The 138,598-nt window shown below is 54.8% G+C and overlaps 3 protein-coding genes across 18 annotated transcripts in view; 2 read left to right on the top strand and 1 right to left on the bottom strand.

Moving 5' to 3' along the window:
• Window positions 1–29,964: 29,964 nt before the first annotated feature.
• On the bottom strand, window positions 29,965–39,878 carry MED8 (mediator complex subunit 8). Its single transcript, XM_051999959.1, is given in 8 exon segments — window positions 29,965–30,747; window positions 35,467–35,718; window positions 36,025–36,057; window positions 36,060–36,105; window positions 36,210–36,350; window positions 36,613–36,757; window positions 37,324–37,442; window positions 39,780–39,878. Coding segments are annotated over 8 exon segments (807 nt in total). The 5' UTR covers window positions 39,786–39,878; the 3' UTR covers window positions 29,965–30,682.
• Window positions 39,879–39,943: 65 nt separating this feature from the next.
• Window positions 39,944–105,974, top strand: SZT2 (SZT2 subunit of KICSTOR complex). Of its 4 annotated transcripts, XM_051999957.1 has the most exons (72): window positions 39,947–39,982; window positions 40,211–40,336; window positions 40,419–40,598; window positions 41,119–41,289; window positions 46,885–47,016; window positions 47,242–47,380; window positions 48,229–48,335; window positions 48,578–48,788; window positions 48,873–49,043; window positions 49,155–49,389; window positions 50,667–50,796; window positions 63,628–63,770; window positions 64,352–64,504; window positions 67,114–67,228; window positions 67,661–67,869; window positions 71,064–71,279; window positions 71,380–71,458; window positions 72,017–72,111; window positions 72,241–72,409; window positions 72,504–72,618; window positions 72,703–72,816; window positions 72,991–73,158; window positions 73,246–73,310; window positions 73,414–73,510; window positions 73,830–73,988; window positions 74,170–74,353; window positions 74,480–74,595; window positions 74,674–74,890; window positions 76,546–76,681; window positions 76,765–76,857; window positions 76,938–77,019; window positions 77,103–77,390; window positions 77,496–77,637; window positions 77,722–77,829; window positions 77,908–77,971; window positions 78,148–78,333; window positions 79,025–79,183; window positions 79,258–79,363; window positions 79,517–79,588; window positions 79,730–79,958; window positions 80,700–80,799; window positions 81,178–81,307; window positions 81,580–81,732; window positions 81,913–82,015; window positions 82,274–82,379; window positions 82,755–82,866; window positions 84,184–84,302; window positions 84,422–84,586; window positions 86,550–86,634; window positions 86,750–86,917; window positions 87,014–87,181; window positions 87,261–87,406; window positions 87,554–87,720; window positions 88,174–88,271; window positions 88,398–88,530; window positions 88,822–88,952; window positions 89,143–89,240; window positions 89,334–89,510; window positions 89,614–89,863; window positions 93,680–93,759; window positions 94,336–94,461; window positions 94,588–94,775; window positions 99,291–99,381; window positions 99,469–99,549; window positions 101,306–101,380; window positions 102,267–102,480; window positions 102,563–102,719; window positions 102,841–102,963; window positions 103,128–103,554; window positions 103,652–103,768; window positions 104,907–104,975; window positions 105,054–105,974. In XM_051999957.1, exons 1-72 carry the CDS (start codon window positions 39,962–39,964, stop codon window positions 105,195–105,197), a joined length of 10,203 nt encoding a protein of 3,400 aa, XP_051855917.1. In that variant the 5' UTR covers window positions 39,947–39,961; the 3' UTR covers window positions 105,198–105,974. The 4 variants fall into 4 exon arrangements, with proteins under 4 accessions (XP_051855918.1, XP_051855917.1, XP_051855916.1 ...); XM_051999956.1 differs by having other exon boundaries at window positions 39,947–40,336; window positions 76,941–77,019; XM_051999955.1 differs by having other exon boundaries at window positions 39,947–40,336.
• Window positions 105,975–114,964: 8,990 nt separating this feature from the next.
• PTPRF (protein tyrosine phosphatase receptor type F) overlaps window positions 114,965–138,598 on the top strand; it is an 83,752-nt gene continuing 60,118 nt past the window's right edge. For 10 of the 13 annotated variants that reach the window (XM_051999949.1, XM_051999947.1, XM_051999945.1 and 7 more), the window contains exons 1-5: window positions 114,965–115,081; window positions 118,263–118,338; window positions 128,590–128,700; window positions 129,828–129,973; window positions 130,286–130,427. In XM_051999949.1, the coding sequence (XP_051855909.1) occupies window positions 128,610–128,700; window positions 129,828–129,973; window positions 130,286–130,427 (379 nt within the window). In that variant the 5' untranslated portion in view covers window positions 114,965–115,081; window positions 118,263–118,338; window positions 128,590–128,609. The remainder of the gene's footprint in view (window positions 115,082–118,262; window positions 118,339–128,589; window positions 128,701–129,827; window positions 129,974–130,285; window positions 130,428–138,598) is intronic. The other 3 variants (XM_051999953.1, XM_051999952.1, XM_051999951.1) reach the window with 1 other exon arrangement.

Raw genomic sequence — 138,598 nt, 5'->3', positions numbered from 1 at the left:
TTCAGGATTCCTGGATCAGACCCTTTTCTATTTCAGAGGATGGACTTTCTTCTCCATGAACATGTGATGGGGTCAGTGGCCAAGAGCATACAGAAAACTCGAAGAACCCAGCCAAAGTCGTGATGGATTTGGGCACAGTAAGAGGCTGGCACCAGGAGGGTGGGGGGAGCAAGCCTGATCATTCTTGCCAGAGAAGCACCTTCTAGGTTTTCTTTGCTGCAGCAGCCTTGACTTATCAACTTTGTGTAGTTTCCTAACTGGCCCCTTCTAGACAGCTTCTCTTCCTTCCTTCATACCAGCTTCCACTGTCACTTCTACACAGATAATAGACCCTTTTGCTGAATCTTTAAATGATTTTGGTACTTTGGCAATGACAGCTTAGCTGTTGTTCCCAAGAAGCAAGGGTGGAAATGGGACATTTTAATTTATCTATGAAGAGTCTGAGAGGAAATGGAAAGATTATTATTATTATTCCCCCCATTCCATGTAAAAACATTTTTTAAAGTTCAAATTGCAAAGTCTCTCCTTTCTTCCCTCTTCTCCTCCCTCATTAAGAAGATGAACAATTTGATATAGATTATACATGTGCAGTCATGCAAAATATATTGCTGTATTAGTCATGTTGTGAAAGAAAATGGGGGGGAGAAAAATAAAAAGTTTAAAAAGCATGCTTTGATTTACATTCAGTCTATCAGTTCCTTCTCTGGATATATACATATATATATATATGTATTTTTTTAAATCACGAATCCTTTGGAATTGTCTTGGATCATTGTAATGCCGAGAATAGCTAAGTCATTACCAGCTGATCGATCATCTTACAACATTGTTGTTACTCTGTACAATGTTCTCCTAGTTCTTCTCATTTCACTTTGCATCAGTTCATGTAAGTCTTTTCAGACTTTTCTGAAGTCTTCTTGCTCATCATTTCTTTCTTTTTTTTTTTTAATTTATTTTTATTTTTATTTTTTTTTTTTTTGCTCATCATTTCTTATAGCACAAGAGTATTCCATTACATTCATATACCACAACTTGTTCAGCCATTCCCCAACTGATGGACATCCCTTCAATTTCCAATTCTTTGCCACTACAAAGAGAGCCACTGCTATAAATATAGGTTCTTTTCCTTAAAAAAAAAAAACAAAAAAACAAAAAAAACTCTTTCAGGTTACTTACCTAGCAATGGTATTATTGAACCAAAGAGTATGCATGATTTTATAGCCCTTTGCGTGAAATTTTAAATTGCTTTCCAGAATGGTTGAATCAGTTCACAACCCACCAAGAATTAGTGTGTCACTTTTTCCACATCCTCTCCAACATTTATCATTTTCCTTCTCTGTCATATTAGCCAGTCTGATAGGTAAGAGGAAGTACCTCAGAACTGTTTTAATTTGCTTAATTACTTGATTAGAGAAGTAATTTAAAACATTTTTATATGACTATAGATAGCTTTGATAACTTTGTCTGAAAAGGGTCTGTTCATAGATCATTTTATTAATTGGGGAAGAATCCTTATTTTTACAAATTTGACTCAATTCTCTAAATATTAGAGAAATGAGGCCTTTATCAAGGATACTTGCCATAATTTTTTTTGCAGTTATGATTACTCACTGTATTCCCCTCTATCCTATTCCTCTACCCCCTAAATGTTCTACTCTTCTGTTTACCCTATCCATCCTCAAATGTTTGGCTTCTGACCACCACCTCCCCAAATCCACCCTCCCTTCTTTTTAGCTATCTCTACTTCTCTTACAATATTCCCTCTGACTCCTCTTCTTCAGGGTTCCTGGATCAGACTCTTTTCTATTTCAGAGGATGGACTTTCTTCTCCATGAAGATGTGATGATCAGGCTTGCTCCCCCCACTCTCCCAGTGGCCAGCCTCTTACTGTGCCCAAATCTATCACGACTTTGGCTGGGTTCTTCAAGTTTTCTGTATGCATACAGCAAGCCTGATCATTCTTGCCCTTTCCCTCTTATTTTTCTGCAGAGTAATATAGATTTCTATACCTAAATGAGATTTTATGTTACTCCCTCTTTGAGAGTAATTCTAATGAGAGTAAGGTTCAAGGGCTATCCCTCCTCCACATCTCCTAATTTCCCCTTTACCATAAAAGCTCTTTCATAATTCTCTTATGTAAGATAATTTATCCCATTCTGGTGCTCTCTTTTTCTTTCTCCCGATGCACTTCTCTTTATCACCTCTTAATTTAATTTATTTTTTTTAGATAATCACCTAATCATACATGTACCTTCTATGTATACTCCTTCTAATCACCCTAAGAAAGAGAAAGTTCTTATGAATTACATATATCATCTTCTCATCATATATCAGCTCTAATCAGTTTAATCTTATTGGATCCTTTATGATTTCTTTTTCTTTTACCTTTTTATATTTTTCTCAAAACTTGTATTTGAAAGTCAAGTTTTCTACTCAGCTCTGATCTTTTCAACAGGAAAGTCCTCTATTTCATAGAATGTCTATTTTCCCCCTGAAGATCTTTACTGAGTTTTATGAGGCAGGTGATCCTGGGTTGTAATCCTAGCTCTTTTGCACTCCAGAATAGCATAGTCTAAGGTCTCTGGTATTTTAATGTAGAAGTTGCTAAATCTTGTGTTATTGTGGTTCCATGATTTTGAACTGTTTCTTTCTGGTTGCTTGCAATAGTTTCTCCTTAACCTGGTAATTCTGCAGTATTTCTGGGAATTTTTATTTTGGGTTCTCTTTCAGGAAGTGATCGATCCATTTCTATTTTACTCTCTGGTTCTAGAATATCAGAGCAGTTTTCCATAATAATTTCTTGAAACATGATGTCTAGGCTCTTTTTTTTTTTTTAACATGGCTTTCAGGCAGCTCAGTAATTCTTTTTTTCCCCTTTCAATAGTATTTTGTTTTTCCAAATATATGTGGAGATAATTTTAAATATTCATTTTTGTTTGTATTCCATTTTTTTTTCTTCCTTCCTCCCTTACCTTCTTCCTTTCCTGATAGCAAGCAATCTGATATAGGTTATACATGTACAATCCTGTTAAACATATTTCCACATTTGTCAAGTTGTGCAAGAAAAATTAGACCAAAGGCAGAAAAACAGTGGAAATAAAAAAAAAACAAAGGAAACAAAAGTGAAAATGCTACTTTCAATCTCTTTAATTCTCTCTGTGTGTGCAGATGGTATTTTCCATTCCACGTCTATTGAACATGTCATTGCTGAGAGAAGCTAAGTCTATTATGGTTAACCATCACATAATCTTTCTGTTACTGGGAACATTTTTTTACATGTGGATCCTTTCCCCTCTTTTATGATCCCTTTATAGCTCATATAGTTATTCTTTTTTTAAAAAAAATTTTAGCACAGTAATTCTTAGATTGTCTCTCCTTGATCTATTTTCCAGGTTAATTGTTTTTCAGATGAGATATTTCATATTTTCTTTATTTTTTCATTCTTTCTATTTTGTTTTATTGCTTCTTGAGGTCTCATAGAGCCATTAGCTTCTGTTTTCTCAATTTCAGTTTTTAAGGAATTATTTTTTTCAGTGAGCCTTTGTATCACCTTTTCCATTTGGCCAAATCTACTATTTTTTTCTTCAATGAATTTTTGTGCCTTTTTTGGACTAGTCTATTTTTTAATGTGCTATTTTCTTTAATACTTTTTGTTGCCTCCTTTACCAAGCTGTTGTCTCCTTTTTCATGGTTTTCTTGCATCACTGTCCTTTCTTTTCTCATTTTTTTCTCTACCTCTCTTATTTTATTTTCAAAATCCTGTTGGAGCTCTTCCAGGAATTATTTTTTGGGACTGAGACCAATTCACATTTTTCTTTGAGACTTTGCCTATAGCAATTTTGACTTTGTTATCTTCTGAGTTTGTATTTTGATCTTCCCTGTCACCATAATAACTTTCTGTTATCTAAAATCTTTTTGTTTGTTGTTTGTTTTTTGCTCATTTTCCCTGCCCGTTTCTTGACTTTTAACTTTATATTAAAATTGTCCTCCACTCACCACCTCCCCCCCCCAGCTTCAAATATTTTGTGTAACTAATTTTGGGGGTCTTTACCCATGAGTATTGGCCATGTCTTTATTTTTAAGACTTTTGTCTCAAGCTTCTATCCAGTGCGTTTTCCTCAATATCAATCACTTATGGTTAGCACTCCCGTGTCTTCAATAAAAGGGGCAGCTGGGCAGCACAGTGGGTAGAAGACCAGGCCTGGAATCAGGAAGACTCATTTTCTTGGGTTCAAATCCAGCCTCAGATATTTCCTAACTATGTGACCCTGAGCAAGTCACTTAATCCTGTTTGCCTTATTTTCCTCATCTGTAAAATGAGCTGGAAAAGGAAATGACAAATTACTCCAGTATCTTTGCCCCCCAAACTTTAAATGAGGTCACAAACAGACACAATTGAACAACAACTGAAGAACAATAAAGTCTTTGACTAATTTGCATCGGCTGGCTTTTACAAAGGGATATTTAATTGGAAGAAGTACAAAACTGGGCATATTCTCCCCTCTAAATCATCTTGATATCTGGGAAGAGTGGGTCCAAGTTGCTATAAGGCAATCAAGTTCATTTCCAAAGCCAACAGACAAGGGTTGTTCCCTCTCTCAGAGGCCCTGGTATTGATCCACTGCCGGGCTGCACCGGGGCAACATTGGGGCTCCCGAATCTCCGGCATTGGGTCCCGTCCTTGGACATCTGATTCCTCACTCTTTTGATATGTCAAAACTCACAGGGCCACGGCCTAATCTATTCTATCTCCAATATTTCTCCATCTAAAATGGAGAATGGAGGAGTACGCAGGAGGGCTGTGACCTCATGGCTTCTTGTCAAACTGCTCAGCGATCACTAATTCTACCCCGTCCTCCCCCATCCTCTCTCTATGTTTCCCTACCTGGAGGCTTACAGCAGTTCCTGCCTCCACATTTGAAATCAACCCGGCAGGAAGGACAGAGATATCACTTTCGCTGATTAGCGCCCTTGGAAATGCACCGTCAGGTCCAGCTCCGCAGAGCAGTGAAATAGCCTTTTCTTTGACACGAAGCAGACAGGAAACAGTTACCAAATGTCTGCCGGGGCTCCAAACTCCATGAAGAGAATGGTATCGGGCAGCCCTGCTTCGTGTGGTCAGAAAGACCGGGTTCTTATTGGCCAGCCCTCCGTTACATTGTGAGGAAACATTATAAAGAGAATTCTTCAGAGGCCTTGGCCACCCTTTTGAGTTGGTACTTTGTTTTCAGAACTGAGCAGTCAGCAGTTAAAGGGATGGTTAGAGGTGACTGGGGCTGCAATCTTTCTCAGTTGAAACATTATAAATAATTATGTCTTTGTTTTATTATTTGTTACACTGTTAATAAATTATAGAGCCAGTAACTTTGATATTTAAGCCTGAAAGAGTGGGGGCTTTGATGTGTTGTGAGTGCTGAGCGATTGCTTATGGGAAAAGAGATTTCTCTGGCTTCCTAAATAAATATTTCTTAACCTGGGTTGGGGGCTTAGAGGTAATGTTTAATGAATAAGAAAGCCAGGGCGATTTTAGTGATTAATGGGGGAATAACCAAACATCGTTGTGAATTACTTTAGATTGGAATCAAGGTGATTCCAAGTAGCAGACTGAGAAGCAATCCTTCATCAACTATAAAATGAGGAGCTTATAGAATCACAGGATTATTGTGAGGTTCAAATACGATTCTATTTGTAAAGTGCTTATCACAGTGCCTGGTGGATGGTATGTTCCCTTCCTTTTCCCCATTCTTTGGTGCAAGGTGCTTTACAGATATCTCATTTGAACCTCACAACTCTGTCCAGTAGGTGCTATTGTGATCCCATTTGACAGCTGAGGAAACTGTATATAGGGTTTAAGTGACTTACCTAGGGTCACACAGCTAAAAAGTATATGGGACTTAATTTGAACTCAGGTCTTCTTTCCTGACAATCCAGTGCTCTAACCATCTGACCACTTAGCTACCTATTAAAAACCTGATTACTTCTTATCAGGGAAATACCTTTTCAGGCTCCTTGGCAAGATCATAATCTTAATCATCTCATTCCACCTACTTAGGGTGGGGGTTCCTTAATTGCCTTTTTCCTTTCCTTTCCTTCCCCTATCTCTGTCCCTCTCTCCTCCCCCCCTGCTCTCCTCTCTCCTCTCTCTTCCTTTTTCTTTTTCTCTTTTCCTCCTTTCTCTCTCCTCCCTTCTCCCTCACTTTCTCTCTGCGTATGTGTCTGTCTGTCTCTGGGTGTCTCTCTCTGATCTGTCTCTCTGTGTCCTGGGTGTGTCTCTATCTCTGCCTCTCTCTGTTTCTCTGTATGTCTCTCTTTCTCACTGATCAGCCAGACCATACATCAAGTTTCCATTAAATTCTAGCCTCACATTTCCAGCAGAACATCCTATAGATGTCTTGGATTCGACTGGAGCAAAATGCAAATCAAGAGCTTCCCCAGAAGCACACAGTCTTCCTCGTGTCCCTATTTCTGTCAGAGACACCACCATTCATTCTCTCACTCAGGCCCACTACTTCAGGGTCATCTTCAACTCTCCTCACCAGTCCTAGCCACTGAATTGTCAGGTTTTGTCATTTCTACCTTTGTTACGTCTCTTGACAATGGACTCCTTCTCTTTACTTACAAAGCTACTACCCTAGTCCAGGCCCACATCGCTACTCCCCCAGACTGTAGTAAGCATCCTAAGCTTCCTTGCCTCTGGTCTTTTCCCTCTCCAATCCTCCAAACAGCTGTCAGAGTGATTTTCCTATAAAACTCACATCTGACTATGTCACTCCTCTGCTCAAGATTATTCTGTGGCTCCCCTTCCCTCCAAGATAAAATACAAATGCCCCTCTTTGGAACTTAAAAACCATTTACAACCTGGCTCCAGCGGATCTTCTGGGGTTTACTGCATTATCACTTCATGTTACTTTCTTTCATGCCCTCTTTGGTAAGATAAAACTGGCCTCTTTGTTCTTCCATTTTATCTAGGGCCTCAGTTTCTTTGCATAGACTAACCCCGCCCCCCATGCCTGGAGTGCTTTTCCTCCTCACTCCTGCCTCTTAAAATTCCTGCCTCTATTCAAGGCTCAGCCCAGATACCTCTCCCTATAAAAGGTCTTTATTGATTCTGTCAGTTGCCAATGCCTGACCCTCCCCCTTCTCCTCAAATCACAGGCATCTGGGTGATCTGGATCAGGAAGTTTGAAACCTGCCTCAGACATTTACTTAGCTGCATAATCACGAGCAAGTCATTTGACCTTCCTACCTCAGTTTCCTCCTTTGTAAAATGGGGTCAACAATAGCATTAACTTTCCAGAGTTGTTGTGAGGAATATTTATAAAGTGTTATACAAATTTTCAAGTGCTAGCTATAATTATTCAATATATTACAAGTTCGTCTGCTAGCTATTATCATCCATCTGTATGTATCTCACACACATGTAGTAGAGTCATTTTTCCAGTCACTTTGTACTGTTCTTGATCTTAATTGGAGTTTTCTTGGCAGAGAACCAATTCCTTCTCGAGATCATCTGATAGATGAGAAAGCTAGTAAGTGACACCAGATTTGAATTTAGGAAGATCAATCTAAATGACCCCATGCCCAGGCTCCAATCACTGGGCCATCTAGCTATCTATCTCATATGTAATTCTTTTTTTTTTAATTACTATTATAGCTTTTTATTTACAAAACATATGCAGGAGTAATTTTTCTTTCTTTTTTTTTTTTAAGTTCACATATAACTTTCTTTTTTTTTTAATTTAAATTTTATTTTATTTAATAATAACTTTGTATTGACAGAATCCATGCCAGGGTAATTTTTTACAACATTATCCCTTGCACTCACTTATGTTTCGTTTGTTTTTTTCCCCTCCCTTCCTCCACCCCCCCCCCCCAAGATGGCAAGCAGTCCTATATATGTTAAATATGTTGCAGTATACAGGAGTAATTTTTCAACATTGATCTTTGCAAAATCTTCTGTTCCAACTCCTCCCCTCCTTCCCCCAAACCCCTCCCCAGATGGCAGGTAGTCCCATACATGTGAACGAGATGAGGTGAGATCTTTCAAGACAGTTGTGAAAATCGAGTAAGGCTTCATCTACTTCAGAGTTTGAGTAGGCCTGAAGGCCTTTGAATATTGAGTCAAGGGCATACTTAAGTCCCCTTCCTGCTATACTCCCGTGACATTATTTTCTCCCTATTCCAATCAAATCTGGGCAACTATGTACTTATTGGTCAAGTTCCATTTCTTGGGTAGTTTCCGAGTTTAGAATGTAAAACCCTCAGCCAATGAGGATGAGAGTCAGTGGTGGGAGGGGCATTTGCATTAAGGATTATTTAAGTGTCAAATCTGTTTTAAAAGGTGCCTCCTCCCTTCGATTGCATGGGGAGATACCTGATTCTCTAGAGAATGTACAATAAATTTTTGTTTTGCTCCTAGAGATCTCTCCAGCTTTTTTTTTTTTTTTTTTGGTGACCCCTCACCATTTCTGACCCACACACATGTTAAATACGTAAAAGTAAATACAATATCATATGTACTTCTGCGAACATATTGTATCCTTCTAGTAAAATGGAAAATTGAAAACAGAACTTCTCTCACTTTTGTCTTTGTATCTCTAGGTCCTAGAAGGGTGACTAGCACGTGATAGTGCTTAAAATTTTTTTCTGATTGGCTAACCGGGATAAGGACTGTTCCAAATGCCATAGAAAGCAACACAAATTTCACAAGAATCTGCCTTGTGTGTGGTTTGTCCTTCTGCCACAGTCAAGTGTCCCCTCTCTATTTTTCAAGTACAGGCTGAAAAAAAAAGCTCAATGGACTTGAGCAATAACTCTCCAACTCCTAATGATGAAAGACAAGGAAGTGTTCCTTAAAAAAAATTACAACAAAAGCGGGCCTTCAGTGGGGAAAGGGAGGATCTAGGTGATCCTTGTCAGAAGTTGGGAAGTAGAAGACTAATACAGAGGTAAAGGGAGAAGAAAGGATGAACATGAGAGCCATACTCAAGACAGAATTGGGGTTCTTCTGTGTAGATGCAGAAAAATAAAATTTCAACTTAAAGGGAAGTTAAAATTAAGAAAGCTTTTCACGATTAGTTGAATTTTCTGGGTTCTGATTTTCAAAGTTCAAGTACTTGTAGTTTTAAGCTAATGGTCTTTGTGCTAATATTAGTGGAAGTTGCAAATGAATCCAGATTTCCAAACCTGGAGCCTTTTGTTTGCCATTACAAATGCAAAAGATACCAAACTGGTGGAAAGAATGTTGATGGAATGGTGTGGGCCAGTCTTAGGGGTGGAGTTAGTACCCGAGCTGTTTCAGGGAGAGGTTTCATATTCAAGAGACACATGACGAGAAAGACCTGGAAAACTACACACATTAGGGGAAGCTAGCTTCTTCATGTGTCCCCGATTCCCAGCTTCCTTCCCAGAAATCTTTGGAGATTTTACCTTTAGGTGGTAATGGGGCCCATCTCAGGCTTTGAGCTATGATATCTTGATTCTTGATGAAGAGTTCGTGTTCTCCTGTGGTTTGTCTGGTCTATTCTAATCTATACAACTTCTCCAATTTCTCTTTGCATTTTGCTTAGATTAATGAGTTTACTCATTATTTTGATATTTGTGATGATCTTTTGTGAAGCAGTGTTTTGTTTTGAACCAGATTTTTATCCCCAGACCAGCAATATTTGAGGGGGAAGCCAGATCTGAATCTAGCCTAATATTCTCCTTGAAGAGAGGTGAGGATCCAGCCATACTTCCCCTTATTTCCTTAAAATAGAAACTATTCTTTGGGGAGGAATGGGCCAGATTTCAGAAATATTTATTTATGGCCTGCCTCTGAAACACATTTAGACAATTTCAACAACATATCAGAAAATACTAGTATTAACCAATCAAATTACCCCACTGCACTTAAAGTGAGTGAGTGACAAGGCTCTATGCTCTGAAGTATACCTTTCTATATTGACTCAGTCAATCATAAGTTTAAATGAAGGATTCTTTCTTTTTTTTCCGTTTTAAACATTTATTTTTAAATCTGAAGCTCCAAATTTTGTCCATTCCTCCAACTCCTCCCCTACTCACTGAGAACAAGCAATATGATACCCATTATATATGTGAAGTCATGAAAAAGATATGTTCCTACTAATCCCGTTTCAAAAAAAACAAGGCGAGAAATACAAAGAAAGTAAAAAAAATAGGCTTCAATATGTACTCAGAGTTCATCAGTTCTCTCTCTGAAGATGGAGAGTATATTTCATCATGAGTTCTTTAAATTTGTCTTGGATCATTGTATTGATCAGAGGAGCTAAATTTTTCACAATTGATCGTCATTAAAACATTGCTGTTACTGTGTACAATATTCTTCTGGTTCTTCTTATTTCACTTTGGGTCACTTCGTATGTCTTTTCAGGCTTTTCTGAAACCAGCCTCTTTGTGGGTTCTTAAAACACAACATTCTATCACAAGTCATTCTCCAGGTGGTCAGCATCTTCTCAATTTCCAGTTCTTTGCCGCTACATAAAAAGATCTGTTACAAATATTTCTGTACATATAGGTCCTTTTCCTTTTCTTTGATCTCTTTGGAATACAGACCTAATAGTAATATTGTCAAATCTAGATCAAGGATGCTTAACCTGGGTCCTTTCTTCTTTTTTTATGATTATATTTCAGTATAATTGGTTTTCTTTGCAATATTATGTACTTTATGTAATGCATTTAAAAACCTGATTTTGAGACGGGGTCTATGGGTTTTACTAGAAGCCAGAGGAGTCCAGGACATAAAAAAGAATAAGGAGCCCTTGAAAGTTGTTGGATGAATTTGAGTATTATTGCATAATATTTGTCACTTCTTGTGAGTTGTCTAAAAAAGAGCAGATTAGTTCAGAATCCAAAGGTTCAAGCATCTAGTAGCATAGAAGAGAAAGGAACCATCTTGAGGACTCCAGCAAAAAGACTTCTGGGATCCTTTTAACATGAGCTTTCTAACCTTAGACCTATTTCGCCAGGACTCTTGTGTATATTTGTAGGGGAGGATATTGGATCTTTGGGAGAGGGATGGTTTATACTATTTGTTCTTACTACACTACCCTTTAAAAAAGCTAATTTAAGTCTAGCTAACTAACTGATAGAAACTGATAATGAGAAGGGAAAGAACACACACAAAAAAAGCAGGCTCATGAGCCTGCATCAGAAATGACAAAATCCTCTCCTCCAGTCCTTTCAGACTAATTCTCTAAGGAAGGAAAGGAAATAAATATTTACATAGTGCCTACTATGCGCACTATTCTAAGCACTTTCACAAATATATCATTTGATCCAATAATCCTGGGAGGAAGGTGCTATTATTATCTCTATTTTATAGTTGATGCAACTGGGATAAGCAGAGATTAAATGATTCATGCAGCAATTACGTGTCTGAGGTTAGATTTGAACTAAGGTTTTTCTGACTTTAGGACCACTGCTCTGACCACTCAACCACCTGCCACTTCTAAGAAGGATCTGACTTCTCAGTGTGCAGATGAGTTGGGGTGGCAGCCCTAGAATCAGTGCTACATTAAAAATGTTTGATATATGACCAGGTACAATTAGGCCTCTTATCATTTACTATCTTTGTGATTTACAATATCTTTCTCATACCTGAAGTCCTTGAAGCGATATACCACTGACTGTCAGGATCTAATATAACACATGTATTTTAAACTATTTAAAATTTATATTTTTATCATTCTTTTTTTAAAATCTTGAGTTCCAAATTCTCTCCCTCCCTTCAGTTCCTCTCCCACCCATTAAGAAGGCAAGCAATGTTATCATTTATAAATATGAAGTTGTATAAAACATTTTCATATTGTTGTTGTTTAGTCATTTTGGGGGGTCTTTTTGGCAAAGATAATGGCGTCGTTTGCCATTTCCTTCACTACCTCATTTTATAGATGAGGAAACTGAGGCAACAGGGTTAAATGACTTGCCCATGGTCACATAGCTAGTAACGTTATCTGAGGCCAGATTGGAAATTGAGTTCCCCTGACTCCAGGGCTGACACTCTATCTACTGCACAACCTAGACAGCTCTAATTCCATATTAGCTAGGTTGAAGGGGGGTAGGAGGAAAAGGGGTGGGGCAGAGAGCAAGAAAAATTAAGAAAATGAAAAAAGTATGCTTCAATTTACATTCAGAATTCATCTTTCTCTCTGGAGATAAACAACATTTTTCATCATGAGTCCTTTGGAAGTGTCTTGGATCATGATATTGATCAGAGTAGCCAAGACTTTCGCAGTTGATCATCATAATATTGCTGTTACTATATCCAATGATCTCCTGGTCCTGCTCCCTTCACTTTGCATCAATTCATGTGAGTCTTTCCAGGTTTTTCTGAAAGAGTCCTGCTGATCGTTTCTTATGACACAATCATATACCATAACTTGTTCAGTCATTTCCCAACAAGCACTCCCTCAATTTTTAGTTATTTGCCACCACAAAATATGATACATTATTTTATTATTTAATTTATATTTAAATTAATTTATTTTTAATTTAATAAAATTTAATTTATATGTTATAAATTTTTTTTTGTAAATATAAATCTTTTCACTTTTTCTTTTATCTCTCTGGGATATAGACTTAGTCATTTATTGCTGGGTCAAAGGGTATAGATATTTTAATAGCCCTTTGGGCACAGTTCCAAATTGTTTTCTGGAATGGTTGGACTAGTTGATATCTCGACCAACCATACATTAGTGTCCCTGCTTTTCCACATTCCCTTGGCATTTGTCATTTCCCTTTTCTGTCAGGTTAGCCAATCTGATAAGTGTGAGGTGATACCTCAGAGTTATTTTAATGTGCATTTCTTTAATCAATGGTGATTTAGGGCATTTTTATAACTATGGCTATAAAAAACTTTGATTTCTTTTTCTCAAAATTGCCTGCTCTTATTCTTTGACCATTTATCATTTGGGGAATTCCTCTTATTTTTATAAATTTTACAGTTCTATATTTTGGAAATAAGACTTTTATTAGAGAAACTTAAAATAAGACCCCCTCCCCAACTTTCTAGCTCTTTTTCTAATTTTGGCTATATTGGTTTTGTTTGTGCAAAACCTTTTAATTTCATATGGTCAAAATTATCCATTTTACTTCTTGTGAGCTTATCTCTTATTTGGTCATTAGTTCTTTCATTATATATAGACCTGATGGGTTAAAATTTCTATGCGTTCTAGATTTGCTTGGACTATCACACTTTATATCTAACATGTATTGGCAAAGAATTGGAAATCAAAGAGATGTCCATCAATTGGAGAATGGCAAAACAATTGTGGCATATGATAGTGATGAAATACTACCATGCCATGAGAAATGATGAGCAGGATGCTCTCGGAAAAACCTGAAAAGACTTACATGAATTAATGCAAAGTGAAGCGAGCAAAACCAGGAGAACATTGTACACAGTAATAACAATATTATAATGATTAACTGTGATTAACTGTGAAAGATTTAGTTTCTTTGACCAATATAATGATCCAAGACGATTCTGAGAGATACATGATGAAATATGCTATCCACCTTCAGACACAAAAACTGAAGAAGTCTGAATACAGATCAAAGAATACTATTTTCATTTTTTTCGAGGGTGGAGTTTTCTTTTGATCTGTGTTTCTTTCACAATATGACTGACATGGAAATATGTTTGCATGATTGTACATGTATAACCTATATCAAATTTCTTGCCTTCTCAATGAGGGGAAGGAGAAGGAGAGAAGGAGAGTATTTAGAACTCAATTTTTAAGAAATGAATGTTAAAATTTGTTTTTGCTCATAATTGGGAAAAATAAAATATTATTCAAAGGAAAAAATTTCTAAATCATATATCCATTGTGACCTTATCTTAGTATAACTGTGAGGTATTGATTGGTCTGTAGCTAGTTCCTGCCAAACTACTTTCTAGTTTCTCCAGTAATTTTTGTCAAATACTAAGTTTCTGATCCAAAAGCTTGGATCTTTGGGTTTATCAAACACTAGATTGCACTGTATATTGTGTGTTTATTCTATTCCACTGAGTTGTAAACTGATTCAACCACTCTGGAGAGCAATTTGGAACTATGCCCAAAGGAATGTCAAACTGTGCATACATACCCTTTGACCCAGCAATGTTACTACTGGGCTTATATCCCAAAGAGATTAAAGGGGGAAAGGGACTCACATGTGCAAAAATGTTTGTGGCAGCCCTCTTTGTAGTGGCAAGAAAATGGAAACTTGAGTGAATGCCCATCAGTTGGAGAATGGCTGAACAAGTTATGGCATATGAATGTTATGGAATATTATTGTTCTATAAGAAATGATCACCAGGATGATTTCAGAGAGGCCTGGAGAGACTTACACAAACAGATGCTAAGTGAAATGAGCAGAACCAAGAGATCATTGTACATGGCAAAGCAAGATTATATGATGATCAATTCTAGTGGATATGGCTCTCATCAATAATGAGGTGATTCAGACCGATTCCAGTGGTCTTGTGATGAAGAAAACCATCTTCACCCAGAGAGAGGACAGTGGGAACTGCGTGTGGACCACAACATAGTTTTTGTCACTCTTTTTGTTGTTGTTTGCTTGCATTTTGTTTTCTTTCTCATTTTTTTTAAATCTGATTTTTCTTGTGCAGCATGGAAATATGTATAGAGGAATTGCACATGTTTAACATATATTGGATCACTGGCTGACAGGAAAAGGGAGAGGGGAAAGGGAGGGAAAAATTTAGTACACAGGATTTTGTAAGGGATGAATGTCAAAAATTATCCATATATATGTATTGAAAATAAAAAGTTTTAATTAAAAAAAATCTATTCCACTGATCTACCACTCTATTTCTTAGGCAGTACCAGATTATTTTGATAATGTTAACAAATGTACTTTTGACATATTTTCCATTTCAGTTATAGAAATACTATTCTTGATTTGTTACTTTAATGCAAGATTTGCCCTCAGATAATTTCTAGGACTTTCTAGGAACCCCTTTGAAAGAGTATATTTAAATCCCCAGACTTCTTATATTAATTAATGTGTGATTTTATGGCTGATCAAACAGAATATATGATGATCAAGGAATCCTCCAAGTCAGTTTTTGATAAATCAATGGATATGTGTATCAAAGGCAACTAGATGACAGTGGATAGAGTATCAGTCCTAGAGTCTGAAGGACTTGAGTTCAGATCTGGCTTCAAACATTTAGTAACTGTGTGACCTTGGGCAAGTCACTTAACCCTGTTTGCCTCAGTTTCCTCATCTGTAAAATGAGCTAGAGATGGAAATGGCAAACCATTTCAGCATCTTTGCCAAAAAAAAAAAAAAAAAACAACAAACAAACAAACCCAAATGGTGGCACAAAGAGTTAGGCACAAAAACAAGAACTCAACAAGAACAAATGTATTTCAAATAGATCTGATTCCTAAGTGCATTGTTAAAGGGAAGTTTTGAGAGCAAACAGTTTCCTAAGATAGAAGAAAATTAAGTGTAGTGGAAGTCGGTGGCTCCTTCTTGGTCATTTCTCACATTGTCATGTCCCAGTTCCCAGCTCCAAACCTCAAATGCTCACATCAACTTAGTCAACTCAACTGTATAGTCAGGCTCTTTGGAACTCTCACATTCGGAATCTCTGAGCATCATTTGGAGGATGGGGGGCCAGGAAGCAAATCCTTGAATTCTCCTTTCAGGTTAAATTCAAGTATCATGGCCCCTGGGACAAGGAAAGACACATTCTCTGCCGCCCGATGCTGTACTCCATAAAAGGCCCAAGAAGAAAAACCAATAGGCTTCAGGCATTAGTTGATCCTTTCAGTCACTCACTAGAAGTGACACCTGTGGGGTGTCAGCTGGATGGTCTACAATCACACTAGCCTGTCTGACAAGCTTCTTCATATTTCATCATCAGGTTGTGAAAATGCACCTTACAATCTCATTATTTATTTATTTATTTAAAGCTTTTTATTTACAAAACATATGCATGGGTAAAATTTCCAACACTGACCCTTGCAAAACCTTCTGTTCCAAATTTTCCCCTCCTTCCCCCACCCCCTCCCCCAGATGACAAGTAATCCAATACATGTGAAATATGTTGAAATACATGTTAGATCCAATATATGCATACATATTTATACAGTTATCTTGTTGCACAAGAAAAATTAGATCAAGAAGAAAGAAAAAGAAAAACTGAGAAAGAAAACAAAATGCAAGCAAACATCAATAGAAAGAGTGAGAATGCTATGGTGTGCTCCACACTCAGTTCCCACGGTCCTCTCTCTCTCTGGGTGCAGATGGCTCGTTCTTCATCACTGAACAAATGGAACTAGTTTGCATCATCTCATTGTTGAGAAGAGCCACGTCCATCAGAATGATCATCGTATAGTCTTGTTGTTGACGTGCCTAATGTTTTCCTGGTTCTGCTCATTTCACTCAGCATCAGTTCATACAAGTCTCTTCAGGCCTCTCTGAAATCATCCTGCTGGTCGTTTCTTACAGAACAATAATATTCCATAACATTCACGTACCACAACTTATTCAGCCATTCCCCAACTGATGGGCACCCATTCAGTTTCTAGTTTCTTGCCATTACAAAAAGGGCTGCCACAAACATTTTTCCCTCCTTTAAAATCTCTTTGGGGTACAAGCCCAGTAGTAGCACAGCTGAATCAAAGATTATGCACGGTTTGATTACTTTTAGGCATAATTCCAGATTGCTCTCCAGAATGGCTGGATCCGTTCACAGTTCCACCAACTGTGTCCCAGTTTTCCCACATCCTCTCCAACATTCCACATTATATTTTCCTGTCACCTCAGCCAATCTAAGAGCAGTGGTATCTCAGAGTTGTCTTAATTTGCATTTCTCTAATCAATAGTGACAATCTCATTTTCACTAAAAAAAAAAAAAAGTATGAAAAGCTGGAAAAAACTGACTCTGTACATCCTCTCCCTATCTCCTCCATTCCACTAAAGGCAGGCACTCTAACTGGTAACTAAAGTAAAAGGAGACTAGCAGTGAGAAATTCACAAGAGGAAAAGAAGTGCAAGAAAAAAGTTGGTGGTATCACCTGTGGCTTCAAAAGTTTGAAGAACAACTGCCACAGTTAAGAGAGGAAATAAGGGTCTTTATGACAGGGTGGAAACTGAACCTGCTTATGAAACTCATGACTAGTCTTGGAGAGGAAGCTAGGGGGAGAGGGAAAAAACTGGAAATTAATCTTATAAACGTAAATGTTGAAAAGTACTTTTACACGTAACTAGAAAAAATAAAATACTATTAAGAGTATGTGTCTGTGTGTGTGTGTCTGTGTGTGTAAGTCCATTAAAAAAGAAAGAAAGAAATTCATGTTTAGACAACAGCTTCTGGCAGGTAAACCTCATTTAAAAGAAATAGGACAGTAAAGGGCAGAAGGGGAGTAAAAAATTACTTATCCAAAAATATGCTCATCTGCATCAAAGAACAAGAACAAGAGAGATGATATATACTTGAAACAATTTAATACTGCCCTCCCTTAATGGGAAATGGAGAGCAGAAAAGACACCAGTATTGACTCTAATAATTTTATAGAGAAGTTTAACCAGTATAAATCCATTATTACAACAAGGAGATCAAAAATGTCTCAAAAGGCCTTCAGCAACAAACATCTGACTCACCCAACAGAGAAAGCAGCCAAAGGCAATGTCAGGTTAGGCTGTAAACTTGTCTATTAAATCTTACAAAGACGGATAATGGATGATTAGGAAAAGTATCATTTCGTAACATGGAGAGAAACAGTTGAGGGCAAAATCAGTTTAAAGAAAGCTTGGCGATTATGTAATGATCAACTGTAATGGTCTTGGCTGTTCTTAACAAGGAGGGGATTAGGACCAATTCCAATAGACTTGTGATGGAGGGAGCCATCTGCATCCACAGAGAGGACTGTGGGGACTGAGTGTGGATCACAACATAGGATTTTCATCTTTTTTGTTGTTATTTGCTGGCTTTTTTTCTCATTTTTTTCCCTTTTTGATCTGATTTTTCATATGCAGCATGATAAATGTAGCAATATATATAGAAGAATTGTACATTTTTAATGTATATTAGATTACTTGCTATCTAAGGGAGGGGGTGGGAGAAGGGAGGGAGAAAAATTTGGAATACAAAATTGTGCAAGGGTGAATGTTGAATACTATCTTTGCATGTATTTTGGGGGAAAAAAGCCATTACTAAAAATTAAAAAAAAAGAAAACTTGGCAAGAGCTCTAACCTTTCATAAATTTAACACAAGGGCATTCAAAGATGAAAGTGAGAAAAGACCTCAAACAGGAAAAAACCATGGATAAGATCTGCAAAAAAGCAAGAGAATCACTACCCTTGGACCGTGACCTCATAATCCTATAAATGCTTTAAGGGGAAGTGGAAATGACAGTAAAAAGAACAAAGGTAGGAAAAATAGCTAGATTGGGCCAAGTATAAACAGAGGAGATCCATGTTGGAGGTGACACAATTGTGAAATCCTTGAGGGTATGTGGAAAGGAAAATACCAAAAGTGTGGGAGAAATTTTCAAATTGTATAATTCATAATGCAATATGATAGCTTAGAGAATATCAACAATAACTGATCTTTATGACCTATGGATTTACTTTCCTCTATACATATGATTTAGACTATCCTTGGTAAGGAGAGGAAATTCAAATAAACAGATCTTCCATTAGATTATGAGATCCCCAAGGCAGAGACTATCCTTTGCCTTTCTTTATAGCCTCAGTGCTTAGCACAAGGTCTGTGTAGGTAGTTAATAATAGCTACATTATAAAAAATTATAAATAGTAGTTACATTATAATAAAATTTTTATTGGCCAGCTGATATTAAACAATGTATATAGAGTGAGTGCAACATAAGACATCACATGTTCAGGAACCCTCTAATGATAATAGATGGGATGTCAGATAGGGAGTTCCATGTTTACCAAATGTATGTTCATCTGTAATAGAAGCGATCTAGCTCAGAGTCCAAGTCAGGCAGGGGATTGCCTTCAAGTGGACTTCAAGTGAAGCTGCCTAGGTATTCCTGTCTGTGAATAGCACTTCACTGATTGGAGAACCCCAGAAACTTGCAGGGCCTCCTGGAACAGATCTGTAAACACTCAAAGTTAAGTCTGGTTTTACCATCCACATGGAATAGACCAAATGGACAAAGATCTACTGCCTAGATTTTTTTTTTCTTTTTCTTTTAAAGCACAGAAACGTTTTTATCCTTTTTTTTTTTTTAAAACAAATTCTCTATCTCCTCCCTCCTGACTCCCACAATGAAAAGACAAGAAAAATAAACCTATTCTTAACAGTTATAGCCATGCAAAATGATTTCCTGCAGAGAGAAAGAAAAAAGAAGGAAGGGAGGGAGAAAGAGAAGGGAAAGAGGAAGAAAAAGAAAATATGCTTCTATCTGCACTCTGAATCCATCAGTTGTCCATCTGGAGGTGGATAGTATGTTTCATCATGCATGAGTCCTTGGAATTGTGGTTCATCACTGTGTTCATCAGTTACTAAATCTTTCACAGTTGGCTACAATGTTATTGTTTATGGTGTAGATTGTTCTCCTGTTTTTGCTCATTTCACTCCGCATCAGTTCATATAAATCTTCCCAGGTTTTTCTGAAACCATCCCCTTCTTATGTCTTACAGCATAATGTCTCACATTCATATACTATAATTTATTGAGCCATTTCCCAGTTGACGGACATGTGATTAGCTTCTTTGCCATCATAAAATTAGCTGCTTCAAAATTTTGTACGTATGAATCCTTTTCCCCTATTTTTTTGATCTCCTTGAGATATAGAGCTAGTAGGTATTGCCTTTTGGGGTGTGTGGATTTCAAGTTGCATCTGAATGGATGCAAGCCCTGGGAGGGTTTGTCCAGCTGCACACATATCCTGGGCAGACAATGCAGATAGAAAACAAGCTGGGCCCAGAATTACTCAGGTGGAGGCAAGGAAGCTGGATGGACTTCTGGAAATTGCAAAATCTCTTCAGCGACTCCAAGCTTTCCATGAAAGCAAAGATCCACTATTTCAACACTACCTTTCTACCAGTGTTGCTGAATGGAATAAGGAACACAAAGGTCTCTCAACAATTAGAAATGATCATCACACAGAAATCCCTCAAGAGGCACAGGGAGGATCAGTTGGAGACTTCTGGATAAGAATTAGAGTAAAAGATGTTAAGGAACCACATGATAGGAAGAGACTATGGACTGTTCATGTGGTAAAGACAAAAATTATTTGAAGAGACTGATGTGGATGCGCAGGGAACTCCCTGGCCAACTCAGAATTTAAAGAAGACAAAAGCAAGGCAAGATAATAGAAGATGGATGTGAGAAAATTTAGCATTCCCTGACCCTTTGTTAAGGCTGAAACGGGAGAGGAAATCTAACCAAATAGAGTTGCTGGTTTTTAAAAAAATTATTATTATTAATGAAATACTGGAGAAAAAAGGACCAGAGAAGGGGTCAATGAGATGATGATGCTAATTGAAAGCAGAGAGGTTAGAACCACCTAATTGCTATTTTGTCTGTTTTCTCCACAAAGGTAAATGCTCTTTATATTGGAAATGACAATTTGCCTCTAGAAATAGAACTATTGAACTCCAAGTACATTATGAAGCAGATTTTTTTCACTTTCTTAATGTTTCTTGTTTTTATTTTATTTTATTAAACATGGCTAACATGGAAATAGGTTTTTCATGGCTTCACATGTATAATTGATGGCATGTTACTTGCCTTCTCAGTGGGTAGGGAAGGGGGCAAGGGAGAGAATTTGGCACCCAACATTGAAAAAAATGAAGGTTGAAAAAAGGAAAACGACCAAACGAAAATGGCTGATGCCCAAGATAACTAAGAGATGCTAAGAGAGAAGTGGGTTGCCACCTGGCAGGGAAATGACAGCTGTGGCTGCTGAGACACTGCCAGAGATATCTGAGGGACATGGAAATTGGGAGATGTGGTGTTGCAAGATCCGAAGGGGGAAATATGGTTGCAATTTTCAAAAAGGCAAGAGAAATCAGTGAGTTTGAATTGGATTCTTGAGAAAATTCTGGAGCAGATCATTGTGATCTAGCCGTAAGCAAACTTCTAGTGAAGGAAGCAGGGATTTCCAGAGTCAGCCTGGCTTCATGCAGAACTTGTCCTATCACACTCAGTTCCTTTCCTTTGTGAACAGGATTGCTTCACACATGTGAGCACAATGTTGTGGGTAGACTTTATTTTGATTTTTAACAAAGAATCTGATAGAACATTTCACACTCTTATGGAGAAAATAGAGATGAGATAAAACTATGACATGGATTCAGAATTGGGTGGATATTCATTCATTGTTAATGGTTCACTGGCAGCTAGAGGTCTTCAGCGGTGTGTTCCAGGGATTTTTCTTTGGTTCTGTTACCTGGACCATTTTTATCATAAGTTTGTAGATGACATCATGTTGGGAGAGAAGCAGATTAGCTAACAGGTGATAAGTAACAGGGTCCGGATTCCAAAAGAATCATGGTAGACCGGAGAGAGCAATGGATTGAATGTAGGAAAATGAAATTCATTAGGAATACAGGTGAAATCTTTCACTTGAGGTCAAAAAGATTCAGGATAGGGAAAGGAGCACGTGGTGGTCGTTCAGCTGTGACCCCATTGGGGGTTTTCTTGGCAAAGACACTGAAATGGCTTACTATACCAATGATGAAACTGAGGCACATAGGGTTTAGTGACTTGCCCAGGGTCAATCAGCTAGTAAGTGTCTGAACCTGGCATTTTGACTCAGGGAGAGGAATTTTCCTGACTCCAGACCTCTGGAGCCATCTGGCTACTCCAGCAGAGCTCAGCTCTACTACCCTAACATTCCCTACTCCAGACAAATACACAGACATCACAAAAGCATTCTGAGCCACAGAAGAAATAAAAGAACTTGGTCCAAAAGCAGAGGAACAGAGGGATGGGGCAGGACAGATGTGCACCTCTGCTGTGCAACACTCTATGAAGCCAGAGGCAGAGAGCCCAGCATCCATCTGGGGCCAGTTCTGAAGCAAAGACTGAAGCTGATGAAACATAAATCATCCAGGGTGGAAGGAGGTCCAGCCCCCGGGGAAACTGACATGAAAGGAGGGGGAGATGGAAAGCCAGCACTGGGAAAATGGAGGGGGAAAGACAGAAATTAACCAAGACCTTAGCAGAAACAAAACTGAAATAAAAACCTTGAGCACAAGCAGATAAACCAAAAGATATTAACAGCAAAAGGGTAAAGATCGGGCATCTAGGACAGAGCACTGCAAGACAAAGGAAAATGAATCAGTGCCTGGTGAGGAAGCTGAATCCGAAGAATTCCAGGGAGAGTGTGGCGGTCCTGAATGGTTTAAAAGACATTGCCGCATCCAAAAGAGCTCATGGGATTGTGGTCTACACTAATCAAGAGAGGTATGGCTTTGAGGAGACAGAAGTGTTCTTTCCCTGCATATAGTTTCAGAAGGACATTGATAAACTGGCTCATGTCCAAAGGAGGCCAGTCAGGACGACTATGGTCAGTGATAGGCAGAGGTGATGGGTAATTCAGAATGGCCCATCTGGTCAGCTTGCAACTGAGAAACAGCCTGAAAGGGACCTTGCCAGAAGCCACTGTTATCTTACAGTGAGGGTCCAGGTATAAAAAAGGCATCTTGCATTTCTGATATACAAACTTACACGAGTTTATAAGTGACTTAGCTTCAAAGAAAGCAACTTTTTTAATTTAACATTTTATTTCCTCCCAATCACAGTTAAAAACAATTTTAAACATTCTTTTAAAAAAATTCTGCGTTCCAAAACCTCTCACTCCCACTCTCCCCTCCCCAACTCATTGAGAAGACAAGCAATTTCATATAAGTTATACATATGTATTTCCATGTTAGTCATACTGTGAAAGGAAAAACAGACAACAAACCTCCCAAGAAACCATCAGCTGTGGTACAGGAATGTAATGGAATACTCCTGTGTTATAAGAAATGATCAACAGGTAAATTTCAAAAAAACCTGGCAAGACACTGAGTGAAATGAGCAGAACCAGGAGAATACTGGATGCAATCACAGCGAGATTGTGCCATGATCGACTATGACAGACTTAGCTCTTTTCAGCAATATGATGATCCAAGACAATTTCAAAAGACTTGCGATAGAATATGCCATTCACATCCAAGAAAGAATTGTGGAGTCTGAATGCTGATCAAAGCATACTATTTTTTTTTCCTTCTTTCCTTCCTTCCTTTCTTCCTTCCTTCCTTCCTCCCTCCCTTCTTTCCTTTTTTCCTCCCTCCCTCCCTTCCTCCCTCCCTTCCTCCCTCCCTTCCCTTCCCTTTCCTCCCCTTTCCTCCCCTTCCTTCTTTTCTCTTTTTTTTCCATTTTTTTTTTTGTTTTCCCCTTTTGTTCTGATTCTTCTTTTACAACACGACTAATAGAGAATATGTCTCCATGATTGCACATGTATAACCTAAATTAGCTTGCTTACTATCTTGAGGAGGGGAAGAAAAGAGAAAGAAAAAGAAAAATCTGGAACTCACAATCTTACAAAAAAGAATAAAAAAGAAATATCTTTACATGTAATTGGGAAAAATAAACGACGATTAAATACAACTGCCCCTGAGAAAAATAAAAAAATAAAAAGTATGCTTCCATCTGCATCTAGACTCCATCAGTTCTTTCTCTAAACTGTTCGGTTCTGCAAACATATATTGTTATCTAGGATATACTGCAACATATTTAACATATATAGGACTGCTTGCCATCTAGGGGAGAGGGTGGAGGGAGGGAGGGGAAAAATTGGAACAGAAGCGAGTGCAAGGGATAATGTTGTAAAAAAATTACCCTGGCATGGGTTCTGTCAATAAAAAGTTATTATAAAATAAAATTAAATTTAAAAAATATATTCTAGAGAAAAAAAAAGTTTTCTCTAGAGGTGGATACCATTTTTTTCATCAAAAGAACATCAGAATTGTTTTGAATCATTGTATTGCTGAGACTAGCCAAATCATTTGCAGCTGATCATTATACAGTATTGTTATTATGTGTACAATGTTCTCATGGCTCTGTCTCATTTCACTTTACATCATTCATGTAAGTCTTTTCAGGTTTTTCTGAAAGCTTTCTGTTCACTATTAAAGAAAACAAGTCTTTTTAAAAATTAAAGCTTTTTATTTTTAAAATACGCATAGACAGCCCTCAACATTCACCCCTGCAAACTTTGTTTCAAATCCTTTTCTCCTCTCTTCCCCCCAACATTTCCCCCAGATGGCAAGCAATCCAATACATCTTAAACATGTGTAATTGTTCCATACGTACCTCCACAACCATCACGCTGCACAAGAAAAATCAGATCAAAAAGGAAAAAATGAGAAAGAAAACAAAATACAAGCAAATAATAACATAAAAGTGAAAATCTATGTTGTGCTCCACACTCAGTCCTGTCTCTGGATGCAGATGGCTCTCTTCATCACCTTGCTGTAGAAAACCATGTCTGTCAGAATTGATCACCACATAATGTTGCTGTGTAAAATGATTGCCTGGTTCTATTCACTTCCCTTAGCATCAGTTCACATAAGTCTCTCCAAGTCTCTCTGAAACGCTGATCATTTCTTAGGGAACAACAACAATATTCCATAACATTCATATACAATAAGTTATCCAGTCATTCCCCAACTGAAGGGTGTCCACTCAGGAAGAAAGCAAGTCTTAACAACTCTTATGAAATCCAAAAAGATTCTTACAGTTCAGAAATTTTTGCTACTTAGGAAAGGAGATTCTTAAAAAGAGGGAGCAATACTTGTAATTTCAGTGTGGGGGGGCAAACCGTCCCTCAGAGGCGAGAGGAGCGCAGCAGTCTGAATGAGATGCTGGCTAACAAAAGAGCCCACCAGACACACACTCTGTCATTTCACTGCCGTGTTTAACAGTCACATACAGTGACTCTCTTGGGAACAGGCAGTGAGACTTGACCCAGGAAGCCTGCTTGGTACACTGTTGCAATAGTCCAGGTGAGAGGTGCTGAGGGGTTTAAATGGGAGAGGTGACAGAAGGCTGTGTGGGCAGAGAGAAGGGAACAGGTGTAAGAAATGTTGTGGAGGTGGCCATGAAAGATCTGAAGTCTGACCCTGCCGAAGAGTTCGGTCCCTGGCATTTGTCCCCAGAGGCTCCTCTCTCACAACTCCCTCACAGGTTTTGTATGTGCTTCTTGTCTCTTGAGAGATTTCCACTCTTTCCTCCCTCTGGGATGGAGAGAAGAGGTTCTCCTTTTGTTCAGGGCCCGACAGCAGTTCTCACAGATTCCGGGGCCATGCAGCAGTTTGCGTGGACAGACATCGGAGGCTCTCAAGCTTCTAGAATCCTGAGTTTGTCCAAGTCTTGTCTCTTGAGAATCTTGTGCTTCCTCCATCTGTCAGTTCCAGGCAGGGTTGGTGGAGAAAAGCACCGGGGGCTTTCAAACTACTAAGACAGGCGGGTCTCTAGGGTTTCCATACAGAGATGGGTCTGATCAGGACCTGGGGAAAAGGTGCTAGCAGATGAGGGGACCCTTCCAGACGTGGACACAGCCGGTACGAAGTTTGGAGACAGAAGCTGGAGTCTCACTGAGAAGAAGGCCATTCTGGCTAATATATAATAGGCGATGTATGAGAGGGTAGAAAACAGGTAGGTCACCCAGGAGGAAAAAGTCACTACAGGTCCTGCTGACCAGAAAAGGAACCACGGGTTCCAGAGAGGGGTAAATGCCTCGGACATCTGTGCTGATGCTACGTTCTGGCGTGGCAGCGAGGGTCAAGGGAGCTGTTCTCCTAGAGATGCTCTTGCCTCCATTAAGGTGAACCTCACAGAGTCCCATCACTCTCTCCGCCTGCCTACTGGACATCCCAAGAGGATGTCCTAGAAGTATCTTGAACTCAACAAAACTAAAACCGGAACTCATTCCCTTTCCCCTCAGAGTCTTAGATTCGGGAGGATCTGAGTTCAAATGTGGTCACCCTAAGCAAGTCTCTTAATTCTGATTACCTAAAAAGAATGAGTAAAAGGGAGAGGGAACAAGAGGTCCAAAGGGAAGCTTGCTGCAGTGGAAGGACGGAATTAATCTCGTGCGTGTGAGATTTATTCAACACTCGGCCAAGTCCAGCACTTCCTGGCTCTTTTGTCAAAGTATTTGTTCTGTATTGGCGTGAGGCTCCTGTGTTACTGCCAAGCCTTTGCCCTCTCTCATCTCTTACTCCCGAAGTCGATCAGTCAATGAATGTTCAGACCTTAGCTTAAAAAGGCTGCACTGGGGCCATGTCCGGCTGATCTCTCCAGCCTCTGGTCCGGACGGCTCTGGAGGAAAAAGTGAGGTGGGAGGGAGACTTTGCACAGCCCTCCCCGCCTCCCTCCAGTCCAACACACTTGCATGTCACGGCCTCCTCGATGTTATTGTCCAAAGGACAACAAATGCCTACTATGTCCTGGGCACAGGGGGACAAAGAAAGGCAGTCCGGACCCTCACAGATCTCGCGCTCACGTACTCTAAGAAGGGGATGATCAATGGCAACCTCTAAGGGAAGGCACTTGCTTTAAGGGAGACTGGGAAAGGTTTCTTGGAATTCTGAGGCTTAAATGAAGTCAGGAGGCAGAGACGATGATGGGAAAGTGTTGGAGCCAGCAAAAGTGCCCCAACTGGTGCGGTGGAGTGCCAGGAGGCTGGAGTCGTGGCAGTCTCGAGCTGGCTAGTGGCGTGGAAGGAGCTAAGGAGACTGGAAAGGGAATGGCAGGGGGAAGAGGGTTGGTCATGAAGGGCTTTGAATGCCAAACCAGGATTTTTATTTTTGATCCTGGGGGTGATAGGAGCCCACTGGAGCCTATTGACTAATAGGAGTGATATGGGCTGTTCTTGGAAGACAATCACTTGGACATATGTTGACTGTTACCTCCCATGATTCTTGAGAATTTTCTAATCTTTTGCCTCAAACCACTCTCCATGGACTTTGGAGGCCTTTTTGAGGCATTTATTGAATGTGAATTGAGTTAAATTCATTTAAATTTCACTGAATATTAATAGTGACCATTAATGTTTACTCTGAGCCTCCTAGGCACCTGGTTCCCAGTACTTTTACCCTGGGAGATGGTGCTAGTATTATCTAATGCCAGTATTGTAGTGCTCCTATTATCTCCATTTTACAGTGGAGGAAACAGGCGCACAGAGTCTAAGTGATGTGCCCAGGGCCTCGCAGTGGGTGTCTAAAGCCGGATTTGAACTCGGGTTTTCTCGGCTCCGGGTCCGACCTTCTAATCGCACACAAATGCCCCAAGAAAGAAAAGCAATTTCCCTTTCTCCTCATTCTCTGCACCAGAAGTGGAATCCAAGCTGCCATTTCTTTTGGCAGCAGGCTTTATGTTGAGGGGGATCCTGGCGCAGCCCTCGTCTGCTCGCAGAGCTCCAGTGATGAGGAGCTTACTGCCTTCCAAAGCCACCATCAGGGTGCCACGGTCTTTCCTAACCTCTTCTGCCTACCTTTGTGTCTTGTTAACTTTCTCCCACTGTTCTTGTTGGCTGTGCCGGGGCCAAGCAGAGTAGGTGTGATTCCTCCTCCACAAAGCAGCCCTTGGGATGCCGGCGCCGCCCCCAGTCTCCCGTCTTTTCCAGGCCTGTTGCATTCCATCCCTTGGAGCTGCTCTCCCATGGCCGGATTCCAAGGCCTTTTGTGGGTCCTTAAGAAATGCTCGCCGAATCTGAATCCAGCCCCAGATGTGTGGAGCCGGGGCTCCCGGGACTGTCCCTTGTGCCCCGGAAGTGCCCCTCCTCTGCCTCCCACTGCTGCTGGCGTTCTCACCCGAACCTGGTTGGTTAATTAAGGGGTGCCCAAGAGCACTCGGCCAAACGTGAAAGAAGCCCATGACTGTGCTTCTGTGATCTGGATTAGGGAAGCCCAACGTGGCCCTCGAAGGGAAAATAGCAGCTGGGATCTCCCGGAGCCCCCACCCCCAGGGTCCCCACAGAGTCCAGGCCAGGGATGTTCCACCCCGGGGAGGCTATTTCCAGGAGCCCCCACATGGCTGGCCTGGCATCCACACCCCTGCGGGGCGCCTGCCTCCCAGAAGCCCCGGGCTTAGCTGAGTGGGGGGAGGCAGACCCAGCCCCAATGGGCTCGGAGAGGGTGACACTGCAGAGAAGGCCACAAGCCCCGAGCTGCTTTCCTTGGCTCCTGGAGTGGGTGTTTGGAGGCCTTGACTCACACAGGGCCTGGCTGCCTCCAAGGCACAGAGAGGTCACTGTCCATGGAGGATTGTTCTCGGCCAAGCTGCTACACAATGGGGGGCTTGTTTCCAGCTGCCAGGGGGCAGTGGAGGCGGCGGGTGAAGGGCCCGGCTGGAGCGGGTGGGCAGCATTTCAGAGGCGGGGCGGACGCCCCATATGTGACCAAGCGCTGGCAGCCACCCTATCAGGCTGAAGGAGGAGGGGGGTGAGCCAGCTAGGTAAGGGCAGTATCTGGGGCTTGGGAGGAAGCTAGGACAGAGGGCAACCCTGAGAAAGCTAGAAAGCTTAGGTAATGGGAGCTGTGCCCACAGAGCTCAGGCCCAGGGAGGATGCAGAAAGCAGCAGCCCTGAGCTTGCCCGAGGACCCCAAGCTGCTAGGCCAGGCAAACCTAATCTCTGCCCCAGGCTGCTCCCTGGCCCTTTCCAGGAAGGAAAGAAGCTACAAGACTTCCTCTTGCAGGGCCAGGGGCCAGGGCAGCCCCCCAGTTTATCTTCACAGTGTCTCCCCTAGAGGCTGCACAGCCAGCCCTGGGGAGTGCCCAGGATGCTGGACACGGGTTTTTCTTTAAATAGGTGCCTTTCTGAGGGGGTGCTTTCTTTTATTTTTTAAAATTTATTTTGTTGTTGTTGAGGCAATTGGGGTTAAGTGACTTGCCCAGGGTCACACAATCAGGATGTGTTAAGTGTCTGAGGCTAGATTTGAACTCAGGTCCTCCTGACTTCAGGGCTGGGGCTCTACCCACTGCATCACCCAGCTGCCCCATGCTTTCTTCTCTTAAAGACAGCGGGTAAGCTCTGGCCTCAGACACTTAACACTTCTTAGCTGTGTGACTCTGGCCAGGTCACTTAATCCCAATTGCTTTCTCAGGGGGAAAAAAAAAAAAAGAGGGCTGTGTTCCTGGGAGCACATACTCACCTAACTTAAGCTGTTTCATAAGTTTCTGCCACCCTGAGGCTGGTCTCTGGGGGTCAGGAGCCTTCCTTTCACAAGAGCAAGCCAAGCCCAGGAGAGGCAAAGGGCCTCGTCCGGGACTCTACAGGCCGTGTTGAGGGAGCTCCCCGGGCCCTGGGGGAGGGCCGGTGCAGAGACCATCTCAGACACTTCCCAGCATTCCGGGGAGTACCCGGGTGGGCCAGAAGTACTTGGGATCCTGAGGCCCTGGGTACGCTTCCCCCGTCTCAACAGTGGAAGGTGGATGGAGTGGTCAGGGCTCCAAGGTTGCCAGCCATAGAGAAATGTTTCTTCAGCAGAACAGGTGTGACTCCTCCTTTAGCAGTGGCTGAACTGCCCAGCAAAGTGGCGGGACGCAGGGCTGGAAAAGGCTTGCAAATTCCAAACCTGGAGGGGAGTATGGGAGCTCAGCTGGGCCCAGATGTCACCCAGGCTACCCTCAGTCCAGAGGCCTGCTGGAAGGGAAGGCAGGAGAGAAGCTGCAGGCCACCCAGAGGAAAGCTAAGAACCCAAAGGCGGCCCGGTGGGCTGGCCTAGGCAGCCAGGGGCTGCAGAGGACAGAGCTCAGGCCTGGAATCAGGAAGATCCTTATTAGCTCTGTGACTCTGGCAAGGTCTGCCAGTTCCCTCATACTGGCCAGATCTGTGAAGATGACGTGAGATGTTTGTGAAGAACATGGAAATGCTATTATAATTATTATCATTACCCGAGGCCTTGTGGAGATCTATGAAGACCAGGCTGCCCACAGTAAAATACTGACTCATGAATCACTTTAAAGCCTTTTTTATTCTGAGGATCCATGAGGGATCCGTAAGGGATTCCCGCGGTATCAGCTGCAAGCAAGGAGGGCTTTGGAGAAGGTGAAGGGAGGAGATGAAGAGTTGGCAGCTGGACCTGGGGCCTCCCCATGGAGCAGACCCAGCACTGTCTTTGCCCAAGAGCAGGTAGGGAGAGGTGGGGGAAGATCCCTCAGCCCTCTCCCTCCCCAGGCCCAGATCCCACACCAGCAAGCAGAAAAGGGAGCTTTTCTCTCTGCCAGGATGGGACAGCGCTATTCCGCACACTGGCCTGTTTCATCAGCTCCCTGACTACCCCTTTCCTTAGCTGATGCAACCGCTGCCTCTGTCCAAGGAAGCCTTCAGAGCCCCAGGGCCTGAAGGGAAAGGGACCCAAAGGCCAGAACTGAACAGATCTCGAGGGCCCCCAAGTCCAATTTGTGGGGCCAAGGCTACCTTCCAGGCTGGACACAGCTGTTCCCCAGAGCCAGAGTGTGGCCCAAGCAGTCAAGTGACCTAAGAGAGAAGGCCTGGAACAAGGTCTGGCTGGCGAGGGGCTCCGGCTGGTGAAGGGCTCTGGCTGGCGAGGGGCTCCCGCTGGTGAAGGCTCCGGCTGGTGAAGGGCTCTGGCTGGTGAGGGGCTGTCACCTCAGAAGCAGGCTCAAGCATTCAGGAGAGGCAGGGGCAGTGTCTGTGGCCAGCAGGCAGCTCACCGCTGGTAGGGGTGCATCGAAGCCGACTTGATGTTTGTTTTGATACCACTTGGCATCTTACCTAAAGGGAGAAGCAGCAGCAGGGGGCTGAGCGGGCCCAGCCCAGAGGATGGAAGGCTTGTGCGATCCCACCCAGGGCAGCATTATCTCCAGCACCCTCACACACGAACCACGAGGCTGGCCGGGCCATCTTTCCTAACAGAAACTGTATCAGCACGAGCTTGCCAAGGGAGGGGCTGGTCCTGGCTGCTAGCCACCACCCATGGCAGGAGGGCTCCCTCACAGCCAATCCCCAAGGCCTGTGGCCCTGTCCTTGGGGAGAGAGGGGGCATTGTCATAGGACAACTAGGAACTGGGCAGATCCCAGTACTCCTGGGTCAGGCCCTGGCCTGAAGGAGCCCCAGACCCAGCAGTGCTCTGGGGATTACCCTCCTGGATCCACCCAGCTGCACCTCTTCAGGCTGGGTTTGTGTCTTTTTGGTCTGAAGTGAAGTGAGTGAGGAGGAAAGACATTGAGAATGAATAGGCAAGACACACTCTTTCCCGCTGCCAGGAAAAATGCCATGGCTGGTGCCACGCCATCACGGGCAGAAAGAAAGCATGCCTTTGCACCCGGGCTGGATAACCTTGCCTGGGGTGTGCCATGCACACAACGCCCGTGGGACGGAATGGGGTGGTGGACTGTGGAGGTGACCTAAAAAAGCAGGGACCGCTCCACTCAGTCCATAGCAGTCTGGGACAGGGGAGGGGAGGGGCCCCCAGGCACAGCTTCCGCCTGGGATGCCCAAATTTCAAAAGGGCCAGACATAAGGCAGCAGGGATGCTGGAGAAGATGGGAGCCTGCCAGCCGGGAAAAGTCTGCATTTAAACGCATCTGAAACGGGGAGTTGGCACCAATCTGCAAACAAGAGCTGGTCCTTGGCAAGTGAGTGGGCAAAGGACACAGGCAGTGGCGATCAAAGGAAGAAAGGCAGCTGGCCTTTCCACCAAAATGGGGATGGTTCCATCACCTGACCACCAGATCTACAATATGGCCTGAATGGTTAATGTGGGAGGGGCCAGAGTAGGTGGGCAATTGATGGCACCGAGGAGAGCACAAGAATGTGGCACGGCCCCACAAGAACGGGGTCAGGGACACCCAAATCCAGAGAGCCGGGGAGCGAGAGAAGTGAGAAAGGAGTCCTTTCAAATTCTATAAGCGTGTAGATATGTGGGGGGGAGGGGGCTGTGAAATCCATCCAGACTGGACTCACTGATCCCCCTCCCAAGCCCATACCTAAGAACACCAAAGTATGTGGGAAAGGAGCCACTGGACCGATATTCATAGCAGGCATCTGTGGCAGCAAAGAGATGGAAATGCTGCCTGAGGACAGTCTAGGGAGAGAACAAATTGTGCCACAAGAAAGGATAAAGGGATGGATTCAGAAGAACTTCCAAAGGCATCCAGTTTTCTAATACTTTATCATCCCAACATCCAGCTGGAATGGCCTCCAGGCTAGATCTCAGACATGATACTCCATCTCTCATCTCCAGGCCTTTGCCTGGGTTGTGCCCCATGCTTGGAATGCTCTTCCTTCTCACATCCACCTCCTGGTGTCCTTCAAGACTCAAACCAAATCTCACCTTTGACAAGAGGCCATTCCTAGTTGTCGTCCCCCTGCCTCCAGCTGCTTGTGCCCTCCCCTCACATGGCCTTTATTCTATTTCCCCTGGATATAGCTTGTATGTTCACAGTCATCTCTGTTATCTGCCCCATGAGTTTCTGGAAAGCAGACTGGATTTTGCCTTTCTTTTACCTTCAGAGCTTAGCCCAACACCTCGCACACCTAAATGCCTGCTGACTGTGGGAAGGGATGCAGAGAGAAGGGAGTAGCACGAGAAGAACCAATTATGCAGTTTGGACAACATTTCCAAGAAAAAGTACTTTGAAAGACCAAAAAACCATAATTACAGAGGATTGTTGGTGAAACCTGCTGCCCCATTTCTGATTCAGGATAAAGGAGACACTGGTTTTCAGACAATGGCCAATGGAAAAGATCTGCTCTGCTTGATTTGGTTTGTTACAAGAGGAGGAGGCTTTTGAGTAATAATGATACTCCCCCAAAGAAGAAAAGGGCATCAATGAGATATAAAATGACTAGAAAAGAATAGATAAGGCCAGCTTTGGAACACACGCAGTAAATTTGTTGCATTTTAAAAACCAAAAGCCTTACAAAACAGAGCCTCGATTTCACAGATAATCCTTTTCTTCTTCTTTACGTATGGAAACATCCACTTACACCGAGTTTGTCCAGTTTATAACAACAACAAAAGTCAACATTAGAAAATAACCCTTAAAATTCTGGAAAAATTGGAGGGAGACAGAAGGTCCAAGAAGGGACAAGACTTTAGAAGGACAGGACAGAGCTGACAAAATAAAATGATTAATAGGCAATTGAGGCTTAAGAGAAATAAGGAGACAGAAAGAAGATCCTGAGCCACCTTGGATGAACTGAAGTGACCAAGCTCACTTGCACCAAATTGCTGAGTCGTGAAAAACCAGGCAGGTGTGACTGCTGAGGGACTGTCAGTGACACTCACGGAGAGAGATACGGAAGGAATGAGAAAAGGCAAATGTCCTGATTTTCAAAAAAGGGAAGAGAACAGCTCAGGGAGGCCAGTGAATCGCACAGATTTCTGGGGAAATTCCAGATGGAGTCACTAAGGAGACAGTGAGCATCTGCATGAGGAATTGGGATTAGGAAGAGCTGGCTTGCCCTAATCAAGAACAGGTCGTGCCAGATGAACCTCATTTCCTTTTTCAGAGGGATATTTAAGTAGTGGGACAGGGAAGGTCCTAGACATAGTTACCTAGATTTTAGCAAATCATTTGACTAAGTGCCTCATTATCCTGTGGAAAATACAGCCAAGCAGTAGCCCAACCACGGCAGGCTCCTGGACTAGGGCTGGGAGGAGCCCGAGAGTGCAAGGGTCCATCGGCTTTGCCCGGAACCAGAAGGCTCCTGGCACCTTTCTGTAGGACCCGCCCCAGGCCTCCTGCAGGCACTGCCTCCTCGTTAGCGGGTGAGCTCTGGCCAGCCCGGACCGATCCTTTCTTCTCCCCGGCCCGTGGCAGAGGGCACACATTTTGCACCTAAGGACACGGAGGCCCAGTATGGAGAAGGTGCCTGTCCAGGCTCACCTGGCTTGGAATGACGGGGACCAAGTTAGTGCTCCAGCTTTCCTGACCCCAAGCCCCAAAGGGCCTCTTACTGCTCTAACACGGGACTGATCCAGAATTAGTAAATGGCTGCAGGTCAATCAAGCAGGTCCCTGGTACCAGGCCCCCCCTGGGCTCTTTGCTCCATCAATGATTCACACGAAGGCAGCAAAACCCAGAGAGCAAAGAGCTAACCTCGAGAGTCATCAAAGTTCAAAAGTCCTCTCTCTGACACTACAATGCTGCCCAAACTGCTGCATGGGTGACTCCTGGGGGCAGAGGTCCTGACCCCTGACCCTGGAGGCCTCCTGGGTTCCCAGCCAGAAAGAATCACATTTCAGATGTCTGAGGCAGTTGGGCTGCATACCACCAGTTGCCCCCCTGGACGAGAAAGCTGAATAAAGGGGGCAATACGTTTCCCAGGCAACTTCAGAGCTGGAAGATCCCTCTGATCTGGGCCACAGCCACAAGGAGCCCCCCACTTTTCATATTTCCCCCAAGAAGGCTCTCTGGCCCCTGCTTGAACTTCTCCAAGAGCTTCACCAACCCCCTGCCCTCACCCCCAGTCACTGGGGCAGTTTCCATTATAAATTAGCAGGTTTTTCCTGATGTCAAACCTAACCCTCCCCAGTGCTCCTGGTCCCACCTCTGGGGTCAGAGATGTGTCACATGACAGCCCGATTCTCCTGTCCTGCCCCCTCCCAGCTCCTGCACTGTGCCTCAAAGCCCCTCCCACCCTAGCTACCTTCCCCTGGAGCCTGGCTCCTTCTGATACATCTTTCCTAAAGTAAAGGGCCCACACAAATTCACTGCTGAAGAGGCTGAGAAAATAATCTGGAATTACTCAAGAAACAACCAACATGGCAGCAGCTCAAGCAGTGACGTGGCCCCACACAGGGGACCTCTCCCGAGGTCCTTGCGGCGGCCCTAGATCTTACAGGGGACTGGCCCGTCGTCACACGGCTGGCTGGGCAAAATGGAAAGGCCCCAAACTGTGCATTCTGGGGACAAATCTATGGAGGATGATGATAGGAAAAGGTCCCCCAAACAGCCCCAGGTCCACCTCTAGGCTGTCAGTGACAGGACGTGGGGTTAGGGCCCCCAAGCGAGCCCCGAGCCACGGCCGTACTAAACTTTTGTGCCAGGGTCAGAGAACGCAGCTGAGCCCTGGGGCCGATGCTGCTGAGCCAGGATGACGAGCTGGCAGAGAAAGCTGTGTCCTCAGTGTGACAACCAGCACCAATCTGGGCCTCGGGGCCCACACACTGTCCTTGTGAGCTGGGGGGCCCTGGGTACAGAACACGGCCCCTGCTGTCACGTGATCGCCCTAATGACTGGGTCTTAGGAGATTCTGTCAGGTGGGGCAGCGGGCAGAGAGAGGAATCAGCCATCAAACGGCCGGAGCATCAGCTAAAAATCAAACGAGGTCAAGCAGCCCTCCCTGCCCCTCCTGGGCATCCACTCCCTAAGCTGGAGCCCAGACCGAGCACTCTGAGCCTTGAACGCCAAGACCAAGCTTCCCTGTGGTTGCCTGGGCTCCTCTGGGCCAGGCCCCCGGGCGGCACACCCCCGGCACCTTACCTGGCTGGCCAGTTTGTGCCATCTGTACTCCGCTGAGCAGGGGGCTCTGCTGCTGACTGGGTGCGCCCGTCATCTGAACTTGCTGCATGCCCGACGCTCCGGCCAGGAGGGCCCCTGCCCCGGGCTGGCCTGGCTGACCAGAGCCACTGCTGCCAGGAGGTCTCCAGTTGGACAGACCCTTCCCAAAGGCAACTGCAGCCACCAGAGCATTGGTGTCTGTGGGGTTGAAGGTCTGCTTATTCTGACGGAGACCTAGGAAGGGAAGCCAGGGACCTGAGCAGCGGGTCCAAGAGCCCAAGGAGGCTTCGGCCGTCACATATAGGAAGACCCCTGCAACTCAGGCTCCTGGGGCTGCTCCCACGAGGGTCTTTCCCTCATCCCTTTGGTTTCATCATAGATCCACGGCCACTCTCCTCCATCCCTGTCCTTTCCCTTGTCTCCTGGCTTTGCCGTCATGCCCCCACCGTGCCATCTATGCCTCCCCATTCTGTGTCACCACGCAGCTCCCTCCCTCTCCCCCCCATGGTGATCAGTTCCTGCTCGGCTGGACACACTGACCTCCACTTTCTGATTCCCGCTCTTCTTTGCTGATTTTTCCAGGAGGTTTGAGCACATTTTATTCAAAGTCTGAATTTGCTTCTGTAAAACACCCAGGTGCCCTGAGTGAGCCAGGCCAGTCTGACACTGTCCCCGCAGCTCCCTGGGACCCCCAGGGCAGGAACCAGGGCAGGTTCTGTCATTACCTGGGCAGCATCGGTGCCAATGCGCGCTGCATCTGTGGTCAGCTGCTTCTCCTGCTCCTCCACCTCTGGGTCTGGTTTGGTTCTCAGGTGGTCAGGGACCACCTCGTGACTGAAGACAGGAACCCGTCCTTCCGTCTGCCTCTGTCATAAGCACAAAGGGCACGCTGCATCGACTGTCTCCTCTCCTCAGAAGAAGGCACCTGGACCCCTGCCCATCCACACCCTAGGCTGGCTTTCAAAAGATGCCCCAGGGCGAATGCCGCCAGCTGAGTGGGGAAAGGGGGGCAGAGAAGCTGGCGGCAGGGGAGGGGGAGTCTGCACGGAAGTTGGAGGCGACAAGCTGCTCAGGGTCAGAGCTGGCCCGCTGAGTCCCCTGCCCCTCTACCCAGTCCCCTCCTCTCACCGTGAGCTCCTCATCGCGGTCTGGGGACAGCACCAGAGGAATGATAACCTGGTTCCGGAGCAATGGGGTCTTCTCGTGCTTGAGGACCTTGTTGAGGGTATTCAGCTGCCCCGAGAGTAAAGCAAAGCTGTCCAGAACGGAGGGCCTAGTCGGGGTAGAGATGGGAAGGGTCTGGCTAACAAGGTGGGCTCTGACCCCTGGGACACTCAGGGAAGCGGCAGCTTCCCAAGAATCCTTCAGACAGAACTCCAGCCTTCGGAGTCAGAACTGCAAGGACCCTTCCCACCCAGGCCCCCTCCAGACAGAGGCGCAGTCTGGGGGCGAGGGAGGCCTTTCCTGACCCAGCCATAGGGAAAGGAAAGCTCTCACTCAAGAGCCTGGCCCACAGCCAAGGCCTCCTGGGAGAGAAGCCCTGTCTGGGCCCTGCCATCTCCAAAAACCCTCCTTCGAGGCCTAGGCAAGCCCCCACTAGCCCACGGAAACACAGTGGGACCAGCCTTCCCATAGCGCTCCCAACACGGAAGGCTCAGGAGGGGATGGGAACGAGGGGGGGGGGGGCGCTCCCGCCCCCTGGGCAGCACCAGAGGGGCTCACGGTCACCCCGGACTACGCCATGTGACGGAGGAGACCCCCCTGGGTTCCGCAGCAGCGCGGAACCTCCTGCTGGGCTCCGGGCTGGCTGTACCCGCCCGCCCGTCCCCCTGTCCGTACCAGGTAAGCCGGTCATACTCGTTCTCCAGCTTGCAAATAAAGCTTCCCAAGGAGCTTTTCAGATCCGCCACTTGGTTCAGCAGCGCGTCCACCGAGGCCTCCAGCTGCTTCTCTTCTCTCTGCATGGACAGGGCCCAGCCGGTCAGCCCAAGGTGGCTGCTCAGGACTCAGAGCCATGGGACACCTGGTGTCCAAAAAGGAGCCCGAAAATCCCTGGGGAGCAGAGGGGACAAGGGGCGGAGGAAACATCCCCAGGGGATGCCCGAGGCCCTGGCCCGGGGAGGACCCGCTGCAGAAAGGCTGGACACAGGAAGGGGAGGAGGGGTCTCTGCCCCCCTCCCCCTAACTTGGAGTTTGTGGGAGCGATCCTGGCTGCCCTGGCTTAAAAGGAGCCTGCCTCTGACTGCACCGGGGTCACGCTTCAGGCCTTTTGGCATAAAAGGGGCTCCTGAGGACCCCGAGCAGGGCGTGTGCTCCGGGCAGTACCGAGACCTTGGCCCAGGGCTGGACGGGCTCCACATCCTGCCTGTCTCCGCTGACCCAGGGGGACTCAGACGCTCTCACTGAGAGGCTAGTGCCCGGGCAGAGCCAGGTAAGGGCAGCCGGTCCCATCTAGGGCGTGGGCCGGGGCCGTCCCGAGACTCGCACCTGCTCCCCCGCCTGCATTCCCCTCTCCTCATTAGCTTGTCACCAGTGCCTCACTCCTCCACGGCCCGGCCCGGCCTCATCTCCCCTGGCATCTGCCTCTGCCTGTGGCCCCCAGGCCCTGACCCGGAGTTCCTCCTGCGCCACTGCCGCTTCCCGACAGCTCCGTGCCCTCTCCCACGCCGGGGCTGCTTCCTTGTTCCTGCTCTTCGGTAGGTCGCCCCCTGTCTCTGGGAGTGCTCACACACCCGGCCCTCGCTCCTGCCTTTCCCACCTCCTTCCTCGATCCTCCTCTCCCGCCCCCACCCTCACTGACCCCGACTCCTGCCCGTCCCCTCAGACGGAGCTCCTGGAAGGCAGGGACCTCCTGCCCCGCCGTTTCACTGGCCTTTGACCCGGAAGGGGTTCGATAACTGTTCACCCACACCGCAGTGCCCCTCTCTCCTGCTGCAGTCTGCCTTCCACGCGGCAGGCCTCCCCCCAGACCCCCCCACGATCCCGGCTCCTCTGCTGAGGCTGCCCCCGAGGAGCTTCCGGAGACGGGGAGGCCCTTTGTGCTACTCTCTCCTTCCACACCCCAAGGGGGGCCCGGGGCCTTCACCCAGAGGTCCAGGTAGATCAGCCTCAAGGATACATCTCCTGCCTCCGAGTCTTTGGCTCCGAGGGCCTTCCTTCCAGGGATGCCCTTCCTCCTCCCCTCTACAGCAAACTTCTCCAGCCCCACCTCCCGCAGCCCCCCCAGCACCAGCCCCAACAAACCATAGCCCCCCCTAGCCAGAACCCCACCCCCCACAGCTCCCCAGTACCAGCACCAGTTCCCGCAGCCCCCTCAGCCCAAACCCCACCTCCCGCAGCCCCCCCAGCCCGAGCTCCACGTCCCGCAGCCCCCCCAGCCCGAGCTCCACGTCCCGCAGCCCCCTCAGCCCGAGCTCCACATCCCGCAGCCCCCTCAGCCCGAGCCCCACCTCCCGCAGTCCCCCCAGTCTGAGCCCCACCTCCCGCAGCCCCCTTAGCCTGAGCCCCACCACCCGCAGCCCCCTCAGCCCGAGCTCTACCTCCCGCAGCCCCCCCAGCCCGAGCTCTACCTCCCGCAGCCCCCTCCAACACCAGCCACCACCCGCAGTGCCCCAGCCCGAGCGCCACCTCCCGCGGCGCCCCAGAACGGGCCCCAGCTCCCGCAGCCCCCCAGCCCGGGCCCCAGCTCCCGCAGCCCCCCAGCCCGAGCCCCACTTCCCGCAGCCCCCCCAGCCCGAACCCCACCTCCCGCAGTCCCTCAGCACCAGCCCCACCTCCCGCAGCCCCCCCAGCCCGAGCCCCATCTTCCGCAGCCCCCTCCCCCCAGCCCCACCTCCCGCAGCCCCCTCCCCCCAGCCCCACCTCCCGCAGCCCCCTCCCCCCAGCCCCACCTCCCGCAGCCCCCTCCCCCCAGCCCCACCTCCCGCAGCGTTCCAGCACCAGCTCCCGCAATTCTTCCCCCACCCACCCACGCACATCTTTGGGGAATTAACCGCTGCGGCGCCGGGCTCCCGGCTTGACCCTTCCAGGGCCTCAGTTTCCTTACGAGTAAGTTGGGGGTGGGGAGAAACGTCGGGGCCCAATCAGATGCTCCCATTACAGGTGACTGTCATGTGCACTAACCCTAAATGCGCGCCCCGCCGGGGGCCCCAACGCCGCTCCAGCGCCGCAAGTCGGGCCTGGCCCCCAAGGGCTCCTCCACGCAGCGCCTTCCCCACACCCACGCCCCCTAGCCTTGGATTCTAGGCCGCCTCACTCCCCCTCCACCCCGCCACGACCCCCAGTTCAGCCCTTACCTGCATCTTGTCGGCTACGGCAATTGAATTGGCAATAGGAATTGAACCGCCTCCTAGGTTCCGCTTCCGCTTCCGGAAACACTGCCTTCTAACCCTGCGACTTCACGCAGAAGTTTCCGGCGCGGCGGGTGAGCGTTTCCGGGTCGCGACGGGTCAGAGGTCACCTCCGGGATCTGACAACCATGGCGGCGGAACCGGCCGAGGTAAGGTTCTGGGGGTGGTCTGGAGAGGGTGCCTGGGATCCCGGGCTCGGGGAGCGGAGTGCAGGGTCCGGCCTGAGTGGTCTCGGCGCTCCAGACCCTTGGGTTCTCGCTCGGGGAGCAGGACCTCGCGCCGTCGCCTTCTCCGGTCCGGCAGTCAGTCAGCAAACCGACCCCTCTCCGTGGTCCCCGGGGGCGGGACGTTCTCTGAGAAGTGAGCCCCCCTTGCAGGTGGAGGAGGCCGCGCAGGTGTTTCTGCTCATGCGGAAGGGCCATCGCATCTCCCGCAACGTGCGCCTGGCCTGGTTCCTGAGTCACCTCCGCCAGGCGGTTCGGGCGGCCTCCCCGGAGGAGCTGGTGAGTGGGGGGTGGGAACCGAGCGAGGGGGGTGCGGGCGGCCCCGCGCGGTGCCCCTGACCCCTGACCCTGACCTCTGCAGCATCGCTCCGAGCCCGAGCTGGCCGTGCTCAGCGTCCTCCCCCCGGGCTGGCAGCCCGACGAGCCCCTGGCGCCCCCGGGCCGGGCCCTGCTGCTGGTGCCGTCCACGCGCGTCACCTTCCTGGCGTGGCGCTACCGCTTCGTCATCGAGCTCGACCTGAGCCCCTCCACGGGCATTGTGGTGAGCCGCCTCTCCCTCTCTCACCTGCTAACAGACTCCCCCAGCCCCGCCCCCAGAGCACTGGTGCTCCCTGCTCCCACCCCAGTCACTGACAGCCCCGCCCCCAGAGCACTGGTGCTCCCTGCTCCCCCCAGTCACTGACAGCCCCGCCCCCAGAGCACTGGTGCTCCCTGCTCCCCCCCTGCTCCCTGCTCCCCCCCCCCCCCCAGTCACTGACAGCCCCGCCCCCAGAGCACTGGTGCTCCCTGCTCCCCCCAGTCACTGACAGCCCCGCCCCCAGGGCACTGGTGCTGCCTGCTCCCCCCCCCAGTCACTGACAGCCCCCCCCTCCCAGGGCACTGATGCTCCCTGCTCCCACCCCAGTCACTGACAGCCCCCCCCCCCCAGGGCACTGGTGCTCCCTGCCTCCATCACCCTCATCACCCCTATGTCCCCGCATTTTCTTCCCTTTTCCCCCCCTCCCCCTCCCCTCCAGTACTGACAGTCCCTGCCCCCATTCCTGTGACTTTCCCTTCCCCAGGATGACTCCACAGGAGAGATTCTCTTTGATGAGGTCTTCCGGGCCTTGTCCCGGTGCCTGGAGGGGCTGCTCAGGCCCTTCCGAGTTCCCGGCTCTGCCATCACCTTCCAGCCCGAGATCTACGTCACCATCCAGGCCTATTCGTCCATCATTGGCCTTCAGTCCCACCAGGTAGGGCTGCGCCTGTGCCAACCGAGGGCCTGGGGCCGGGCTCGGGGAGTGAGAAGCCTCCCCAGAGTGCCCCGGCTTCAGTCCCGTAGCTGCTGGGGCCATCCCTTCCAGGCTGGGCTCCCTCCAGGGGTCCAGCTCATCGGGCGTCCCCATTCGGACTCCTCCAGAAGAGGGTAGTCTCAGGGCCGAGGGGTTTGACCCAGCCTGATCTGAACCAGATCCCCCTCTGCCTGGCGGGCCGGTTCTGATCCAGTAAGGGAATGAGCTCTCCTCGCTGACTGTCCTGGGAGAACCTCTGTCACGACCTGGAAAGTGGGCGGTGAAGGCTTCTGGGGGAGAGAAGAGGCTGGACGGCCCTGAGATGGGCTGTGAAGCACGTGCAGTGGGGGAGCTCCGGGGAGGGGGATGATGGTGTGCTGAGCCTGGCCCATTTGACCGAGGTGGGGGGGGGGGGGAGAGCCCAAAGGGGAGACTGCTGAATATCAGGTTCACTGTGCACACATTGTGCCCGTGAGGGGCCAGGGGCTGGGGGTGGGGGGGAGATGAACGTGGGAAATGCCAAGGGGGGATTAACACAGCTTGGCTACTGGTGGGCCTTGGGAGTCGAGGATGGCTGAGGGTGTGAGTCTGATCGAGTAGGGAGAGGCTGGTGACCTGGGTGAATCAGCAAGAATGGCCGGTGGTGGCAGCGACACAGATCGCACTCAGGAGCCTGCAGGAGGCCCGGACGGGGACCTGGGTCTGGCCCCCTGGAGAGAGGGATCCTGGGGACTTGTCAGGGCAGAAACGGTAGTGAAGTCCAAAGGAGCCAGCGAGACCATCAAGGGCAGCAAGTAGCAGAGAAGAGGCTGCCTGAGGGCCAAGCCAGGCTTCCCAGAAGGAAGATGCACAGCGGAGCCTGAGCAGACATGGTCATGTGGAGACGGAGAGTCCCAAGAGCAGCGTCGGATCCACTGTGGGGGCACAGCAGCCAAGAGCTGGGGTTGGGCAGTTAGGAGATTGATGTGGGGCTTGGCAAACTGCCCCAGTGAGGAGCCAGGGCGGAAGCCAAGTGTGAGGAAGTTCTTGACATCAGGCTAAATTCTGCTCCCCAAGCAGAGCAGGTTTTCAGCTCTCCTATGCCCATTCTCTTTCCCCACCTGGCTACTTCAGCTAAATGTGACTGTCTCCTTTTTTAATTATTATTATCTTTTGTTTTTTTTCCTGGTTATACATGTACATTCATTTTTTTAATAGATTTTTTTAATGAATCATTCTAAGAAAAATCAGAACAAAAGGGAGAAACCATCAGAGAAAAAAGAAAAAAAAAAGGTGAAGATCGCCTATGTTGAGTTTACATTCATTCTCCATAGTTCTCCCCCTGGATACAGATAGCGTTTTTATCCGAAGCTTATTGGGATTGCCTTGGATCGCCGAACCACCGAGAGGAACAAAGTCTTTCTTGGTGATCATCGCACATTCTTGCTGTCATTGCGTACAACATATTCTATTATGTATGAACAATTAGCATCAGTTCGTGTAAATCTTCTCAGGCCTTTCTAAAATCAGCTTGTTCATCGTTTTTTATGGAGCTGTAATATTCCATTACTTTCATAAACCATAACTTATTCAGCCGTTCCCTAATTGATGGGCTGCTGGTTCCTTTCTAGATCAAGGAGCACAAGTCTTAGGTCCTTTTTCTGCCTTGGTCTTTCTCCTCATTACAGCCTTCCTAAAATATAATGTCCAGTCCCGAGGGCAAGATTTGGCCTCCTATCCTCTTAATTTGGACCGACTTTGAGTTAACTTCGGGTGCTTCCATGACAACCTGCTGACAGCCTAGTCACTAGGACCCACAGATCTTTCTCATTCATGCTGTTCTGCTTTTTCCAGTGGGTCTCTTCTACAATTGGTTTTGGAAAAGATAAGCAGGATTTTGGCCACACCAGTGCTGTGTGGAGGAGGGAGCCTATGGTAGTGACTCCTGGACAAGGCTTGTGGTGGTTTTCTGCTTCTGACCTGGTGGATGGGGTGCCCTCCTGTGACCAAATCACTACTCTCTCTGCCCATTCTCTGATGGGCTGTGAGCTCTCCCTCTCATGAGTTAAACTCTCTCTCTCTCAGCCATGCTTAAGTCATGGGCTTTATCATCCCACCCCATCCCACCCTGCCCCAGGCTCTGTGATCCACCCCTCCCAGAACACAGCTGCTGCCCAGCATGAGGCACTTAGGTCATTAGGCTTTCTCTGTGTTGTCATGTATGTGTTCTGAGGCCATGTATATTAGGATTGGGACTGGATTGTTGGTTTCCACTTTAGATTTTCTGATTCTACTTCTAGGAGCCAAGAGTACTTCCAGAACAGAGTAAGCAGTGAATCACTGTAACTCTCCCGTAGTCACCTGCGGGCAACTATAAAATAACATTGCAAGAAAGGTCGTGGAGCGATGGAGCCAGCAATGAGATGGGTGAAACAATCTGTTAGCCCAGGAAACTTGGAGGATCTACAGGAGGGGTCTGTCACATTCAGTACCCAGTCCAGAAAGCTTCCCAGCCAAATGGCAGCAAGCCCCACCTTGGCAAACCAGCAGGAGATCCTGAACCTTGGTGTGGTGGAGCAGGTGAACATCAGCACCAGGATCCCCATGTGTTTTGGCATAGCTGGGGGAGCTGGCAGAGTACAGCTCCAGGAGCTTCAGTGTAGCTCTGGGTGGGCACTCATTTCCAGAGGCCCACATGCTTCAGTGTAGCCCTAGGAAAATGCAGAATAACTCCACCAACTTCAGCACACATCAGACATTAGCACTAGGACCTCGGTTCAGCGTCAGGTAAGCTGCCAGACCCCTGTAGCTTCTGGCCTCAAAACAACAAAAATATAAGCTTATCATAGAAATGTTTTATGGTAACAAGAAAGACCAAGACACAAATTTAAAAGAGGACAACAACATCAAAACTCCTATGAATAAAACCCCCAAAATAAATGGAAAGTGTTCTCAAGCCCAGAAAGAACTCATGGAAGAGCTCAAAAACGAGCTTGAAAATCTTATAACAAGAAAAATTGGGAAAAGAAATGAGTCATATAAGAGAATTATGGAAAAGTCAATAGTTTGGAAAAAGAAAACAACTTTAAAAAGCAGAATGGACAAAATGGAAAAGGAGATACAAAAATAGATTAGGAGAGACAACTCCAGAGTCTTTGGACTATTTGAAAGCTATAATCAAAAGGAGAACCTGGACAGCATCTTTCAAGAAATTATCAAGAATCTGAGGGCAAATTGGGCATTGAAAAAAGTTTACTCATCACCCCTAAATAAAAACTCCAAGGAACATCATAGCCAAATTTCAGAACTATCGGGTCTTGGAAAAAATATAGCAAAAGATCAGAAACAATTCAAATATCAAAGAGCCACAATCAGAATTACACAGGACTTGGCAGCTACAACATTAAAGGATCAGGGATCTTAGAATATGATATTTCAGAAGTCAAAGGAACTAGGACTACAACCAAGGATCACTTATCTGGCAAAATTAAGCATAATACATTAAGGGAGGGAAAGGGTCATTGAATGAAATAAGGTTTCAAGCTTTCATAAGGAGAAGACCAGAGCTAAACTAAAAATTTGACCTCCAACATCAAGTCCCAAGAGGAATATATAGAGATAAAACAAAGGAAAAGGCAACAAGTAATTCAGTAGAGCTAAACTGTTTATATCCCTACGTGAAAAAATGATGCTTAGAATTCTTAACAATATACTGCTAATAGGTCTAGCTAGAAGGAATACACATAGAGGGTATGGGTATAAGGTGAATCTAAGCGAAAAGTGTTTTTAAAATTAAGAAAGAAGGAGGGAACATGCTGGGTGTAGAAAGAAGAAATAGAAGAATATGAATAATTTCGTGCAAAGAGGCATGAAAGACCTATTATAATGAAGGGGAAGATGGGAGGGTGGACATTGCTTGAATCTTACTCTCATTAGTAAGAATCTATTTTACCCAATAGGGTTAGATTCAGTAAGGCAAGAAGGGAAGGGGTAATGACAAAAGGAAGGACAGATCAAGGGAAGGTGGTAGACGGAAGCAAAACACTGGTGAGGAGAGAAAGAGTGAAAGGAAAAAACAAACAGGGAGAAGAATAGGATGAAGGTAAATACACAGGTAGTAATCATAACTGACTGTGACTGGGATGAACTTTCTCATAAAACAAGTAGAAAGCAAAATGGATCAAAAACCAGAATCCTGCAACATGTTACATTTTCTGTAGATAACTCACCATCACCTTCATTATCAATATTTCGGTTGGTGAATGGAAAGAGATGGCTCATTTCCTCCTTCTTTGCTTTTCATTTTAAAACCCTTTTGCCTGTATTGGTAAGGACTGGCCTTTTAAGTGCTCTCTATTCTTGGCAGGGAGTGGTGTTTGTGAATTGAAATCCCATTATCTACTTAGTCATTATCTTCTTAATCAGCTGCTCAATTCCCAGACCTGCTTTTTTCTTTCAAATCCTTTGCCTTTTGTTGGCAGTCACTCCACAGGCATTTTATCAAGGACCTTCTGAATGTCAGACACTGGGGAGACTAGGACCCAGTCCCATAGTTCTTGTCCTCCAAGAGCTGATGGTATAACGGGGAGATGGAAAATCTATACCAGGCTCTTTAGAGAGAGTCACAATTTCATGGACATCCTTTTCTCCTCCTCCTTTGTATGTCCAAAGGCTCATTGTATTTGGGGCCAAGTTCAGAATAAAAGGATTTATTTTACACAACTTAACTGTGTGATAAGCTTGACTTTCATTGTGTCTGTGCCCAACATAAATTCAAGTTCCTAGGTGAAGAGGGAGGAAGGACACATATCTCAGTTCTAGGGACCCCAGCATGTACACTACAAGAGTGACTGGAATAACCAATTTGGCTCACACATTAGCATGGATGGGCAATCTCTTTGAGACTTACTGCCACTTTGTGAGTGATGAGCTTTGTTGTCCCCATTTTACCTGTGGGGAAAATGAGGCTTAGAGTGGGCAAGATACCTGCTAGTGGTCCCTTCAGGATCATCTGATGCTATTAAATGTCTGGAAGGGGATTCCAGTCCACCTTCCCCCCCCCCCCAAAAAAAAAAAAAAAAAAAGGAACATTTGAGCATTTATATAACAGGTAGCATGTGTTCTTTTACAAATCTCATTTGATCCTCACAACCACCCTGGAGGCAGAGGCCATTATGATCCCTGTTTTATTTAGATGAGGAAACAGAAAAACAGATGAAGTCACTTTTCCAGGGTTAGAAAGCTAGGAAGCATCTGAGGCCAGATTTGAATTTAGCTGTTCCTCAGTTAAGATTACTCGGACCACTGCTGCTACTCTGCTGTCCTGAAGGTTATTCTGACGTCTTTTGGGTTCCATTTCAGTAAGGACATGCATGAGCTGGGGAGAGTCCAGAAGAAGGCAACCAGGTGGGGGAGAGATGGGGAGCCTGGACTTTCCTGTCCTAGGAGGAGCAGTGGACAGGGCTACATCTGTTTAGTGATAGTTTTCAGGGGATGTCATAATTCTCAAGGAGGAGGATTTCCAGGCGATGCGCATATTGTCCTGAGTTCCTTCTGAATCCCCTTCCTTTCTGCCAGGTGTTGGTTCAGGGCTATCTCTTGGAGCCTTCTCGGCGAGAGACCTTCCTGCAGCAGGTGTATGCTCAACTCTGTGTCTTCGAGAACAAGGTGGCTGCCACCCTTCAGCAACAATATGAGCCCCGGAGCCAGGTACAAGTGGCCTATGGTGTGCCTCTGGGGGACAGACAGGGTTCCTGTGACCCTAGGGTACAAGTCAGGCACATCTCCACAGGCTAGGCCTCTGTGCCCCGGGGGCACACAGCAGACATAATGGGGGTGGGGAGAAGACTCTGGGTTGTCGGCTTGGTCAGGCGGGACTGGGCTGCCGAACAAAGGCAAGAAGGGTAACGTTGTCTCTCGGTGGCCTGGGCTTAGGTGGATGCATCTCATTTGAGCCAGGACCGGCCCCCTGGCTCAGCAGGGGTGTCCATGGTGACAGCTGACATCGGCCTCGTCAGTATGATCCGCCAAGGCATTCTAGCTCTACAGCTTCTGCCATCTAACTCCAGTGCTGGTGAGTGGGCATTGGGGGAGGTGGGACTGGAGATGTGGTGGAAGCGTCTTCCTGCCTGTAGGGCATAGCCTGGGGGCAGCAGTAAAGGCTTGGGGGTCAGTGGGCTGCTCTGGGCTCGGTGGCTCTGGTGCTCAGCTGGGGGCCTCGGCCCCGTCCCTCGAGGGGACTAACTCTGATGTCTCCCCGTAATCTGGGTTCAGAATTCACATTCGACAGGCACAGATTTAAAGGGGGATGGGTACAAGTGTGTTCCTGCTCAGAACAAGACGTAAGGAAACGTATAGCATAAAAGTAAGACACAACTCACAGATACAGTGGCCACTGTAACAGCAAAGGTAACATACGACATACATCATCACGACTCCAAGGAAGCACCAACCTCTGAATTTCTTGGCTGGGAGAATCCCCAGTCACAGCCATTTAGGCCCTCGGAGGAAATCCCAAGCAGGGCCTCCCTTCGAGGGCGAGATTCTCAAAGTCCCTCTGCACCGAGGGGTTTTTATAGGCTGAGAACGGCGGCGGCACTACGCTAATTGTTCTCGTTTGATGGGTGACTCTTGAGCCCAGGCAGCCTCGGAGTGCAGGTGCCCCATGCGAGAGGCCACCCTGGAGATGACCTCTTCGTTCCTTTAGGATGACTGCACTTACTCAGAGAACCGGCCAGGTTTCCAAAGCAAACATAGGTCCCAATAAAGGAAACATATTAATCAGAGCACCGGGAGGGTGGCTTTCCCTTCTGACATTTCCTGGCACTCCATCAGATAACTGCGAGCACCTTCTCGTGTTCTCAGTAAAAAGTTACACAAAAGCCATGGCCGAGACTAGGATTCCTTACCCCCCTCCCCCAGGTATCATTGTGATCACTGATGGAGTGACCAGTGTCCCGGACGTCGCCGTTTGTGAGACGCTGCTGAATCAGCTCCGAAGCGGCACCGTGGCATGTTCCTTTGTGCAAGTGAGTTGTTGGGGGCTGGCAGAGGCAGGCAGGGCTACCCCTGGCTCAGGAGATTGAAGGCGCTCCTGCCAGCCAGCACTCCTGGGGCTCACTCCCCTCCGGGCATCATCCTCTGCTAGTGGCCCCCGGCCTCAAGATGGACACTTCCCAAAGCATCCTGCTCCGTCGGTGGGGGGTTGGGGGGCTTCTTGTGGCCCCTGCCCTCAGGCTTCCCCCTAAAGCTTGGCTCCTGCTTCTCCCAGGTGGGGGGAGTGTACTCCTACGACTGCAGCTTTGGTCATGTGCCTAATGTGGAGCTAATGAAGTTCATGGCCATGGCCACCTTCGGTTCCTACCTCTCCACGTGTCCTGAGCCTGAGCCTGGCCACCTGGGGCTGACTGTCTACCACCGAGCATTTCTCCTCTACTCCTTCCTACACAGTGGAGAGGCCCTGAATCCCGAGTATTACTGTGGTGAGGGGGGACCCAGGCAAGGCTTGGGGGGAGGGGCGGCTCGGGGGAAGCCCCAGCCCTGACTCCCTGCCCTGTCCCCCCCAGGCTCCCAGCACCGTCTGTTTAACGAACATCTGGTGTCAGCGAGCACCAACCCTGCCCTGGCGCTGCGACGGAAGAAGCACGCGGAGAAGGAGGTGCCCGCGGACCTGGTCAGCACTGTGTCTGTGCGACTGAGGGAGGGCTACAGTGTCCGTGAGGTCACCCTCACCAAAGGTGGGAGTGCTGCCACACGGGCGGTGTGGGCCGGGGGCGGCCAGGCCCGAGCCGGGGGCAGGTGGGGGGAGCCCCCGGTCCTTTCCCCTGACTCTGCTCCGCTCCCCAAAGGGGGCTCCCACTTGGAAGTGAAGCTGGTTCTGCTGTGGAAGCACAACATGAGGATCGAGTACGTGGCCCTGGCCCCCTGGCCCTTGGAGTGCGCGGGTTCCCGGGGGACTTGGGTGGAGGTGACCATGGAGGGAGGCTACGACATCCTGCATGACGTGTCCTGCGCCCTGCGGCAGCCCATCCGCTCCCTGTACCGCACCCACGTCATCCGCCGCTTCTGGAACACCCTGCAGAGGTGAGCTCCCGGGCTCCCCGGCCCAGCCCTCCGTCTGACAGCCGCCCTTTACGGACCGTTACTCGAGCAGCCCGAAACGCTTGAGGTGACGCGCTGCCGCGGGCCGGCAGGGATTCAGAGGGGACGGCGGGCAGAAGGGCCTTCGTAGTCTGAGGGCGGCACCACGTGCAGATCCCCGGGGCCAGACCGGACACTCCCCAAAGGCTAGAACTGGGGGCTGGGAAAGGTTTCCCGGGGAGGTACAGCCAGGGACGTGGCCTGGGGTTGGGAGGTAGAGGGCAATGACTGGCGTACATGGGAGAGTAAAGAAAGGGGGAGAGGTGGGAAGGGCCGTGAAAGGCCGTGAATGCTAAATGGGAGGTTTTACGTTTGGTCCAGAGTTGGAGGGGAATCCCAGGGCTTGGGGGGGGGGAGGTACATGGGCCTGCACTTTAGGGAGCTCATTCAGCAGCAGAGATTACAGTAAGGGGGGCCCTGAGGCCTCGGTCTGTTGCAGTAGTCTGCATGTCTGGGAGGAGAGGAGGGGCTGCGGCAGAGGAGGGAAGGGGGTCCTTGGGAGGAGAAACCTCAGGCTTTAGCAGCAGCTCAGCCAGGGCTGGGGGCAGGGGGAGGTCAGGAGGCTCTGAGGTGCTGAGCGGGGGGTTAGGAGCCTGGTTCTGGCTCTCGGCGGTAAGAGGGGGCAATACTGAGTGTAAATGTCCCCTGGACGTCCCGTCTGAGATTTCTGAAAGGCTGTTGGCCTGAGAGCGGAGGCAGCAGAGCTGGGGCGGGAGACGTAGATTTGAGAGTCACCAGCATAGAGATGGCCACTTGATGCCCGGGAACTGATGGGATCGCTGGGCACAGTGGCCCAGAGGGAGAAGAGGAGGGGGCCGAGGGCAGGATCTGGGGGGATCCAGGAAAGGGGATGGCGAAGGAGCGGTCAGAGAGGGAGGGGGAGAATGGGGTGGGGGCGGTCCTGAAATCCTGGACAGAAGACAAAAGAGAGAGTGACCAGTGAGGTCAGAGGTCAGGGAGAACAAGGATGGAGAAAAGACCATTGGATGTGGTGGCTAAGATGTCCTGGGGACCTTTGGGGGAGCAGAGTGACCTTGGGGTCTGTCTGGGCGCGGCTCTGCAGCGGCAGTCAGGCTCGGCTGTTGGGGGGAGAGAGACTGGGGGTGTCGGGGTGAGCTCAGGGCGGCACGTGTGGCCAGGCACCACATCTGTGGTGATGTCCCGGATGGGGCCCCTCAGGTTTGGGGGAGAAATGGCTCACTCTGTTGCTCCTGTTGCAGCATTAACCAGACAGACCAGATGCTGGCGCACCTCCAGGCTTTCTCCTCCGTCCCAGAGCATTTCACCCTTCCCGACAGCACCAAGAGTGGGGTTCCCCTCTTCTATATCCCGCCTGGCTCCACCACCCCAGTAAGTTACCCTTGCCGCTTGCCCTCTCCTGGGTGTCCCTCGGAGGCCTCGTCCCTGGGCCTGAGCCCTCAGTGCTTCCTCTGAGCCCTTGGCCCTTCCCAAGGCCGCACGTGGCCCCCACTAGTTCTAGCCCCAGAGGATGCCCTTGTTCTGAGCGGTGTGCTTCCTAAAACGGAGGGGGCCCCGACTGCAGGGAGCTTCAAAATGCCCGTTAGCCAAGCGGGGTCAGCTCTGAGCCCTTGGGAGCTCTCCGGCTCCCTCTGAAAGCCAAGCGCAGGACGCGTGGGGTGGCTGCTCTCGGCCCGCCCCCGCCTGCCCCGCCTGCTGGGAGACCCGCTTTCCGCTTAGGGCAGCCTAGACAGCGTCGGCATTTCTGGGAAAGAAGGTGGGAAACAAGAACTGGCAAACAGCCTCCGGAGGAGGGAGCTTGCCCCCGCCTGGGCCTCCGAGCTCCGCCAGACTCCAGGCGACAGGGGGAGGCGGGACGGGTCCAGCTCAGGGGCTCCAGTTACGTCGCTGGGTCTCATTCAGCAAATCCTCATTGGCAGTCGGCTCCGGGCTGGGCCGGGGGCCTAGGGCTAGACCAGACTTTCTCTTCTGCCCAGGGGCTGATGCAGCCGGGGCTTGGAGCATGTGGACGGTAAATCCACGGCTGCTCCCTGGAGGACGGGGCGCGCCAAGGGCTCCGGGCAGGGTCCCGGGAGCAGGTGGTCCCTGCCAGGCTCCGAGGAGGGGGCGCCCCCTGCTGGTCCTGCCCATTTGGAAGCAGAGCTGAGAGGGCAGTTGGGCCGGAGCCTGGGTGGGGAAGGCACAGCGGTACCCGCTGGGCCGTTCTGGTCTGGTTCTCTCTGGAAGATGGATGTGAGAAGCAGCCTGCACAGGAGAAAGGGGGGCGGGGCTGAACTTGGGGCCCGGGAAGGGAACGCCACAGGGAGGGGGCCGGGCCGCTGCTTCCTGCTTGGTTGGGGGACGGGGCCCAGGGGAGGCAGGTGGAGAGCCCTCGCTGGGGCAGCAGCGACTTGGGAAAGGTGGAGGATGGCCGCTCGGCACCCGTAGACAGGCTCAGGTTGTCAGGCTCTAGAGGGCTTCGTCGGGGGCGCTAGGCGCAGAGCTAGCCTGGGCTTTGTGTCGTTGTCCTGCGGCCTCTGAGATCCTGGGCCGGACCAGAGAGATGTAGATGGATTTTGAGGAGGGGAGTCCTGGGGGATATGAGTGAAGGATGGGGAGGGGAGATCCCAGAGTCGGGGCCAGTCAGGAGGCCGTGCAGTAGTCTGGGGAGAAGGGATGGGGCCTGAGCGGAGAGAAGGGGTTTCAGGCCCCACTCTTGCTGGATGTGCCCCTCACTCCTGATCACAGGCAGACTGGCATAGCTGGGACCCTACCAGGGCTTTCTTGTGCCTCCCCCTCCCTCCGACCCAGACTGGCTCCTGCTTTTGCGCGGAACCTCCTTATCCCTCCCACATCCTGTGCTGGGTTGGGGCCGCAGTTCTGGAGATCCCAGGAGGTTTCCACAATCAGGCAGGCCAACCATGTATACAGTCAGAAGTTCAAGGCTGCGGTATCCCCCATGTGATAGATGCTCCCGGGAGGGACCAGAAGTAGGAGGCGCCAATCTCCCTGAGGGGGCCTGGATCCTCGGCCAGAGCAGGAATGGGAGCCATTGGGTTGGGATGGGACACTATTGACTGCGCTGGCTTCTAGCACAAAAGTGTGCCTCCCAGCCACGGTTCGCTGGGCAGCCCTGCCCTGGGCAAAGGACACAAGGGCCTTTTCCCCAGCCCTTCCTCAACTCCCCATCTCCAGTTGGGGGAGGGGTGTCACTTCCCCTTGGCCCCGAAGGGTTGTGGGTGCGTTTCTCAGCAGCATTCATGGGACACGTCTGCAGGGTCTTTCATCGTCTCATTTGGTCTTTGCCCCAGACTCTTTCAGACATCCTGAGACTTCAAGGCTGGGCTTGCCATGCAGCCACAATGTGATTCTTGGCAGGGACTTGCTTTGCCCAGGGCCCAGCTTAAGACAAAAAAAGATGGTGTTCCCAACTGTATAAGACCATGGCCAGCGGGCATTGGGTTCCTGCTACATGCCAGGTCCTACTGAACACAGGGCATACTGTCTAGCAAAACAACATGTACGTGTGGAGGCACAGAGACAGGAACTGATGTCCTTGGCACATGGAACTCCCAGATGAGGAAAGTTGTCATGCACTTGGCAACTCCGTCTCAGAAAACCATGGTGTCACTCATCCAGCAGGCCAGAGGTGGCACTTGAACCCAGGTCCTCCCAGCTCTGAGCTACTTCTCAATAGCAGAGTTGTTGGGATTTTTTCCCCTTGCTTCTGGGGGATCTGGAAGGGCTCCATGTAAGAAGCAATACCTGGTCATACCTGGTCTGAGTTTGAGGGAAATGCAGAAGTAGAGGGAGATTCCCCAAATGAAGTAGACTTAAGGTAGCTGCCCTCTCCCCTTTTTTAAATTTTAAAATGTTTTTATTGATGTCTTTTTTTTTTTTTTTTTTTTTGGCAGCAGTGTCTCTCCCTGTTCCAGGAACCCTCTTGCCATACAAATAATATTTTTAGTGACAAAAAGAAAAAGAAAACATTAGCTAGGTATGCTCTAGAGCTCTCTAGAGCAGGGAGATGGGGTTGTCTTCTCACGTCTCTTTTCCTTCAAGCCACACTTGCTCTCTGTCACATCCACAACCAGTGGTAGCTGGTTCTTTCCATTTTACGTCATCATCGTCACAATCTGTTGTGTCTTGACTCTGCTTTCTGTATGTACAACCATGAGTTTAGCCATTCCCCAAGGATGAGCGTCTACTTCTTTACACTTCTTTACCCTCACAAAAAGTGCTGCCATAAAGACTTCGGCATCTCTGAGAATTCTGTTTATCCCTGGGACAGAAGCCCAGTAGTGAAAGTTGGGGATCATTTTGTTTGCATAATTTCAGATTGCTTTCCGAAACAGCCAAACTGATTCTCACAGCTCCACCAAGAATGCAGCACTATGCCTTTCTTCCTGCATCCCTTCTAGCCTGACTTTCCCCAATTTTTGCCATCTTTGCCAGTTTACTTGGGTATGAACCAAAACCTTGGGGTTGTTTTGATTTTCATATCTCCTACTATTAATGATTTGGATCATCCTTTCATGCGATTGGTAGCAGTTTGCAATTCTCTAAAGAAAGGATTGTTCATCATATGCTTTGACCTTTTACCATTTGGGGAATGGCTTTTGGTCTTGTGTGTGCCATCTGTTGCTTGTTGACATCTCTTAGAGACCAAGCCTTGTAAGCGACGTTCTTTCCTCCTCTCTCAAAAGCTGTTCCGAACCTTCTCTTCTCCTCCTCCACATCATCCTTTCTCCCCTTTCCCACACTGACAACATCTCTCTTTGGGTTGTTTCCCCTGCTAGAATAGAGCCTCCTCAAAATTGGAGAAAGGATTGTTTTTTGTCTTCATTTCCTACTCGCTGAGCCTGGTGTTGGCACACTGCAGGCACTTGTTAGTTAGCATTTGTGGATGCATGAAAGACTTGCCTCGGTGATTTCCTCTTCAAAAATCAAAAAAACAAGAATCAGGAATTTTGCTCTGGTCAGTAGCTGATAATAATGACAAACATTTACATAATACTCTAAGGTTTGCAAAGTGTGTTATAGATGTTATTAGATCCTCACAACCATCCTGGGAGGTAGGTGCTGTTATTATTCCCCTGAGGAAACTGAGGCTGATGGAAGTGGATTGACTTGCCAGGGACCCATATTAGCCTGATGCAGACTTCAAACTCAGATCTGGCCTATTCCAAGCCCAGCGATCAGCCAATCTGACTCCTTGCCAGGGATTGAAATGATGAGGACTTTGTGAGTAAGTAATTGCGCTTTCCTAGAGTTTGTGAAATAGGAGAGGAGCACTGTAAATTGGGGAGAGCAGATTTCAGTGAGTTCAGGGAAATGATGGGCAAGATCCCATGGAGCAAAATGGTTCAGAGAATGTTGGCCCAGCAACAAGAAAGATACTAAAAGCAGAGTCTGAAGACACAAAGGGAAACAATTCCAACAGGGAAGATTGGGTGTGGATGCCCAGGGAGCTCTCCCCCAACCTACAAAAAGGAGAATAAGAGCAGGTAACAGAGGATGATATGACAAAGGATGAATTATTGTGCTCACTGTCTACAAAGATAACATGAAAGTAAAGTCAGCGCTCAGGCTGAGCCAAGGCCATTGAGGGAAACAAAGCTTGACAAAAAGGACACATTTAGCTCCCTTGGGGGAAGGAAGAGGCTCAAGGAAGGAAGGACTTAGATGGCTATTAGGGCCAAGAAGACAGTAACTGATGAAAAGGGTGCTCAGAGCACCAGGATCCAAACTTGGAGCTGCCTTAGAGGTATTCAAATCACCTAGCCCAGGAGAACGACATCTTGTGGGGATGGCTGAGCCCTATCATGGGAATCAGGAAAAGGGCAGCAAAAGGGTGAAGAACACATAATAGAAGAGAGAATCTATGGGGTGGCCACCTATCTTTGATTCCTGGCAAAATTCTGGAATGTGTTGGGAGCTGTGGTTAGTGGCAGGGGTGGGAAAAGTCACCTTCCCAGAGTGCTAGCAGCAGTCTGCATCAGCCATGACAGGGTCACTGGAGGAAGATCAGGGAGTGCTGGTGGGTAGAATTTCCTGTGGCTTTGGCAAATTTTTCCTTCATTTTCAAAACAGTATAAAGGCATGGGTTCAGAGCTGACTAAATGTCCAGGTTTAGAGTAGTCATTCATGATTCAGCTCATATCAGAGATTCAAGCATTGAGTAAGCACCTGCTGTGTGCCAGGAGGACCCAGACTCACCACTGGAGATACAAAAGCAAAAAGAAGTTTGTCCACAAGCTAACTTTCTGCTACAAAAACCAGTATGAACACATATAAGGAAATAGAAAATAGTCAACTGCGACACTTTTTGCCGAGATCTGGCAGATTAGGTGTGACAGGAAAGGAAAGATCTCATGTAGCATTGCTCAGTTCTTAAGAGTTATGAAGGAAGGCTTTAGTGGAATGTCTCTGAGAGCTGGATTTGACTCCTTGTTCTGTAATATGGGTGACTTAGAAAATGCTTTACATGCCACGCTTATCAGATCTAAATGCTAAAAGAGATCCAGAAAGATCTTAATAGGCAGGAACCTTGGATTGAATCTAAAAAGTTGAAAAATCAGAAGAGGGAAATTATGTTTTATCTTACTTTTGGGTTCAAAAAAATCAACTTCCTAAGGAGAATATGAAGAGATAATGGGCAGGCAACTGTATACCTGAGAAAGGATCTGAGGGATTCAGCAGCATTGTGTGGCTGCTACAAAAGTGAATTGAATCTAGCATTGCATAAAGTGGCCTGCCTTCCAGAGATAAGAAGGTCAGAGCCCATATGGAGAATGTTGTCCTGGATACTACAGGAAAGACGTTGGTCAGATAGCTAGGACGGCAAATATCTCTGCTGTATGGGGATTATTTGAAGGAAAACTCAGGAGATTTAGTTCTCAAGTACTTATAGCTATCCTTTGGAGGAAGGATCTAGACTTTGTCTGCTTGGTTCATGACATCCGAACCAGGAGTCATGGTGGAGTGGTGGTAGGGAATTTCAAATAAACTAATTTAGGCTGAATATCAGGAAAAATTACATAAAACACTGGAGTTATCTAGAGTGGAAGGAGCAGCCTCAGGAAGTTGTGGGTACATCCTATTTTTTACATGATGCTCATTTCCCCTCTGCCTTCACCCTCTCCATCTTATTGTAATGAAGCAAAGAAACTGAACAAAGAAATGCTGGTTCCCAAAACCAGCAGCTGAAGTGTCCGCACCTGAGCATGGACCACATTGCACATTCAGTATCCCTTTTGGCTCTCCAAAGTGGAAGAAGGTGTGTTTCATCGTTGGATCTGTGGAACCAAGGTGGTCATTACAATTAGAATGTAATTGCCCTTTAAAAATTATTTTCATTTATATCAGCCTGTGGCTGCTTTCCTCAGCCCCTCCAGACTAATACAGGGAGACTTATCATCAGTAGGCTAGCCACCTGGAGGTGAGTCATTTGGACATGGCCACTGTGAAACAGTAATTCCAGTGTATTCAGACCATCTCTTAAGCCATAACATAGCCATGATTGTGAGGTAGATCTTTGTTGGAGGGCAAACAAGGAGACCGAACCCTGGAAGAACTAAATGTTCTCAATCCTGACCATAATTGAAGCAGAAAACAAGAAAATCGCAGGTTGCAAAGCCAAATAGCTCTTGGTGGAGCTGGGTTTTTTGGGCCTACAAAGGCAAGAAGTGTTTTCGGGGCATTCTTTGTCACTTTCTGTTGCATTATATATTAAAACTATTGTGAAAAGGCCATCAGGAAGATCATTTGAGTTTACGTCAACATCTGTTGCAGAGGATGAAGAGGTAGAGAATGTATGTGAAGAACTGTGTGTCCTTTAATACCTTCAGTACAAAGGTCAATATAGATGAGGACAAGAAGAAATGGCAGAAAATGTGGTTCATCAACAAAGAATGAGAGAAGGTGCAGAAGCCTCCCATCCAAATGGTGTGAAAATGTCTTCAAAAAAAGAAGACACAGGGGTAGCTCGGAGGTGGTGGTGCAGTGGATAAAGCACCAGCCTTGAAGTCAGGAAGACCTGAATTCAAATTTGACCTCAGATACTTTAACACTTCCTAGCTAGGAAGTCCCTTAACCCCAATTGCCTGAGGCGGGAAAAAAAAAAGGAAAAAAAAAAAAAAAAAGAAGGAGGAAGCACCCTATGTGAAAGGTGCTTCTATTTCAAAAAAAACAAATAATACCATAAAAATGAAACTGTATTTTACCAGATGAGATCCTACATATTTCTGTTGAGAGTCATTGCTGAATCTGGGGTTTTTTTGTGTAGATAGATAACTGATTTGTTAGGGCAGAGTTAAAAATTAATTGGTTTAAGACATTTTAATTGTGTCTGATTCTTCATGACTCTGTATGGGGTTGTCTTGGCAAATATACTAGCATGATTGGCCATTTCTCCAGCTCCTTTTACAGATGAGGAAACTGAGGCAAACAGGATTAAGTGACTTTTCCAGGATCACACAGCTCGAAAGTGTCTGAGGTCATATTTGAATTCAGGTCTTCCTGACTCCAGACCCAGCTCCATCTACTGCTCCAACTAGCGGCCTTTACAAATTAGTCTGAAACTAGAATGAAAAGTGAGGTACACAAGTGAAACAACTCCAACTGACCTATAGAAGTGAGGTTATTAACACTAAAAAATGGGAAATGAACTGAAGAGAGGACATTCCTCCTAAGCATAACAATTTTATGTAGAATTTTGACCAATGTGAATTGGTGGCTTTAACAAAAGACCAAAAGAACTCTTGCTAATGTCAGTAGCAGGCAATCCTAACTCAGAGAATCTTCTGGGAAGGACTTTGGATCAGTAGTGTTTCATAAAACCCCATGAAGGCAGTGTGGGACCAAAAAAACCTTCAACAACCAAAAAGCCCAGTTTCAAGAAAGCTTGACAAGAGGCACAATTAAGCATAGTCATTCTGAGGTCATTTCAGGGTCACAATAAAAGAGGAAAATCTGCAAAGTTTTCTATAAAAAACAAGAACAAGAAGCTGCCATATCTGGACTTTGGCTTATTGAGCAATGGCCCTGAAAAATCCATCAATAAAGTACCCACTTTGTGCCAAGCACCATTCTAGGGCTAAGGGCACGACAGTACAGTAAATAAACCAATCCCTGTTTACTTGGTGACTGTAGACACTGTATATACATCAGTATATACAGCACAAAATTCAGAGTTAATCCGGAAGAAAGTGGAGACAATCAGGACATGATTTCCATTAGCAGGATATGCTTAAGGTAGATGGGTCCAGAGAGGAAGAGAGGGAAGCAGAGGTGAGGAGGCTGTGCATTCCAGGGAGGGAATCATCCAGGGCAAAGGAAGGGAGACAGGAGAGAGCCGTATGGGAGGAACATGGAGAAAGCCAGTTGGACTGGATCACAGGGTCATGTCAGGGAGGCAGTCGGGTGTAGCAAGGCTGGTATGACAAGTCAGGGCAAGGCTGTGAAGGGACTGAAAGGCCAACCTAAGCAGTTCATGTTTGGTTCTGGAGGCAGGAGGGAGCCACTGGAGTTCGTTTCATAGGGGAGTGACATAGGTCTGGGCTTCTTGGCAACAGTGTGGAGGGAGCCTGGAGTGGGGAAAGATGAGTCAGGGAAATGAGTTAAGAGGCAAGAGGTGAGGAGGCTCTGAACAAAGATTATGGTTAGTAGTGTGATTGATGAAGGGATAGAGAAAGATCAAGTTTTGGCAGCTGATTGGATCTGAGGGGTGAGAGTCCAAGATAAATGGCAAGGGATTTTGAAAAGATGGTAGTACTTTTCTTTCTCTATTTAATATTTTCTTTTTTCCAAAATATAAGTAAAAACACATTTTAACTTCATTTTTAAAAATTTTGAGTTCTAAATTCTCTCCTACCTTTCTTTTCTCCCTATCTTCTTCATTAAAAAGGTAATCAATTTGATATGTTATACGTGTGGTTATGAAAAACACATTTCCACATTAATTGCATTTTGAAAGAAAACAGACCAAACTCCTCCTCCCCCAAGAAAAATAAAGTAAAAAAAAGTATACTTTCTGCATTCAGATTCCGTCAGTTTTTTCTCTGCAGGGAGATACCATTTTTCATTATAATTCCTTTGGAAATGTCTTGGATTATTTGCAAAAATATGTAGGAAAATTATAGTAGCTTTTTGTGGTGCAAAAAGAAAGAAAGAAAGAAAAAAAATTGAGGGGATATCTTCCGAAATGGGAAATTGAACAAGTTGTGATATATTTTAAAAATAAAATACTATGCAGAACCAGGAGGACATTGTACACAGTAACAGCAATATTGTACAGTGATCAACTAAGTCTAACGTGCAGTTACTAACTGTATTTCCCTTCATCCTATTTCCCCTCTATCCCACTCTCTCCTTTTATTCTTCCTTTTAAAGGTGTTTTATATCTGACCACTACATCCCCTAATCTTCCCTCCCTTCTATCACTTTCTCCCCCTTCTCTTGTCCCCTTCCTCTCTTTCCTATACAGAAAGATAGATTTTGTACCAAATTGAGTGTATGTTATTTCCCTCTGAGCCAGTTCCATGGTTCAAATGCTCCTACAACCTCCCCCATCTTCCCTCCACTGTAAAAGCTCTTTCACGCCTCTTTTATGTAAAATGATTTACCTCATTATGTCTTTTCCTTTCCCCTTCTCCCAGTGCATTCCTCATCTCTTAATTTTATTTTTGTAGATGTCATTCCATCATATTCAATTCACATCCATTCCCTTTGCTATATATACTCCTTCTAAGAACTTTCTTATTATTAGGATAGTTAGGAGTTACAAGTTGCAAGTATCATCCTAAGTAAGAATGTAAACAAAATGACTTTATTGAATCCCTTATTAATTCTCTTTCCTATTTGCTTTTTTATGCTTCTATTAAGTCTTGTATTTGAAAGTTAAATTTTCTACTCAGCTCTGCTCTTTTCCTCACAATTCATGAAGTTTCCTATTTTATTGAATGTCCATTTTCTCTCCTGAAGAATTATGCTCAGTTTTGCTGGGAGGTGATTTTTGATTTTAATCCTAGCTCCTTAACTTGCCAAATCTTGTGTTATTCTAACTGTGCCTCCATGATAATCGAGTTGTTTTCTTTTTGAGTACAAACAGTATTTTCTTTTTCATCTGGGAGCTCTGAAATTTGATTGTAACATTCCTCCTGAAAGAGATGATCAGTGGATTCTTTTAATTTCTATATTATCCTTGGTTCTAGAGTATCAGGGCAGTTTTCCATGATAATTTCTTGAAAGATGATGTCCAGCATCTTCTTCTTTTTTTTTTTTTAACCATGTTAGTCCAATAATTTTAAAATTATGCCTGTTGGATCTATTTTCCAGGTCAATTGTTTTTCCAATGAGGCATTTCATATTTTTTCTTGTTTTCATTCCTTTGATTTTGTTTTATTACTTGTTGATGTCCCATGGAGTCATTAGCTTCCACTTGCTCAATTCTAATTTTTTAGGAGTTATTTTCTTCAGTGAGCTTTTGTATTTCTTTTTCCATTTGTCCAGTTATACTTTTTAAGGTATTCTTTTCTTCAGTGAATTTTGTACATAGTTTTCCATTTGGCCAATTGTCTCTTTTTTTTTGGGGGGGGGGAGTGGAAATGCCTTTTTATAATTTGGCCTATTTTGATTTTTAAGATGTTTTTTGTCCCCCCCCCCCAGTATTTATAATATATACATATATATTCATTCAGTATTTTGGGGGTACCTCTTTTACCAAGCTGTTGATTTTTTTAAAATTAATTTATTTTTAATACACATTGCTATATGCCATCATGCTGGGAGAGAAAAATCAGAGCAAAAGGAAAAACCATGAGAAATATTAAAAAAGAAGTGAACATAGCATGTGTTGATTTACATTCATTCTCCACAGTTCTTTTTCTGGCTAAAGTCTATTGGGATTTCTTTGGATGTTGATTCTTTTTTCATGATTTTCTCACTCTTCTTTCTTTTCCCAGTTTTTCCTTTTCCTTTCTTATTTGATTTCAAAAATCCTTTTGGAGCTCTTCTAGCATTCTCTTTGAATTTTAGACAGTGCATATTTTTCTTTGAGGATTTGTGTGTAGCAGTTTTGACTTCGACTTTGTTGTCTTCTGAATTTGTGTTTTGATTTTCCCTGTCACCAACTTTCTATGGCCAGATTCTATTTTTGTTTGCTTATTTTTCTTTTCTATTTCTTGACTTTTAACTTTATGTCAAAGTTGGTGGAAAGGACACTGTCCCAAACTTCAAGATTTTTTGTGAAGCTACTTTCAGTGCTAGTTCTGGGGACTGTATGTTTTTATTAATTCCAAGATGATATGATGTAAGGAGGGGTGTGTTTACCACTTTGCTGGTCTGTATGCTCTTGTATGGTCTTTTTTGCCATAGAACTGTGACCAGGTCTCTGTTCTTTTACATCTGCAAGCTCTGGTGGGTTAGTGCTCCTCACCCTGGGACACTGAGCGTGTCGCCCATAGACACACTCAGGATTATATATGACCCATATCACAATATGGGCAATGCACCGGAGCCCTGCACCTGGTGTCAGTGAAGGGACCCCTGTAATCTCCTCACCAGCCATCCGACCCTCTTGCTGTCTGAACTCAGAGCTTCTGAAGCTACTGTTGCTGGTTCAGTTGCCCCCAGGGCCTGCTGGCTTGCAAGGTGTTGCCTGTGCTGGACTGTGTTCTCCCCAGTGCTGTATCCCTTTCCTGCCGACCTGCATTATAAAATCATTTCACCCCATCCTTTGGTGGATTGTGCTGTTCCAAAATGTGTTTTGAGGTATTATTTAAAGCTATCTGGAGGGGAAACTGGGTGAAAGCTAGCCGGATGCAGAATGCTAGCCAAACATGATGAGTTTGAGATGTCTACAGGACATCCTTTTTTTCCACTCTGCTCAAAAAGGGTGTAAGCCCAGAGGAGACACCGGGGCATTATAGGACTTTCCCTCTAAGGCTTCCTTGCCTTTCTGTAATATTCTCTCTAAAATGTAATATTCCCTTGTTGAGGTTTTCTTGGGGTCTCTGGGAGCAGCCTTTGTTTCAGTTCATTTATAGCCCAAATGAAGCTAGAAGTTAAAATCCAAATCCTTTATGGTCTCCTTCACTTGGGGCTCGGCTAGTTGTTCTGGGGACCTTCCCGATCTTGGTTTCAGTGGAGAAGCGAAGGAGGAGAGCCTGCCGCCACTTCTCTGGTCTTGCCTCGTTCTCCTTCTGACCAAGCTTATATGGTCTCTTATTAAAGGTGTGAATCTTGTAAAACCATAGTAAGCACTAAGTGCATGTACTGAGCTAGAGAACTGTTAAGCACCGGGCTAAATAATCAGCGTCTCTATCAATTCCACTGACTTAGCACCTTGTTTCAAGTTCTGGCCCATAACACCTTTCATTCGTATGTACTTACGAAATATGCCGGGCACAGAGGTTCCCACTCCTCACTCCCAGCCTCCACCTAGAGCGGCCAGCGGCTGTGCCCCCTGGGGCCTAGTACGAAGCCTGGCGCCGACTCGGTGCTCCCCGGGGGTTCTCACGGGGATCCTTTCTTCCCGTGACATTCCCGTACCACAGCTGATCTGGTCATTCCTCTGTGCATGGGCAGCTCCACAAGAAGGGGTGGGCTTTTCTGTCCCCAGGCCCAAGAGCGGGGCACCTGGGTCAAAGGCTGTGCCCAGGGTCTCAGCTTTAGCGGTCAGGGGTTTGCCACCGGGGCTCCTCTGGGTCTGTTGACTTCGAGGCCATATAAAATATATTTATCCATAAGTGAGTACAAAGTAGTTAGTGTCTTGTCACTCCTGTGGTGGGGGTGGGGGTGGGAAGAAGGGTGAAACTTCAGAATTGAGTTCGTTTTGTTTTCTCCCAGTAATTTGGAAAGGGAGCTCAGCCGTTGCTTCTGGGGAAGCGTCCTCGGGCTTGCCGCCGGGGGGCCTGCAGGGTGGGGGTGATGAAAGGGGATCAAGTGAAGTGCGGCCTGCGTAGGGACAGCTGGTGATGCCGTGGGTAGAGATCCGGGCCCTCAGACCTGGGCAAGGGATTTTAATTATTACTTGCCTCAGGCTCCTTAACTATGAAATGGCTCCCCACAAGGGTCATTTGAGTCTTCAGTAAGATGATTCTGACAAAAGTCCCAGCGATGTAAATGCTTCCATCTCTGCATCCTGTCCCTGCAGAGAGCTCTCGGGTCCCTCCTGATGGTCCTCGGGCCAGTCGCTTCCACCCATTTCTGTCCCCCACCCAGGTGCTCTCCCTTCAGCACAGTGGCTCCGACTCCTCTCACTCGCAGTTTGCTGCCTACTGGAAGCCGGTGCTCTCCATGGATGCCAACTCCTGGCAGCGCTGGCTGCACATGCACCGGCTGGTGCTGGTTCTGGAGCACGACACGTAAGGGCAGCTCGGTGGGGGGGCCTGGGCAGTCAGCAAAATGGCCGGAGCGGGGGGGGGGGGGGGGCGCAAGGCTTTCAGGGCTAAATAACCTCAGTGCGAGGGGGAGCTCCTTGAGCAGGAGGGGCTGGGTCAGACCTCAGGTTTAGAAAATCATGGCAACTGGGTGAAGAATGGGTCCGGGAGGCTGGAGGGAATGAGGGACCACCCCAAGGTGACTGTGGTGTGGCTGGAGAGAAGGGACAGATGGGGGAGATGGTGAGGAGGTGGAATCTGCAAGACTTGGTGGCAGACTGGCTGTGAGACATCAGGGAGCATTGAGGCAGCCCCGGGTTTGTGAGCCTAGTGACTGGGGGAAGGAGAGAGTCTGACAGAAACGGCAAGTTTGGAAGTGGCTGGTGTTGGGGGAAGACAGTTGATGACTTCTCTTTCGGGCACAGTGAGCTTGAGGTGTCTATAGGGAGATCCCATTGGAAATGTCCAGAAGACACTGAGGGAGGAGAGAGGAGGGGGGGGCCCTAATCGGGGACACCTCCTCCCCATCTGTCCCAGTGGTATCAAGGCCTGAGCTCTCTTCCTAGGCCAGTCCCCAAACACCTGCACACACCAGGGAGTAATGGACGCTACAGCACCATCCAGTGCCGCATCTCCCATTCGGCGCTGACTTCTCTTCTCCGGGACTGGAGTAGCTTTGTGCTCGTGGAGGGTTACTCATATGTCAAGCTGCTGCACAGGTATGTCGAGGGCACTGTCCATGTGTGTGTGTGTGTGTGTGTGTCCGTGTGTGTATATGTGTCCATGTGTGTCCATGTGTGTCCGTGTGTGTGTGTGTCTATGTGTGTGTGTGTGTGTGTGTGTGTGTGTGTGTGTGTGTCCAAAGCAATGGAGGCTGGAGCCAAGGACATAGAGTTGAGTACATGTCTATGGGAAGGAGGCTGCTATTAGGAGACTTCTGAATCCACATTTTGGGGTCTAAATCTGACATTTGTCAAAAAAGAAGAAAGACAAGAATTAAACAGGAGTTCAAAAGGAGAGCATCCTACTAGTGAAGTAGGGCAGGAGAAGGAGAGGAGAAACGGAATACAATTTTAAGTTGAGCTGTTCCCAGGTCCAGAATTGGCCTCTTGAAAAGAGGACTGAGATTAAAGACAACTAAAGAGGACGTACAATATAAAGCCAGAAGACTCAAGAGTGAAAAGGAGAAGACTGTTGGCAAGGTACAGGAAGAAAGGAAAGTTAAATAGGCCCACTGGATAGTTAGGCACATTGACAGTGATTCAGTGGGGAGGCAGACAGGTGAAAGCAGGAAAGCAACTGGGCCTGGAGGAAGCCTAATGTCCTAACAAAACTGGGGAAGGCCGACAAGTTATTAAAATGCATAATTGGTCTTAAAATTTTCACCAGTTGCCTAGATTGAGTTGTAATTCAAAGGAACAAGGCTGAAACAACAGCCAGCATTGAAGGAGTGTTTTAAGGTTGGCAAACCTTCTTTGGGTTATCTCATTAATCCACAGTCCTGAGAAGCAGGGGACGTGAAATCCCTCTCCCACTCTGCCCATTTGCCTCCTAGCTCCCTGAGAAATTTTAGTCCTCGTGGACAGTAGGTGAAATGTGCAGTGACCTGTATCAGGTGTGCAGTGTGTTCTGCCTAGTCAGAGACTAAAAGACGGGCTCTAGAAAGACTGATCTCCCTCCTGAAGGAGAACCTCATGGGGCTCAGAGAAACCTCTCCATGTTCCAGGCCGGTAAGGAGAAAGAAGAAAACTGAAGGGAGGCTCTTCTAGGACGCAGAGGAAGCCACCTGTGAGTGGTCAGGACACTGGGGAGTATAGGAAAGGAGGGAGAGGGCAGCTAGACAGCTGGTTCCCCGGGTATTCAGGGATGTGATCCATCCCTGGAGGTTCCCAGGTGAGAGGTTGTTCACCAACAAGAAGGTGAGGCAGAAAGGTGAGCAGTGGAGTCAGTGATGCTCTTCCCAGGGGCACAAATAGGCAATTCTGCTGACCCAGTCACAGCAGTTAGAGGGTCTTTTGTTTTCCTCGGCTCAACACTGAGACCCCTCGAGATTTGGCCATATAGTTGATAAACACGCAAGCCAGCTAGTCCATGGGAACAGGTGACAATTCCCTGAGAAACCTACAAGCTCCCGCCAATGATTACAAAGTCTTAGGCAGGAAACTGGAGATTTGGGGGGCGCAGGTTGGCTTTCCAGTGCTGCTACTCATTGAAGGCGTGGGGACGAAAAAGGGGGGAAGTAATTTAGGAGGTGAGCAGCTGGCTAAGAAGATGCCCCTCACCGTTGGGATTTGGCTGAACCAGGGTTTAAAATATGGTGATGACATATTCATGGCCAGAAGTGGAATGCATTTAGCAAGGGCTGGCAGGGTGCATTTGCCAAGCATCTGGAAAATCAAAAGGGCTTTGAACTAAAAAGGTGGAAGGGGAGAAGACTGCCTCTGTCTAGTGCCCCGAGTAAGTCTAGAGAGTTGCCATAGAGAAAGAAGAGGCCTGAGAAGCCAGAGATACATGAGGGACAAAGGCCAGAATCTCTGGCCTCGGGAGCCTGTGTACAAACGCCCAGGACTCTAACACGACGAGGGAAACTGGACCTGACTACGTGGGACGTCCTGCCTGGACTGTGTTTCTGGGCAGAGCGCCTTATTCGGACTCGGATTGGCAAGAGTGCTGGAAGATGATGGAACGTGAAGATGGTGTATTTGTGAGAAAACTGTGAACTCGAGAGAAGCAAGAGGGGGGAGAAAATGTGAGCAAAGGTCAAAGGAGGGAGACAAGGGAAGCAAGAGGCCTTCTCCGGGGAGGACACCGAGGCAGCCACACTTGGATCCTGAGGCTTCTCCGGGGAGGCCGGCCTGACGCAAAAGGAAAAGCGCCAGATTGGGCCGAGGGAGTCTTTGTTGGGAGGGCTCATCGTTGTGGGGGTACCTGGAGGTCAGTCTGCAGGGTAGCAGAAGGGGACGGTCTCAGAGATAAAGCCTCAGGTTTTCTTTCATACCCTAGAGGTGACCGAGAGCAAACAGAGAAGCATGTGGGTGGGGGAGGGATTCGTGTGAAGGGGAGCACGTGTGTGTGTGTGTGTCTGTGTACATGGTAGACTGAGCACTGTTGGGAGGTTAAGAGCCGGCACTGAGCCGCCCTCAGGTGCTGGGGGAGGGTCCTTGCTCCACGGGCCCTGCCTGCTGGCCGCCCCTTTTGCTGCGGAGCTCCTTTAAGTCTCTCAGCCGCAGCCTCACTCTTCCATTTCTGTTGATCCCTAAGCTTTCCCATGCAGCTTTTGGATCCCTCCTACCTTCCCCTAACCTTGCTCACCTCCATGTCTCCTCAGCACCCCCGACCTGCCCCCTTCCTCCTTCTACATGGTCCGGATCATCTCCAAAGCCCCGTGCATGGTGCTCAGACTCGGCTTCCCCATCGGCACACCAGCCCAGTTACGCAACAAGGTGAGGTCACGGGCTCTGGGCGGCTTGGAGCCCTCCTGGGAGGGCTGTGCCCCCCCTTTCCTATTCCTGAATGGTGGTGGGGGCATGGGGGGGTGGGAGGAGACATGGAGCCCTCGCCCCTCTCTCCCTAACTTTGCTTCCTCTCCACCCCCACAAAGGGTCTGGCTGAATGGACGCCCCCTCTCCGCGTGTCCGAGGGAGGCAAGGGCCACCCGTAGCATCTGGGAGCAGCTGGGTTGGGCTGCATCCCGGATCAGCCACTTAAGCCCTCTCGCTGCCTCCCTTCTCCCTGGGCCTCAGTTTCTTGGTCTGTAAACTGAAGGGTTGGGCCCAGTGCCTTTCAGCCAGCCCGCAGCGGACCTCGCTGATCCTCTGGGCGTCGCTGAGGGGACCGGGTGTGAGCCTTCTGTGTCCCTGGCTTTGGGCCCCCAGATCGTGGACGAGCTGCGGGAGGAGATTCTGAAGCTGCGCTTCCCCCATCGGGTGCAGAGCAAGGAGGCCACCCCCAAGGTGAAGCGGAAAGGCCTGGGGGCAGGCAGCTCCCCCTCCAAGTCCCCCCCGCTCCTCGGGCCTCAGCCCACCTTGTCCGATCGGCCCTGCCTGATAGTCCTGCAGAAGCCCCTGGACAAGCTGTTGATCAGGTCAGGCAGGTTTGGGGGAGGGGTCTGATGGGGGGGGCAGTCTGCAGGTCTGGGGGATGGGACAGGTGTCAGAAGTTGAAACTGAGGAAGCTCTGGGGGGACTCAGGGGTTTGAGGGAGGGGCCGTCCTGATACTCTGCTTGCAGTCACCGCATGACTGGCAACCCGCCCCCCCCTTCCTTCTTAGAACTCCTCTGACCCTTCCCTTCTCCCCCACTCCCTTCCTGACGCCCTCTGGGGCTCCGGCCTCCCGCCGCTGCCGGGCCCAACCTTCTTGCTGAGTGTCCCCGTTGTTCCCCGCGGTCTCTGGCCGTCGCTGCCTTCCTGGGCAGCCCACCCTTCTCTTTCTGCCAGCCTGCGCCCAGCTTCCAGGCTGACCGTCCAAGCTATTTGGCCTCATGGAGATCTCCAGCCCTTCCTCTCTTTTCTCCCACTCTGCCATTGCTTGGGCCTTAACCTTTGGGGTCTTGACCCTGCTGCCCACACGCTGCCCCCCTGCCCTTTGCCCTGCTGCATTCTGTGTCCTGCCTGGTCACCTCCTCCGCCTCTGGAAGGCGCCCCTCCCCCATCCTGGGGAGTCCTCCACCCTCCTGGTCTTGGCAGAGTGCTCCACGAGTCTCTCCCCTCCACGTGTGCACGTGGTCCTCCCTGATGGAACGGAAGCTCCTGGAGGACGGGGGGCTGCCCTTTTCTTTTTGCTTCCCTCGTGCTCAGTGTAGAGGGGGTCGGGCTTGCTGGGTGCTTGCCTTGATGGCTGCTTGTTGAGGGGGGCACTTCTGGCTGACCCGTCTCTGCCGCTCCGAGCCCTCCTCTTCCGGGCAGCCTTGGAGGGAGGGGCGCCCTTCCCTTGGCCAGGCCGTCACTGACTGCTGGGCAGCGGGCAGACACGCCGGCTCCCCTCCCAGCGGCTCCATCACGGCTCTCACCCTCGCTGCACGACTTCCTGGGGAACAAAAGGCCATGTTTCTGGGCTCTGCTTCCTTCCCTCTGACTCACTTCTCTGCTCCTGAGAGTCTGGCTTCTCACCTTCCCTCTCTCCTCAGACTCCCCAAGGATCTGTTGATTAATCAACATCTGTTAAGCTCCTGCTGTGTGCCAGGCACTGTGCTAAGCACTGGGGCTTCAGAGAAAGGCAAAAGACAGCCCCTCCTCCCAGAGAGCTCAGCGGCTGGTGGCCCACCTGAACACACCCACGCGGGTGGCAGCTGGCAGAGGGAGGCAGGGTTTAAGCTGGGGTGCCAAGGGCACCGCGAGGAGGAGGGAGGGCCCTCTAGATGAGGGCACAAGCAGGGATCGCCGCCCGCAGCCTCGGGGGCAGCCGTGGCCACCTCCAGGCCGTCCGCTCCTTGGATCTCCCCCTTCTCCTACTTGTTTAACACTCCTTCACACCCAGCCATCCTCCATCCTGCCCACTAAGCGGCGTGTCTCAGACTCTGCCCCGGACCCTCTTCCCTGCTCTGTCTGCTCTTCCGACGATCTCGTTGCTCCCCACGGGTGGGTTCAGTCGCTCAGTGAGCATTTTTTACACACCTGCCGTATGCCGGGCACTGTCCTGGGTGCTGGGGATGGAAGGACAGAGAAGAAACAGTCCCGATCCTCAGGGAGCTTGCTGGGGGGCTGGCGCAGACAAGCAGAAATAAAAGCTGAGCAACAGCGTCTCCTGGGGGCGGGCCCTGGTAGCCGAGGTAGCGGGGGAGTCCTGCAGACACGGCGTCCGAGCTGACTCCGAAGGGAGCCGGGGATTCCAAGAGGCTGACGTGAGGAGGGAGGGAGGGATGTCAGGCATCGGGCACAGCCTGGGCAAAAGCCCAGAGGGGAGACCAGGAAAGACGCCTTGTGGGAATAGCCGGGCCAGCTGACTGTCCTTAGAGGTAGAGAGATGTGTAAGCAGTTGGGGAAGAGAGAAGGGGCGTGGATCACGAAGGGCTTTAAATGCTCAACAGGGCTTTACTCTCGAGGCGTGAGGGAGCCCCCGGAGCCTTCTGCGCTCCAGCAGCGGGCCGCGCTCAGCCCTAGAATGGAGGGAACCACTTGGGATGTGTGGAGGATGCTCAGGGCAGGCAGGGGGAGCAATTGGGAGACAAGGGCTTTGGGTGAAAGGTGCCGAGGTGGACAGCGAGGAGAAGGGCGGCCTGGCCAGCGCAGAGGGGCCATCGGGGGGAACGGACGAGCTTTGCTTGCGGATGAGGTGCGGGGACCCAGAAGGGTCCGAGGGGAGGTTTGGAGGGTGGGGGAGATCGGGGAAGCAGGGACCGGATCTGGTGAGAGGATGAGACCGTGATGGTGAGGAGGGAGATGATCTCGAGAATGGGCTCAGGAACCCCAGCACTCCTCACCAGGGAAGGAGAACGGTTCTGAGTGGGGAGATCAGAAATGGGCTGTCCCCATTCTGGCTGAGGTGGAATGAAGGAATGAGTCGGAACTGGCCAGCCCGGGCAGCGGGGGAAATGGCGGCTGGAATGGAGACGTCCCCCAGCATTGGACAGAGCTTAGGGCGGGAAGGAAGAGCCTGGGAGCCAGGAACTGGAACCCCAGGAGCAGGACCGTGTGCAACACTGAGAAAAATTCAAAATGCTTCGACGCTCCCCTATTACAAAACAGAAAGAGGAGGGGAAGTCCTTATTGGAGCAAGCCCAGCCGGGCAGGAGGAGGTCCCCTGGGGCCGGCTCCCTTGCGCCCCGCGCCCATCGCCCCTCTCAGGGCACTTCGCCCAGGCTCCCGAGGCTTTGTCTTTCTCGTGTGCTCCTGTGTCGGCTTCCCTCGTTCTGCAGCACTTCAGGCCCCAGGATCCCCTGAGCTCCCCCTTTCCTAGTTTATTGTGTGACATTCATCGCCCTTGTTGCTTCGGCCCTTTGCCCAGTTGATGGAGCCTCTCTCAGATTCTAGTTTTTTTCCTTTTTCTTCATAAACATCCGTTCAGAATCAGGACGCGCGCTGCCTCCTGTGGCCGAGCTGCCCATGAAATGGGTTCTGGATTGGGCTCGAGGGAAATGTGAGGAGGAGATGATATGCTGTCCCCCGGGTCTGAGGGGGAGACTGAAGGCCCCGAGGCCGACATTTGGAGAGGGAGCCTCAACACAAGGGAAGGGAGACCAGCGGCCTCGTCTTGGAGGCAGAGCCGTGCGTCTGAGGGGCCTGGGGGCACGCGAGCATCGGGAGGTCGGGGAGCGAGCTCACGGGTGCCCTGATGCACAGGTATGAGAAGCTGCCGCTGGATTACCGCGCCCCCTTCATGCTGACTCTGGAGCCCCCAGGACCCCTGCCCCTGGTGTCCGGCCGCTCGGCCTCCTCCAGCCTGGCCTCCCTGTCCCGCTACCTCTATCATCAGCGATGGGTCTGGACTGTGCAGCCTGCCCTGGTCCCCGTCCTGCCTCTCAGTGCCGTTGCTCAGCTGCTCTCCACGCTCACGGAGTAAGTGGTGTGGGGCGGCCCCTCGGGGACAGGGGCTTGCGAGAGCTTCCCCCACCGTCATGGCTTCTCCGCCTCTGACGGAATCTCTTCCCGGCTCCAGGGTCCGTCTGGCCGAAGGCTTCCATTTCGCCTCCAGTGGGGAAGGGATCATCACCATGGTCTTGGAGCTTCCAATCCAGGTAGCTTCTCTTCCCAACCCGAGGAGCCCCCACCCCCCTCCCTCTGTCCCCCAACCCCGTTAAGCCCCTGCCACTTCCTTCCCACTCTCCCACTGCCCCCACTCCGGGCCTTCCTGGGAGCTTTGCCTGACTTCATCTTGGGTACCCCTTCCTCATCCTTCGATGCTGAGAGTGGGTTTGTTAGTGGGATCGTAACAAATGACTGATTTGCAGCAAAGGGGCCGGTGCCCGAGCCCTGCCATCCCACCCTGACGTGCCGTCCTGGTGCAGTTGCTAGGTTGGGGCACACGACTCCTGCCACAAGAAGGCAGGCCCTGCCTGTGCCCACAGACCCTCTCCCCTTTCCTTCACAAGTCCGGGGCTCGGGGATTTGCTAGGCATCCCACCGGTCACCTCTCGGGATTGGCCGATGGCGCAGCCCCGACTCACCCTCCGGCCCGGGCAGGCTCCCTGCTCCTCGGCACAGGATGGCACGGGCAGCATTCGGGCGGGGCTTCCCGGCAGCGGGGGGTGGTAGGGACTTGGGTTTGTGTTTCACGTCCCCGTCCCTGCTGACAGAGCGAGGGCCCCGGCGTGGCGGGAGGCAACGAGACCCCCACCTGCATTGTCCAGTACCTCCTCTTCCCTCCTCATTCCACCTCTACCAAGGACAGGTGAGCCTGGGACCCGGGGACGGCCCCGGCCTGACGCCTGCCTGTAGCCAGGGGGAGCCCGGCCGAGGGTCGGGGGCCGGGAGGCACCTGGGGCCCGCCCCCTGATGGAGCTGAGGGCCTCCCGGGTAGCTTTTCCACAGATGACGATAACGATGCTGAAGTGGAGGCCCTGGAGGGGGATTCTGAGCTGAACCTGGTCACCGAGGTCTGGGTGGAGCCCCAGTGTGGGCGCGTGGGCCCCGGGCCCGAGGGCTGCCGACATCTCCGTGGCCTGACCTACCCCGAGATTCCCCGCGCGGTGAGTCTGAGCTCCATCCCCCAAGCGCCTTCACTGACCTCGGGCCTGCTTGGGGCCCACCCTGAACCCGCCCTCTGCGGACCCCTCCTCGCAGCTCTTCCCCAGGGATGCCGCCTGCGTGGGCTCCATGCTCAGTTTCGAATACCTGAGCCATCTCTGCCAGAGCAAGGAGTGGAGCCCCCCGCCTCCTGAGCCCAGGGCTCCTGACGGTCAGTGCTGCTCAGCAGGGCCGGGAGGGGGCTTCCCGGGGCCCGCGCGGGCCCAGCTCTCAAAGCCTCCCCATCCCCTCGCAGGCCGCGATCTGGCCGGGGGCTCCTGCGTCCACGAGATCCCCTTCCGTTTTGACCTGATGCACCTGCTGCTGCGGTGCCAGCGGATGCAGACGTCCTTTGTCCTGCTCAGCAAAGGTGGCTCAGCCGGGACCCTCCAGGCCGGCAAAGGGAGGGCAGAGGGGGATGCAGGGCAGAGGCTGAGAGGGTCCGGGGGGGGGGGGCTTCGGGGGCCTTACGGCGGGAGGCAGGGTGCCGGAGAGGGCAGGGAGGGGCAGAGGCTGGGTGCTGAGCAAATCCTGTGCCGGGCAGAGGCGGAAGGCCCCGGTGCGGAGGCCCACTGTGCTGCCAACGAGACGCTGCTGGGCCTGCTGCACCGCTGCTTGGGGCAGGAGCTGAGTGACCGGGAGCTCCCTCTCTCTGCCGTGGAGCAGAAGACCTTTCTGAGCCAGGTGCTCCAGTGGGGAGCCCTGGGCCCAGGTAAGAGCGGCTGGACCGCAGCCCCCCCCCCCCCTGCCACCCTCTGACTCTGGCCTCCCACCGACACGCTCCTTGTCCTGCTTGCAGAGGCGCGTCCCTCGGGAGGCTCTGGGGCCCCGGAGCCCCAAGGCCGCAGCGGCAGCTGTCCGGACGTGAGTAACCTCGGGGCGGGCGGGGCAGCAAGAGGGGGCACGCTGAGGGCGGGCCCGCCGGCCTCTTCCTTCCTTAAGGGTCTGCTCCCTTGGCCTTACACAGCCTTCCCTGGAGACCTCGCCCCCTCAGTGGCGCTGCTACGGCCGACTTGTGACGCCCCAGCACGTGCTGCTCACCTTCCTCCCGAGCAGCCTCACGGGTACGGTCACTCCGGGAGCCCCGTCCGGCTGCTCCGCTCGCTGCCCTGCGCCCGGGAGGTGCCGAGCTCCCCGTCCCTGGGCTCATGGCCCGGAGCCCCTGGGGCCCCTTCCTGCACCGTCTCGTGTCGGGCCCCGGGGAATGTTCTCTTCCTTTCGGCCACAGCCATGAACTCCTGCGTCTCCCCAGAAACCCCTCATGTCTCTTCTTGCCCCCTGAGCGGGGGATGGGGGGTGCCACTGCTGCCCTCCCAGGGACCTTGGGCATCCCCTTGGGCCCGGTTCTTCCTCATTTCAGTTCTTTTCTCGACGCGCTCCCAGATGTCCAGCGACTAGTTGCTTGTGGCCTTGGCCGGCCCCTTCAGGAAGACGTAAGGCCTGCCTTGGGAGAGTGGAGCGGCGTCCCGGAGGATTTGGGGGGAGCGGGCCAGAAGGACGCCAGGTCGCCAATCCCCGCCCTCAGCGTGACCCCCGCCAGTGGTAAGGCTTCTCCCGCAGGGCCGGGTGCGGCTCAGGCACGGACCGCGGGACGTGGAGACGCTCAGCATCCGTCCGTGAGCCCGAGGCGAGCTCAGGGTCCCACGGGCCCAGAAATGAGCGAAAGCGAGGGGGTGGGGGCGGGGCGGGCCCAGGGATGGTTCCTCTGCCCTGTTCCTTACAGACAGAGCCCAGGATCCAGCAGAGCGCGCCCTGCCCCCTACAGGCCGCCAGGCCTCCCAGCCTGAGGGCGCGGAGGGGCCCCGCTCCCGCTGCCCAGTCTTTGTCTACAGCTGCTCGCTGGAGGCCCTGAGGGAGCAGGTGGTCAGCACGCAGCCCTGCAGGGCTCCCCAAGAGCTCACCCTCACGTGAGTGGCTCCCAGCCCTCCCGGGGGCCGGAGGGACGGATGGGGGGATGGATGGGCTGGGAGGGAGCCTGGGGGGAGCCGGACAGGGGGCCTGGGTGTCCTGAGGCCTGCGCTCCTCCCCTCCAGCTCTCAGTTCCTTGAGCACCCCTCCCCCACGTCCGCCTGGCTGGACCCCAAGTTTAAGGAAGTGGCCGACCACTGCGCGCTGCTGCAGGAGCACGCCCAGCGCTGCTACGTCCGCGGTGAGCACTCGGGGGGCCGCCGGATACCCGTCGCCCGGGGTAGAGGCTGCGCCCCCTGACACCCCGGGTGCCCCGCAGGCCTGTTCCGCAGCCTCCAACAGGCCCAGGCCGTGAGCTCCCAGGACCTGCTGGTGGCCGTGGACGCCTGCGAGGAGCTGCTGCAGGAGGTGGACATCACGCCGTTCCTGCTGGCGCTTTGTGGCCACGCGCACGGGCTGCCCCAGGGGCCCGGGAGCTGCGGCCCCGACGAGGGCCCCGAGCCCCGCGGCCGGCCAGGCCTGCCTTCGGAGTTGAGGTGAGGCCGCTCTAGCGCGGGCCGTTTATCCGTAATCGTGTCCTCTCGTGGGAAGAGCCCGGGGGGGACACCCAGCTCAGCCCCTGGAGGCCACTTCCCAGCTCGTGCCGCGATGGGTTCCCAGGCCCTTCCGGCCCTCTTGACCTCTTGAGCCAGTGGCCCCTGCTTTGCGTTCAAGACTCTGGGAATCGGGGAGGGGCCGGAGAGGGAGGCCAGCACCAGGTCAAGGAGGGGGGGAGGTTAGGGGGAGGGCCCCAAGCCGCTGCTGACGCCATTTGTCGGGGATTGAAGGGGCTGCCGGGGTTGGGGGGAAGATGTGGCGGCCCCGGGCCGGGCTCGTGGCCACGTAGAGAATGAGGCAGTAGGAGGGCGGCCCGGGCCAGGGCCAGGAAGAGCAGCAGGCAGGGAGGCGGCCCCGGGCGTGACTCCGTGGTCCTGCGCTACCCACACAAGCTCCCTGACCTCGGTCTGTAAAATGGAGGGGATGAGAACGCCCACTTCCCTGTGCTGTGAAGAAGGTGCGGTGAGACCGCTGACACGCCCCGCTTCGGAAATCCCAGAGTGCTCTGCCCGGGCCGGCCGCTCGGACACTGCTCGGAAAGGTCGCGCTTGTGGGGGAGGCCACGGTTCCTCGAGCTAGGAATACCAGGAATTCCCCGTGTCCTGAGTGACACGGCCCCTGATGCTGGCCAGCACCTGCTCGGGCCGGGGGCGGGGGGGGGGGGGGGGGGGCGGTCAACAAGCGTTTATTAAATGCTTCCTCTGTGGCGGCCCTGTGAGTGCTGGGGGCGCTGTCCCTGCCCCAGCGACCACAGTCTGATGCTCACGTGCAGACAGCTCAGGACGTGGGATAAAGCGGGGGTAATTCCTGCAGAAGGAAGCTGGGGAGCCCAGGAGGGGACATGACCAAGGAGGGCCTCCCAGGCAGGGAGCACAGCCAGAGAAAAGGCCGGGAGCGGGAGCTGTGGGGTCTGGGCGAGGGACAGCAGGAGGCCTTGTCCCTGGATTGCAGTCTGTGCCGGAGCAGAGCCAGCGGGGAGCACGGGGCAAGGTCCCCGGGGCTTGCAATGCCAAGCAGCATTTTACATCTGAGCTACAAGAGCTAATTGTGCAGGGAGGTGTCATGGTCGGTCCTGCACTCGAGGAAAATCCCTTTGGGAGCGGAGAGTAGGAAAGACTCTCTAGGCAGGTCCCCCCACCCCCAGCAGCCATTACAGGAGTCATGGTGGGGGGGAAGGGTCCTGGCCCACAGGAGGGAAGGGACGTACAGTGTGACCTACAGTGGTAGAAACGAGACAGATTTTCTCTAGTGACCGAAAGGCTGTGCCAGGGGGCCGGGGGCACAGAGAGGGGAGCAGGATACATCGAGGTGCGTTATTTGTGGGTCACTGAGTTCTGGATATGCAAGGGCAGCTGGAGATGCCAGGCTGGATAACTGAGTCTGAGCCTCAGGAGGGTGGAGAAGGAAGGAAAGGAGATTAGAAGGATTGGGCACATAGGAGCGAGAGCTGTCCCACCACCCAGGAAAGGAGAGGGGGCTGATGGAGTCGGGGCAGGGGGAGCCGGCCTTGGGGACCTGGGGCTCAGCAGGACACAGGCAGGACTGGCCCCCGTCTCGAGGAGCCACCTGTCTAGCCTCTCTTCCTCGACCCCAGTGCAGAGGCAGAGGACGACAACGAGCCCGAAACCCAGCGTGCCCACGGCCCTGGAGCTCCAGGGCCCGAACTCCTGCTCTCGGAGGCCTGCCAGCTCTCAGGTGGGGCCCACGACCGGCTGCACGGCATCATCCAGGTGGGGCCCGAGGCTGGGGGCAGGAGCTTGGGTGGCCGCGGCCCCGGCCTGATCCTCATCCCCGTGTGCCCCCTCTCTGACAGGAGAAGTTCTTGGAGATCAGTCGCCTGCACTTCCGAGCAGTGCCCTCCAACCCCCACTATTTTTTCTACTGCCCACCTTCCAGCAAACGTGAGGTGAGGCCCGCCCCTGCCGTCTGCACGTCCCCCGGCCCACCTGCCACCCCCTGCCCCCAGTCACCTGCACCTTCTCCCAGCAGGATGAGAGTGCTCGCGATGCCCTGGACAGGAAGATCAGTGACCTGGAGCTCTCGGAGGCTGAGCCGATGGGTGATGAAGGTGAGTGCTCGGTGGGGGCCGGCCGGGCAGAGGGTATGTGTCCTAGCACCTTCTGCCTCGGGCACCCTGCCCCCTGTCCCCAGGAGAGGTGTCCGGCAGCTGCATCACCACAGAGAGTGATCCGGAGCTGGAGGTGGAATATCGAGACAGCCGGGACCCTGAGCTGGAGCCCCCGGACTCCACGTCGCTGTCTGACGAGGACACCATGAACCCAGATGAGGACTCCTTTAGTGTCCTGGGGGATGACGCTGCCCTTGGCCCTGAAGGGACTGCCCAGGACTTGCCCCCTCTCTTCCTGCACCTCACATGCTCCGTGCGCCTCCGAGGACAGCATAGCTCTGTGCCTGTGCATACACTGCCCACCTGCCTGGGTGAGCTTCTCTGCCAGCCCTGTGACCTGTGGCGGGGCCCCCATTTCTCCTACCAAGGCCCTGGGCCTCCAGAGCCTTCAATCCTTTTGCTCTCTCACCCTCCAGGACAAGTCTTGACATCTCTGGAGAGCCCGCCCCCGGGCAGTCGCCTGGCCTTGCAGGACCTTAGCGTGACCTTGGACGTCTTCATCCTGACCCTGCCCCTGGAGGTGGAGCTGCCTCCAGCCTCAGACCCCCAGCACCACAGGTCAGGCGTGCCTGAAGATCCTTGGGGCTTCTAGAGCTGACAGGCTCTCGGTCAGAGCTCAGGACCTTCCTTCTCCTCCCTCAGGTCTGTCTCCGAAAGCAGCACCTCTTTCCCTCGGTCTCCTGGGCGACCTTCTTCCCTGCGCTCCGATGACAGCCTGGGACCCTCATTACCCCCACCAGAGATAGAGAGGTACGATTCTCAGAGGCGCAGGCTCCCCACCTCCGTCTTCTCTGATCCGTACTGACCCTGGCCTTCTCCTCTCTCCAGGCAGCCAGGGCTGTCCAGTCTCCCTTTGCCCCACCGGCAGGCAATCGAGACCACCATGAGCGAGGTAAGATTCTTGTCCTGGCCCAGGAGCAGAGAGTGCTCTTGAGGGGACTGCTGAGGCAGAACTCCCCTCTCATACACACTCTGCTCGGCATGATTTGGTGGAGCTAAATTGGGGAAGGGCCCCTCCAAGCCCCGACCCATCGATTGCTGTCCTGACCTCCTCCGCTCTGTCCCCAGATTCGCTGGCTGCTTGAGGACGAGATGGTGGGGGCCTTGCGTCGGGGGGGTGCCCCTAGCGGCCCCTCCCTTCAGCGAGTCGCAGCCCACATACACGCCTCCCCTGGACGCTCAACCTGCCTTAGACAGACTCTGCCGCTCAGCTTTGTCTTCGGGCCCGAACGCTCCCTGGCTCGATTCAAAGAGGTCAGTCAGCATGTGGGTCACAGCATAGGAGTTTCCCCTTTTTTGTTATTGTTTGCTTACTTTTTTTTTCCTTTCTCATTTTTTCTTTTTGATCTGCTTTTTCTTGTGCAGCATGATAATTGTGGAAAGACATTTAGAGGAATTGCACTTGTTTAACTTGTGTTGGATTATTTACTATCGAGGGTAGTGGAGGGGAGAGGGGAAGGGAGGGAGAAAGTTCTGCAACATGAGGTTTTGCGAGAATGAACGTTGAAAACTGTTTATGTGTTTTGTGAAAATTTAAAAGCTGTTATTTTAAAAGTAAATAAAGAGATCAGTCAGTAAGCATTTATTAAGCACCTACTATATGCCAGGCAGTGTGCTAGTGCTAGGGTATAGAGAAAGGCAGAAATGGAGCAGCCTAATGGGAGAGGTAACATGCAAACAGAGATCCCACAGAGGGAGGGCTCAGAGGGGCCACCATTGCACAGGAGTCAGAAGTAAAGGACATGGTGAGGGTTGAAGAGGGAGCCTTCTGCAGATGGCCTTGGGGGGAGGGGCAGGGGAACTGACGGAAGGTTCCGGGCTGATGCAGAGGTCAGTGGTGCAGGCCTTCTGTCACCTTTGGTTTAATCCCTGTTCTTCATTGGGGATCTCCCCCAACCCTGCCCATGGCTTGAACTAGCCCCTTTCTATCTCATCTCTGTCCCAGGAGTTCTGCCGCCTTCATCTTCCAGGCCACTCCCTCTGCCAGAACCCCGACAGTGGCTGCTTCTTTGTGTCTGTCAGCCCCAGCCCCTGTGAGGAGCCTTCCAGCCCCTGGACCTGGCTCAGCCATGAGGACTCAGCGGCACGCTCCGGCCCTGCAGAGGTGGGTGCCAGGGGCCTTTGGGGCTTGGAGCCTTGGAGGGCCTTCCTCACTGAACTCGGTCTCTCTCCCCCTAGGCGCTACCAACCAGTCCCCAAGTCCCTGGGTCCCCTGATGACATCGAGGGCTCCACCCTGAATGCCTTGCCCAGTGTAACCCCCTTGGGGCCCTGTGGAGCCTGTGGTAAGGAAGATGGGCACCCACCTGTCCTCTGGGATTGCACTGGCTTCAGACCCTTTCATGGTCCATATCTGCACGAGACATCCTTGCTGGGCTGAGGATTGGGCTGGGAAGAGGGTCCACGAAGGTCTCACTGCTCTCCCCTCCCTTGTCCAGGCAGCCATCCTGGGCCCAGCCGAGGACAGAGTGTCGTGTCTAGCCAGGGCAGTGTGGACTCTGACCAGCTAGGTGAGCCGTGGGTACAGGGTCTAGCTGAGGGGGAGCAGGAGGATCAGAAAACCAGTGATGGGGGCAGGGCAACAAACATGGACAAGCAGGGAGGCCCCGAGGGGCTCATGGGGTCAGCCAGCTAGGCTCTTGTGTCCCTAGGCTATGATGGAGGCAGCAGTAGTGGCTCAGAGAATGAGGAACCGAAAGTGATCCCAGGGGAAAAGGAACCTTCAGGCCTTGTGCTGACCAAATCCCAAGGCCAAGAGACGGCCCCAGGGTCAGCTCTGCAGCAGCAGCCCCCACCTATCCTCCCGGGACCACGTCTGCCCGACTTCTGGCTCCTTGTCCGGGTGATGCAAGATCGAGTGGAAGTTTATGCCCATGCACGGTGAGGGCAGATCTGGGGATCCCAACGTAGCCCCCAGGGAGAATGCAGTAACTTCTAGTTATTGCTGCTCACCCCTTGTCCTCACCCATAGTCCTCAATGGGCCCCTACATCACCCTTTTGAGGTTTTGTTACCCTTTGATAAACTCCTACAATCCACCCTCGTCAATTTCCATATCCTTCCCCCCCTCAATGAACCACAGGGGGTCCTTGTGTCATTCCAGTGTGGAACCATCACTCCCCATCCCACTGAGAATGGGTCCTGAAGCTATTGTTTCAGTTGCTAGGCCAATGGTGACAGCTCCCCTCCCCCCTAATATTGGGAAGATAGTCTTGCTCCAGGCAGCACTTATATGTTCCCATGAATGAACAAATGCAAACTCTGAGGAAACTCGGTTCCTCATTTGTGGGCCCAGAGTAAGCACAAATGAAAAGAAGGACCCAGTTTCATCTCAGTTGAGTGGTTCCCTGTTATGTCTTGAAGAGGTCAGCTGGCGGCCGTAGCCAAGGGGACTCTGGTCCCTTCTGCTCTGGCCAACCCAGTCCAACCTGTGGCCCATGGTCATGATATTCCTGAGCTGACCAGTTGTTTTTAGTTGGCACAGTTTTTCTGAGCCCATCCTGCTTTTCCCCATGACTCCTGCTGGTGAAGGCCACCCCTGAGCTCCTTCCCCACGTTAACGTATCTGTCTGACTCAATTCAGCACTTCTCCTAATTGCCCACGGATCTTACCCCCTTCCAGGAGCCTCAGTCGGGATGAGAGCGGCCCGGGTGCCGAGTGCCGGCAGCTGCAGCAGCTCTTAGCAAAGAAAGTTGGAGAGATCTGCCGGGAGGTCAATCAGGTGAGGGAGGGTGGTGGTGTGTGTGTGTGTTTGCACATGTACATGTGTGTGTTTGCACATGTACATGTGAGTGTTTGCACGTGCATGTGGGCTCACTTAGGCAGGTGAGTTTTCCTTTCTGCAGACTTCAAACCTGCTCTCCCCTCGGTACCTTGAGTCATAGACCTCTGAGGTCAACTGGCCTGGCCTGACCTATTGGGTCAGGTCGAGAGTTGTAAAAGGAATTTCTGTTTGCATCTGGGTGGGCTGGGACACTGTTGATGTCTGGCAAAGACCCCAGACTGTTCAGGGAGCCCAGAACATCTGTTTGGCTGCATGGCTACAGGGCCTGATTGACAGGCCTTTTAATTTTCTGACTTTTCACCCTCTCTTCCCCAGCGGCTGCTTCTTCAAGACCTCCATGACAGCCATGTCTGTAACTCCCTGCTTGTGGCTGAAAGTGAAGAGGATCTGTGGCGGAGTGAGACCCCTTTTCATCCCCGCCAGCGGACCCTGCTGCCCAGTGACGGTAAGTGCCTGAGGTCCCATCTCCCTCATCCGTTAGTCTTTCTGCTCAGTGTTGATGAGGGTCTGAGATACCCTCCCCCCAAAAAAATTGAATTGTACTTTCCAGTGACACTGAGAAACTGATCCCAGGATGTGGGATGCATTTCTGCCCATCCCAGAAAGTAAGAGGCTCCGCTATCTGAGACCTGCTCTGTGGATGGGGCTAGGAGTCTGGCCATGTGTGTTGGGGATGAGCTAGGGATAGCTCTGATCGGAAGTGTTCACCGTCCACAGATTATGCTGCTGATGAGAGTTGTCCCCCCCGTGGCTACCTGGCGGCCACTATGCAATTTGTGCCGGGACACTTCTCCTGCAATGTTGTTTGGGGAACCGTGATCCGTGTCCATTCACGACTCAAGATGGGACCCAGCATGGGAGTGTCCCGAGGTAGGAGACCTGGGGCAAGGGATATCCCTGGGCAGGTGGCCCCAGTTGGGGGGAAGGGTATGGTGTCAAAGTGCTTGGGGGAAGCGGGGTGGGGGGGGGCGAAATCAGCTGGTTCCTCAGTCTTGCTCAGCCTCTTGTGTGGGGTCCTGGCTGCCTCACTGAGCCCTGGCTGTCCCATAGCCATCCAGGCACTTCGTTCGGTGCTCAACGCCTTCTCGGTGGTGAACAGGAAGAACATGTTTGTGTACCAAGAGCGAGCTACTCGAGCCGTCTACTACCTCCGGTAGGAGCAGCAGTGGGGAGTAGGCTGCCGTGGGGTAGCAAGCACAGGGTTTGATGAATGGCCTTGGCTAGTATACACTCACCCCCAATGGAAAGCAGGCTACCGTGGGGTAGCAAGCACAGGATATGGGGAATGACCTTGGCCGGTATGTACACTCATTCATAGTGGGGAGCAGGCTACCGTGGGGTAGCAAGCACAGGGTGTAGGGAGCGGCCTTGGCTGGTGTGTACACTCACTTCCAGTGTCTTCCCCTTGCAGACTGCTGGAGACATCGTGCAGTGAGAAGCTCCTCGATGGGGATGCTCTGCCCCCCTCCCTCGCCCTCTCCCGAAGCCAGGAACCCATCTGCCCTGAGGAGGCCTCGGCAAGTCCCTTCCCCTGTCCCCCAGCATTACCGGTCAGTTTGCTTGTCTGAGAATTTGAGCGTGGAGCCAGGCAAGTCTGGGTTGAAATCTCCCCACATCTGAAATGCAGGGCCCTTGACAAGCCACTTAACAGCTTGGAATCTCAGTTTTGTCATTTGTAAAACCATTTGTAATAATGGTGCCTGCTAGATTTGGAATCAGAGGACCTGGGTTCAAATCCTGACTGCTACTTACTCATTCTCTAAGCTTGAACAAGATATTCTATGACCCTGGAGCTTCCCTCTTACTCTAAGTCCCAACTCCACTACTATAATTCCTTGCCTCTATATCTCTTCCCTAACCGCCCCCAATCCTCCTATCCTCTCCTTGCACAGGGTCCTCGATCTCCATTGGAAGTGGCTTCCAGTCGGAGCTCGGAGACAGCCCGTCCTGTGGGCCAGGTTGACCGGCACATTCAACTACTAGTGCATGGTGTGGGTCAGGCAGGTGAGGCCTACGGACTTGTGAGGGGCAGTCTTCATTGCTAGTGACCAAGTCAGGAAAGACAGACCACTAGGAGTCTGTTCGATGGATGGCAGCCACATGCGTGTCCTTGGCCTCAAGCAGAGAGAGCAAGGGGAGGAGGGGGAAGGTGGCCGCGTTCAGTGTCTGCAGGACCGTCGCCATACTGCCAGTGGAGGCTGGGCCAGGAGGGTGGGATTGGAAGTTACAGAATCGAGTGTCTGGCTCTGTGTCAGCATGTGGGAGGTCTCAGGAAGTCTGGGAGCTCCTTGCCATGGGGGCCTGGTCAGGAACTCCTGGCTCTGAGAGGGGAGCTGAGCAGGGAGCGCTACTCCCTGCCTGGGTACCATCCCCACTCCTGGCCCGCTTCTCTCCGTCATGTCTAGAGCCGTCTTCCCTCTTCCACCTCCTGGCCTCTTCCATATTCTCTCCTCTGTCCATGCTGAGGGCCTGCAGCAGCCTCCCCGGCCCCAACTCAGGCCTCCAAGCCTACTCTTGGAAGGAGCCTGTCCTGGCCCCTGGCTAGCTCTGCTCATGCCTTGATGCTTTATACCTTATGTGAGCCTCACAACCCTGAGGGGATATCCTTGCTCACAAGGAGGAGATTGAAACTCAGAAAGCTTAAGTCATTTCCACAGGGTCTCACAGCCAGGAAGAATCACAGCAGTAATCTGAGCATATGCCTTTTCTTCCCATTGACTGCCCCCTGCTTGATCCACCATGCCACAGGTTGTGCCCTTTGGACACTCTCATTGTGAGCAAGTTTTTCTTGACATCAAGTGGAAATGTGCTCATAGACCCTTTTCCCACCAAGCTTTCTCATTGGCTTCTTTGTGGCCAGTCTCTAGTCTGCTCTACGTGCTGCTAAAATATTCCCCCTAGGACACGGGCCTGACTGTGAAGCTCCACCTACTCAAGAATCATCAGTGGCTCTCTAGTGCCTCTAAGACAGCATTTCTACTCTGTCTCAGCCTGGCCAGTGTATAAAACTAAGCACTGCTCTCAGGGTGCAGGGTCAAAACAAAAAGCCATTCCCCATTACCCTTGAGGAAGGAGTTCACATTCTCCTGAGGGGAACCTCTTCAGGCTCCAGAGGTAGACATGAAAGAGAGAAAGGTTAAAGATCATTTGGTCTCACGCTGCCCACATCTAAGAGGAGATGGGAGGATGAAGCAGAGGCCCCACATGAAGGGTTCAAAACCGTCTTTTCTAGCCTTGGCTTCTTTTTTAAAATTTATTTTAATTCGCCCTGATTGTATAGGTCTTTCATGGGTCCTGGCTCTGGGGGGGTTGTGTCCACAGGCCCCGAGATCACAGAGGAGTTGGTGCGCGCCCTGCGGCGGCGCCTGGATGAGGCCACATTGGATATCATCACTGTCATGCTCGTGCGCAACTGCAAACTCACACCTGCTGACGTTGAGGTAAAGGGCCGTGGGCCCCTTCTAGTGCCCCTGGGCTTCCTCGTCCTTGCCCCGGCCCCGCGACGTCCTGCCTTGAGGCCCATCCTTGCCCAGGCTCACCTCCAGCTCTGCTCTCTCAGTTCATCCAGCCCCCAGGAAGCCCCCCCTCAGAGGTGCTCCACTTGGTGCTGCCCCCCACCTGTCGGCCCTGGCTCCCGGCCTTGGCCTGGTACCTGCGACAGAATCTGCTCATCTTCCTGCACTCGCCCAAGTATACAGACAGCAACAGTCGCCACCACTTCCAGGTGAGGGGACAGCTGTCTGCTTGGCAGGCTTCTGGTGTGTGCCCGTCTGCTCCCCGGGGGGCCCTAGGCGCACATGGTACCTCAGCAGCTGCTGATTCCAACACACCAAGGCCCTCTGCCAAGGCCCTACATTGGAGTGTCCAGCTTCTGCCTGATGGCTCTCAAGGAGGGGAAACCGTCTCCTTCTGAGGCAGCCCCTTCCATACAGGGATAGCTTTCCACAAGGCAGCCTTTCCTGCACTAGCAGACAGTGTTTGCATCCCAACTCCCCCATGCTCCAGGCAGTCTTCTCTATGGTCAGCACACCCTGTCCCGCTCACCCTCTGCCAGCTTATCGGTGTCCTTCCTGCTCTGCCATCTGACCTGACCACAGGGCTCCAGGCAGCCTCTGAACAAGGTCAAGGGCAGCGGGACAATCCTCTCTCTATTCTGGAAACATGACCCCGCACTCGTGAGGGCTTTTTACTGCTTCACTGCCCTGCTGACGTGAACTGAGCCCCAAGGCCTTTTTCCAGACTATGTTCTCTAACCTCGCCCTCGTCTCCATCCTGGACTTTTTTGATGCCAAATGTAAGACTTGACACATACTTCTTTTTAGAAAGAAATTATTTTTTCCCTTAATTACATATAAAAACAAATTTTAGCATCTATTTGTTCAAATTTTGAGTTCCAAATTTTTTTCTCCCTCCCTTTTCCCCATCCCTGCCCCAGACAGCAAGTAATCCAATATATGTTACATGTGCAGTTTTTCTATACATATTTTCACAAATAACATGCTGCACAAGAAAAGTCAGATAAAGAAAGAAAAAAAGCAAGCTAACAACAGCAAAAAATGAGAAGGTCATGTTGTGATCCACACTCAGTTCCCACAGTCCTCTCTCTGGGGGCAGACGGCTCTCTCCATCACAAGGCCATTGGAACTGGCCTGAACCACCGCTTTGTTGAAGGGAACTACAAAAAAACCTTTTTCTTGTCCATGGCTTCTTCCCTCAGCAGCCTCGGCCCATTCTGGCTTTAGCCTTTCTCCTCACACTGTCCAGGCCCCTGTAGATTTCTCCCTGGCCCGGCCTCACTTCTGTCTTCTGGACATTTCTTTTAGAAATTGAACTTGGCTGCTGAGAACCCTATGCAGCAGCATCAGTCTCTTCCAAAACTGTGAGGCTTTCTTGCTCTTGAGCTTGTTCTTTGTGTCTTCAGATTTCCTTTGTTCAGCATCTTCCCTTCCTTCCTGGCCTTCATCTTCCTCCCTGAGCCCGTCCCCAACCTTCCTCCCAGATTGGGCGCGTGGCAGACTTTCATCCTAGGATGGATGGAGCCATCTCTTCTCAGGGTTCACACCGTCTCTACTCATTCTTCTCTGTCAGGGAGAATATTGCCAGGATGTCATTGTCTCTCGCTTGTTCCTTCACCTTTTGAAGGCTAAATTATCTCAAAAGCAAGTCAGGAAATCCTGCCCTGCATTTGTCAGGGAGAGCCCCCGGTCACTACTCTGGGGCGCCCTTGGCCAGGCTTAGAATCTCCTTCTCTCCTTCCTCCCTTTCCTGCCTTCCCTGTGGGCTCCCACCAGTTTCTTTGCCCTGTTCCTCCCCCGGCACATCCACTAATTAGGCAGTTCCTATGAGCAGACAGGTGCCGGGCCCGTGGGGTACAGGTACAAGTGAGCCAGATGTGCCATCCCCAGGGAGCTGATGCTCCCCCGGAGACCAGCCCTCCGAGGAGCCGGAGGAGCAGGACGGTGTGGAAGTGACCAGCAGTCATGGTCTTCCCTCTGGGGCTCTGGGCGAGGGGAGGCAGAGACGCCATTCCACCTAGATCTTTGCCCTCCTGCCCCTCCTGCCCCTCCTCTCTCTCTCCTGAACTTGAGGGATCTCTTTTCACTGAGTAAGTACTTCTGGGGAAGGGACTTAGAACCTGCCTTCCCAGGAGTCAGCCTGACTTCATCTTGAGCTTTGTTCTTCCTCAGCATCCTTTCCACCCTCCTAGTGGCCTTCCTGACTCCGATATTTACCTCTACAACAAGCCCGGTGGCCAAGGCACAGGGGGAAAAGGTACCCACTCTCGGATGGCAGCCTTGGGGGGCTGGGGAGGGTCCCTGATGTTGGCTGAGGGAAGGGGGGCAGGGCATTCTCTGGAGACTCCAACCACTTAGCCCTTTCTGCGTAGGCGTTGCCTGCATCGCGCTGTCCTTCATGGATGAGGCAGGGGCTCCCATCTCTCTGGGGCTCTGGCCCCCTGCTTCCCCCGGCCCCCCGGCCCTGCTGCAGGAGACCGAGTTTGAGAGTCTTACCAAGGTCAGCTGCTGCCCCGCCCCACCGCCCGGAGCTGCTGCAGGTAGGTCCCAAGAAGACCACTGTGGGGGAGAAGGAAGGGGGGGCCCCGGGGATGGCCTCGGCTTTGGCTGAGACCCCCGACCTTCCCTGCCCCTAGGTCAGGGCCGGGACCTGCAGCTGCGGCTGGACATATGGGAGAAGGGGAACATCAGCCGCCTCCAGCTGGAAGAGAAGTTGCGCGGGGCCACCCGGCACGCCTTGGCCGACGCCGTCATGGAGCTCCGGCTGCTGCCGGCCCCTCTGTGTGTGGAGGAGACCCTGCCAGGTAGGGCCCCGCCCTGGGACCGGCTCCGGCCCCGGGGGAGGGGCAGAGGCCTGAAGGTTGTCCTGTCTGCTGTCCCCAGGGAGCCCGAGGAGTGCTTCACTGGAGCCCAAGAGTCCGGGGGACCTGGCCAGCTCCTCCCCTCTCCCCTTCCCACCAGCCCCGAGCCCAGGCGAGCCCGTCACTCCCCCGAGCAAAATGGGCCGGCGCAGCTTCTGGGATATGCTGGTAAGGGCGGGGGAGGCGGAGGGGGGATGGCGCGTTCTCCTCCCTGTCCCTCCAGTATCCTCAGGCTTGCTTCCTCTCTGGAATGGGCAAGGAAGAGGCAGGGAGGGGTCTCCCGCTCTCACCACCCATGGCTGTTACTCCCTTCAGAGTAAAGCTGAATGTGGGGACCTTGGCTCCCCAAAGACCACAGACGACATCGTCCTGGAAAAGTCAGAAGAGACCCGGGGACGGAGGCGCCACAAAACTGAGAGTATCCGGCCCCCAGGGGGACCGGAGCGGACAGCAGCCCCCGAGCCGGGGGCCCAGGGCCACAGGTGTGTGGGGGAGCTGGAGGGCCTGGGGTTGGCAACTTGCTGCTAACGGGATCCGACTTTAGGCCGGGCCGTCCGGCCCACCAGGGCTCCTCGGCCCCCCCTGTCCCAGACGGCAGCCTTCGGCTTCCTGTTCTGCCGCGAGCGGCGGCTTCGCCTCCGTGGGCACCGCCCGTCAGTGGGGAGGGTCTCTCCCTGAGCGTGCGAGTGCCTCCTTGGTGACCTTCCACCCCCCAAACAGTCCCCTCCCCCCAAGAGGGAGAGTAAGGAGAGTGTGCTGTGGGAGGCAAAAAGGAGACGCCACTAGGCGGCACGGCGGGTGACGGAGGCCCGAGGACCCCCCGCGGCTCGTCCTCCGGCGTGTGGTGCATGCTCGCCTGAGCAGAGTCGCGGGGTCCGGGAACGCCCTCGGCCCGGCCGTTGGGAGGCTCAGCTGCGGCTGCTTCTCTTCCCCAGGCGCAGGGCTGTGCAGCTGGAGGAAGGCGAGGCCGGCGCCCTCCATCCGGGGTTCGCGCGAGTCGCTCTGCGCTGGATGGAGTTCATGGCTCAGCTCGGTGAGGACGTGGTCATCTCTGATGCCGCCTCCCGTCGCACCCCCCCCCCCCAAAGGGCCGACCCTGGCCGCTCTGCCCCCTGCTCGGCCGCCCCCACTGACCTGTGCCCGCGCTTCCGCCTTCCAGGTTGTCCCTCCGTTTCTGGAAGCTCCACGCACATGGTTTCCCGGTTCCTTCTCCCTTCCGTTCTCACCGAGACCATCTCACTCGTGGCCTCGCTGGCAGGAGACACCAGTGTCCGCATGTTTGAGCAGCAGCCGTGAGTGGGGCCGGGGCGGGGGCACGAGGGAGAAAACTCGCAGGGGTCCGGCAGTGCCCGCTGCCCTCCAGCCTCCAGCATCGGCCCGGGAGGCAGGTTCCCCATTTTACAAGTAAGGAAAGCGAGGCAGTCGGCGGTTCCGTGCCGTGCCTGGTGAAGCCCCTCGGGGCTGGGGGTGAGCTCAGGCCTCCCGGGCCCAGGGCTCCACATCTCTGCCCAGTAAGAGGGGGTCCTGGGTCCCGTCGTGTTGTTCAGGCTCCCTCAGAGCAGCCCTTCCCTGTGACTCTCTAGGGGGCCAGAGCCTGTCATCTTCACCCCTTGCTCCGTGGCTCAGCTGCACCCCCCGCCCCGTCCCGGAGCCGAGCGCCATCTGCTGCTTTTGGGAAGGAACTTCTCCCAGTGGCGGAGGCCCACCCAACAGGGTGAGGGCGCGGGCTTGTCCGTGGGGGGAGGGGGGCCCAGGCCCATAGGAGACAGGCTGAGCATTGCTGGGGGCGCAGAGTCAGCAGAGAGACGGGGGCGGAGGGGGACGCGATGGGCGCCAGTAGGGAAGAACTGGGCCCTCTGTGGGTCAAAGACAGAGCCTCACCCTCTAATGCCCTCCTTCCCCAGCCCCCAAAGCCATGCAGCGCTTCGAGCCCGGCGTTGAAGGCTCTGGCCGGGATGCCCCCCGACAGCGACTCTTCCTTCTCCGGGTTATGGACACCAAGGTAAGGAGCGCCCTGCTAAGGGGGGGCCAAGCTGACCTGTGCCCTCCAACCTGTGCCCCCCTGACCTGTGCCTCCCCCGACCTGTGCTTCCAGCTGCAGCTGCTCACCTACAACTGGGCTCCAGACCTCGGAGGGGCCCTCGGCCGTGCCCTGGGACGCCTCTTACAGTGGCAGAATGCTCGGGCCCACCTCGTCCACTGCCTGCTGAGCCAGAAGCTCGGCCTGTTCCACCACTACGGGCACCTGGACTGCCCTGGGCACGACGACAAGGTGACCCCTCCTCTTCCTCCATCCCGGCTCTCAGACTGAATGGCTGGGGTGGGGGCAGGGCACCGGGAGGGCACGTCTGGCCCCTAACTCCGGCGTCTTCCAGGAGCCCAACCCCTTCCTGATCCCGTCTCTGGAGGCTGAGGCCCTCATCCGGAGCCCCGGCCCCCCGCCAAGCAGGGAACGACTGAGCAGCTCCTCTCGGGGAGGGCCGGGCCTGGCCCCTGAAACCATGCCCTTCGACGAGGCCTTGAGGGACATCGCTGCCGCCCGGCCCGGCCCGGCCCCCCGCCCCCCAGACCCCGTCACTTACCACGGACAGCAGTTCCTGGAGATCAAGACTGCGGAACGAAGAGGTGGGGCTGTGTCTGGGGCCTGCGGGAATGGGGGAGGCCAGGTCAGGACCGATGGAGCCGGACAGAGGCCAGGGTTGGGGTCGAGGGCCAGGAGCGAGAGCCGGGGAGGAGCCGCCTGGCTGTTTCTGGGGCTTGAGGGGACCCAGGCGGTGCAGGAAGCTGGAGAGAGTTGCCAGGGTGATGAAGCTTTCTTCCCTCCCCAGTGCTTAGCTCAGGGCCTGGCACCGAGAACGCACTCCCACCGGGGGCGTTAGGGCCAGCTCACCGCGCGGCCTGGTGAAAGCCAGGGGCTCCTTCGGAAGGGAGCGGCCGGGGGGGAACGAGCATGCTGGGAGATGGAGTCTGAGAGCGAGAGGAGGGTTTCCAGATTGGGCCGGAAGCTCAGGGAAGGAAACTTGTGTTTTCTGCTGAGAGGTTGGCACTGAAGAGTGGGCATCGAGCCTGGCACGGTGGCCAGCCTTGGGGTGATGAGGTCAAGGGGAAGATCTGGGGAGGCTGGGGGAGCAGAGGGGAAGGGGAGAGCCCAGCAACCCCCACCACCTCACCAGGATGGAGACGGACGAGTGACGAGGCCTGGCACAGGCTCCCCCAGCTTTTCTCCTTACGGTGCTGGGGGTCCTGAGTCAGACGGTGTCAGTGACGCTTCAGAAACAGTCACAGAATCCAGAAAAGGCAGGGGATCCGGAGCCCTGGCTCCTGGGGACAAGAGTTCAAAATACAACGGTGAGCGGCCTGCGGGGACCTCACAATGGCAGGGGACCTGATGTGAGCCCATTTTACAGATGAGGCCGTGACCTGCCTGTGGCTTTATCAGAGGCAGGATTCGAACCCTGGCCTCCCTTGGCACTGACCCATGACCCCGCACCCACCACCTTTGCTCTAAAGCTCTTCATTTCCTGACAGAGGGACAAGCAGTGGTCAGTCCTGTTCTGCATCTGGGTCTCAGTAGCAGGGTTGAAGAGGCAGGACCCCTGGGACCAGTGGGGGCCAACGTGGCCCGAGGATAAGCAGAGGCGCCTGGGCAGGCCGCGGGGAGACTGAAGCAGCGAGACTTGGCTTCACGTCCTGCTGCAGACCCTCGGTCAGAGCTGGCTCTGACCCTCGGCGGCGGCGGCACCATAGAAGGTGGGAGCGAGAAGCCCGTGTCTCCCAGGGTTGCTGGAACCGGGGCAGAGCGGGTGAGGGAGGCACCTCCCCACCATCAGGACCCCAGAAGCGGGAGCTCTCCTGCTCCAGGGGCAGAGCCGAAGGCACAGGAAGGAAAAGGGCGCCTCGAGCCAGAGCTCTCCAAGGGAGGGCGACCTGAGCAACGACAATCAAACCCGAGGACACGGGAGGGAGGAAAGGAACGCTGCTGGTGGGGCGGCCAGGGCCCAGGAAAGGCCTCCTGCAGAAGGGCGCTGGGAGATGGCATTCTGGGCGGGGGGACGCCGGGGCACGGCAGTGGGAGAGGACACCGCCCGAGGAGCGCGGCGAGGAGGCCGAACCGAGCAGTCACAGTGTGGCCAAAGGAGATTCCGTGCCAGGGAGCGAGCGGGCACCGGCTGTTTGCCCTCAGGGCTGCGGGGACCACTCGAGCCTGTTGAGTCGGGGGATGGCGTGATCGTATCCTCCTCCTCAGAAAATCACCGGCAGCTCGTGGAAGATAGATTTGAGTAGGGGGGCGGTTGAGCCAGGGAGCCCAGTGTGGACGTCATGGCAGTAGCCGCTCTGAGAGGCGAGGGGGCTTAGGGACGTGGCTGTGGAGAAGATGCTCTGGAGATCAAACAAGGCTGGGCCACAGATTGGCTGCATGGGATGAGTGAGAGTGGGGAGCAAGCGGTGTCGCCGAGCTTGTGAACCTGGTGCAGAGACAAGGAAAAACGCACCTCAGGTGCTCACCGATTCAGAGCCAGCCAAGCAGCCCTGGGAAGCGCTGCGACGGTGCCCGGGGGAGGGGTGGAACCCCAGCTGAGCGGTTTGAAATCCTGGAAGATGACGCTGCACTCGATACACCAGCAAATTTGGAAGCCTCGACAGCAGCCGCTGGCTTGGAAAAGATCCCGATCCAAAAGAAGGGCGGTGCCATGTCCAAATTACTGGACAACTGGGCTCATTTCGCACGCTGCGAGGTGAAGATTCTGCAAGCCGAGCTTCAGCAGTTTGTGAACCAAGAGTTACAGAGGCAGAAGAACTAGAGACCAAACCGCCAGCGTTCACTGGATTATGGAGAAAGCAAGGCAGTGGCAGGAAAAACGCAGAAACAGCCACCTGCTTCTGCGTCATTGATACACCAAAATCATCAATGGTGTGGATCACCACCAAATGTGGCAAGATGGGACTTCCGGATCACCTGACTCGTCTCCTACAGAACCCGTGTGCGGGCCAAGAAACAACACTTAGAACTGAACATGCAACTCTTAATGGGCTTAAGGATTGGGAAAGAAGCTCGACAAGGCTGTATATATTTATTTAACTTGTATGCAGAGTACATTATGCAAAGTGCCGGGCCGGATGACTCAAAAGCTGGTGTTAAAGTTGCCAGAAAAAATAACAGCCATCTCAGATATGCAGATGCTTTCACTCTCATGGCAGAAAATGAAGAAGAGGAAAGAAGCCTCTTGATGAGGATGAAAGGAGTGAAAAGCTGGCATGAGCTTAACATTAAAAAAAAAAACAACACTAAAATCTTGGCAACTGGTCCCATGACTTCCTGGCACAGACGGGGAGAAGAAATGGAAGCAGAGTCAGATTTTATATTCTTGGGCTCAGAGATCGCTGCAGATGGTGACTGCAGCCGTGGAAGGAAAGCTGTGGCAAATCTGAAGTGTCCTGAAAAGCTTCGCCTTGCCAGCAAAGGTCTGCTCAGAAGTATGGTTCTGCATCTGCTGTAACAAGGCCCTTTGCTAGACTCTGGGTGCATAATGATGAATATGATAGTCCCTGCCTTCAAATAACTTATATTCTACTGGTTGGAAAATAGCCAGCATACAGATTAAATAAATACGCAGGAGGTAAACATTAAGTAACTTCCTGTCATCAGAGTGACCCATCTTATCTATTCCTTGTTTGTTATGGTTGTGAAAGGGACCTCTTCTTATTATTTTCTAATTTTTAAAAAACATTCAAAGGTCATAGCCATTATGAACTCATCAGAGTACGTACTGTAAGATATTGTTCTCAACCCATTTTCCAGCTCACTCGACTGAACAGCAAGCTGTTGATGTCAAATAAGTCGTTCTCCCAAGTATTTTATGTTTTCGGGTTCATTTGTGACCCTTGTTTATCCAATATGTTTCACTGAGCTACTTTTCCATTAGTGATAGGAAGTGGGGACAGTGCAGGACCAGTAAGCAAAATGATTATTGCTTTCTAATTCAAGGTCAGTTCTCGAAGTGAGATTCTTCCTGTAGTCCTGCTTTTTTCAGTTTCCTTTGAGACCCTAGAGCTTTTGGTCACCTAAATGAGTTTTGTTATCATGTTATTTAGCTGTGCAGAGTCCCCTTGGTTTACTGTTTCTGATTTCACCGAGGCTTCTTGAGCAGGGTCAGTCACGTGGTCACTCAGGCCTGTGGGACAACCGTAGGGAGGTTAGATGGAAGAGGTGTCACGAGAAGGAGGAATCCGCCTTCTGTGTGGTCTCAGAGGGCAGCAGTACCTGTGAGCTGAAGAGTGGCTGATGTCCAGAGTAGATTGGGCCCCCTTTGGGTATTGGGGGCTCCCCATGGCCACTGGTAGGGAGAAGTTGGACCACTCGGCCCCTGAGGCATCTGTCACCTTTAAGATCTAGCGATTGGTTATGAAAGAAGCAGTAGATAATTCTCCTTCTTCTCCCAGAGCTGGAGCGTCAGATGAAAATGGAGAACCTCTTTGTGACCTGGCAGCAGAGGTCGGCCCAGTCCAACCTGCCCATCAGTGTGAGCACCTCAGGGCGTGGGGGTGAGGTCCCATCTGTGAGAGGGTCGAAGGGCCAAGATGTCTCTGAGCCCCACTTTCTTCTCTCTTGTGGGCTCTAGAGACAGCTCCTCTTGTCCCTTATGTTCTACTTTCTTCCATGGACTTCTGGGGACAGATACCCCTTGCCTCCATCTCTTGGCTCCCCTATACCATGGAAGCCAAAAAATGATTCCCCTGCTCCCCTCCTCCTGGCAGTCTGGCTCAGGGATGGCTCCCCCTACCATCTCCCAGAACAGCCCCCCTGTCCTTTTTTCTGATGTTTTCTCCCAGTATTTTTCCTTATCCTGGGCCCCTGCTGAACAGGCTCCAGGCCTTTTCTGTTCCTTTGTGCTCTGAGCAAACCTGCAGGCCTTTGTGGGATTAAACGAAAAGGGAGACGGATTTTGTGTGGACATTGGGAGGATTGTCCAGCCCTCACTGGGATAGGACAGCTGCCTGCCTCTTTCCACAAAAATTCTCTCTTTCCTGACAGTCACCCTCTCCCTAAGTCTGGCTCCTCTTGGGAAGCCTCAAGTGACCTTTATGCTCCTCCCTAGGCTGGGGAGCTGGAAACCCTGAAGCAGTCCTCACGCCTGGTCCACTACTGTGCCACTGCTCTGCTCTTCGACCCGGCCTCCTGGCAGCACGGACCCCCTGAGCCCACGGCACCCACTGAGGGAAAGGTGATTCCTGCCCCCTTCCCCACGTACCCGAGGAGGGAAGCCTGAGGTGGCCCGGTGTGGGAAGTGGGGAGTGGGCAGGGTGGCCTTGGGGCCTCTCAGAAACTGTGACCTCCTTCCTCTCCACAGCGCCGCCATCGCTCTAATGAGTCGGGGGGTCCGTGCTGCCAGGAGGCTGGAGAGCTGCCCACCCCTGGGGCCCGAGAGGAGCCGTGGCTCTGGGAACTGAGCTCGACCTTCCTGCTGCAGTACGTCCAGTACCTGCAGAGCACAGGCTTTATTCTGGTGCAGCTGCGGCCCCCCTCACCGACACGCAGGTGAGGCTCTTCCCCCGCCCCCCACCCCCGGCCCAGGGAGACTCTCGCTTAGCTGGGCAAGCCTTCCTCCATCCTGAGTCTTAGATAAGTCAACATCCACAGCACAATTCAAGTTTGAAGGACTCTGTGAACGTTTATTGTTCACCCGGTCCCCCAATGTGAGGTGATGCTCCGCCTTTGCACCGTTTCTGCCGGCTTCCCTGCTCCTTGGTCTCAGACCATCCTGGGACCCAGCTCTTTGCTCCCAACCATGGGAAGTTGCTGTTTCCATTCGTGGTTTGTTTTCCTCTTGGCCTCCTGCCCTGCCCATTCTGTGTCCCATCTACGGCTGGTTCTTAAGGGCCAGGCTCTGAGACCTTCAGTGCCGGGAGGGAAGGTCACCATGGGCTCTTCTTGAGACTCTGAGCCTTCTCACTGAGAAGGAGGCCATGGGCTCCCCCAATCCCTGACCCCTGCCTGGGACTCCCATTTCATTTCACTTTTTTTCAGCCTCTCCCTCCTTTCTTATCCCTTTCCCCTTCTACTTCTGTTCTCCCTTTTTATTAGCCTCCCCCCATTCTTGCCCACTTAGGCCCTCCTAACAGGCTTTCTTCCCATGTCTCTGGGACCTCTCTGTGCCCCACTCAGCAGTTCTTGCCCCTTTGCTTGATCCAGTTTCACATCTGAAGCCCATTGCTGCTTCAGAGCACACCAAGGGAGGAAAACTCTGTCCTGGATCTGGTTACCCTGGGCTCCTCTACCCCAACTCATTTGTTTGATAGAGGAGGAAACAGATCCAAAAAGGGAAGTGACATTCCCCCAGATCACACAGAGTAATAGAGCTGGGATTCAAACCCACTGTTTGTTCCCTGTCTCCATGTTTGGTTTTTTTTGGCTCACAGGCCTTCTGGGAAAGCTTGTGCTGCTTTTTTTCTAGTTCTGGGTCCAGCTCATGGCTCAACCCTGGAGCAAGACCCAGACAACATTGATTTATTTTGAGATAAAAATAAATTCTCTTTTTAACCATATTTTTCTTTTTCTTTCTCTTTTTTTATTAAAGTTTTTTATTTATAAAACGTATGCATGGGTAATTTTCCAACATTGACCCTTGCAAAACTTTCTGTTTCAAATTTTCCCCTCCCTCCCCCCACCCCCTTCCCTAGATGGCAGGTAGTCCAATACATGTTAAATATATTAAAAATATATTTAACCATATTTTTCAATGATTTATTTGAACAAACGAACCAATTGGCTTATTTCTAGTTTTCAAACACCACTGCCCAGGCAACTCGTGAAGGTGGCAATCCACCCACATTCTTGAATTCTTTTTTTGTTTGTTTTTGTTTTTGTTTTGCTGAGGCAATTGGGGTTAAGTGATTTGCCCAGGGTCACACAGTTGGGAAGTATTAAGTGTCTGAGACTAGATTTGAACTCAGGTTCTCCTGACTTCAGGGCCGGTGCTCTATCCACTGCACCACCCAGGGACCCCATCATCCTTGGATTCTTTTCAGACACAACATTCTGTCCAGCCTCTGTTTACCATCTTATACTTAGGAAGTTGATTGTTTGAACCCAAATGCAAGATATTTCTTTCATTTCAGATTCAGCTTAATGTCTTGGCTTTTATGGTCTTTTTAAAAAAAAAAAAAAACAACAATATTTAAATTTTTTCCAATTACACGTAAAAACAATTTTTAACATTTTTAAAATTTTGAGTTCCAAATTCTCTCCCCTCCTCTTCTCCCTTCCCCTTCCTTCTTCCCTCTTTGAGATGATCAGCAATTTGATATAGGTTATGTGTACAGTCATGCAAAACATATTTCCATATTAGTCATGTTGTGAAAGAAAAACAAATCCAAAAACTCCTCCACAAACACAAAAAAATAAAAAGTCCAGCCATTCTGGCAAACAATTTAGAACTATACCCAGAGGGCTTACTTTTTTTGTGCGTAACTTTTGATCTGGTAATACCTCTATCAGATCTGTATCCCAAAAGTATCACTGAAAGAGAATATTCATAACAGCTCCATTTGTGGGGGTATAGATTGGAAACTGAGGGAAGGCCCATCATTTGAGTCATGACTGAACTGTGATATATGATCATGACGGAATAATATTGTGCCATCAGAAATAATGAGAAGAATAGCTTCAGAATAGCCTGGAGAGACTTCCATGAACTGGTGCAAAATGAGCAGAACCAGGAGAACATTGTACAAATTAACAGCAATATTGTATAATGATCAATTGTGAAAGACTTAGCTACTCTGACAAGGATCCAAGACGATTCCAAAGGAGCCATGATGAAAGATGCTGGACACCTTGAGAGAAACAGCTGGGGAACTCTTGAGTACAGGTCGAAGTATCTTTTTTTAAACTTTCTTTTAAAAAAGTGAAAAATTCTTTCTTTGCAGGTGGATAGTGTTTTCCATCACGAGTCTTTTGGAATTGTCTTGGATCATTGTATTGCTGAAAATAGTTAAGTCATTCACAATTGATCATTATACAGCATTGCTGTTAATATGTGCAGTGTTCTCCTGGTTCTGCTCATTTCACTTTGCATCAGTTCACATAATTTTTCCCCCCCCTGAGGCAATTGGGTTAAGTGACTTGCCCAGGGTCACAACAGCTAGGAAGTGTGAGGTGTCTGAGGCTAGACTTGAACTTGGGTCCTCCTGACTTCAGGGTTGGTGCTCTATCTACTGTACTACCTACCTGCCCTTTGTTCACATAAGTCTTAAAAAATTTTTCTCTTTTTTTTTCCATGTTTTTTCTGAAATCTTCCTCCTCATTACAATAGGATTCCATTATATAATGGTATACCATAGCCTATTTAGCCATTCCCCTATTAATGGACATCCCCTCAATTTCCAATCTTTGTCATAAAAAGAGCTGTTGTAAATATTTTTGTACAAATACATCCCTTTCCTTTAAAAAAATTTTTTTTGGGGGTCTATATACCTAGTAGTGGTATTCCTGGGTCAAAGGGTATGCACATTCAACCTGCCATCTTGGGGAGAGGGTAGGGGGAAGGAGGGGAAAAATTGGAACAAAAGGTTTGGCAATTGTCAATGGTGTAAAATTACCCAGGCATATAACTTGTAAATAAAAAGCTATAATAATTTTTTTTTTAATTTTAAAAGTAAACATTTGCCAAAAAAAAAAAGGGGGGGGGAGGTTAGGGTTTTTGTGGCCTTTTAGGCATAGGTTCCAAATTGCCCTCCAGAATGGTTAGTTCAATTCCCAGTTCCATCAGCAGTACGTAAGTGTCCCAATTTCCCTACATCCCCTCCAACATTTGTCATTTTCCCATTTTATCATATTAGCCAAGCTGATAGGGATGATATTGGACTCAGAGTTGTTCTAATTTGCATTTCTCTAATCAGTAACAATTTAGGACTATAGATAGCTTTGATTTCTTAATCTGGAAACTGCCCATTCATATCCTTTGATTTTTTTATCAATCGGGGAATAACATATTCTTATAAATTTAACTCAGTTCTCCATATATTTGAGAAACGAGGCCTCCATCAGAGATACTTGCTGTAAAAATCATTTCTCAGATTTCTGCTTTCCTTATAATTTTGGCTGCTTTAGTTTTGTTTATGCAAAACTTTTTAAATTTAATATAATATTTAATTATATTTATTATTATATTTATATATTATATATTTATTATTATTATATTATCATTATAATTGGTGTAAAATTTAATATATTACATCTCATAATAATCTCTTATCTCTTGTTTGGTTCTAAATTCTCCCACATCCTGCCGTGTTCTCTTTGTAAACAACTCTGTTTACTCTCGTGTTAACTCTCCTTCCTACCACTGTTGGAGGCACATTTAAAGATTCTCTCCTCCAGGCCTTTATCCAAGTCATTGAACCGTCCAAGCAGTTCCCAGTGCATCTAATTGTATCATCTTCCAGTTCATTTCTCACCATCTTTTCCACAAGAAGAGTATGAGAAACGTTGTCAGAGCTCTGCCCAGAGTTAGGGAAATGTTCTGGCATTCCTCCAATCTACTAGCTTAGCTATCTTGACCAAGTCTAGACCCTTCCTAACACTTGTTCGCCGTTGAGAAGAGTGGGCTCCTGCCGGTTCCCATCCTTTCCTGCTTGCATAGAGATGAGGGCAGGACATCGGTCACAGGGATGGGGATGTGGCCACTCTGAGTCCAAAAGGGCCAGGACCTCGGAGGCTCCTCCAAAAGCAGCCCCAAGAGGGCCAGGGCCTCCACCTAAAATCCTTTGATTTCGTCAAGTGAGTAGAGGGGGCTCAGTTGCTCGAGAGTCTCCTCAGCAGCCCTGCTGCTGCCCAGGCCCAGAGGCAGCCACCCTTCCCCGAGACCTGAAAGCTGCAGTCCCTTTTCGGGGGGCAGGCCCCCTTCCCAGGTGCATGGCCTGACTCCTACGTAGTACCTTCCTCCGCCTCTTGTCCCTCCACTCTGAGATTCCCACCGTCCAGTGATGAGGTCAGGAGGTGTCTAATGCACCTCCCCGACTTCTGCCACCCTCACCCCCTGCTCCATTCCAGCACCAGCCGGCTCCGGGCCATGGCCGTCCTGGGCACCGAGGGGCGAGGCTCTTTCTCCTGTCCCAAGACCAAGACGGATGGGAGCCCAAAGGTGAGTGTGTCCCCCATCCTACCTCCATCCCCCGCAGAATCTAGGCGGTCCAGCCTGGAGCGTCACTTTTTGCTCTTCCTCCCTCAGAGTGCCAGCTCACCCCTTACCACCTACCATCTGCAGCGGGCACTGCCCGGGGGCATTGTGCTCATGGAACTGGCTTTCCAGGTGAGTGTTGGGTCCGGTCTGCTTAGAACTAAGCTGGGGCCAAACTTTGCCCCCATCCTCAAACAGAAGGCTGAGGCTTTCCTCTAAGGTGAGTGGGCACTGCAGATGCCCCCGGCTATATCTCTATGAGAAAATGGGCACCAGGCCCTCTTCCCTCTAACCTTGTGCCCCGAGCACTTAGCACAGACCTGGGAAAGAGGAGGGAATTGTGAGTGGTGGTGAGCAGGGGTCCGAGAGGGGGCCACGGATCGAGGGACGGGCAGCAGTCAGGGAGAGCTTCTGAGAGGAGGGGGTGCCCACAGTCAGCTGCACGGGACAAGACGTCTGTTGGTAAGATGCTGCAGGCCAGGGGAGAGAACGAGGCAAAAATGACCCTTTCCCTGTGTGGAAACACCCTTGGGGCGGCCAGCGGGCACGAGGATGGAGCCTCGGACTCAGAAGCAGGGAGACCTGAGTTTAGATCCTGCCTCAAATACTTCCTAGCTGCGTGACCCTGGGCAAGTCCCTTCAGACTCTCTGCTTCTGTTTCCTCACCTATAAAATGGAGATAATAGCGCCAACTTCCCCAAACTGGTGTGAGGATTGAGGTCACCTGTGTAAAGCACTTTGCCAACCTTGAGGTCCACTGTGATCGCTCACTCTAACCGGAGCAGGAGTGATGGCCCGGGAAAGAGCTGAAGGGCCGAGGCCTTGAAGGTCCCAGGGAAGCCAAAGAGCTTCCACTGGCCGAGAGCGTGGCCGTTACTGATGCTTCGGGCGGGACGACTTCTCGGGTGTCTCTGGGCCCAAAGTTCCGCTCTGAGGAAGTATCCGGGGGCAGCTCGATGGCAGAGTTCAACCTGGCCTCGGACGCTTACCACTTCCTAGCAGTGGGACCCTGGGCAGGTCACTTAACCCCGCGTGCCTCCCCTACAGGGGAGCCGAAAGAATTGTTCCACCATGAGGCATCTTTGCCAGGGCAGGACGGGCTGGCATTAGGGACGAGGCAAGCAATTCCCTTGTAGAAGCACGGTCCCGGCCCTCTTCTCTCCCGCCAGGGAGCTGGGCCCCGAAAGCCTCGCGGGGACGGCCTCCATGTTCTGCACTAGGTGATAGACAGGTCGGGATCGACGTGGTCAGGAGGCAGCAGTGACGGGTGGTGGCAGGAGCAGGGGGGAGGCTGGGGGCGGAGTTCCAGAAATTGTGCCAGGGAGAGTGCCCAGGGATGCCTTGGCATCCGGGAGGGGCTGGCAGATGTAAGGGCGTGAGAGGACACGGTCGGGAACGGAGGAGGTTGGTGCAGGATGGAGCGAAGTGAGCCGGGGCAGAGCTTTGGCCGGGGCCGGCCTTGGGGGACCTCCCCGTGGCAGAGCTGCTGATTTCCCAGTCAGGGAAGCAGGAGCAGAAGAAGTAGCCCCCTTTGGCCGGGCTGGGGCATGAAGGGGGTTCTGGGCCAGAGTTTGTGCTGTGGGGGAGCAACCTGGGCCCACCCCCCGGGTCTTGGACAATTGTTCTGCCGACTGCGTCCAGGATGTCTGGAAATAGAGGATGTGGCTGGGAGGTGAAGGGGTCTGAAGTGGGGTTGCAGCTGTGTGAGTGGGGGGAGGGGACAGATGGGGAAGAACAGCCCCCCAGAGTCAGACCGATTGGGGGGGGGCAGGGCCGGGATGAGGGGGAGTTATATGCCCTGGGAAGCAGTGAGACCGGAAAACTGGGGACAGACATGGGGGTGGGGGGTAGACCTAGTCCTTGACCCCTGCCCCGTCGGCTCCCCCAGGGCTGCTACTTCTGTGTGAAGCAGTACGCATTGGAGTGCTCGCGGATCCCCATGGGCCAGGCCGTCAATTCCCAGGTACAGCGGAAGGCGCGGGCGGGCTGAGGGAGAAGTTCTGCTTCCTGCCTGGGTGTGGAACCGGGGCGTGGCCGGGGAGAGCAAGCGGATCCCCTTCCCTGACTCGGCCTTAGCCCCCCAAAGACGGAGCGAGGGCCGGGGACGGGGGAGATGCCCCCACAGCTAGTCAGGCCCTTCCCGGGTGCCGCGCTGCAGAGAACGGGCCTCGGGTCCCGAGGGAGAAAGCCAGGCCTTCGCTCCGCGCTGCGGCCCTGGCCAGCCCCGGCTATCCCGGCACTCGGTACCGGAAGCCAGCGGCCATTCTCAGACGCTTTCCTAGCCGTCCCAGGGCGGTTACTGTCTCCTCTGAATCCTTTCCCTCCATGAGCCACAGGGAGCTCGGGTCCAAGACTCCCAGGCCCGGAGGCCCCTTTGGCTTAGTTCCCTCCCACAGCATCATTTGGGCCCGTACCCTCCGCCCGCAGGACCCCAGGCTCTGTCCCTGAGCACCTGCGCTTCTCCTCTGACCTTTCCCCAGGGGCCTCTCCCGGGGTCAGCTGTGGGTGTGAGCAGCCCCTGACTCCTCTCCCTCCTCGGCCTGATAACCTCCGACTCCAACTCCCTGTCCGAGGTTGGGTCCCCCTCTTGTCATCCCCCCTTCCCGCCCTCCCTCCAAAGCCCCGAGGCTCCCCAGGCAGGGGAGGGCTCAGTGTGCCGGACCACCCCCTCTCCCCCACCTCTCACCCTCCCCTTGCCATGAGCTCCTCCTGCCCCTCCAGTCACAGGCTGCCTCCCCTTCCTTGCCTGCGCCCTTCCCCCTCCTCCCACAGAGGCCAGAGGCCCAGCTCGGACCCTTCCCCTCCACGCGGGGGGGCATCGGGCTCACGTCGCCCCCGTCCCCCCACAGCTCTCCATGCTTTTCACGGAGGAGTGCGACAAGGTCCGGGACCTGATGCACGTGCACTCCTTCAGCTACGACTTCCACCTGCGGCTGGCGCACCAGCACGTGCTGGGCTCCCACCTGGCCCTGCGCCAGGGCTACCACCTCACCAGCTTCCTGCGCTGCTTCCTCTCGCACCACCCCGACGGCCCCAACTTTGGCCGCAACCACATCTACCAGGGTAAGGGGGGGCCGGGCCCGGGCCGCGCCCCGCGGGGGCCTGGGCCGTGGCCGCCACTCCCCGGGTCCCCTCTGCCCCGCAGGGACCATGGAGCTCCCCACGCAGCTCATCGCCGCCCACCAGCTCTACAACTACGTGGCCGACCACGCCAGCACCTACCGCCTGAAGCCGCTGCGCATGGCGCGCCCCGGGGGCGGCCCCGAGCACAACGAGTACGCCCTGGTGTCTGTGTGGAACAGGTAAGGCCCCCGGAGCCCCGGGGCCTCGCTCCCTGAGGCTGCCCCCGTTAGGGCCGTGCCCGGGCCCCTCCCTCACCCCGGCCACGGGAGGCGAGAGCCTAGCGCGGAGCCATCTTTGTAGCCCAGGCGTCTACCAGGACTCGGAGGGCCTCCGCCACCAGGACGACTTCGACGTGTCCCTGCTGGTGTGTCACTGCGCCGCCCCCTTCGAGGAGCAGGGGGAGGCAGAGCGCCACGTGCTCCGGTAAGCAGGGGCCGGGGGCCGCTCTGTGGGGAGGGGGCCGGGGGCCGCTCTGTGGGGGGGGGGGCCGGGGGCCGCCCTGTGGGGAGGGGGCCGGGGGCCGGGGGCCGCCCTGTAGGGAGGGCCCTGGGCCAGACCTCACTGCCCTTCCGTGTCCGTGCCCCCAGCCTGCAGTTCTTTGTGGTGCTCACCAGCCAGCGGGAGCTCTTTCCCCGGCTCACGGCCGACATGCGCCGCTTCCGGAAGTCGCCTCGCCTCGCCTCCGAGCCAGAAGGTGCCAGTGGGTCGAGGGGGGGCCCCGGTGAGGTGGGGGGAGGACCACGGGGGTCTCCCGTCACCCCGGAGCCAGGGTCAGCAGCCCCCCTGTTCCCGCCTCTGGCCGCGGAGGTGGCCGTGGCCCGGACGCTGCTGGCCCAGCTGGTGCAGCAGGCCGGCAGTCACTGCCGCCGAGACACGCTCTGGAAGCGCCTCTTCCTGCTGGAGCCCCCGGGGGCCGACCGGCTGCGGCTGGGCGGGCGGCTGGCCCTGGCGGAGCTGGAGGAGCTGCTGGGCGCCGTGCACGCCAAGTCCATCGGCGACATCGACCCCCAGCTGGTGAGGCCCGGGGGAGGGGGGAGCAGAGAGCCGGGGGGAGGGGGGAGCAGAGAGCCAGGGGGCGGGGGCAGCGGCCTGAGCTGGCGGCCTTCCCCAGGACTGCTTCTTGTCCATGACGGTCTCCTGGTACCAGAGCCTCGTCAAGGTCCTCCTGAGCCGCTTCCCCCAGAGCTGCCGCCACTTCCAGAGCCCGGATTCAGGGACGCAGTACTTGGTGAGGAGCCCCCGAGGGCCAGGCCCCTCCTTGGGAGACCCTCCCAGGCCCGGGGGCCGATGGGCCGCCATGTTCTGTGTGGCGGGGGAGGGGGGCTCAGCATCCCCTGGGCCTCGGCCCGGACATCACGGGCCCAGCAGGGCCTGAAGGCGGAGTCGGACCTCTGGGCACGGCAGCCTGGACCCAGACCCGGCCCTGCTGGCAGGTCCGGCTCCTCTGGGGAGGCAGAGCACGGCGCTCGGCCCGGGGAGAGGGTCCTGAAGCTGGGGCTTCCAAGGGGGCAGCTCTGGGCTCCCGGGAACAGCCGGGGGGGAAATGCGACATGGACGTGGAGAACACAGGGGGAGGGCTTAAAGTGTGAAGCTCACTCCTGGGGCAATAGGGAGCCAGTGCAGATTCTGAAAGGAGAGACATGGGCAGAGCTAGGTGGCGAGTGGGTTAGAGGGAGAACCATTAGGAGGAGGCCATCACCACAACCAAGAGTGGGCGAGGGAGGGGGAGGCCGGGCAGGGCAGAGTGAGGCTGTCAGGGCGGGGCCTGCCGTGCCTGGGAGGGGAGGAGGGGAGACCCCAGCTAAGAGGGGACACCCGAAGCCGGTGTCACCTCGAAGGCTCCCCTAGGCTGCCGCGCTGCTCTCAGAGAGAAGGCAGGAAGCGATCACCCCCGGTGCTCAGTGGGGACCCAAACTTGCCATTCAGATGAGGAAGATGGGGTGAAGGAGAAGATTTAGAGGTCCTAGTGGAACACAAGCTCAGGGGCAGAGTCACCAGCGTCACAGCTGATGAGACGGGGATCAGAGCAAGGAATGTGCCCACGGGCAGTGGGCGCCCAGGGTCCCGCCAAGGAGGGGTGTAGCCACCCCCAGGACATCAGCCAGGGAGCTAGTCTGGGGCTGTCCACACTGCGGTCCTGAGGACCGGGGGAGGAGCCCTGGGGAGCACCAGCAGTGGGGGGAGACGGAATGGAGATGGAGAAAGTGGGGGAGCACGGGGTCCTGAGGCCCGAGGAGAAGGGCCGGGAGCTGGGGGTCCAAGGAAAGTCGGAGGGAACAGCGGGGCCGGCTCCTGGCCACGTTCTCCTGCTGGGGGGTTGGGGTGCGAGGAGTGCCCAGTGTGACCTTTGCCCTCCCGCCGCCCAGGTGGTGCTAAACCAGAAGTTCACCGACTGCTTTGTGTTGGTGTTCCTGGATTCTCACTCAGGAAAGACGGTGAGTGGTTGGGGGCCCCGGGGGGGGAGGGGGGAGGGGCTCCCAGGCGCCCGTCTCACCGCACTCTGGTCTCCCCAGTCGCTCACCGTGGTTTTCCGAGAGCCGTTCCCCGTTCAGCCCCAGAACAGCGAGAGCCCCCCTGCCCAGCTGGTCTCCACCTACCACCACCTGGAGTCTGTCATCAACACCGCCTGCTTCACGCTGTGGACTCGCCTCCTCTGAGAAAGGGGCTGTGCTCCCCAGACTGCCGACCACCAGGAGGGGAGTCCTCCCTGGAGCTGACCACCCTGAGCCGCCCTCCGGGGGCTCCCGGACCCCTGGGCTCCTGCGCTGGCTGAACCCTCTGCTGACCTTTGAGGGGGCTGGACCTAGTGAGCCCCGGCCAAGCCCACAGGGGCAGGAGGGGACGGGGCCGGCCACCGAGGGCCCTCCCTGACTCTTGGCCGGGCCCCGTGGGAGGGAGCAGGAATGGAAAGACTGAGCAGAGCCCTGAGAAGGGGTGCCCCTGCTGCTGTCCTCGTGGGCCCCGGGCCAGGCTCTCACTCCCCCCAGATGGGGTCCTCCCAGCAGGCCCCCGGCCCTTCTGGCCTTCGGAGAGTTTCCTGAGTTCGTTGCCAACGGGAGGAAAGCACTTGGGGGATGGGAGCAGGGGTGACTGTGGCTGCCCTGGCCAGGCCTCGGCCCCTGAAGCCGTTTCCCCAGAAGTGAGATGGGGTCCGACTCTCGGCCCTCCTGTGGGGAAACTCCTCTGGTGCTCCCCGACTCCCACAGGGACTCCGGGGGCCGGGCCTTCTGGGCAGAGCAGGTGCCCGCCCCGACAGCGCCGAGGCTGTCCCGGGGTGGGGGGGACGGGCCTGCCCGCGAGCAGCGGCTTCCGCTGGAGGCCCGGCAGGATCCCGGACTCGCCCTCCCCCCCCCGCCCTCCCCCGCCGCCTCTGTCTCATGTTCTGCCTTGACACGTTTCGTTTTGGACACTCCCAATAAAATGCTGTGACAGGAGCAGCCGGCTCCCCGTGGGCCTCGGTTCTCTCACAGGGGTCCGTTCCCCCGAAGAGCCGCCTCCCTGACCTCGGGGGTGCTTAACTGCCCTCCAGGCTGGTTCCCCTTCCCGGGCTTGCGGTCTAAGCCCCCGGGACCTTGTTTGTAGACCTGCCTCTGTGGTGGAGTTGCTGACCAGCTACCTTCCCATCAGCCCCGGCAGGGCCGACAGGCCCCCCAGCCCGGTGTGGCCGCTCACCTTCCTCTCTGGGCCTGGGCCGGCCGCCAGCTCTCCTCCCTCCCCGTCCCGTCAGACGCCGGGGAGGCTCCTCGGAGGCTTCCCAGCCGCAGAGCGTTCCCTTGGGGACCGTGCTCGGTGAGGAAGCCGGGGCTCGCGTAGATCTGCCCTCACCCAGGCCCCGCGGGTGACTGGCTTAGGGGCCTCCTCTTTGCCCCAGGGAGGGAGCCCCAGACCCCTGAGCCCAGGAGCAGCGCGGCGTCTTGCTCGGTTACCGGGGACCCTCTGCAGAGGCTCGGGCTCACCCTGTCCCGTGCCGAGCGGGGCCTCGTTCAGTGCTGAGGACGCACAAGAGGCACCGAGGGCTCCTGGGAAACTCGCAGACAAGCTGCCTCAAGAGGGATGGAGGCTGGGGGGGGGGCGCCGGCTTGGAGGGACCCCCTACTGTAGAGGCTGGGATTTCAGCTGGGATCGGAGGAGGCCGGGAGCAGAGGAGAGAGAGTTCCAGGCAGGGGAAATCCCTCAAGTCTAGAACGGTGAGAGGGAGGCCCGTGTGGGCAGCAGGGGAGAGGGCTGCGAATGCCACGCGGGTCTCAGACTTGCTCCCGGGAGGGCCGGGATCAGACCCTCACTTCCCGAAGACCGTTTTGGCCCCTGAAGAACCCAAGTGGAAGTGACGGCGGAGGGGAGGAGGGGCCTCTGCGAGGTGTGGGCAAGACGGGCACCACTGGCTGCAAGGAGAGAGGAAGATGGACGCGGGGCGGGGGCCCGGGAGGAGGGGGCAGCCAGGGAAGTTTGGCAGAGGAAGGTTTCACCATGTTGGGTTTAGGGTTTGTACAGGACGGAGTTCTAGATCCATGTGGATCCAACCGGAGATTCGGATCGGGAGCTCGGAGGGAGCTTAGGCCGGGCAGGCTGATGAGTCATCGGTAGGGAGAGGATCCCCGAAACCGTGGGCTCGCCAAGAGGAAGAAAGGAGGGAGAAGCTGAAGGGCCTTGGGGGCCGCCTCGGGGGCGTGGCCTGGGCGGGGGAGCCGGGGGGCCCACAGAGCCACGGGCAGCCCAGGGCTCAGCAGGGGGGGGGGGGGGGAAGCCGCAGTGACGGCCAGTGAGATCACTGCCTCCGGCCAGAGCAGCCGCCAACGGCAAGGCTGGAAACCAAGTCGTCCGAGGAAGGGAAGCCGCGCGCTTGGCCACAAAAGGGGGAGAAACGAGGCCCGTTGCAGGCAGCAGGGAAGGCCGGGAGGAGGATGAGAGAAGGTGGGAGGGACGGGGTCCCTTCAGGGATGGAGGAGATGATCTGGGGGAGCACCGGAGTGAGACGGGGCCTGGGCGCAGTGGGGAGAGCCCCGGCCCTGAGGTCAGGAGGACCTGATGCAAATCCAGCCTCCGTCACTTCCCCTCCTGGCTGTGGGACCCCGAGTGCCTCAGGGGAAAGAGGAAACGTTGGCAACTAAGAGAGACAGAAACTGTGAGAGAGGGGGAGACAGAGGCAGCCACACAGGAGAAGCTGGGGTTCGGGCAGAGCTCTGGGCGGCTTCCTCCAAGGCCACTCACTGCCTCCGTTCCCCTCCCGGCCTGGCTCTGCCCTAAGTCTCCGTCTGGACTATGTTGTGAGCCCGCCCCCTCCCGCTGACCCCACCCCGAGGCCCCCACGGAGTGCTCCCAGTCACGGGCGGTGCTCCCCACCTGACGGTCCCCTTGGGGGCCCGGTTCCTGCCCCTCCCCCGGGAAGCTCGCCGCCTCGCCCAGGCGTGCCCACGGGTGCCCTCTGCCCTGCCAGGGCACACCGCCTCCCCGAGCCGCCCTCCCCCTTTTCTCTCCCGCCTTGGTCTGGTGAGGATGACCTTGGTGACGGGCCTCGGACTTTCCCCGGCGCCTCCCGAGTGGCCAAAGGCCTTCCCAAGCCGCCCGCTGGGAGCGCGCGCTGGCCTCCGTCGGTCACGGGCGGGCGTCCGGCCCCGGCCAAGCCCCGAGCGGGGAGGAGTCTCCTCCGGAAGCAGCCGTGCCCGGGCCGGCACTGCCAGGGGTCGGGAGCCAGGAGTATCTCCTGCTCCTCTCCATCTTCTCCAGACTGAGGAGACTGTCTCCAGGAGCAGCCAGGTGGCGCCAGAGGGCACAGAACGCCAGCCGGCAGCCGGGAAAAGCCGAGTGCGGATTGTTCCTCGCTGTTCCCTGTGCCTCAGTTTCCTCATCTGTAAAATGGGGTCAATAACCGTGCCTACCGCTATCGTGGTAGTGAGGGTAGTGAGATAACACGTGTACAGGGTTTTGCACACCCTGAAATGCCATTTACGTGCTCTTAGAATTATTCATTATTATTCATATTATTATTAAGATCTAAGTAAACTACATCCGCGGCATTCTCATCTACCAGTTTAATGAACCCCCAAAAAAGGCAGCGAGATGCGTCCGGTTATAACCCCTGCTCCTTTCTGCGGTCCCTGTGGCAACGGCTCCCCAGGATTCCCCGGAACCCGCCCCGTACCCTGGCCCAGAGCTCCCAGCACCCTCCCGAGGACCTTTGCCCTTCCCCGGCTCCGGGGTGTTTCCGCTCAGCGGCCCTGACTGCTTGGGATGGAGGCCGGAGGGCGGCTGGGCTGGGCCGGTCAGCCAGGCGACTGCCCCCCCCCCCCCCCCCATCTCCTTCCTTGTGTTAGCCATTAACTCCTATTACTCATATTTGCCTTTGTCCTTCATCGGCCAAAGAGCAAAGTGAGACTGGGCTGCCGATTGGCTCCCGGCTTCGACCCCTGCCCTCCCCCCCCTCGGCGTTGCGCACACCCTCAGCGCCTCGGCCTTTGACCCTCCAGAGGCGGCTCTTACACAGAGGGCCGGCCCGCCTTCTGTAGCCCCCGCTTTTCTGTGCTGGCTTTTTCTCCCGGAAGACCTGCTAACGACCCAAGGCAGGGGTCTTCAAACTAGGGCCGTGGGCCAGATGCGGCAGCTGAGGACATTTATCCCCCTCACCCAGGGCTAGGAAGTTTATTTTAAATTATATTAAAAATTAATTAATTAATTAATTAAATGAATTTAGAATTCTTTATTAAAATAATTTTTAAAATTCTTTATTTAAATTAATATTTATTAAAAAACAAAGGTCTTGTTTTTACTATAGTCCGGCCCTCCAACAGTCTGAGGGACAGTGAACTGGCCCCTATTTAAAAAGTTTGAGGACCCCTGATGGAAGGTGACAGAGCTCCCTGCTGGGTCCAGACCACTTCTCTTAGTTCCTCGGAACTTTGTTCTCGAGAGCTCCGACTCCACAACTCTGGGCGATGCAGGATGATCCTGGGCATCCCACCTCTTAAAGGGCCACAGCTGGGAGGTGAGAGGTCAGCCTTCAATTTTCGCCTGGAAACCGGCTCTTCGAAGTGGCTGCTGACCGGCTGCTTCTGTTCTCTTAGCGGTCCAAAGGGGCCCGGGCGCCTCGCTTGCTTCCCGGCGGGTCCGTTCCTTCTCTTCTAGCTTCTCTCTGCGTCCTTGACCAGGGACCCCAGAACTACTTCTTGCAGTTTTTCAGGTCCCAGAATTCCCCAAACCTTGGAGCTGCCCATACCTGGTCCTTGCACCATCATCCCATTCTCCGTCTCCAGGACAACAAAGATGGGCTCCAGGGACAGCCATGAGACCGCCCGGTCCTGGGTCTGGGGACCACGAGGGGAAAGGCCGAGCAGAAATAACAAGCGGATTCAGGGGCAGCTGGCCGGCACAGTGGACAGAGCGCCAGCCCTGCAGTTGGAAGGACCTGAGTTCACACTCAACAAGTCACTCAACCCGGACTTGCAAATAATATAAATAAATATTTATTTTATAATAATATAAATTATTATTATTTTGCAAAATAAAATAAATGAATGAAATAGAAATGAAAGCGAATTGGCCAGCTCCCTGGGAGGCCTTACCCACTGGGACTGGCTCAGCCTGGGGGTTTGATAGGCTGGATGGGGTTTGTGAGTGATGGAGGAGGACTCCTCCATTCCTTCCACCGCCGCCCCTTGTTCCCTATCTATTTCTGTCCTCCCAGGAGCACATCCTTGGCCCAGAGGGCTCCAAACAAGGAGCGATTAGAACATTTTCCGGGGGCTGGTCACTGTCGGGCCATCCTGGCAGCAGAGCCACTGCTGGGGGACGGTTTCAGCGGGGGACCCACGAAGAAGAGCTGAGAGCCCAGAACTGGAGGTAGAGAAAAGGAAAAGTACAGCTCCAAACCTGGGAGTCCCGTCTCGCAGCCAGCCCCGGGAGGGAGGCGCCTGAAGCCCTTTGATTAGAGCCCTGCGCTAGGTCCCCCGGGGACCCGCAGCCGGCTCAGCACATGGGTTATTCCAGGATAGGGAGAGGAGGAGCTTCCCTCTGCCCCAGTTCACAGAGGAGGCTCCCGAGCTCCACAAGATTTTTTTTAATGTATTGTCCACAATTATGCTGCCCAAGGATAATCAGATCAAAAAGGGAAAAAAGGTGAGAAAACAAAAAGCAAACAACAGGAAAGTGGAAAAGCTCTGTGGGATCCACCCTCAGCTCGCACCGTCCTCCCTCTGGGGGCAGGTGGCTCTTCCCCTACAAGACCTTGGGAACTGGCCTGATCACCTCATTGTTCAAAAGGGCCGCGTCCTTCAGAAATGACTGTCCCCTGATCTTGTTGTGTGCAGTGATCTCCTGGTCCTGCTCCCTTCCCTCAGCATCAGTCCCCGTCAGTCCCGGCCTCCGCTCGTTTCTTACAGAGCAGCGACATTCCATCACCTTCATATCCCACGATTTATTCACCCCCCCATGGGCAACCAGCTGCCAGTCCTGCCACTGCCAAAAAGCCCGGTTTCGCCCCGTGGGCCCCTTTCCTCTTAGCGATGGGGCCCAGGAGGGACCACAGGGCGCAGCCCGGGCCTCGGGGCTCAGTTCCATACTGAGGAGGCGGGTTCCCACAGTCTGTGGGGGGAAACCCCTAGTGTGGAAACGCGTCCGGGACCCAGACCCCCTCCCGCCGCCTCCCCGCCTGGGCTTCGGGTGGGCCTGTGGGCTCTGGGGAAGGGGGGCCTGGCCTGGGGGCGGCCGTGGCGGGACTCGGAGCGCCGGGGGCTGCAAGAGCCGAGTTCGAGTTCAGCCTCATGCACTCACTGGACAAGTCACGTTATTTTGACCTGCCTCAGTTTCCTTTTCAGTAAAGTGGGGACAATAACAGCATGAACTCCTAGGGTTCCTCTAAGGGTAAAATTTTATAAGGCTATTCTTACAAGGATAAAGAACTCGCAGAGTGCTTGGAAAGCCCCGCCCAGGTGCCCACGGTAGGGAGGGGGGGCAGGCTGGGGAGGGGGATTTGAGGGGAAGTTGACAAGCCTCGCACACAGCCCGGGGCAGGCGGACCTCCTCCCACCGGGACCTCCAGACCAAGGTCCTGCGGCAGCAGCGAGCGCCCTCCCCGGCTGGGGGTCCTGGGGCAGCCCCCCCCCCCCCGCCCCCGGGACAGCCCCTCCCCCCGGGGCAGCCCGCCCCTCCCCCCGGGGCAGCCCCCCCCCCCCGCCCCCGGACAGCCCCTCCCCCCGCCCCCGGGACAGCCCCTCCCCCCGGGGGTAACTCCCCCCCCGGGGCAGCCCCCCCCCCCCCCGGGGCAGCCCGCCCCTCCCCCCGGGGCAGCCCCCACCCACCCCCGGGACAGCCCCTCCCCCCCGGGGGTAACTCCCCCCTCCCCCCCGCGGAGATCAGCGGCTCCCGCAGCTCCGAGGGGCAGCCGGAGCTTCCCTCCGCGGCGCAGTGCCCGCCGCCCACGCTGCCGCTGCTGCGCTTGCACCCGACGCGCGGAAGGACGTGTGGAGACCCCCCCCGCCCCCGCCGCAGCGCCCTCTGCGCCCACGTCCGGCCGCACTTGGGCTCGCACCCGGGCCAAGCCGCCGGCGGCTCCGAGGGGCTTCCTCCCGGCGCGCGGCGGCTCCAGCTCCAGTCCCTGCTCCCGGACCGGCTGTGTCGGCGTCTCTCCACGGACACGAGAGGGCGCCCACGCTCCACCTGCGAATTGGGGACTCAGCCTAACCGGAAATAAGCCCCACGGGGATTCCCCCCTCCCCCCCCTCGCTCGGCCCTTCTCCCCCGCGGCTTCGGGCCCTAGACCCCGTGCTGGGTCCCCTTGACCCTGAGAACGATTGTTCCCAATGGCCCCACCCCAGCTGCAAGTTCTGGCCCATCCCGGGTTCCTGAAGCCTCAGGGGCTCAGGGAGAAAGTGCAGACTCCCAGCCAGAGCCCACCGCCCCCCACCCCCAGTCCTGCTTCCTCTGCTTGGACAGGCCCTCCCCCCGGGGAACAGCTCTCATCCCCAGGAAGTTATTCCTGATCCTAGGCTTACGCCAGCCGGGCAATAAACATTTATTAGGCACCTACTGTGTGCCAGGAGCGGTGCCAAGTGCCAGGCGCTCCCGGCGTGGTGAGGAAGGCAACGTGGGAACAGCCAAGCACAAACTAGGCGCTGGTCCCACTTCTGGGGGGGAGCCAGTTCTGAAGGAAGCGGCAGCTGGCCTGGAAGCGCAGGCAAAGTCTGTGTTCTGCCCCCTCCCCCCAGCTGGGAGTGTGAGGGTGGGGATATCAGGCAAGGGGGGGGTGCCCCCCAGACACACCCGGAGATTCCTCGCAGCTCCCCTGGTCCTCCCAAGGATTGTCTCCCTTTGTGACCCCAGTAAGGGCCAGGGTCGGCCTCCGGAACCTACTGTCTCACTTCACGTTGGAGGCCCCCAGCATGGCGAAGACCCTTGAAGGGGCAGAGAAGGTGCCGCCCGGACTGGAAAAGGAGCCTCCTCTCCTGGGAGTTCCCTTCTCGCGGGGACATCTCCCTTCTAGGCCCAGTCCCGGCCTCCATCCCGGCCCAGGGCGGGCCTCGGTGGGCTTCCTCTAGCTCACCCTCCATAGCCAATGGTTGCTCTCACTGGCATCCCCCCCCCCCCAGGCTCTCACCCCTCTGCCCCCCCTTCCGATCCAGGCTCTGCCTTGCTCCGGTGATTTTCCTGCAGAACGAGGCTCCCAGTCCCCTAACCCCAGTGGCCCCCAGCCTCCCTCACCATTCCCCCCTTCTCAAGGGCTGCGCGGGCCTGGGATCCCCGCTTCCTCCAACCCTGATCCCACGTGCTTCCCGCCCGCCCGCACCCTCTCCTGACCTCCTCAGCTTCCTTTTATTTCTCTTACGAGAAGGGAAGCTCCTTGAAGCCAGGGACCGTTTCTCTGCTTGCCTTTTACTTAGCACAGTGCCCGGCACAAAGCAGGCCCCTAACTCCCTCGGTTCTGAGGGAAGGTTTCCACGGTCCCACCCCCCACCCCCAAGCTGTTCCTGCTGCCCCCTCCCCACCCACCCCCCTCAGCTCCCCATCAATTACCCTGAATTGATTTTTGGTCCCAGGCAATTCTGACTCTGGGATAGAATGCAAGCTGGGGGAGGGGAGGGAAGAAGGGGAAGGTTTCTTTTTTTGTCTTTGTACCCTCAGTGCTTGGCACAGAGTAGGTGTTTAATAAATGTTCTTTGGTTGGCTAATCATTTATTTTAATCCTTCGAAAGCTGGAGGAATCAACCAGAGGAAATCCCATCTTTCATCGGATTCTCTGCTTGGAGGGGGAGGGGGCATCAGTGGGGGAAATGATGGAGAGGAAATCTAGGTATCTGCGGGCTGCACCCTGGGTTTGGGGGGCACCGACTGCAAGGGGGGCAGGAAGGACAAAGAGGACTCTGTTTGCCAGAGTTCCACAGCCCAGGAGGGGATGGGAGAAACTCCCAAAGTCTGAGGGCACAAAGGGAAAAGAAAAAAGGGATTTGCCTGAAGATCCATGTGGACACACAGGGAGCTCCCCAAACAACAAGCTGAGGGGAGACGGGAGGGGGGGCGGGCAAATGGCACAGCCCCATCAGAAGAGGGCTCCGGCGCTGAGCTGAAGCTGCTGGGGGAGGGGGCGAAGTTCAGGGAGACAAAAGGGCTGGATTTCTTTTCTTTTTTGAGCTCTCCGGGGGAAGAAGCGGCTCCGAGGAAGTCTGGCCCTGCCGCGGGATCTGAAGGGTAACTAAGGGCAGGGCCGACTCCAAGCGCTCCGTCCCTCCCCGGCTGCTGCTTTCTTTGTCTGGAGACTCATCTTTGGACCACAGTGGAGAGGACGAGACGGATGCCCGGGATCGGGACGGAGGCGCGGAGGTGGGGGGAGGGTGAACACCTGGCCCAGGTGAGCGACCCCGCCCCCTCCACGAGTGCGGGAGCGAGGGGCAGGCCGAGCCCGGCTTCTCCATCTCTGGGTGAGGTTTTGGGGAGCCCGGAGCCCGGGAGGGTGGATCCGATCTGGGGAAGGCAGGAAGGGCTCGCGGGGAAAGCACCCCTTTCCCCGGGCCGGGGCGGGGGGGGGGTCGCCCGGGGCAAGCTCCGCAGCGAGGGCTCGCTCGGACCAGTCCGGCTCGGCGCCCGGCCGGCAGGTGGGGGCTCCTTCGGCCCGACCCCCTCCCTTTCCTCCCACGGCAGCCTGAAATGAGGCTGGTGGGGGCTGCGAACCAAGGCGACCCCGGCTCCCTCCCCCCTGCGGGTCAGGCCCAGGTCGGCAAGCCGGGAGAGTTTCCTGCCCGCGCCCAGTGCGCACATGCGGGGAACCCCGCGCGTACCGACCCCGCTCCCCGGGCCTCCGCCGGCGAGGGGGGCGCGCGCGCGAGGGAGGGGGCGCGCACGGCGCTCGGGGGCGCGCACGGCCGCCGGGCACGCGGGCGAGGAGGAGGCGGCGGCGGTGGCGGCAGCTCGGCTCGCGGGCTGGGCTGGGCAGGGCTGGCGCTCCAGAGGCCGGACCGGCGGGTGGACGGGCACGGGGCCCGGGGCGCGAGGAGCCCGAGCAGGGCGGCCATGCAGAGCGGGGGTACGGGGGCTCGCGGCAGCAGGAGCAGCAGCGCGGGTGAGTACGGCACCCCGCGTCCGTGTCCCCCCGTGGGGGCCGTGGCCGTGGCCGCTGACGGGGGGGGGGGGGGGAGGAGGAGGGGAGGGAGGGAAGGAGGGGAGCTAAAGGGGGTCCGCACCGATCACCCGCCCCCGCCTCCTTGCGCGCCCCATCTCGCGAGCTCGCCCCCGGGCTCCGGCCCAGCTCCCCCCGCTCCTCCCCCCCCCCCCCGCGTGTCCGCGCCGGCCCTGTGTCCGTGCCCGTGGCCGGGACCGGGCGGGGCCCGCGAGAGGCAAAGTCCTCGAGGTCCTCCCCCCCGGTCGGGGCACGTGCGGAGTGGGGGGGCAGGGGCGCCCTGCTCTCGGGTGGGGGGGCGTCTCTCGGAGTCCGTGCCTCGGCTCCCCCTCCCCCCGGCGCCCGCGCGCAGGAATGCCGCCCCTCCGGCTTTTCCAGCCCGGCCGGCCCCGCCCCCTGCCCCGCCCCGCCGGCCCGGGCTACCTGGGGGGAGGGCCCGGGTAATGTGGGGGGCTGGGGCGAGCGTGGCGGGAGGAGGGGCTGGGGCGGCCCCTCCCGCCCTGGGCCAGCCTGCCGCCCCCTCTCCTCCCCTTCTGCCCCCTCCCCACTCCGGAGCAGCGCTCCTGGCGGATGGGCAGCCACGGAGGCTTCTGGAGCCGGCTGGGCCGGGAACGTGGGCCCAGCTGCGGGGAAGGGGGTGGGGGCCGCACCTGCGACCCTCGGGAGGAGAGGGCCGGACTTGGCACCTGCGCTGAGGCTGCAGCCTTGGGGACTGGCCCGGAGGAGGGGCCCGAAGGGTGCTGGAACCTGGTCTGGGCGGGTTCGGGTGGAGCTCGGGAAGGAGATGGGCGCCTCCCCGTGGGGCGGCTGGTCCCCAGAGGCCGAGGGCAGCTTCCTGCCCCAGGGGCCCCGGGATCCTGGAGCCGGGGTGGGCGCTCCCTGCCACTGAGGCAGGTCCCCACTGGGGCTCGGGGGTCTGTTCTCCCGGGGCCAGGCGGGAAGGCGACCCTTCTGTTCCCCCCGGAGAGCCTTGCTTAAAAGGCCTGGAGACAGGCTTCTCTCCCCCCTGTCGCCCTCCCCGGGGCTCTCCCCTTCTGGTCTCAGGGAGCTGGCTGACTCCGGGCTTGAAGCTGAGGGGGGTCCTGGCTGTTGGGCCCGCGGTCTCTGAGGCCAGCCCCGCTCCCCAGGGCCCCGCCGGCTGACCAGGGTTTGGCTCACAGTGTCCACTGAAACCCCCAGATCTTTTTCAGATGAGCCTCCAACCATGCCTTCCCTGCCTTGCACTTTTCAGGGGCTTTTCCTTTTTCAGTCCAAGGGCAGGACTTAAGTAGGTGCATGAGCTCCTGGTGCGGCCACCCAAGCTGCTCTGTGCCCCTGCGCCCCTTTTCCCTCCCTCCCCCCTGCCCTCCCACCAGCCCTCCATCACACATCCTTTCCAGCCGCAGGGGCGAGTCACTGCCCCCGAACCTGGGGGGTCCTTCCCTGCTCCCCCGGGCCGCTGCGGCCCTTTTCCCTTCCTCTGTGGCCGATCCCTCTGGGAATCTCCTTCCTTCTCTCTCGGCCCCCCGGCCCTCCTGCTGTGGCCCCCAAGTCGGCATCCGAGGCCGCGTCTGCCCCGGGGGCTCCGTGGGAGCCCTTACCGGCCATTCTCTGCCCCGGGGTCTCGCACGCATCTCGGCCAGAATTCTGGGACCCCCTGCCCTCTGTCGCGTCCTCTTGAGCTTCCGGAGCAGGGTGAGCTCGTAAAAGGAAGCTCAGGGGAGCCTGGGCCGGCTCAGGTGCTTGGGAAGCCGGGGCACGGTCTCTGCCCCACGCCCTGGGGGCGGGGGCATTTGGCATTTTTCGCCTTGTTTTCCCCCTCCCCACTTCCAAGCCTGGCCATGTCATCCTCTCGGCATTGCCTGAATATGGCCCCCCAGCCTGGTGCAGCCCCTCACACCGGCCGCCTGGACTGTTGCAGTAGTTGCTGGGGATCTGCTGGTCTCGAGCCTTTCTCCCCAGCGAGCACTTAGCATGCCACAAGTTTTAAAAAATCAGCATTGCCCTGGGACTCTTCTCCTGATGAGCGGGTCTGACCCATGCCGCCCCTCCCGTGCTCATGAAGGCCCCGTGGCTCCCTAGCGCACTTCTAGGCTTGGCATTCCAAGCCACCGCTCCCACCTCGCTTTCCCAAAAAGCTCCGCTTGGGACTCCTTCACTCCGGCTGAGTGCTCCTACCTCCCTCCTCCTCCTCCCCGCTGGGCTGAATTGGCCTTGACCTCCGACCTTTACTAGCTGCAGGGCCACCCTGGGCTCACAGCCTGAGAATAAAGTCCCTGGAGCCCCTCCCCCCAGGCTCGGCAGATCTTGCGGCGATAATGCTGCTCTCCTCACCTTTATGGGAACCTTTCACCTCTGGCCCCCAGGCCCTCTCAGGCGCCAGCCTCCTGGCGGACACCGTCCCCAACGGAGCTTCCTCGGGGCAGGGTTTGGGGCTTGTTTTGCGGAGCTCAGGGTCTGGGGTCCGAGGACGCAGGTGTGACTGAGCACGAGTGGGAAGCCCGAGGGGACTGCTGCCTGCCAGGGAGGCCCTTCCAGTGCGCGGCCCGGGGATCGCCAGCTTCTGGGTTGGGGGGGGGACTGCGGGGGAAATGGAGGCAGGAAGCGCCCTCGGTGTGCTGGGAGGGACGGTGCCCGTGGGGCAGCGGGGGTGTGGGCAGTGACCCTCAGGGAAGATGAATCGGGCCTTTCTGAGGGTGGGGGGCGCTCCTCGGGCTGGGGAAAGCTCTGCCCCCGGTCAGCGGGGAGCAGCCCATCTCCAGACCTGCCTCGGCCCGTCTCACTGGTAGGTGGCAGGCCGCGGGCCCGGGGCTGAGAGGGATGGATGTCTGGGGGGTGCTCAGGGGCTCACGGCCGGCAGAGGAAGACAGATGCCCGCTTGGAACGGACCCGGGGCGGTGGGCGTTTGGTGCTACGTGGGAGAGCCACCGAGAGCCCAGGTGGTCGGTTTGTCCGGGCCTCGGGGTCAGCAGCCACGTTGGCTCGGATCCCTCCTGGTGCCCAGGGAGGGGGAGAGTGGAAGTGCCCGCTGCGGCCCCGGGGTGGCAGGAGGATGGGCCGCAGGGACCCCGAGCCCCCCAACCCCTCCTCTGGGATGGGGACCCCGGCTTCCTTGACTGATTCCCCTGCCTTTTCCTCTCTGCAGGAATGAAGCAAGGACCCCCGGCTCCAGCCCAGGGCTCTCAGGCATCAGTGCAGTAGAGGCGACAGATTCGGATCAGGTGAGTGCGGCCGCTCTCCTGTAGGAGGGGAGGGAGGCCCCGGAGGCTGGCGGAGCCTTGGCCCGGGCGGGGGGGGGGGGGTCTGCGTCCGTGGGGCGCCTGCAGAGGGAGCTTGTCAGGCAGCGAGCGTGTAGGAAGCGCGTGCTGCGTGCCGGGTTTTGTGCTGAGCGCTAGGGAAGCCAACAAGCAGAAAGAGGGTCTTCCTCTCAAGGAGCTTCCGTTCTAACGGCAGAAAGCAGTAGAGGGCGTCCTGTAATGCGGGGGCCAGGGGAGCGCGGGCCCCCATGCTGAATGAGGGGCGGAGCAGCCCGGGGGAGCTGGGGGCCTGGGGGAGAAGGCGCCGAGCCCTTCCCAGAGACTGGTCCTCACAGCCATCGGGGCGGGGCTGTTACAACTTCATGGTTCGGCTGAGGAAACTGAGGCCGTGGGGTCCACAAGGAGACCGTTTGAGGCGGATCTGACTCGGGCCTTCCTGAGCCCGGGCCCCCGCCCTTCGCCTGAGGGTAGTGGCAGGGCTCCCCGAGACTCGGGGCTCCCCCGTTGCCCGGGAGGTTGGGCCGCAGCGGGCCCGGAGACCTCTGGGGAGGGGCAGGCTTGTGGGAGGGAGCCCGGGCCCCCTGCCGAGGGGTGAGGAGCTTGTCCACTCTGGTTACCCGCCCCAGCCCCCTCTTCGGGGGGCTTTGTCTCCTCCATCGGACAGCGTCTGCGCCTCCCTGCTCTCCGGGGCTCCCTTTTCAGTCACCTTCCCTGGCCCTCGGGCGCCCCCAAGGCTTGGGCCTTCTCCTCGTCCTCCACGGCCCTCCTGGTCCCTTCCCAGGGCTCCCTGTCATTGCTCTGCGCAGAGGAGCCCCAGGACCTTGCGGCCAGACGGCCCTTTGGCAGGTCCCGGGCTCCGCAGGAAGCCCCTTTCCGGCCTCCTCGGCTCGGGGGCCTCCGGGCCTGCGGCAGCCAGTCTGAAGGGGCCTGGCTGGGAGCTGAGGCTGCCCCACGTTGCTCCTGGTTCTGCCTCAGGGGAGGGGGCACAAACAGAACAGCCGCTCCCTCCCCCCGACAGCCCCTCATTTGCTCGGAGGCTGCGCCCTCCCTGCTCCTTCCTGGGACGCACACGGGGAGTCTCTCCCTGGCCGGGCCCCCCATGCCAGCTCCTAAATGGCGGCGCGCTGGCCCTAGGGCAGAGACGCTCCCCGCTCCCGGGCCTGGTCCGGGCACTCGGCCGCCCCCGGCCTCCCGCCCTCCCCGGGCTTGTGACACTGATTCCTTGGGCCGGACCTCAGGCTTTACAGCTGACCTCCGGGAGCCCGGGCAGCACTCTGCCTGGCAGAGGCCCCCGGCTTCCTGCCACCTGCACGCGGGGGCGCCGAGTCACTGAGAAAGCTGGGCACCGGTTCCGGCCAGGCCCGGCTCCTCGGGGTCCCCGCTGCGGGCTCTCCCCAAAGCGACGGCTCAGGGCCACCTGCTCTTGTTTTCGTGGCCGCACGTCTCCATATTGTTCCTGGGAATTGTAGGGGTCTCACCGAGCCTTCCTCCCCTCCTGACTCAGGGACCCTCAGTCTTAAAAGGAGATGGGGGGCCCGGCACGGCTGCCTTTGGTCACCGCCGTTGGCCGTCCCTTCGTGTTCTGCCCTGGAACTTTCCCCGGAGTCAGAGTTCAGACCGCTGCCCGATGATTTTCAGGTTCACATCAGCTCTTGCCCCCACTGGCTCGGGCTCTCGGGGGTCCCCAGCCGCGTATCCCGTTAGCCAGTTTTTGGGGGGCCCAGAGAGCAAGCTTGAATTCTCAGGGTCCTGCCCAGGGAGATTGATTCTGCATGTCTGGGGCACGTGGGGAACGAGTGGGCTTTGACCAGGCTCTCAGAGGAAGCCTTGGCTGCTGGAAAAGTTGGGGAGCGCCTGCTTCTCCCTCTCCTTGTGCCCGCTGCTGGGCAGCCTCGTGTTGCCCTCGGTGCTCCAGGCTCGTACGGGGGGCTCTGCCAGCCTGGTCCTGCCACCCCGATATCAGAAATGAAGCGTCCGCCTTGGATAAAGGAGCGGGAAACCGCGGCGTGGGGCTGCGTGGGGCGGGGGAGGAGAAGGCCAGCAGAGGAGCCCCGGGGCCGGAGAGAGCAGGCGGGCTAAGGGCCACGCAGGCTTCCCTGCCGCTGCCCAAGGGCCGGGCCCAGCTGGGTCTTAGTGAGCAGGAGTTCAGGCCCCATCCAGCTGCCGCTCGAAGATGTCACGGGGGGGAAGCCGAGGCCCGTGGGAACGGCCTGGGCAGGGGGCCCCAGGGAGAGTCGGGACACGAATGAGGGGCTAGCCCCCAAGCAGGGACACAAGAGGTAGCCGGGGCCTGCGGGCCGTGGGGCAGGGATTGCCCTGCTCGGGAGGACGGGAGGGAAGAGAGGCAGAAGGGGCCCCAGTGTTGGGACTTTGGGGGGAGGGACTGAAGGCTCCCTGGGTGTCAGAGCGGTGAGATGGGCCCCTCCCCAGCCCCCGCGGGTGTAACTATCAGCTCCGGCAGAGGGTTCTCAGATCTGTTTTTCCAGCCCTAATCTCTCTCTTGACCTCCAGTCCCAAATCATAGCTGCCTTTTGGGTGTCTCATCAAACCTACATCTTAATGTGCCCAAAGCTGGCTTCAGGATCCTCCCCCAGGCCGTCTGTTTGCTGATTTCAGGCCATTCTCCCACCATCCCCCCAGTTCCAAAGCCTCCTCGGCAGTCTTGCCGCTTCCTGCTGCTTTCTTGCCCGGCCCTCGCCCAGGCCCTTTGTTCCTCACCTTGACCGCTTCCGAGTGCTGCCCGTTTCCCGTTCTTCCTTCCGTCAGCTGTCTGAGAGTCCTAAAGCACCAGCCTCCCTGCCCGGCTCGAGAAGCTTCGCTGGCTCCCTCTTGCTGCAGATAAAACCGCCACTGGGCATTTAAAGCCCCTCCCAGCCGGTGCCAGCCTCCCCTCCCGGACCCACATCCTAGTTCTCTCTCAGAGGCTCCGTGGCTGCTCCCCAGACATGGCACCCCTTGCCAGGCGCCGGGCTGAGTGCTGGGGATGCCCAGCAAGGCAAAAGACGGCCCTTCCCTCAGGGGGCTTACAGTCCAGCGGGGGAGAGCACCAGTGAACAAAGAGCCACGACCAGCTGGGGGCAAGCAAAGTTAGCCGAGAAGGCCTTGGGAGGAAGGGCGGGGAAGGCTCCCTGTGGGAGACGGGCTGCGGGCAGGGGCGAGGGGGAACCAGAAACCCCCCTCGTCAGCGGAGGAGGCAGAGGGCGCAGCCGGACCTGGGCCAAGAGATGGAACAGCCAGGATGGAGGAGGGGCCGGGTCAGGGAGGGCTTCGAAGGCCAGAAAAGCTGAGTTGGGTCCTGGAGGTGATTGAGAAGGGCGGGGACATGTTCAGACCCGAGCTTAGGAAAGTCACACATGGCTGAGCGAGGAGTGGGCTGGACTGGGCAGAGACTGAGGCGGGCAGACCCCCTATTTCCCCCCACATACACACCTCCAGCATCCATTGCTGTAGCCCAGGTGGGAGGGTCTGGGAGGGAGAGAAGTTGTGCTTTGGACATGTCTGCAGGGCGTCCAAGGGTGATGGATGCGGGGAGCCCCAGCCAGGGGGGCAGTGAGCTGGCCTGGGTCCCTCGCGTCCCCGTCGCCAGGACGGCGGCTGTTGTGCCCGTGCCGCTGTCGCCTCCGTGCCCGGCACGGGGCCTGGCGCTCAGCGGCCGAAGGGCTGCTCTTTAAAATGCCCAGGAGAAGTGGGTGTGGCGGGAAGGAGGTCGGCTTGGTTTGCGGCCGAGGCTGGGGAGCCCGGCTCCTTGGGAGGTGGTGACCTCCCTGCCAGAAGGCCCCGCGGCCAGCGGCTGCACGGAGCTCCTCTCTAGGCGGGGGCTCCCCAGAGTTTGTGGCCCTGAGCCGCCATCTCCGGACTTTGTTTTGGGGGCGGCCCCGGGGGTCCGGCTGCTGCAGTTTGGGGCCCTTGGGGGCCAAGGACCAGTGTCCCTGCAGCGAACGGAAGGTGGGGGTATTGGGGGAGAGGGAGCAGCATCCCCCCTTCCCCCACTTGCTGCCAGTACAGCTGCTTCCCCAGGCCTGTCCAGGGCCTGACAGCTCCGTGTTCCTGGATAATGACACGGCGGCTTTGTGGAGAGCAGAAAACATGCTGGTTCCTCCCCCCTCCCCCCCGGGCGAGCAGTGAGCCCCGCACGTCTTCTCTGTGCCCCCCCCCAGCTTCCTGCTCCAGCCGGAGAAAGAACTTCATTAAAATACCAGGGGAGAGAAAGGGCACGTCCGTCAGCGTGCGTCCTCTGGGCCAGCGCCGTAATTCTGGTAACGAAGGGGCACGGGCGCCGCCGCGCCGCTCAGGCCCCGTGGGTCCGGGGGAGGCCGGAAGTGAGCAGCTCGCGGGCCCTGACTAGGGGTGTGCCATCGGCCCGGGGCGGGAGCCCGGCAGAGCAGTGGGCACAACGTGGAACCCTGGCAAAGGCCAAGGGAGGGCCTGACACCCACCCTACTCTCCCTTCCCATCCTCTGCTGCCAGCCTGGGGCAGGGGGGGCAAAAGCTCCTGGCTCTGAAGCCCTTGAAGTGGCAGGCAAGTCTGTTCCCTGGCTGCGTCTGCCCTCCCCTCTGCAAAAGGGGGGAATGGCCTGATGGGCCCTGGCTAGCCTTGTGACCCCAGGAGAGTCGCTTCCCCTCCAGCCTCGGGGTCCCGTCTCCCCCAGCTCCTCAGACACGCCAGGGCAGGTGTCTCTCCCAAGTCCTCACCATCATCCTACCTCCTGTCTGTAGCTGGCGAGCTCTTGGCTCTTTCTTGGGGCACTGGGGTCTTCCTTAACCCCGCCCCCTTTTCCAAGCCCCCTCTCTGCTCTCCGAAAGCCTGGAGGAGGCCCCGTCAGTGTGCTGCCTGGGCCAAAGAGAAAGCTTCAATTTAGCGAGCATCTGTAAAAGTCCTACTGTGTGCTGGCTGTGGGGGCTGGGGAGGCAGGGAGGCCCCTGTGAGAGGCCAGGCAGGAGCTGAAGAGGGAGAGACTGACCGGGTGGAGGCGGGGCCCTCTCGGATCCTGGTGCCCACTGGCACTCCTGCTCTGCCCTCGTTGGTCCTGGGGCTGTGCCACGTGAGTCTTAGAGTGTTAGGCTCCCGAGTAGCGCGGCCAGGGCAAGTCACGGGGCCCCCGGCCAAGCTGCCCTCTAGGGCACTAAGGAGGTACCAGGTGCAGGGGAGCTGCACTGAACCAGACCTCACGCCCCCTCTCCCTCTTCATCCTTCCCAGCCCCCCTCCTCCCCCCACCCCGTCTTTCTCCCCACACCTGCTGCCCTCGGCCATCTTCTCCCCCCTCGCCTTCTTCATCCCTCCCGGCGTGATGGGCCGGACCCTCCCCTGGCACCGACTGACCTTGCCGCCTGCTCCTACTCCGACTTCTTAAGTAGCTCCCCTGCTCCCCACGTCCCTCAGGCATCTTCTCCGCCCTCTCCTCAGGGCCGGGCTTGGCGCTTTTTTTATTTGCTTTTAATACACGTCCTTTATGAATCATGTTGGGAGAGAAACATCAGAGCTAAAGGGAAAAGCCAAGGGAGAGAAAAAAATGAAAAAGGACGTGAGGGCGGCTCGAGTCCCTAGGTTCCGTCTCCTCGGTTCTGGGCGCAGGCGGCGCGTTCTGTCCCACGTCTGGGGCTTGCCTGGGGAGCCTGGGCCGTTGTCACTCGGCAGCCCTTCCTGCCCTTCCCCGCAGGTTTCCCTTTCATGTTGTCAGAGCTCTTTGTTTTCCGGTTCCGCTTGCTTCCCTCTGTGCGGGTTCACCAGCCCATTGCTCCTCCTGCGTAGCAGGACTGTTCCTCCGGGGACCTCGGCCCGTTCCCAGCCTTGGGCACGTTTCTTTGCTCCCGGGAGAGAAGCGCCGAGCGTTCGTGGGGGCCCGTGGGACCTCTTTGTCAGGGACCACTGCAGAGTCTGTGCCCGGAAGTGGGATCTCTGACTCGAAGGGAATCGCCCTTTCGCTAACTTGCTTTGCAGGATTCCAAACTGTTTTCCAGGCCAATTGGGCTGATTTGCAGCTCCACCAACAATGCACGAGCCAGCTTATCTTTGCACTGAAGCACAATTTGGGGTTCTGTATATTTGGGAAGTCAGTTTCTGACAAGAGTTTTTTGTTTTAAAAAAAAAACCAACATTTTTTCTCTATCCAACGGCTTCCCTGGATGTGTTCATTTTGTTTGTGGAAAAGCTTTTCAACTTAAAGTAATCAGAGTTATCCATATTGTCTTTGTATCGGCGATCTCTTTAGTTGTCCGCTCTAAAGGCCTTTTTTCGATCCTCGTTTCTTTTTACTTCCTGGCAGCCTTTGACACTGTTGATTTTTTCAAAATACACGGGACACATTTTTCCTCCTCTTGGACTGAAATTCAGCATTTCCTTCAATTGTTTGAAACCACAATCCTGGGAAAGGCTCTCCAGGTTTCTCCGGCACCTGCCGGCGGCCCAAAGCACAGGCAAGGTTAGGAGCCTTTGTTCTGTGCGAGGATCTCCTCAGCTCCTCCGGGATGTGTGTCTCCAGGGGAACGGCTCCTGGGTCTCTTCCCCAGCCCTAATCTCTCTCCTCACCTCTGGCTGCCCCGGCCGTCTCAGCCTGGTCACTGCCGGGCTCCATTTCCCCCCAGGGCTTTCCCTCTTTCCAGCTTCCTCGTTCCCATCGAGGGTCTCACTGGTCCCCGGGCTCCTCTGACCTTAGCTTCGTCCTTGACTCCCCAGTTACCCCCCATCCAGTCTATCTCTAGGTCTCTGATTTTACCTGTGCAGCATCTCTCCGACCCACCCCTTCCCTCCGTTTGTCCCACTCTCTCCTGGCTTCCTGCTCTGGCCTCCCGCTCGGTCTCCCCGCCTCTGGCCTCTCCTCTCTCCAGTCTGGCCTCCGCTTAGCTCCCAACTGCCAGTCTGGCCACATTCACTCCAGTGACTACTGAGCGCCCCCGGGGTAACCGGCTCCTTGCTTTGGCGCCAGGCCGGCCGCGGCCTCCTCGGGAGGCTGACTTCTCCTGACCTCCCTCTGTGCCTCCGTGCTGGCCTGACTCCTTGCCTCTGCCCGGGTGCCTCCTGGACCTAGAATGCTCTTCCTCCTTACCTCGGGGGATCCCGGCAACTTGGGGTTTCCTTAGCTCGCAGCTCCTCCCTGTCTCCCTCCTCCCACCTCCTTGGAGTCTTGCTTTGAGATGCTCCTTTAAGTCCATGTGGTCTCCCCCATTAAAGGCAGGGGCTCCTGGTACAGCTCCTGGCACACAGCAGGCACTTAATAAATGCTTGTCAATTGACTGCTTCTTTGGAGTCAAAATTGATCAAACTAAATTTAGTTTAATTTAGTTAAATTTAACAGAGATGAATGTAAAGCACACTCAGGTTCAAAATTAAATTTCCCACATATGAAACGGAGGCGGTGAGGGGTCTTAGAGGCCGCCCTTAATGACTTCTGAAGTGCCCAGGAAGCCTCTGTGTTCCCACGAATCCTAAAGACTCAGTTCTGTGACGTGGCACGTGGGGACCCCGGGGACGGGAGAGTGGCCTTTGGGGACCCAGAGGCCTGGGGAGGGGTGGCCGGGGCTCACCTGAGGGGTGGGGGCAGGCAGTCCAGGATTCAGGACCCCCCCATCCCATCACTTTCACCATAGCAACTTCCCCCCATCCCCCATTGCACAGACTTTCCTTCCTCCAGTTCAGACTTGGTCCCGTGGCTCAGCCACGGCCTTGGAGGCCCCCTCCCCCGCTGCTGCCCTCTTCCTCCAGGCTGACCTCGCCTGCTGCCCCTCACACACTCCCAGCTCCGGCCAGACTGGCCTCCTGTCTGGTCTGCACACGCCCAGAGAGGTTTTGTGCTGCTATTGACTCCCTTGCCTGGAAGCCTTCTTTCCTGTCTCCTTCAGGAAGGCCTTCCCCTTCCCCCCTCCCTCTGCCCCTTTTCCCCTCCCCCTCCTCTTTCTGTTCCCCTCCCTCTCCCCCCCCCCCCGGCAGACCCCCTGGGCCCCCTTCAGCCTTCATCTCCTCCCCCCCCCCCCCGTTAGCCGTCCCCAGGACCAGAGGCCCCGCTCACTGTGGGCTCCTTGGCTGCTGACCCGGGACTCGGGAAGCCGCCGGGGACAGGGAGAGCTGGCTGCCGTCCTCTACTCCAGCAGGGCTGGCCCCGGGAGACGAAAGGTGGAGGGAGCATGGTGGGGCTTCAGACTGAAAAAGACTCCGGGGTCTTTGTGGCCTGCCGGTCAGCAGGGCAGGGCAACGGCACGAGGAGGGTCTGCTCGGGAGCCCACCATCCTTGGTGGGAGGACGTCACTCAGCTGGAGACTCTCCAGAGGAGGCAGGGAGGTCGGGGGAGGGGGCCAGAGAGGAGAAGGCCGAGGGCACACACAACAGGCTTCCGTCTCCTTGAGGTCGTCCCACGGAAGAGGAATGAGTGTGGGGGCCCACGCAGAGGAGCTCTAGACTGGTTCCAGGGTGAGGGGGGCGGCAGGGGGGCCCCTTTCCTTGGGGAAGGGCCCTGGCAGAGGCTGGTCGGCCACGGTCGGCTCTATTGTGGGCGAGAGTCCTTCAGGGTCCGGTTAGACCCTTCCAGCTTGGGCCCCAGTCGCTCTGTCTTGTCTCTCCGACCGTTCCTGTCGGGGTCTCTGACCCCAGGGTCCCGACTCTCTCTGTGGCTGACTCAGTTCACCTCTGCCTTGGTGCCTGTGTTTCTGGGGTCACCATGTTCTCGAGGCGCCGGCCCGGCCTCCGAGCGAGCCGTTTGTCCCCCTGGGGGAGCGGGCTGGCTGAGAGGAGGCGTCCCTGAGCTCACTCTGAGGAGCGGGAGCCCTGTGCCCAGGAGCCGGGATGGAGCCGGGGAGGGGGCGGGGGCGGCGGGCTGGGGCATCAGCAGCCCGACCTAACGGGAGGGAAGAGGCCGAGCAGCGGGAGCCGGGAAGTGCGTCTCGGCCGCCAAGCAGAAGCCGGGCTGCTGGCCCAGCATCCTCAGGAAGTAATTAAGGCTCCGATTGGCCACAGGCCGGGGCGTCTGGAGCTCATTCATCCGCTGCGAGCCCCAGCTGGGAGTGTGGCTGGGAGTCCCGAGCGCATTCAGAGCGCAGGTGGCGGGGAGGACCTGGGATCTTTGCTGAGCCCCCCAGCCTGCCCTCAGCTGGCTCTCCGTCTGGGCAGAGGGGGCGGCTTGAGGCTCTGCCTTAGGGAGGAGGCTCGGGGCCTTCAGGGGCAGCGGCCCGGACCGAGGGTCCTGCAGTGCCGGCCTCAGGCGCTTAGACCCGACCTTTCAGGCAACGGGGGAGATAGCAGGGGCCTGGCCGACCTGGACCCAGGGAGATCAGTGTGGCTTCCTTGTAAGAGGGTGTTTCTGCATTTCCCCATCCTCCTGGGCTGGGCCGCCCCTCCCTGCCCCGGGGTATCCTGGGCACTGGGGATCCCACGCGGACAGAGGAGAATCCGGGGCCGGAGCTGGCCTCGGGAGGGTGGGTAGTCGAGGCAGAGGCGGCCCGCTGGGCCGGCCGGGGAGGCTCCCTCTGACCAGGCCAGGAGGGGAGCGAGAATGGCTGACGTGGGGGGGGCCCTTTTAAGAGCTGTTCTCAGCCCCATTTTACAGATGAAGGCACTGAGGCACAGAGGTTCTGTCGCGACCGTCCGACTGGCCTGTGTAGGACAGTGGGACCGGGTGGGGGCCCGGGTGAGAGGGGGCGGGGCAGACGGGCCCCGGGACGTGGGCTGGCTGCCTCAGCCTGGCAGACGTGGCCTCCGGTGGTTTCACTGGGGTGGAGGGTGCCGTCATGGGAACTGGGTGGGACGAGGGTGTCTGGGCTGGGGCTCTCTGCCACCAACTTGTTGGGAACAAGTCCCGGGGAGCCTGGGCTGGCCTCCGTCTGGCGCCGAGCCCGGACTCGAGCTGCGTCGAGCAAACCCCGCGCAGGGGGGCTCACCCAGGGACAGCCGGGCTGCGGGAGGGGCCGGGGCCTCCGAACGCCCAACCCCCCGCCGCAGAGGGACCCTTCGAGCGGGGGGCCGTCTTCCCCTGCTAGAAGCCCTCTCCTGGCAGGAGCTCCCTGCCGCCACGTGCACCCCCGATAGCCCCGGGACAGCTCTCCGGTGGCCGCGCTGCTTCTCCCCTCCCCAGCCTCTCTGAGGCGGCCTTTCCTGGGGCCCAGGGCTCACGGGCAGCCCTCTGATGGGGTCTGAGCGGGGCTCCCTGGACCTGCCCAGGAGCCTCTGGGTGCTCGGGGGGCCGAGGCGAGGGCGCCCTGTCTCACGGCCTGTGCTCTTTCTGCCCTAGGTCTGCTGCTGGCCGCGGCCATGGCCCCGGAGGCCGCCCCTCGGCGGGGGATGGTCCCCCTGCTGCCCGCTCTCGTCTTCCTCGCGCTGGTGGTGGGCGCCCAGGCAGACAGTAAGTCCCCTTCTCCCTCCAGGATCCCCAACAAGCCTCTGCTTGTGTGCAGGGAGGAGGGACCCGGGAGCGGCCCTGGAGCCGATCCAGGGAGGGAGGAAGCTGCGGGGCCGGGAGGGCCGGGAGGGCCTGGAGCAGGAGAGCGGCGGGCCCGGCTGGGCTGGGGGGCCCGGGACAGGGAAAGGAGAGGCCTGGGCCTCGGGGAGGCGGGGCGGCCCCCAGCTCGGCTCCTGCCTGCGCCGGCCTCGGGCTGCATGCGAGGAGGCGGCAGGACTTTGGCCCGCACGCCGGGCGTGGGTCTGGGAGGAGGGCCCGAGGCGGGCTCTAAGGCTCTGCTGTCAGCACTGGGGAGCTGAGGCCTTGGGATCCAGGAGGAGGCTGGAGGAAACTGAGGCCCCGAGTTGGGAGGGCCGGGCTCCTTGCCTCTGGCTCTGGATCCCAGAACCCAGCCCCAGGTGCTCATGGGAAGAGCAGCGGGCTGTTCTCTCCCCTCCTCCCCCCAGTCTGGTCTGTGGGGGTGGGGCCGGCTGCTGGTCTGACGGGTTTGCGGCTGAGGCTGGCTGGGAAGGGAGTGGGGGTGGGGCCTCTCCAGCAAACCCTCTGGGTCCTGCAGCCTGCCCAGCCCTGCCCCCTCCTGAAGGGCACACAGGTGCTCCTGGGCCCCGAGCAGATAGGGAGGCGGGCCTGGAGCCAGGGGGAGGCCTGACCAAGCCCTGCTGTGGGGCTCCCCCTCCTTCTCTGGCACCTGCATCCTGCGCCCCCCTGCCCCCTCCCCCTCAGACCCCCACCTGCTGCAGGGCTGGCTCCTGGCAGCTGGGCCCCTCTCCCCGAGCCAGGCCTGCCTGGAGGCGGGGAGAAGCCCGGGGTCCCGTGCTGAGAGCGCCCTCCCTCAGTGGGCCCCAGGCTCCGGCCAGAGCGGCCTTGGGGAAGTGCCCCGGACGTCTCCCCCTCCCCCCGGACCCCGAGCGCCCTCCTTTCCTTCAGGGCTCAGTTCAGGGTAGCTTCGCCTCCGTCGCTGCTCATCAGGTCCCTCGTCAGCCCTGGGTTGGGCACCAACCCCTCCGTGCCCCGTCACCCCCTCTGTGCCCGGGAGCAGGGGTGAGCGCCCGTCTGCCCCTCTGTTCCAGGTAAGCCCACGTTCGTGAAGGCCCCCGAGGACCAGACGGGGCTGTCGGGGGGCGTGGCCTCCTTCGTGTGCCAGGCCACTGGCGAGCCCAAGCCCCGGATCACCTGGATGAAAAAGGGCAAGAAGGTCAGCTCGCAGCGGTTTGAGGTGAGGCTGCCGGCGTGCTGGGGGCACCAGGGCGGGGTCCTGAGGAGGTGTCGGAGATGGGCCGGGGGGCGAGGACTGACCGGGGAGGATGGGGGGCAGTCCTGAGGGTCCTGAAGCCAGGCTTGTCCAAGGACTCGGGTGAGAGTGTCAGAGAGGGCAGGGATGGGGGGCACCCAGGACTTGGAGCTGGAGTCCAGCAGGGAGCTTAGTTGGAGCTGTCGGGGGCTGTCTGTGAGACAGGAAGCAAGGGGAGGAGGGAAGGGAGACACGGCTCCCTGACGGCCCCTTCCCCCGCTGCGCCCCCTCCTCCAGGTAATCGAGTTCGATGATGGGGCCGGGTCTGTGCTCCGCATCCAGCCGCTGCGGGTGCACCGCGACGAGGCCATCTACGAGTGCACGGCCACTAACAGCCTGGGCGAGATCAACATCAGCGCCAAGCTCACCGTGCTGGACGGTACGTGCGGCGTCCGGGCCCGGGGGCTCACGGGGCCCTGTCTGTGTGGCGGCTTCCCTGCCCGTGGGTCTCTGCTCCGGGCTGTGTGGCGGTCAGCGGGGCTGGGGTCTCTGGGCAGCGGTCAGAGCTCTGCAGTGAGGAGGGAGGGCCACTGTGTGATGGCCGGGGGCAGCCGCTCCACCTCGTGCCTGCCTTTGTGTTTGGTCCTGGGCTGGGGGGGGCCGAGAGCGACAGGAGGGGGGCGGGCTTCCCAGGAGCGGGTGCCGCCGGTGTAGACGGCTTCGCAAGCAGAGCAGGACGAGCCAAATCCCGCCTCCGAGCCCTGTTGGCCGGGGGCCCTTGGACAGGTCCCGTGGCCTCATAAAAGGCTGGGCGAGTCTGGGCGGCCTTGGAGCTTCCCCCTGGCCTTTAATCTGTGATTCAGCCACTGAATTACCGAGACCCGGGGCCGGAGCCGTCCGTGTTTGCTGACTGCGCAGTCCCTTCCCTCTCCGCCCCAGACTGTGGCAGGCCTCGAGTGCCAGGACAAATTATGAGCAGGGGAGGACCTGAGCCCCCTCCCCCCCAGTGCTTCTGTAGTGCCCCTCGGGTCATCTGCCCTGCCCAGGCCGGTATCTGTGCTCAGAGCCAGAATCTGCAGCCTCTCCTGGGAGGGGGTGGGTCCCAGCCAGGGTCACTGGGCCGGGAGGACTCCCGAGAGGCAGAGGGAGGACGTTCTAGGCAGAGGGAACAGCCCAAGCAAAGACAGGGAAGGGAGAAAGCAGCAGGGTGAGTGACAGCAGGTAGAGCCCCGCCTCCCCGGAGCCCCGCCTCCCCTGGGAGCTGTCCAGCACAGTTTATTCCTCAGGGCTCAGCGGGCTCCACTGCCACCTGCCGAGCCACCCTGGCCGGGCCTCTGCCCTTGTGTTGCTGGGCCCGGGACCTAGAGCCAGAAGAACCGAATTCAGATCCAGGCTCAGACACCCAGTAGCCAGGCAGCTCATCTCAATTCTTTCTGGGCGTTAGTTTCCCCATCTGTGAAATGGGGACAGTAAAGGCACCGGCTCCTGGAGTTCCCGGGAGGTTTGATAAAGAGTGAGGTTTATCAAGGGCTCTGAAATCACAAAGGCCGGGCCCTGCCAGTGTCTGTTAGTGTTTGTCTCCACGTCTTCCTGGTGGCTTCGGGCCTGCTGCTTCTGCTGCCCGGCCTCCAGCCTCCTGGTAACTGGGATCTTCCTGGACTTGGAGCTGTTAAGGACGCCCCTCCCCCTCCCTTTCCTCCTTTCTCTCCCTCTTCCCCTCCTCCCCCTCCATTTCTCTCCCTCTTCCCCCTCCCCCCTCCTTTTTTCTCTCTCTTCCCCTCCTCCCCGTCCCTTTCTTTCCCTCTCCTCTCCTTCCTCCTCCTCCCCTCTCCTCCCTTGTCTTTCTGTTTGTGCCTCTGGCTCCCTCCCGCCCACCTGCCCAGGCCTCCTCTGCTTGGCTTGGTTCAGTCTGACAGGCTGGCAGGCCTTGGCCCTGGCCCCGCCCCTTCCCCATCCGTCCACCCAGGGTTGCTATGGAAACCTTGGCTGGGCCAGGGCAGGAGTAGGTGGAGCCAGAGCCGCAGAAAGCTCGGGGTGACCTCGGGAGCTGCCCTCTGGGGTCATCTGCCTCCTCTCTGTGACTGGCGCCCCCTGGCCCACGGCCTCGGGGGGAGAGGCCAGAGCTGACGGGATCCTGCCCCCAGCGGGCTCTGTGCAGAGAGCGGGCAGCCCTGACCGGCTGCTGTGTCTGGGTGTCGGACAAAGGCAGCCGTGCCCTTGCCTGCCCTCAGGTGGCTCCCGGGGGCCGTCCTGCTTTGGCATCGAGGGTCCCACGCAGCAGGGCTTTGCCCTGGGGGGGAGGGATGCTCTGGAGGCTCCGCCAGTGGGTCGGTCTCTCCCTTCCGGCCCGGGAGCCACCCCGGTGACAAACGGCTACTTGGGGTTGGGTTTGGGGCCAAACCCATTGGTGTGGACACGGGGAGCCCGTGCTCAGAGTCGGCGCTGGGCGTTTGGGGGGAACGCCGTGGGGTTTAGTGGGAGATTGGGGGAGACCGCCGCCCGACCGGGGGAGAGAGCGGGGGTGGGGGGCTTTGAACGCCCGTTTGTGCTGCTCGCAGACTGCAGGCCCTGAGGCCTCGAGGCACAGCGTCCACATAGCCAGCTAGCCAGCATCTGGCAGGATTAGCACTCGAGATCCCTTTGGACGCAGCCCTCCCAGGGTGGGGATGCTGCAGGGAGAGGAGAGCGCCTAGGGGGACCCCGACTGCCGGCCAGATCGAAAGAAGGGAGATCCAGCAGCGCCAGCCTTGCCCCCTTGGCGGCCGGATCTCGGTCTCAGCTGCGGTGCCCTCCCCCACGTCACCCCAAGGGCTCTTTCCCAGGAGAGCTGCGGCCTCGGCCCCCGTGGGCTCGGCTCCTCTGAGGGCCTCTCTCCTGAGCGCCTCCCACATCACCCTCCGCCTGAAGAGAGGGGGTCGCAGGACCAGAGCCATGGCCATTGTCCAGATGAGGAAACTGAGGTTAGGCAGAAGGGAAGGGTCTCGGACGGAGTCACCCCGCCGGCGAGAGTGGGGTTTGGGCCGAACTTGCCGACTTCCAGCCCTGAAACGCGGGATGTCACAGAGGGGAAACGACAAGACTGGGCAGAGGGTCGGACGTGGCCCTTGAGGGATGGGTCAGAGCTGAGCAAGATCCCGGGCTTGGCGGAGTGAGGGGGTGATGGCTCCTGCCCCAGCCTCCCTCAGCTCAGGCCCTGCTGGTGGCCCCCGTCTCGTCTCTAGCAGGCAGCTCCTTGAAACAAGGGGGGCACAGAGCGCCTCCGGCTCCCTCCCGGCCGTGACCCACCTCCCCTCGTGGGCCCGGGGGCGCATGTTGGCCACGGCCCCGACTGCCTCTTCCACACGGGCGCCGCCGGGGTCTCAGACCCCGAGCTGTGAGGACCACGGTGGGAGCAGGGCGGGGGCAGGAGGGAATAGACTTCCTGGGAGTCTGAGCTGGGAGAGGAGGGGCGGGGGGAGATAGAGGAGGGCATGGCCATGGCCCGCAGAACAGGCCCCCGCCTTGTGGCGCTGGCGGTGTCGCGAGGGGCTGGGTCTGAGCAAGATGGCTGAAAGGGGCCAGTTTTCGGAAGTCTGCCCCGGGCTCCCTGAGGCGTTTGGTGGCCACGTCCCTGGCTTTGCCCGAGGCCCGGCCCCCTGGGGAGGTCCAGTCTCGCCCCCCCCCCCCTTCCCCAGCATCTCCACAGGAGGAGCAGCTTTTGACGTCCAGGCTCTTGCACGCAGTAGGTGCTTACGCAGTAATGGTGGGTCGCCCGACCAGGGCTGGCTGCTAATGAGGTCAAGTTCATAGGGAGAAATACAGCGGGCGGGGCGGGCCGGAGGGCGACCTCCCATGCAGACACCAGTGCCAGGCAGGGGGCTGGTCCAGGCAGGGGCTTTGCCTCAGCACCGCTAGTGGGCGCCGGGGCCAGGGCTCAGGAGACGCCAGGGAGAGCACCCACCTCCCCGGCCATGGGGGGGCCGAATCAGCTCAGGGCCACCCCACCCCGGCGCGGCCAGCGGCAGCCGAGAGGCCTTGAACGCCAGGCAGGCGTGGGGGGCTGCGGCAGAGCCCCCCCCCCCATTCATCTTCAGACTGATCCCGGCAGCCTCCAGATTAAAAAACAAAATAGGCTTTTAAGATGCCAGGTTTGATGCTGCGAGGATGGGGCCGCCGCCCGCCTGAGAGCCGGCGGGGAGGGGGAGGGGGCCCAGCCCGGGGAGTCTGCGCGCGTGGGTGCGGGTGCGCACACACGGCTCTGGCGGCTGGTAAACAGGCGGGTGAGGAGGTCACCCCGACAGACGCCGCGGCGGCCTCACTCTGCCGGGGTGTCTGGCTGGGAGACGCTCCATCTGCTCGCCTGTGGGAGCTCAGCCTCCTCTCTGCGCCCCATCTGCCAGGGCCCGGGGGAGGGGCCCAGACTCCCCCTCCCAGCTCAAACTGGGGATTCCTTCCGAGGGCCCCTCCCCCAGCGCAGGAGGGTGCTCAGCTGGACCGAGTGGGGGGCAGCGCAGAGATTCCGGAGGCGGGCAGGGCCTGGGCAGGAGGCCGCTCCTGGTGCCCGGCACAGGGGGACCCGGGAAGGGGAGTCCCGGAGGGGGTCGCGCTGCTCCCATCTTCCCCGGATCTGCTTGCCTGTGGGAAGCCAGGCCTCTGGGGCTGGAGCTTAGATACATCAGCCCCCGCTCCCTGCACCCTGAGCTGTGCCCCCAGTCTGAGGGGTCTGGGGAGGGGTCTGCCCCCATGCACTGGCCCGGTCTGTCCAATACATTTGGGCCCTGGAGTCCTCCTGCGGCAATCAGGGAGGGCTGCCCGATGGAGGTGACAGGGAAGAAAGGAGGCTCCCCGGGCTGGCGAGCCCCCAAGGCAGCAGCCCCCAGCCCCAGGCTGCAGGCCTGCTCCCTCCCCCTCGCACAGCTCCTGCTCTTTTCTTTGCACGCTCCCCTCCCCCCGTCACCATGGTAACCAGATGGGCCTGAGCTGGGCAGTGGAGAGCCCGCAGAAGAATGGGAAGACAGCCGTGGCAGAGGCCAGACCCGCCTTGCTGGGCACCTGGGTGGTCTAGACCGGCCCCTCCTGGACCAGACGCCAGATGGCTGGGGGTGAGCCTCCGGGCTGGGCCTCGGCCCCTCAGCCTCATGCCCTATGGGACCGTTTCCCGGCTGCCCGGCGTCCATCTCATCCCCCCTGTCTGCGCCATCCCTGGCTCCCAGAGCCTGCCCCTCAGGGCTCCCCCAGCTTCAGAGGGAGCCGAGTTCAAATCCCAGCTCTGTGTGACCTTCCTTCCATGTGCAGCCCGTGAGGGAGAGTGGCCGGGGAACCTGAGGTGACAGTCGCTGGCATCTACATCTGCCCCCCTGTGCCGCGGGGTTCACGGACCCTCCGATCCTCTGAGAACTCGGGAAAGGGCCCAGAGGTCAGCGGCAGCCTGAGCTTGGAGCCGGCTTACCAAGGATGGCCGCGCCCCAGCTCTGCCAGCTCCCCGTGTGACCGTGGGCCCCCCCCCGTGCTCTGTGCCTCGGTCTCCCCGTTTGTGAGGTTCCGGGACAGAGGAGCGGCTGGGCCGCCCGCGGGCCTCATTCTGAATTTGCATGAACGGGAGCCTGGCCGGCCTGGGATTTCTGTGTATGAGGCTCAGTGTCTTAATGAGATTGAGAGCAGCAGCTAATTGCCAGAGGATTGAATTACAGGAGCAGATGGCAGGGTTGGGCCGCTTCCTCCTCCTCACCATGTGCTAGGAATACCCCCGAGGGAGGCCCTTCCGAAGCCCCGGGCACGGGCGCTCCCGCAGCCGCCTCTCCCGGGCTCAGGGAGCGCTGGCCCAGCGACCGCCCGGGGCCGACTCAAGGGCCCAGACCCGCCTCCGGGGGCGGCCCACCCGGCCTGGGCCTGCCCCGACCAGCTGGAGGTGCGTCAGTCCTGGGAGTCAGGACCGAAGAGTGCAGAGGATCGTGGTCCCGGCAGAGGAGGGCGCGCGGAGCAGGGGCTGCTTTCCTTTGCCCGGCCCCGGAGGGTGGGGCTGGGATCTGGGGAAGGCGGGCAGGGGTCCGCCAGCCTCTTCAAGCTGGGTGTTAGCCAAAAGCAGGACTTTCTCAGGCCCAATGTTGTTCAGCGTGACAGGTGCCCAGGAGGGAGTGAGGATCCCATCCTCAAAGATCTCCAAGCAGGGGCCGGCCTAGCTCCCAGGCCGCAGGATTCACTGGTCAGAGCTGGATCTGGGCTCAGAAATCCGGGGGAGGATTCTCCCCTGCCCCCTTGTCACCGTGTGACCCGGACAGCTGGCGGGAGCCCAGAGCTTGCAGAGCCTGACAAGTAGCTCCGCTTGTCTGTACAACAAGCCTGGAGGGTGGGCGATATTATTGTCCCCATTTAACAAGTGTGGACACTGAGGCAGAGACTAGTAAGTGTTTAAGACTGCATTTGAACTCAGCTCCTCTTGATTCCAAAACTATCTGCTATACCATCTAGCTGTCTTAGTCTCTTAACTGCTTCAATTTCTCTCTCTGTGTGTCTCTCTTTGTCTCTGTTTCTGACTCTCTTCTCTGTCTCTGTCTCTCTCTGCCTCTGTCTCTGTCTCTTCTCTCTCTGCCTCTGTCTCTGTCTTTCTCTCTCTTCTGTCTCTGTTTCTGTCTCTGTCTCTCTCTGTCTTACTTTCTCTCTGTCTCTGTTTCTCTCTGTCTCTGTCTCTCTCTGTCTCTGACTCTCTTTCTTCTGTCTCTTTTTCTCTCTGTCTCTATCTCTCTCTGTCTCTTCTCTCTCTGTCTCTGTTTCTGTCTCTGTCTGTCTCTTTTTCTCTCTGTCTCACTCTCTGTCTCTGTTCCTCTCTGTCTCTCTCTCTCTCTCTCTCTCTCTCTGTCTCTGTCTCTGTCTCTCTCTGACTTACTTTCTCTCTCTCTCTGTCTCTGTTTCTCTCTGTCTCTGTCTCTGTCTCTGACTCTCTTTCTTCTGTCTCTGTTTCTCTATCTCTTTTTCTCTCTGTCTCTGTCTCTTCTCTCTCTGTCTCTGTTTCTGTCTCTGTTTCTCTGTCTCTTTTTCTCTCTGTCTCACTCTCTCTCTGTCTCTGTTTCTGTCTCTGTTTCTGTCTCTGTTTCTCTGTCTCTTTTTCTTTCTGTCTCTCTCTGTCTCTGTCTCTCTCTGACTTACTTTCTCTCTCTCTGTGTCTCTGTTTCTCTCTGTCTCTGTCTCTCTCTGTCTCTGACTCTTCTGTCTCTGTTTCTCTGTCTCTTTTTCTCTCTGTCTCTCTGTCTCTCTCTCTCTCCTCTCTCTGCCTCTGTCTCTGTTTCTCTGTCTCTGTCTCTGTCTCTCTCTGACTTACTTTCTCTCTGTGTCTGTTTCTCTCTGTCTCTGTCTCTCTCTGTCTCTGACGCTCTTTCTTCTGTCTCTGTATCTCTCTTGCCCCCCCCCCCACCTTGGGTGCCCTGGGGCTCTCCTCAGCCCAGGAGGCCCCAGTGCAGGGGAGTCTTGGGCTCAGTCCCTCAGCCTCTGCCTTGCTCTCAGGGTTGCCCAGCGGTGCCCCCGCAGGAGGCCCCGGGCTCTGGCTTGGGGCCAGCACTGAGCTGCTCGCTGTTTGACCGGCCTGGGCCGAGCTCTGTTTCCGAGCGCTTGGTCCTCAGTTTCCTCCTCTGTACTTCCGCCTGCCAGGGTTCAGCGCCCCTCCCCCCAGCAGGCTCTGTGCCAGCCACGTGGCCACGGGCCTCTGCCTTTCCTGGTCTCCGTGGCCTGACGCGGCCGGGCGTGGGGGGTTGCATGCAGCTGGGATTCCTGCTCGGGCGGGGCCAAGGGTCCTGGCAGAGGCGGGTTTCCCTGCAGATTGGGGCTGCCCGAGCTGGCGGCTCACTCGGCACCTCCTGAAGGCGGGGGAGGGGACCCGCGCTGTGTGTGATGCCCGTCGCCATGGTGCCCACACTCCAGCAGCTTAATTAGGCCTGTCCCAGTGCCTGCTTTGCGAGGGAGAGCGGGTGGGCAGCGGGTGGGCAGGCGAGCTCTTTGCTGCACGGCGGGGCTGCCCGCCCGAGCTCTGGGGTAGATGGCCAGGGCGGGGCTCCCCCTCCCCACAGCCGCTCCTGCCAGGGACAATGACCGGAGAGTTAGACAGAGACCTGTACCAGCCGCCCTCACCAGCAGAGGTGGAGACTCGGCCAATTCTCCTCCCGACGATGTGGCCGTGCGCCGGCCCTCGACACGGACGGTCCTCAGGGAGCCCCCAGAGCGGGCTTGGGATGTGCCGGCCGAGGGTCTGAGATGAGGGATGGCCCGGGGCTGGGAGCCGGGCAGCCCCCCTCCTGCCTGGGTGGCGCAGCCCCTGCCCGGGCGCCAGGGGATGTGGCTCGGAGAGGCCGCGGCTCTCAGCGCAGGGCAGAGTTGCCCCAGATGGGTTGGGGAGGCTCCCATCGCCCTCTGCCTCCCCCCCAGCCCGGGGTCTCGGGGATGCCCCCCTTTTAGGGACGCTGAGCGGGGCTGAGCAGAGAAGCTGTGCCCCCTGCGGGCTGGCATCCCCAGGGGCCTCCTTGGAGCTGCCTCTGGGGGCCTCCAGACGGGGGCGCGAGCTGCCCTGGGAGCGCGGCGTGTGCTCCTCCCTCGGGCCCAGGTGCCGTGGCCCAGACCAGGTCCCCGGCTTGGAGGTCGGTCTCC

Source organism: Antechinus flavipes, chromosome 4, assembly GCF_016432865.1.
Source record: "Antechinus flavipes isolate AdamAnt ecotype Samford, QLD, Australia chromosome 4, AdamAnt_v2, whole genome shotgun sequence".
Lineage (NCBI taxonomy): Eukaryota > Metazoa > Chordata > Mammalia > Dasyuromorphia > Dasyuridae > Antechinus > Antechinus flavipes.
Note: the sequence above shows the minus strand (reverse complement) of the source record. Positions and strands in the feature narration are given on the sequence as shown.

Coding starts and splice junctions, on each gene's coding strand:
- SZT2 (XM_051999955.1), top strand. CDS start 39,962: ATGGCGGCGGAACCGGCCGAGGTAAGGTTCTGGGGGTGGTCTGGAGAG. Junction 77,830..77,907: donor CCCCCACCAGAGATAGAGAG/GTACGATTCTCA, acceptor TCCTCTCTCCAG/GCAGCCAGGGCTGTCCAGTC. Junction 77,972..78,147: donor TCGAGACCACCATGAGCGAG/GTAAGATTCTTG, acceptor CTCTGTCCCCAG/ATTCGCTGGCTGCTTGAGGA.